Source organism: Heteronotia binoei, chromosome 2 (genome assembly GCF_032191835.1).
Source record: "Heteronotia binoei isolate CCM8104 ecotype False Entrance Well chromosome 2, APGP_CSIRO_Hbin_v1, whole genome shotgun sequence".
In the NCBI taxonomy this organism is placed as follows: Eukaryota; Metazoa; Chordata; class Lepidosauria; order Squamata; family Gekkonidae; genus Heteronotia; species Heteronotia binoei.
In genome coordinates this window covers 52068502-52207672 of record NC_083224.1, presented here as the reverse complement: position 1 = coordinate 52207672, position 139171 = coordinate 52068502, and the positions used below count along the sequence as shown (strand labels likewise).

The 139171-nt window shown below is 41.8% G+C and overlaps 2 protein-coding genes across 3 annotated transcripts; both read right to left on the bottom strand.

The window, feature by feature from the left end:
* Positions 1-13038: 13038 nt before the first annotated feature.
* On the bottom strand, positions 13039-46120 carry NCOA6 (nuclear receptor coactivator 6). 2 transcript variants are annotated; one of them, XM_060230975.1, is made up of 14 exons: positions 45968-46120; positions 42430-42709; positions 41012-41167; positions 38762-38884; positions 37879-38007; positions 36394-37209; positions 34068-34214; positions 31842-32961; positions 24920-25041; positions 20898-23876; positions 19148-19201; positions 16080-16116; positions 14917-15065; positions 13039-13620 (listed from the first exon to the last, which is right to left on the bottom strand). In XM_060230975.1, exons 2-14 carry the CDS (start codon positions 42668-42670, stop codon positions 13574-13576), a joined length of 6120 nt encoding a protein of 2039 aa, XP_060086958.1. In that variant the 5' UTR covers positions 42671-42709; positions 45968-46120; the 3' UTR covers positions 13039-13573. The 2 variants fall into 2 exon arrangements, with proteins under 2 accessions (XP_060086958.1, XP_060086957.1); XM_060230974.1 differs by lacking the exons at positions 19148-19201; positions 38762-38884; positions 41012-41167; positions 42430-42709; positions 45968-46120 and having other exon boundaries at positions 37879-38021.
* A 29501-nt stretch (positions 46121-75621) lies between these two features.
* GGT7 (gamma-glutamyltransferase 7) lies at positions 75622-138777 on the bottom strand. Its single transcript, XM_060230977.1, has 15 exons — positions 138529-138777; positions 128958-129184; positions 125638-125789; positions 114203-114320; positions 113720-113787; positions 113106-113179; positions 110640-110836; positions 108644-108731; positions 105967-106094; positions 102325-102413; positions 93087-93239; positions 81014-81122; positions 78931-79068; positions 77976-78075; positions 75622-76641 (listed from the first exon to the last, which is right to left on the bottom strand). The coding sequence occupies exons 1-15, from the start codon at positions 138752-138754 to the stop codon at positions 76478-76480; spliced, it is 2031 nt and encodes a 676-aa protein (XP_060086960.1). The 5' UTR covers positions 138755-138777; the 3' UTR covers positions 75622-76477.
* Between the last annotated feature and the right edge of the window lie 394 nt (positions 138778-139171).

The window sequence follows — 139171 nt, the reverse complement described above, 5'->3', positions numbered from 1 at the left end:
AGTAGGTAGGATTGTGGTAGGATCTGCTCAAATTGATTGTCTGTTTTGAACTTCTGCATTTAACTTCCTGCCTTTCTCAATTTGGGATGGTTTTCTAAAGTAAAATACTGAAATCAGTTAATGGCTGGATCCAAACAGCTGGAATCAGTTAACTGGAATCAGTTAACGGCTGGATCAAAAAAAAAAATAGTAATTGGATCCAAAGAGCTAATTTAGGTATACCCAAAAGCTTGGAAATTCTTAGTGGGATTGAGTGGTAGATCTTAATGGTGTGTCACAATATGCTTTTGAAACATACACGCTCTGCTACCTCTAGTCTCACTCACACAGGTTTCAAGAATAGTTTGCCATTTGGCATGGACGAGAGGAGCATTGCCGGTAGAAACACAAGGTTGGATCCAGCCACCTTTTTCATCAATCTCATCTAACTCTGTTCCTTATGAGAACTCACATCTCATATGTATTTTATCCCTGCAAGTCCCATGATGCCCAGTATAGCCATTTTGGTGGTCAACAAGGATAATCTCTTTTAATCAATGGGAAAGCTGGTTGGACCTAGCTCAAAAGCTTGTGGTTCCTTGGATCTCAGCCTACATTTCTTAAATCAGACTGTGATGCATCCTCCCTGGTGCAACTAAACAGGGTATCCCCACCACAGCAAGTGGAAAGCCTCAGCTGTCTTAGTACCCATTTACAATGCATATTGGGTTCTGTGCCTTTCACAGCTCCATGAGAAGCAGGAAGCCAACAGTGACTGCTTTGCTGGCCATGGAGATACCCTGCCGCTAAAGCTGTACCACCTGAATGGCTGCCTATCATGCTGCCATTGAAGGAAAGAAGGTAGTAATTATCAAGGCCTCTCTCCAACACCTGATCCAAAAGTTAAATCAGGAAGCCTCAGGCTATTTGTTTGGAGGATTCATGTGCAGGTGGACAGGGTAAACAGAGCAACCCTCATTCTAAAGTTTTATTGTCTTCCTGTCTCTCGCTGTTCCCATATACATGCCTATTTATTCCCTCCATACCTCTCTGTAAAAACTCTTCCAGTCCCCAGCTTGAGTCTTCTGTATGGGGACAGTAGCTGATGTTGATTGCCTCCTTCTTACTCTGATGAAATTGATGGGGGAGAGGAACCTGTGTAGATAGGATCAATTTACTTGTCTTTGTGCCTGTAACAGCTGTCAAAAGGGCACCAGTACTACACAGTTACTGTTAGAGCCTGCAGGAAGGCATCTGCAATATGGGACAGAACCTCAGTTGCTGGCATCCCATGTCTCAGATTTCGCTCCAGCCAGAAGCTGCAGTCGAGAAAGGCATGTCAGAATCCCGGTTCTTTGTTTCTTGGAGATAATAACAGACTAGCACTGAAATATGCGCTAACCCAACCACTTGCCTAGTAAGCTGTGTGCTGACATATGAGATCCAGAAGATGTGATTGACAAATGCAATTGATTTAATCTTGGTTCGAGGGCAACTTGACCTCAAACTGTGGCTGTCACGATTGCATTTACTGATTGCATCTTTTACTTCTCTTGTGGCTTACCGGGAAAAACAGTACAGATGGCAGGAATTAATTTGAATAGTTGCAAGCATGTCAGTGTTCATAGAACGCACTGGGTTTATTTGCATTGGATTAAGACAAGAGATTAACCTTTCTCTTTGGTGAAGTGTTTTTAATATCCTTTTGCCTCTTTGGTTCCACTAGAACAGCTCGTGAAAACAATATTTGAAGAGCTGAAACAAATTAAAGGGGATGGTTCTCATTGAAATGTTTATATTTTTGTGTGACAATCTGGCCATTCAAAAATACCAGAAACTGAACTTTGAATGTGATAGATTTCATCATTTGATCAGCCTGTAAATGTTAATATTCAAATAATGATAAAAAGGCTTGCATTTTGACTATTTTTTGAATCTCATTTCTGTGGTTTTAAATCCCAGAAAATCCATGAATGGAAAGAGAGATTAGTGATTTCTGATTTGATTTGTTAGGTACTTTAGGAAGGAAACCTCATTATGGTGAGGCTTTTGTCCCTTCAAATCTTTAGAAATTGCAGTCTATCACTGCAGCACTGGAATTTGGGCAGAAGATACATCGCTGTTAAAGGGAGAGAAAACCTTTTAAAATGTGCTCACCCTGATTATCATTTAAATTTAATAATAATAATAATAACTTTATATTTCTATCCTGCCCTCCCCGCCAAGGCAGGGCGGGATAGATTTACAAATTAAGTGTGATGTTTCAGCTCTGTTATTGTCAGTAGATCTTGACTTAACTTGTAAATGAACTTTGTGAGGCACAAAAGAGGGGAAAACCTGAACATCTGTATGGGAATGAGTATCTTCTGTTGCCAGCTGACTGAGATCTTCCTCCTCCCCATGCCCCCCTTTCTTGAGCCATGTCCTGCAGAATGCATTCCATGTTTCCAAAGGAGCTGACTGGATGAGGTCACTTCTGTACAAATTCCTGTCTCTGTTTTCTTCTGCCTAGGATCTTCTAACTTTTTGTCTCTTAAAACAAAAGCACTGAAGAGTAAATTCTATTAAGGCAAGTGGTGGTTACTTTTAAACTTAAATAGCAGTCCTGCAGCACTTCAAGCAGTAATTTATAGTTGAAAGCTACACAAAGCTGGAAAAAGGCAAGATGTTGCGAAGAGCATCCATTCCCCCCAATCCTGCTTTTCTGATGCTTTCAGCTTTAAGTAGAAAAAAATGTCTGCTATTGATGTGCTTTTCATGCATCTAATAAAGTGAGCTGTCTCACTCATGCTGGAATAAATATTCTTGTTTTTAAAACTCCAATGGACTTCCATTTAACTTTGTTATCCAAGGCTTCTTTTGTAGCAGGAACTCTTTTTCATATTAGGCCACACCCCCTTGATGTAGCCAGTCTTCCAGGAGTTTACAGTAGGCCCTATAAGCTCTTGGAGGATTGGGTACATCAGGGGTGTGTGGCCTAATATGCAAAGGAGTTCTGGCTACAAAAAAAGCCCTGGAACTTATTGCCCTTTGGAATTATTTCTAAGTGAACTTAGCAGCATAGTATTTGGCATCCCTATTGATGTAGTCCTCCTTTAGAATATACAGAAATCAGTATAACATTTCACTCCAACTGAAATGATATGCTATGGGGCTTCCTCCTTCAAACCTACTAAAATGAGCATTGTGTCTTTGATTACACTCAAATGTGCTTCAGTAAGCTGATTGATAACTGAGAGCTGATTCAAACGAGTGAGATTGTGAACTGGTGAGTGGAAGGGTCATGGTGCAATTCTAATGTAGCTTACTATCTCTGAATTGATGTGGAGATTTTCTTGATTTGTTAAGATATCTTCCCAACACATGACAAGAAATGCTGAGAAAGGAGACAATACCCAGCAAAAGTTTGGCATAGCTTTCCGCTATTTTTTTAAAAAACCTATGTGGTAGCATTGGCCTTCCAAAAGGCTCCCATGTTATAGTGGTGGATTCATCATTAGTGCTGAAGCCCCCTAAATTTCCTTTACTGTCTGAAGTGATGACTAGCAGGAAATCATCAGCAGGTAAACATATATGCTACAATAGTTTAAACCACCTCACTTCAGACCATTAAAAATATAGACCTGTGTTTAATATGTGTAGAAAGGGCCTGTGATACACACAGATCATGTTCCTCTAGTAGCTAAATGTTGGGTGGGAATAATGGGATTTACCTGTGTTCCTGAGAGATCTGCCTTGCCACTGATAAAGTGTTGGCCAGACTCTCCAATCTTGTGGGTACTTTTGAAAGAACATAAAGGACACCACCACAAAATGGCTGCTATGTGGCATGGCCAGCCACAAAATGGCTGCTGGGTGGTGTGACTCTGGCCAATCACAAAATATTAAGGTGCACCAAACTAAGCATTAATCCATGATAGAGGCAGCCATTTCCAAATGAGTGCTCCCTGTAGATGCAAAGCTGGCCCTTATGAAGCACCTCATGCTCCAGGGAGATTGAAGAAAGCAAGAGTTTCTTTGCTTTGAGGAAGGAGGAAGTGGCTGTCAGGAAACACATCAGTGGACATCTTGATGCTCACCAGCACCACAGCAGGAATCACTGGCCTAGTCTGAGGGGTTTTTGATCTGTTCTGGAAAGCAGTACTTCTATATGATGCAGGTGAAGCGAAAGTGCTACATGGCAGAAAAGCTTCCCAGAAAGCAAACAATTTGGAAGAGGGTAGCTTATGTGGCATCATCATTTTCACATCTGCTGCTTTCATAACAGAAATCTAAATAAATTATTAACGCTTTTCCTTTTTTAATCCTCTCTCACCAAAGGCTTAATCCAATACCAGTTAAGTGTGTGTGGGGAGGGGTCGGAGGGGGGGAAAGGACTCCCAATAGTGCAAAAAATGAAATTGGATTCTTGAACTCTTGGGGAAGTATGTAATTGAATTCCAAAATTACAAATTCAAGCTGTGATTCTCAGGTGGCCTTCTGTCTCATTTTCCTCCTAGTAAATTCAGAATAAAAGCCCTTTTTCCCTTATAGTCTTGTGCTAAGAATGGAAGTATCACAGGATTTCCTTCTCAAGGTAAACACAAAATTTCCCAGTTTGCAGAACAAATTCCAAATATTAAATGATAATTATCCTTTGTAAACATCTTGTCAACTTTGTAAATTTCAAGCATGATTTGTAAAATGCCTGTTATTTTGCTATTGCTACAAATACAGGAAAGCCATCATATGTTCCCATCCAAGTAATTCTATTTGATGTTCAGTCTGAACCAATGGTGTTCAAAGGCACCAATACAGGAGCCTCCTATGTTAAGTTGGTGCTTAAAGACAATAATTTTTCTCTGTGTATATATGTGTGTATGCACATCTGTATATATGTTACAACACAGAGGAGATGTAAACTTTTTTTAAAAAAATTCAGCAATTGTAAATTGGGGTTAGCTGTGCAATGTTCTGAATGAATGGTTGGGAGAGTGTTGAAATGACAACCTTAAAATGATAGGCTTAAATCTAAGTCTTTAAAATTTGTATATGAAAAATTTGCAGCACGGACTCAGGGACAAAACAGAGTATGTGGCTATCTTAAAGGTACATGTTTCAGCAATGTTTTATTTGGATGTGGTTTTTTTGTGTATGAGTCTGTTGATTCTAATCTGCATGTCCTAGAGAAATTTATGAACTTGGTAGAATTGCTGTTTTTAATTATTTTTGAAGTAACTTAACAATCCTCTTTGACTAGCTACTGCCTTTCAGCCAAGGGGAAAGGACTTGATTTCCACTGGCTTGGCTGTGTAACAGCATTAAAGCCAGTCTGTGGGGTACTGCCTCTTTCTATAGTGGCATGGCCACACTGTGGCAAACCCACTCCACTTTCGTGGATAATAAGTTGGAAAAGTGAGAATGGCAATATGTAGCTCACTTTCTCCTGTAGATCTGTTCTTTTGTAAATACCATTAGCAGATAAACCTGTATATAAATATATATTTAAGCAATATTTTCATTGAAACCACACCCCAATGTTTCAAGGGCTGCAGAGGAAACAAAATGGGCAAAGGCCTGTGTTCTAGAGAAACTATAGCAGAATCTTATTGCTGACCACCAACTATGTGGCTGTTTCTTGCTCACCACTGATAATGGAAACAAGACAGAACCTCCCTGGTGGGAAATATCATGGAGTGTTTTCATTAGAGGAGGGTTCTTTGAAATTTATTCATTTGGTTTAGTAACCATTTAATTAGTCATTTGTATTTTTTAAAAAGTGGGGAGGGACCGTTAGGGACAATATAAGTATTTATTTCCTTAGTAACTTTTAAGGGGTTTTGTCTCCAGGGTTGTGTACAGTTAGCTTCTTCCTGCCAGAGCAATAAAATGAGAAACTGAAGGTACAAGTCTACACACAGTTAAATAAATCCCATAAGAAATTTATTTCTAAGTAAACATACTTATGACAGAGCTGTAGAGACCACAGCAGGGAAAGATGGCATTTCAGCTGTCTCTGTTTTGGGTTCATTTTAAAGAAGATCCATGAATTTGACTAGGTTAAACGTCATTAAGAACAAAAACCCAGTGGGAAAGCTAGTATCACCTAATAGTGGAGCAGAAAGTATTCACTGAGGGTAACTTCAGCATAAGGTAATTGTTTCAGCAGCAGGATAATTAAACTGAAACTATGTTATAAATTCATCATTGATACCTGTGAGATGTTATAGAGGGCAGTGAAGTTCAAATGTTATACCTCAGGAAACCCCCTCCCACAATAATCCATCTGCTGCGAAGCCCCTGAACGTTGCAGAAGATTCTGAGTTCATTCTATGGCAAGTTCTTCGTTCACAGCTGGGCACCAGAAAAGCGTATTGTTTGGTCATGATAACTGAGCTCTAGAATGAATCTAATAAGCCTTCTGTGGGAATCTGGAAATGAAGGACAAGGTCTCTTTCCTTCCTTACCAATCTTGTCACAGAATCCTTAAGCATCTTCCTGATTAGGAAAAGCATCCTTCAACCATGTCATACAAGCACTGGCTTTTACTATGCAGCTATTTGTTTTATCATTTTGAATTGTGGTAAATTGCAGCAGGATGCTGAATGGAATAATCTATAGTGCCTCTCTTTTTTTTGGCAATTGCTAAATTCTTGCCCAAAGTTAAATATTGTGTCCTTGCTGGCAAGAAAACAATAGTTTGTGGCTCTTTTTAGCACAGCCCTTGCAGGAGGTAAAAGCTAGGGCAGATGGCTAGAACCTCTTATTTTAATTACTTGAAGCACCATTCCCATTCATTTCTTTGCATAGAAGTGAATTGTGTCTCTTGCAATTTCAGCTCATCAGCTGGACAGAAACAAATGTACAAGGTAAAGGCAGAGGAGTAAACCAGACAGGCAAACACATGAACAATAGTTTGCTGGAGTAATCCAGTATTTTTTGCTGATGGAATGAATACTTATTCATGTTGTGGTGGTTTATTTTAAACTTTCTTTCTTTCTTACAGGCATTGTATATTAGCCTTTATTGTTTTCAACATAATGTTTTTTTAAAAAGGATTTTACATTATCTAGGCCTGCATTTTAAACCTCAATTACCCTCATAATTACCCTAATAATTTTGCATCTCTCACCTTTCAGTTTTTTAAAGTTATGTCTCTATTGCAAGGCCAGCCAAGACAAAGAGGCTTTGTCTGGAATCACAGACAAGGCTTCCTCTAGGTAAGCAGCTTCTAAGAACTAATTTTCCAAGAAAATTTTCTAACACGCCCAGCAGAAACGTAGAACAGCCCTGCAGTGCTAATATTATAGTATATGCTGTGTCTTGTCAGTGGTGTTGCTATGCCCAAATGTAAGCACATGCTGCTGGTAGAAGTCATAGGATAGATAGGGCATCTTAGTTGTTAAATACAATATTATAGCTGTGGGCCAGCTCTGTGTGCAGCTAGCATTATATTACAGCATGGGGATCTGCATCCCCATCGAATCAATGGAGACTAGTAGTGTACTGCAGTGTGGATGGAAACATACAACCCAGATGCACATCTAACGGACACCAATATTGAGATGTACTGTGAATGCAAAGGCTTGATTTGCAAAGACCATTAAGGGAACAGGAGACAAACTACAATTGGAATTTATCTGCTTAAAAATGTAATGATACAAGATTTCCACTCTTGCACAGATGCCATTTATTTCAGTATGGGTCTTGTAAAAGTCCCACGAACTGTAACACGAACCTCGGATCAGTGATGACTGCATGATTAAACAGGTCTCACTATAATAAGTAGGACTTGGGTCCAGGAAAACTTCATACCCTACCTCTGTAGCAGAGATAGTTGTATGCAGTTGTAGTAAACAGAGGATCCACATTTGCATCCAAGTTGCAAGAAAACATTCTTCCCTATCCATATTCTTCAATGCAGATGGCATTGGATGCCTCATAGATTAATTCAAATGGCACTTTATTACCTTGTACTTTTGAGGAAATAACCTTGCCAACAGGTTACTGTGGCCAAGGACATCATTCCTTGTAAGGAGGGAGGGGAAGAGAATATATAAACACATGCAGGGTCCTAGCTGTTGAGGGGCAAGGGGATGAGTAGAGGCCTGAAGGAGTCTAGTGCCCAGGGGTGCCCTTGGATATTTACTGTTTAAATTCATCTTTCCTGCTCCAAATCCCACTGAAATGAACCTGCATTTTCTCTCCTTTTCCTATTATGTTTTCCCTACACTACACCATCCCCAATAATAATAGCCTTTTATATTATATCCTAATCTTACCCATCAAGTAGTCATTGTTACAATATTTCTTTATATGCCAGTCCTATTGTTCCTACTCCTATTATTTATGTCCTGAATACTTCTTCATGCTATACTGACTTGTGTATGTGCTTTTCACACCTGGCATACTATTATAAAGCAGGATAACATATACACAAAACCAACAGGAACGTCTGACCTAGACAACCATAGTTAAATGTCCTACTATGCAGAGATGACTGGTAATTGAATTTTACAAATATATATATATCATGATTTAAATATTTAAAACTAAGATTTTCAGAGAGGACACCAAAGGCTTGAGTTGGCAAACACTTTCCAGGCACAGCTGTATATATGAGTATTAGCAAGGCCACTTCATCTGTTACAGTTTTTATTCCAGTGACTACATTGTCTGTAAATTATTTTTTCAGGATAAAAATTTCAATGTGGGAAAGATTTATACTCTGGATTATCTACTTTCCAATAGTAGTTCTCCTGCACCTTTAATAGCTGTGTGAGAGAAGTTCAACAGGTGCAGCTTTCAAACCCTTCAGCACTGTGATATGACAAGCTGCATCTATTCTACTTCTATTCAACTGACATGAACTGTGATGGTGAAAGGCTGGTCACCTCCAATTTATACTGATGTTTGCCACAATTCCAACAAAACTATACTGAACAGGCAGGAATTCATAATATGCAAAACATCATGGTTTTTGTTATAGGAGTGACATAAGCAACAACAACAACAGAAATGCTGACAGTCACCCCTGGTTTCAGCACAGGTAGTTGCCAGTGGATCTATGAACATATATGCAGGGCATATGGAAAGGATATGGAAATTTTTTTTAGTTTAAACTCTTTAACTGACCACCCATGTGCTAGTGAAGAGAGTATTAAGATATGATTACCACCAGCATTTTGCCAAAAATTGTATTAGGATCTCCATAATTTCTACATGTCTGAAATGGCTAGTGACTAGTCTGAACAAAAAGTGCTATTGGGTTTGAAAGGGTTGCCTTAAGTCCTCCTTTAAAACATATGAAATAAGAGTTTGTCTTCTATTTATAGATTTCTCTACCCCAACACAACCACTTTCAAAAAATGTTTGTATTCTAAGAACTAGCATGCTGGAAAGAAGCCCCAAGCCCACAAACACAGATTGAATTCTAGTGTCTGTCTCACTGCTCTACTCTGCTAAACAGAGAAGGGGTCTGTGTATGTGTTAGTTTAAAGCATAGATTCTATCGTATGCCTTACAATAGGACAACTATTACAATGAGAGTTTGGCCAGAGGACAATACCCAGCAACCTCTTCTATGTCATTTATACTGTAGAATGGAAACATAAAATATAGTTTAAACAACAAAAAAATGTGTCCTTGTGTGCTACCTGCTAAAGTGGAAGATGGATGGCTAGTGGAGTGAGGAAGCCCATTGCTTGTATGGCACTGTTTAGACATTTACAATGTGTTGACAGAGCAAAGGACACAACTGCCTCAAAAGTGTTGTGGTGTGCCTGTGTGTATGTAACATGGTTTTGGTTGTTAAGATTGTAATGCTGTCCTTGGGGGGGAAAGTCTAATATAACGGGGGGTGGGGGGGTGGGGAAAAGAAATAAATATATATATATATTTAAACCATTAACTGATGTGGAGTTTGAATTCTTTAAATATACAATACCTAGCCTGCTGCAAGCCTTATACTGAATCAAACCCATTTTTAAAATCTAACTAAGGAGTTACTCTGTAAGGGGGCTTCAAATATACACCATACTCAGTATATCAGTGCTTACAACTTAATCATCAGGATAACCAATAATTTTCATGGAAGAGAAATTATGCAGCTTTACATCTGTTAAAATTGTAGCTATTAAGGATCCTATGAAGTATGAGGATGATCACAATGTGTTCCCCCCAAGCTCTTCCCAGTAGTGCCCTAAGACCTCCCATATGCTGATGCTGGAGGCTGCAGGAGCTGCCTGAGGAAAGAAAGTCACCACACTCGACTAACTTCACTGAGTGAAGAAGGAGCCAGATGAAATTGCCCTCCCCTTTCTTCCTTTTCTGTCACCCATGCATCGGTTGATGCAAGAGTGATGCTTGACTGCTGCTTCCTACTCACTGCAGCCCCTAGGACGGGAGGCTTTTTTGTTCACACAGATCCTGTAACCTCAAACATCAGTTTTTTCTGAAGTCCTGGGGTTACTAGGGGGAAAATGTGGGTGGGGAAGAGCTGCATCATAAGAACATAAGATAAGCCAGTTTGGTGTAGTGGTTAAGTGTGCGGACTCTTATCTGGGAGAACCGGGTTTGATTCCCCACTCCTCCACTTGCACCTGCTAGCATGGCCTTGGGTCAGCCATAGCTCTGGCAGAGGTTGTCCTTGAAAGGGCAGCTGCTGTGAGAGCCCTCTCCAGCCCCACCCACCTCACAGGGTGTCTGTTGTGGGGGAGGAAGGTAAAGGAGATTGTGAGCCGCTCTGAGACTCTTCGGAGTGGTGGGCAGGATATAAATCCAATATCTTCATCTTCTAAGCCATGTTAGATCAGGCCAATGGCCCATCCAGTCCAACACTCTGTGTCACACAGTGGCAAAAATTTTTTATATATATACACACACACACACACTGTGGCTAATAGCCACTGATGGACCTCTGCTCCATATTTTTATCTAAACCCCTCTTGAAGGTGGCTAAACTTGTGGCCGCCACCACCTCCTGTGGCAGTGAATTCCACATGTTAATCACCCTTTGGGTGAAGAAGTACTTCCTTTTATCCGTTTTAACCTATCTGCTCAGCAATTTCATCGAATGCCCACGAGTTCTTGTATTGTGAGAAAGGGAGAAAAGTACTTCTTTCTCTACTTTCTCCATCCCATGCATTATCTTGTAAACCTCTATCGTGTCACCCCGCAGTTGACATTTCTCCAAGCTAAAGAGTCCCAAGCATTTCAACCTTTCTTCATAGGGAAAGTGTTCCAGCCCTTTAATCATTCTAGTTGCCCTTTTCTGGACTTTCTCTGATGCTATAATATCCTTTTTGAGGTGCGGCGACCAGAACTGCACACAGTACTCCAAATGAGACCGCACCATCGATTTATACAGGGGCATTATGATACTGGCTGATTTGTTTTCAATTCCCTTCCTAATAATTCCCAGCATGGCGTTGGCCTTTTTTTATTGCAAACACACACTGTCTTGACATTTTCAGTGAGTTATCTACCACGACCCCAAGATCTCTCTCTTGGTCAGTCTCTGCCAGTTCACACCCCATCAACTTGTATTTGTAGCTGGGATTCTTGGCCCCAATGTGCATTACTTTGCACATTGAACTGCATCTGCCACGTTGACGCCCACTCACCCAGCCTCAACAGATCCCTTTGGATAAAAGGAAGTACTTCTTTACACCCTTAAAAGCTTACTGATTCACAAACTTCTTCACCCAAAGGGTGAAGTACTTCTTCACCCAAAGGGTGATTAACATGTGGAATTCACTGCCACAGGAGGTGGTGGCGGCCACAAGCATGGCCACCTTCAAGAGGGGGTTAGATAAAAATATGGAGCAGAGGTCCATCAGTGGCTATTAGCCACAGTGTGTATGTGTGTGTGTGTGTGTGTGTATATATATATATATATTTGGCCGCTGTGTGACACAGAATGTTGGACTGGATGGGCCATTGGCCTGATCTAACATGGCTTCTCTTATGTTCTTATGTTCCTCACAATCCTCTCTGGTTCTCACCACCCTGAACAATTTAGTGTCATCCGCAAACTTGGCCACTTCACTGCTCACTCCCAACTCTAAATCATTTATGAACAAGTTAAAGAGCATGGGACCCAGTACCGAGCCCTGCGGCACCCCACTGCTTACCGTCCTCCACTGCGAAGACTGCCCATTTATACTCACTCTCTGCTTCCTATTACTCAGCCAGTTTTTGATCCACAAGAGGACCTGTCCTTTTACTCCATGACTCTCAAGCTTTCTAAGGAGCCTTTGATGAGGAACTTTATCAAAAGCTTTCTGTAAGATAGATGTAAACAACATCTATCGGGTCTCCTTTGTCCACATTTTTGTTCACCCCTTAAAGAAATGTAACAGGTTAGTAAGGCAAGATCTTCCCTTACAGAACCCATGCTGAGTCTTCCTCAATAACTCGTGTTCATCAATGTGCCTACTCATTCTGTCCTTGATAATGGTTTCTACCAACTTTCCCGGTATTGAAGTCAGTGCACTTCATAAGGTCCAAGCTTCAACTGAGCACTTCATAAGGTCCAAGCTTCAACTGTAAGGGTAGTAGATGGGTTTGGCAACTGGGCTGCTCAGTAGTTTCTGAAACCCAGGAAGCAAAGTAAGCTTCATGCATGTTAGGCATGGGTATTACTTCCCATGTGAACTAAACAGACACTGAAATTAAATTAGCCTTTGTACAAGAGAGGGCTATGAATTAAAGAATGATGGAATTAAAATAGCAGCTGAGCTAAACCCTTGCCTGCACATTTACATAGTCATCTCCTCACATACCATCCCGTGTCTCCTGGCTGTTTCCATGCTTTTCTATTTCTTTGCTCTCTCATCTTAACAGAAAAGTAACCCCAAGTGCTCCTTCCACATGGTGCCAATCCTGCGTTATCAGTGCCCCACTGTCCATTTAGTATAATGCTGGTGTGAAATAATTTCTCAGTCCTTTTAGACCTTGTGTGTGTGTGTGTGTGTGTATAAGAGAATAGGAAATAAGTATCTTCTGCTGCTCAAGGTTTGTGAATCAGTAAGCTTTTAAGGGTGTAAAGGAAAGGTGTAAAATAATGGACAATGCAGATTATAGGTCAATGACATTTATTTAGAGCATTAAGTAATCCACATTACACAAACCTTTTCATTTCATTTTGTTTCACTGGTCCTTTTCTACAACAAATACATCAAGGCTACTATATAATAAAACTATTTACATTTCCAAAATTGGGCCACATATAGCCCTTTTACTGCTATTCACATACAGTACTTGACCAACAACACAATACATTAATATCTAAAAAAGACAACCCTGTACTCTAGTTTGTCCTATGAAAATTGAAAACATACAAATAAATTTACAATTATCTTTTTTTTTACAACACGCTAAATCTAGTGTGCTAAGTGTGGATTTTACAAAACCAGAATTTAACCTGATTTTTTTTAAAAAATCATTTCCTCTTAGAAAAAAAAAGAATTTGCATTTACTGGGAACAGCATAATATTAAAATGAGCTACTGTACAGAATATTAGGGTTTTGTTTTTACTATACTGAGAAATCACAGAACTGATAAACTGATAAAATTCACACATTTACAAGCCTTGCATATTCACTCAGTAATTCACTTGGATTTTCTTCTTTTTGACTGCATAGCATTGGCATTTGTTTCTAAGAAAGAGAAAAGCAATTTCAAAAGAACATTTGTCAACCATTCAAATTGAAACATAAACATTCTCTAAAGGAGAAAATTGTCATATGTGGAAGCCAGAATAGAATTCATGTAAATAAAACTAATCTCTCGTTTTGCCTTGGTCTCCATCCTGATATTGACTATTCCAAAGTCTATACACAAAGCCCACTGGATTTTTACAACCCTAAGCTAATTGATGTGGATCTACACTGCAGCCTTATTAAAAAAATACAATACATCAGCAACAAACTGTGCCATGTGTCCTAAAGCCAAAGGATTCTAAAGGATTATCTGTTTTCTTGGGTGCCATTACTGTGGATCTAAATGCCAGCATCCTGCTGCCCTCTTGTCAGTTGTTTTAGCTTATTTACTTAGGAACATCTCTTCTCACAGCAAGATGCCCATCAGCTTGACAGACAGTATCTGAATGGGGAGCATCTTTGTTGCTAGGATCCTAGGAGACTGCTGAGGTTTCTTTTGCTAGAGGCCAAGCACTTCATAGCAAGGGTGCTGCGACTGGATTGTCTTCACTGTAATGCTGCCCAGCAGTGCTGCACTTTACTTCCTCTGATGTATGTGAATAAGATGAAAGTTAGAGAACGATAGACACCATTGGGTGAGATTATATTGTTATGATGTCACTGTCTAGAGAGGACAGACTATCTAGAACTATAGCACTTGATGAGCTGGTTCTTATCTGCACAGCCAACCTTGGTTCTATTTCTCACAGCACAGTCTTAAGTGAGTTACATCCTCTATACACACGCTGTCTGATTGCTCTATGACATTTTGGAAATAAATCATCTGCTTTTACAAAACCAGTTTTGTGATTGCAGAGAAAATCACATGTCTCTTATTTCACTCTTAAATGTTTATTTACATTCACTTTTCCAATAAAGATATTTAAGTGACTTATTTGCTTTGTGAATAAGTTTGGTATACATTTTAGAGGAGCTAAAGATGGAGAACAGAGAGGTGAAAACAAACTCATCAAATGATATGCAATACCTTGATGCTGAGCCACTTGTGGGAAGGGCGGGATACAAATCACAAATAAATGAATGAATGGATAGATAGATAGATAGATAGATAGATAGATAGATAGATAGATAGATAGATAGATAGATAGATAGATAGATAGATAGATAGATAGATAGATAGTATGTTCCTAACTCAAAGGTTTAACATCACACTAAACAGCAAATGCACTTGGTACAATCATTACAGGAAACCTACTTTTTGCTGCCAAGATTTCATTTAACTGGGTAGCCTACCTTTTGCAGAGCTGGATGCCGATGCTGGTCTGGAGGACCTCTTGCGCTGACCGTTCTCTACTGCCTCCTGCACTGCAGCAGAGTCCTCTGTTCTTGAATTTCTTCTGTTTGGAGTTTTAGACTTCTCACAAATCTCCTTTGGCTCATTTCTGCCAAAAGCAAGGCAACAATGATGTGTTTACAGAATCAACTCACACCACAACAGAACAGGATGAGACCTGTAACCATGAAACATCATATAAACACAAAGCTGCATTATCCTGAGTCAGACCACTGGTCTATTGCGGTTAATATTGTCTACTCTGATTGGCAGCTCTCCAGGATGGAGTTCATTCTCTGCCCTTAGACATGGCCCCACAACTTAGTTTTCAATATCAAGCCCAAAGTTAAAATACTGGAAGTCTATGAAAACATTAACCACCACAGACTGACTTATGAAGGTACAAGACTTATGCATATTAGACACTCACAGACTCTTTAACATGAATCTGATCCCTATTATTCATCTTTTTAGACTATTTAGCATCTAAACAAGATTTTTTTCTATAACTGAAGCAATCAATGTTATATATTGATTTGATTTCTTGTTATTTATAGTTTTTAATGCATTGTTTTAGGCTTCCAAAGGGGAAAGAAAACATTTCTCTTTTGTCACTATCTACTTTATGTTGTCAACCAAACTGAAGTTGTAGTTTAACTTAATCTATTAGTATTCTTTTTTATTAACAGATTTATAAAATCTTGTTTAAGACTGGTTATATTGTTGTTCTGGATATGTTGTATTTATATCCAGAGGAGAGTCAGTATTTATACTTCAGAGGAGAGCCATCGCTTTATTGTATTTGATTGAAAGGTATGGTTATGGGTGTTAAGTGATCAGTACACAGTTTTCACACTTGTGGCCTGTTGAGAGCAGAACGCTCTTGCTTTTAAATGATGATTCAATAAGGCAGTCATTATCAGTGGAATAATCACAGAATATGAACTTAAGTACACATGAGTCTTTGCAGGAACAAGCCCTCATTCAGCATTTCCTGTTATAGGCAAGCATGACCAAGAAAAGAGAAATTCCTTAATAAATGACCACTAAGTTATACAAACCAAAACCAAAATGAGAATTAATCTGTTCCAAAAGATTCATTCTCCATTTTAAAATTACGTACATAACACCAGTGATGACTGCACAATTTGCTTCCAAATCTGAAAGAAAAAAACAAAAAGAGAAATACTCAAATACCTAACATGCTGTTGAAATGCAAGTATAAAAGAAAAATCTATGATGACAGAAATAATTCAAGGATATCTTATCACAGCCATGTTCTTCTTATGTTCATGTTGGGAAATCTTCAAGTACACAAAAAGCTGAGCCTGGTTCCCTATGATCCTTGGTCTATGAATGAAGGCCAGTTCCCTCATTAATGAGCCCAAAGCCTTCAAATTCAATAGATCTCTGTGACCCTTCTCTTTTCCCAGCCAGAAAATAAAGCCTGGAATATAAATAGATATCAAATGAAATACAGCCCCACCAAGTTTTTAATCAAGTAGTGGTAAAACAGCTGCCCACTTCCAAGTAAGAGAAAAAAGTTTTAAACTCAAAGGAAATTAGGATGTTCCACAATTTAAAGCATATTAATTCCACACTACAATACCTGTACTGCTAGATGATGCCAGCTTTATTATGAAGCCTAGCCACAAGGATTTTTTTTTTTAGCAGGAACACACAGGAATACAATTCTGGCTGGCTTGGTGTAATTCAAATAAGTTCCTGCTGGGCTTTTTTTTACAAAAAAAGCCCTGTTGGCTACCTTACAGGGGTCAATTTGTGAAGTCAAGATCAACAGCTTACTATACCCAAGATTATCTCTGTTGTGACTCCCACCTTATGGAAAAGCCTGCCTGATGAGGTCAAGAAGGTTCCATCATTTTATCATTCTGCAAACTGTATACAGAAACGAATTGTTCAAGAGGACAGTTTGTTAAGAGGTATAGGTTTTGATGTCTATGATGAATTTTAAGTCATTTATTACATTATTTATTGTGTATATTAAACATTTCATTGCATTAAAAATTGTAATCCACCTTGCACCTCTGTAAGGAAGATGGGCAATAAATGAATAAATAAATTCTGTTCTCCAGATATTTGTCTGTAAAACAGTAATACATATACACAGCTGGCTTTGCCACAAAACTGTGCCATTTTGTTCTCTTCTATAACCATTTCAGGTCTGGCAACAACATGTTCCTATAGACCAGTGGTACAGCCCTGGGCACCCGCATGGCCCCACAGTATGCTAACATTTTCATGGCTGACTTGGAACAACACTTCCTAAACTCCCAACCACTCATACCTTTCTGATACCTGACAAACATATCTACATGCCTCCAGCTACCATCCTAAACATCAACTAGGAAAACCATGGTGTGGAGATAGGAGAAATGTAAATACACCATGATGTAACTAAATTTCAATAAATACAATATTTAACCACTATTCTCTAAAGTCCTTTAGTCTTGTGCATAAGCACTCAAGCATCAGTGAAGTCGATAAACACCCAAAGTCTTCAGAATATTGCAATAGGTGGACCATAATTCAGCAGACGGAAATTCAATTCAAACACAATAACATGCTTCAAAGGTTAAATTGCATGTTTTCAAAACACACATCTTCCTCTGGTTGTGATTTAGTCTGGAATCACTGCTCAAAAAAATATTCACATAATAAGGTTGCTTCCACAAGAATTCTTTGAAAGGGCAGCTTCTATGAGCAGGAGGCAACCTTTACTTGCTCCCCAATCTCAAACAGTTCCTCACCCACAATAATACAACATCTCATTTGAACATGGACAGTGGTACCAGAGCTTGCAATAAACTCAGGTACCAACTTTGTTGCCATATATATCCAGATAACACAATCATTGGACCTAACAATATTAACTACACCATCTGAGACTTATTCACATGCTCATTTTCTAACATTTTATATGCCATTAAATGCTAACAAAGCCCTTCAGTTCTCTACATAGGACAAACAGTTAAAACATTATGTCAAAGGATTAATGAACACAAATCTGACATCAAGAATCACAAGATTGAGAAACCTGTAGAAGAATACTTTAGTCTTCCAGGACACTCAGTGGGTGACCTCAAAGTAGCTGTTTTATTGCAAAGGAAAGGAACAGACTTGAAAGGAAAATTGCTGAGGTGCAAATTATTACAATACTCAGAACAAGGCAATCTCTAGGACATAACAGGGATATTAGTTTCTTATCTCACTGCATATGCTAACCTCATCCAGCCCTTACATACATCCTCTTTATTTTATTTATTTGGAATAACAGATTAGAATAGTAGACTGTAATGTAATGAAGAGTAGAATGTAATGTAATTTGGAATGGTAGACTGGAATATATTTCTCTGGTCTGGGGACAGGAGAGATAACTCTACACAGCCAGTCACTCCACTTCAAAGAAGATGCTACTTTAAGGTTGCCTCCATGCTTGAGATACATGAAGTGTAATAGCAGGGTCTCAGTTAATTACTCTCAGCATTCCACAATTAAGGATACAGCTGCCCATTATCCTCCAATCTGAAATATTTATTTCCTTCATTATGTTTCCCCCCCTGGAATTGAATTCAAACAAATGGTAACCATATAAACTAAGCTTGTTCTTCCTGTTTGGTCCTTGCATCTGTTAAACATCTTCATTATGTTGTATACTAATTTACTGCTCACCCTCCACCTACAAGTATGGATTGGTAATTTCCATTTCATTGTATCTGAAAAAGTGTGTGCGCAAACAAAAGCTTATACCTTGAATAAAACTTCTGTTGATCTTAAAGGTACCACTGGACTCAAACTTTGTTCTGATGCTTCAGACCAACATGGCTATCCACCTGAATTTACATACTGTGGAATAGTACAGTTCTGATAAAACCTTTAACTTCAGCCTCCCATTCTTGTTTTTAAATGATCTGCACAACGCCCCCCTCCCAAATTTCAAATTTAACTATGATAGTCATATTATCCTTTCCTTGCTCTGAACAAGGTTAAGCAATATTGTTTTTTAATTTTTCAACTATCCAGTGTTATACCGGTATAACTAAGAATGTTCATATTTTTTAATGCAGAAGTTGAAAGCTATTGTACAAACACACAAAACACAACCAAGGTTTTACATGCATATCCTCCCTCTTGTGAACTTTTCTGCTATTTGTGTAAATTAACATTTACCTGTTCTTTGAGCAGCACTCTCTGGTGGTGAAACTGGAGTCTGGGTTGAGGATGCTAAAACAAGAGATGAAGTAGCAAGGTGCTTAACTTTTCTGTCAAAGGCAGAAAACCTATAAAATCAGCTGACGTATCCAATAATAGAGAATTGTACTATTAGAGGCCAAAAGAAACAGACTGCCTTGTTTTGCATGGCAAACTATGAATGTCTGGCTTCAAGCTGGGGTATAGGACAGAAAAGGTACTGGCAGCTTTAGCTGGTGATCTCCATCTGAATGTAGACAAAGTACAAGCCTCTCTGTTGCCCTTACTGCATTTATCTGCAGTCTTTGATACAGTGGTCCATGCTATCTTGTTGTTTGGAGGCAGAAATAGTTACCTGGGGATGTGCTCTGGACTGGTTCAAATCATTTCTCAGAGACTGGACTCAAAGGGTTGCTGTTGGAGACTGGTTGTCATCAGTGCGGAACCTATTCTGTGGGTTTCCACAGGATGGAAACCTATTCCACCCCCATACCACTATTCAATCTCAATGTAAAGCCCTTGGGACAAATTATCCACAGTTTGGGGTTTTCTCTACCTCCTTATTCAAATCTCCTAGTGGAAGTGGTAAAGGGTCTTGAATCACTGCCTGTCTGCTGCAGTTAAATGGCTGAGAGAACAAACTGAAACCAAATTCTAACAAGACAGAGAAAATGTAGTTGGGAAGGTGATCTTGAAGGGCATTGTATATCCCACCTTCCATGGGGTTCAGCTGATCCTTGCTGACTAAATTAAGAACCATGGGGCTATACAGGATCCAGCATTATCGCTAGAGGAACAAGTTAATGCAGCTGCAAAAAGAACTTTCTTCCAACTCAATTTAGCATAGAAAATGGCTTCTAACTTGACTCAGCCAGTCTGGCCACTGGTAACCATGGCATGGTAACACTACATTACTATAATGTACTCTATACAGGTCTCCTCTCAAAGTCAATTTGGAGACTCAAATTGGTACATGATGCCACAGCTTGGTAATTAATGGGGGCTAGGTGGAACATAGGAGGAATGTGGCATGGTATTGCCTGATCTTGTCAACTAAGCAGGATTGGTACTTGAAGGGAGGCCCCCAATAAAGACTCTCCATAGAAAGACGTTGAATTTATACCCTGCCTTTCACTCTGAATCTCAGTCTCAGAGTGGCTTACAATCTCTTTTACCCTTCCCCCCCCAAAAAAAACAAAACAAAAACAGACACCTTGTGAGGTAGGTGGAGCTGACAGAGCTCTCACAGAAGCTGCCCTTTCAAAGACAGCTCTGCCAGAGCTATGGCTAACCCAAGGCCATTCCAGCAGCTGCAAGTGGAGGAGTGGGGAATCAAACCCGGTTCTCCCAGATAAGAGTCCGTGCACTTAACCACTACATCAAACAACAACTTTCCCCTCTTTTTTCATATTTATTTATTTCAATTAATATTTATCTACTTTAAGACCAATGATTTGTAATACAATAGTTTTGTCTATCATAAGGTGGGCAGTATCTCCATTCATCACATTGAGCTTGATTACTGTCAAAAATTCATCCTGGAAATTCTGAAGCCTTAAAATATAACTCCCCCAATAAACCCACTTTTCCATAACAGAAAAACACTAAAACATCAGGGACACTGAAAATATATGCAACACCTAACTTGCCTGCCAAAATCTCAACTTGGTCTACACATTTTGGGTTTCCAGCTGACAAAAGAGGGGCTGTATACAATTAGAACACATACCTATGTTTTGTGATAATTCCAGGTGTGTTTCTGCTCTCTCATCATTCAATCCAATTCCAACCTGCTCTGCAGGCAAAGTACCAGGATTACCATTAGTGCTTGGAACCGTCGATATGACATTAGAGATCACTGGAGTGCTTACTACGGAGAGCACGTTTGTAGAAGGAACACTGCCAGATAAGCTAAGAGATACTGAGGCAGAAACAGTAGCAGCAGTACCAACATTCAAATGGCCAATCCCAGAGGAACTTTGTTTCAAAAGAACAGGTCCTACAGGGTTACCTTCCAGTTCTACAGGCAACTGCTCCACTTCCAGACTGTTAGGAATTGGAACATCTATTTCCTGGCCTTCCATTTCTCCCTCCACACCATATTGTTCCTCCCCTTTCTCAAAGCCATCCGTGACTTTCTTACATGCTTTTGTTAGCAAAAATTGACCAATTCTGTCCACTTTTCCCTTTCCCTTAGTAGATGAAACTGGACTTCGTCTATTGATAGAAGATCCAGGGCTATGTGCACGAGGAGGAGAAACCACAGCTCCAGACTGTGTAGCTGCAACAGAGCATGAGTCAGCAGGGGCACAAGTTTGAGAACTAATCTCCTCTGGGTTGAAATCTTTGACTTGTTGAATAGGAGGATGCAAAGAAGTATTTGAAGGAATGGTTGATGGAGAAGAGGGAAGCTGAACAGGAGTTGCTAGTGAATTAATAACCAATGACCGGCTTGTTGCCATGCTTGAGATAGGGGTATTAGATGATGCAGTAGGTGGTGTGGGCCCAGATGAGAACTTTATATTCTGGGATAAATGCAAAGGACCAACAACTGCAACAGACTGTGGCATTAAATTAGAATTAGAAGTCATCGGGGTTGCAGGAATTGTACTTGGCTGAGACCCTTTCATAACCTGAATTATTGAGGATGAATTTATAAAAACGGGAGTAATGAACTGAGGTCGAGCATTAGACTGAACAGTTGTCTGTCCTTCAGAAGCCATTACTTTATTACCCACATTAGGCATGGTAACAACTGTAGACATTAATGTAGGTTGTAAATGAGAAGGCAATGCTGCTGATGAATTAGAAGATGAAGTGATAGGGTTGGAAGTTACAAATACAGTTATCTGATTGGGTGGGAGTGATGTAGAAATAGAAGCAGAGCTAACAGGCCTCTGAATTACTGGGGGAATATTCTGAGAAACATTTGAGTTTATGTCTCCTACATCTTGTTGCATTTGAGTTGAACAGGTTTCAGTGCTTGGGGGTAAGGTCAAGGAACAAGCAGGATCTTTGGTAGAAGAGGGATCCTGCTGAGGAGGAGGAGGAATAGCAGTAATTTTTTTAAATTCCTCTGCACAAGTCACTGTCGGAGGCACTTCAAGGCCAGGGAGACCTGGAGGCTTAATGGTAACATTAGGAGCTCCAGAATGGTCAAGAAGTTGACTTAAGGATGTTGGTGCCTCACGCATAGATGGAAAGAGAATAGTCTTGTTTTCTTCCAGGCTGGGAAGCTTGTTGGCTTCTACAGAAGACATCTCTCTTTTCTGTTGCTCTTCATGGAGTAGAATTTTGATTTCTTGGCCTGGAACACCTTTCAGCTCAATGCTACGTTGATCTTTGTTCATTTGGGCCCCTTGCGTACTTGGACATGGGCTGTCTTGAGGGCCACTGAAGCTCTCTTTGTTGTTATCCTCAGGAATACCAGTCATAACAGATACGGGTATTGCAGGGTTCTGAACAGTCAGCATTCCATTATTTGGAAAACTTCCAGGCATGGGCATTTGCAAAGGAGAAGGGCCGACCATTATACTTCTCTGTAAATCCATGTTATGCATGAGTGCTGAATTCTGCTGAGATGTCAAAGCTAATTTGGTTGCTTTTGAATTTTGCCTTCCAGGGCTTGGTGTGGTTTTCCTACTTGACCCAGGACTGGACCTTCTGCTGTTGCTTGGACTGGCACGCTTTGCTCCTCCAGTATTGGTTTGCTTTCCTGAATTAATAGCCATTGGATCCAACTTGTGTGTTTGTGGGGAGACAAAATTTGACTGATTGTTCATGGAGAGATTTGAGGGTGCTTGCCCAATGGCCTTCAAAGTGGTTGGATTAAGACCCTGCTGATCAAACCCCCTATTAAGGTTAGGCCTAGGAGGCAAAGGAATATTAATCTGAGGAGGAAAGAGACCTGCAATAGAAGCATTGAGCCTCTCTGGGGATAAACTTATTTCTGATGGCTCTGTGCTTGGGGGGCGATTATTGGGAGTCTGAGGATAGTACGGTCTTGGACTAGCCCTGTTTGGTGTTTTGGGTCTTGATGTTTGTGATGTAGTGGCAACATTTTGAAAATGATGTTGGTGAGGACCAGGAAGAGAATTAGGCTGTTGTTGAGGACTGGCACCTTGGGGAGCTGACAAAGGAGAAGGTCCAGGTTTTGGCCCTGCCATCATTAATTGATTTTGCGAAACCACTAAATGGGATGCAATATTATTCTGGGTCCCTGATGCTGGAGGGGCTTCAGACCCATTTCCTTCTGCAATAGAGGGTACTGATGGAACTTCTCCCAATGGAGAACTAGTAGAGTTCTGTGCATTATCTTGATAAACTATCTTTCGTGCAGTGTTAACCAGTGAAGGATTGTTTGGCATAGGAAGTCTTTGCTTGTCAGGAGATGGAGGCACTGCACCAGGACCTTGCAGACTAACCATAACTGACATGTTGCCCCCTGGCTGCATTGGCATTCTTTGAGTCTCTACGTTCAGAGGGCCCCTAGGTTGATGGACACCTTGAGGAATAGGAAGTCTGGCAGATTTAGGGTCCTGTTGCATCATAAGCATCATCATCATCTGTTGTTGCTGCTGTTGCTGCTGAGACTGGGTCTGCTGAGGTGTTGGTGTAGGTTGCTGCTGTTGCTGCTGCTGCCCATGTTGCAAAAGTTGAGGTGGTATTTGCTGAAGGGATCTTTGTTCCATCGATTGTGATGGGTAGCCTACGGGCAGATAGAAGATGAACATTCATTTATCAGAAATATGGAATTAGTCAGTATAACCCAGCTCCTTAGCAGAGGACTGACAGGTAAACAATGTATTACCTATTTAAAAAGATAAATTAGTGGGAAGCATTATTACAGCTGTAATTACTGAACATATAAAATAACAAGTCTTCCTAAGAATCACCATGGGCTTCTGCAGTGCAGGGGTTTTTTTGCATTCTTTGCATGTGATTCCAAGCATGTAGATAAGACATTATACACACTAGGGCTTCCAAAAATGTACTTATAAAAAGTGCTACCTTAGGCAGTTAAACTCCTCTAAGCCTATTAACTTAAATGAACTGAGAAGGGTGTAACTCTACTTAGGGTGGCTCTGTAAAAATCCTTAAGTAAACTTATCAGTCATTAGAAGAAGATGAGTAATGGACTGGCAACAGGAAGTAAGGGATTGGATTACATGCACAATTTTTACAAAGGAAAGAATTAAGTCCAGGGTCTCCAAGTTACTTTATTGGGACCAGTAATTATCTGGGAAAAAGTCAACTCAAATTCACAGATGCCAAATTATTCAAGGATTCAAGGATATCCCAAGCAGAAAGAGAAACATGCCAAGGAACTCTTCATATTGTTTGAACAGCCAACAAAATGAAATGTGGCGCCTATCTTTAGAATTTTGGCATTTCGCTATATAGGCTAAATCATGTTGTAGAATTTGAAGGTATGCTGCAGTTCACTATGGAATATTCTGCAACCAGTAAGATATGTAAACAATTTTTAAAATCCTGTTTACATATGCTTGAAAACTGGGACCAACTGAAGCTCCCTGAAGTTTATTTACATGACAGAAAAAGATGTTATTGGGTACATATGCAGGAATCTTTGGAAGCATGTGACGTATGAAAAAGCCGCTTTGGAGCTGGCTAGAGATGACATGAAAAAATCGCATTTAGAATAATCTAAATCATCATTTCTGAGGCACAGTAAATAACACTATTGCATTTACTGAGTACATTAAAACCATCATAAAATATGCTGATCACCTGGTGGTCTGTTTGCAAAGTCCGCAAGTTTATGTCCAGTGTTATCCATATTTATACCTTGTTCTCCTGGCACCGATGGCTGATCTGCCTCTTCCAGACCAGCCGGGCGTGAATCTGAGGCACTAAAGACAGAAATATGTTTGACTATTGCAAATATAATTATTTTTTAAAAAGTGACTGAATTTAAATGCAAAAAAGTGTATGACATGTTATGCATTCTTTGTGCCACACTATCATCAGATGTTTATTACACAAAAATGTTTCTCCAACCCTTGACCAGAGAGTGATCATACTGTTCACTGACAGAACATTGGTCCATCCAACATACAAAGATTTTGTTGTAGACCTTTAAAAATTTTATTATGGTAAGAAGCAAACATGGCTGACTATTCTCCTTCCAGGATAACCCCGCTCAAGATTCATTTATTTAAGAATGTGCTGCCCCATTATAGCTGTTCTACTGTGAACCAGTCCAAGACAACTATAATGTTGTTTAATTCCTTGGGTTAATAATTATGTATCAGTTGAAAAGGATGAGAGATTGTGAAACCCATGAGGCAAGATAATCTACTAAACTGTTGTAAGCAGACCTCAACAAATTAATGAAAGCACTCTATCATGCAATAGGCAAGCAGTAAATCTTCGGTTATCAAAACTAAATGAGATTTCACACAGGATCACAATACAGAGACCAGCAAAAGACCCATCTAGCTCAGTTGTCAGAAGTGTAAGCAGTTTTTCACTGGTTCAGAAATAGGTCTTCTACCGAGGAGATACTAAATGCTGAACCTTGCATCTTATACATGCCAAATGCATGCTCTGACTGTGTGCTTTGGAGGTTATGCAGCGTTTCTTCAAAAAGATACTAAGGTATGCATTTTTTACAGCAGCCTTACTCAAGTTAAGCAGGCATAGGTCTGGTCAGCACCTGGATGGGAAACCTGTTGGGAATCTGCTGCACACTGCCTTGAGCTCCATGATGCAATGCAGGATACTAAATAAATACTGAAGGTGGATGCAAGATCAAAAGATTTTCCAGGTTAAGTGTTTTAAAAGATCGAAGAAAACTGCTTTATTGAAGAATAAATTCAGGAGCTCTAACATTATAAGTAAAAATTGGCACATCCTGTACTGCTTTCTATATTCATGCACCCCTGGCAGTTAATGGAAGGTACAAGAATCGCTGCCTCTGCTTTTGATTGGTTCTCAGCCTACCATTAGAACTTAACACAAACAGTTTGAGCCATGGGTACTATGAACTATGTCAAAAGAAGAATGTTTTATATCAAATGCCATAAAGACAATTGTTCAGATACATAAAACATCTCTTAATGCCCTATCAACTATATAAAGTGGGATATTAACTACAGTTAAGACATAATTCAAATGTTCCAAAGCCCGGAAGTGCAAAACTGGGTAGCTACTATGTTAAGATTTTAAAAATATTCCAAGTGTGTTTTTTTTACTCAAGGAAAATTGCTTTGGAGGTTTTTTCCCGTTGGTTGTTTTGATTTATAATCTGTAAATTACCAGTTTAAAAGGCTGACTATATATTATTTAAACAAATATAAATAAAAGGATCGCATAACCTAAAAAAATGTGCTGCATCATGGATTAATCAATGCAACAAATCCCTACAGGCCATTTTCTATAAACCATGCTTATTGGAAATCACCCCTTAAGCTTTGGACTCAATTAAATAAAATTATGATTTAAAAGATAAGATTCTAGAAGATTAACCTTGTTAGTCTGCTACAGCAAAGATTACAAAGAAGCTGATAGCACACTGAAAACAGGAGAATGACAGAGACATTTACTGCTATATGGTTTTTTATCCAATATTGTGACCTAAAGTTACTTCATCATGCCTCAGGCAAAATTAGCTCCTGCTTATGAAATCAGCTACAATCAAATTAGAAAACTTTAAAGTGCTAGTTGATTCACTGTCTGATTTCAGATTTTCTACACAAATCAATTGCAAATACTCTTGCCTCAATTTTATCTACCTTAACTCTCATATTTTCATGTTCCACATGGTCATTAGGCAGGTGGCAGCTGTAAAGTGAGTGAGTTTTCCTTGCTGTTTCATATCATTTCACAAAATTAAGGCTACTATGCTGGGAATTAAAGGGCTGAATTGCTGAACTTAAATCTTTTTACTTTTTTCCCATTTAAATTGCCCTAAACTTTATGCTTCAGTTGAATGGAGGTTCCATCATTGCATTTGCAGTGTCAGATAATAATGACTTGCAAAATATAGATAAGGGCTCTCAAGCTATTTCATAGTTCAAAGAGCACTCCAGTATTGTGCTCTTTTTGTTCTTTCCCTGTTTGTTGATTACTATCTCATTCATGGCTTTGCAGTTGCATAGTTATACATGATGCCTCATTCCCTCTTCAATGTGCTGTACTTGACACTCTGAGGCAACCTTAGGAGTGTTTGTTTCTAAAAAGAAATTACTAATGTGTATACACAGCTGTGAATCCCTATACATTGAACTTTGTTGTGCAGTAAGATTTTTTTGTAAGAGTGGGGGAGGGGAGTTGGATGGAAACGATTGTAGCTAAACAAAATATCTGACCCTCATGGAACTGCGAAGTAAAGTGTTTAGGAAGATCCAAGTGAGTAGCTGTACCTCTTCAGACTTCTTTGAGCCAAAATTATGAAAATGAATAAAGGGCAAAGCATTTTCTCAAAGGACTATTGGACTAGGGTAAGGTAAGCCTAGTATCTTATGGTGGCATTAACTTTTGTGTGAAAGAAATCCAAAACAATAGGGGAAAGGAGAATAACTGATTATTCATTGTATTGAGATCTCATAACAAACCTGTGCTTGTCCATGCCAGGCACAAACACAGCTCACTCTTGTGCTCCATCTGCCCCAAATCTCAGTGAGGAAGGCGGACCGTAAATAAAGTAGATAAAATAAAACAGATGCAGAGCACAACTGAAGGCTCCCTCACTGAGAATGACTTCAGTCTCAAATCTGCTGTGATGCCTGAGTCTCAACAAACTAGAATTCTCAGTTTAATCTTGTATTGCACCTAATGCACCAGAGGAGGAGTTAGGAGAGAAACATGAACATATGAAGCTGCTTTATACCGAATCAGACCCTCAAAGTTAGTATTGTCTACCCAGAGTGGCAGCGGCTCAAGCTGAAGTTTTTCACACCTATTTGCCTGGACCCTTTTTAGTTGGAGATGCCAGGGATTGAACCTGGGACCTTCTGCTTACCAAGCAGATGCTCTAACACTGAGCCACTGTCCCTCCCCAAGATGTTGGATATGAAGTAAATGGCAATTTCTAGTGATTTTCCCTTCCTTCTGCAGACCCGCCCCCCCCATGCCTTTCCTCACAGTCCCTTATCCCCCAAGAGCAGAATTTTGTGGAGATCAGTAGCCTGCAGTAGGAAAGAAGCAAGAACGTTCCTTTTCCACTGACAGAAAATTTAGTCAGGATTGGACCTAGTGTTTGTGCCTGTAATGAACAAACTAAAGTGTGACGTCTGAATTTTGCCACTAGCTGCAAAAGTTACTTTCCCAATAGTTGCTGCTAAAATCTGTTGGTGCACACACCTGCATTCCAAGAGCCAAACTACACAGTATGTTTCTTCACTTGTTTTCCCATGTTCCTCACAGCCACAGCTGAGGAGAACTGGTACTTTAAGAAGAAAGGAGAGCCCAAACAGGATCAGAATGGAGCCTCAGTGGGAAGAAGGGCTCCTGACTCTGCCCCAGCAGTTTTTTCACACAAAACCCCCTTGGGAGGGTAGTTATTTCAACAGTGTTGCTGCTTCACTTCCATGTGGAGCAGCAAAAACAACACTCCCTAATGCGGCTTTTTTTAAAACTGTTTTTTTTGGGGGGGGGACAGGAGATCCCCTGAAACACTGTTTCAAAACATTTTGGGCTTTTGTTCTTTTTTCTTTTTTTGAAGCAGTTCCCCACAGTTGCTGTGTGGCTGTGGGGAACAGAGGAAAACAAATCAAGAAGCATATCATGTCGTTTGGCTCCCAGTCATCTATTATCACACATTAGAACATGGTAGTTGGTACATTTCTCCCTTTACTCTTCTACTTCTTCCATAGTAACTCTCAGTCCCTTCCCTTTATTTTCATTTTACCATTCTCACCTGATTTAGCTATTCTTGTTGTAGCTAAACAAAACATTGATCCCTTAGGAAAAACTCGGGGCAAAGATCAGAGGCCATACACTGAAATTGTTTTTGTATTAAAGTTAAAACTTGTAATCATTACGATGTGTTGTAGAATTCCAGTGAAACCAATCAAAATAGATCTGTACCATCCCCTGTTCAAGTGTGAATGGGTACAAAAAGTTTCATAAACCTGGGGTTTTAAGAAAACCAGCATAAATGTTCTTCTTTTCTGCTTCATCTGAACAATTTCATTCCTTGCCACCACCCTCATTGAAAAAAGGGACCAGAGTAACCAATACACTGAATGTAACACAAAAAAGTATGCATTTGTCTTATATTTGCTAACTTGCAAAAATTCCTATTTTAGCAAAAGCCTTAAATCTTTAAGTAAGATTTTTTATGTCAATTTTTCAGCACAAATAACAGATGACGAGAACTTTAAACACAACATTCCAGATCAACGCTTCTAGGTCATGTCTTGATGTTAGTACCTCAAGGAGCAAGGGGCTCTTAGTGGTCAGATTTTCATGAATATGACATTATGAGAAAATAGTCAAAGTTACTTATCAGATGTAGTTGAAATTCACCCCCATGTTCTGTTGTAAAAAGTGCAGTTTTGCACAATTATATTTGCTTTATTTTTATACAGCTCCAGATGTACACATACTTGCACTTCTGCATCACATTCAGAATATTGGTTGCTCTTTTATGGCCCTCTCTTTACTTTGTTTCTGAGGCCCCTTTTCTACCCTTTCATATTTTCTACCATCACACAATTTTAAGACTTGCTCAAACCCTTCTTGCATTCAGAACAAACTCTGAAAATTAAAATTTGTTTAAACTTATGACATCTTCCCTCCTTGCCCAGTATTCTGGGGTCAGTTTCAGATTGTCTTCTCCCTCTCAGTTACTATACCCAAAAATTGTTGAACAGATCCAAGATTGAAATGCAACACGAGAATGGGTGTAGGGTGTGAAATAGTCTGTTTTCCACGGATGTTTCAAATTCATTTAGGTGTGAATATAAACTGGTGGTAAGAGAAACCATTCTCCATGAATGTATATTTTTATGCTTTTATGCATTTCCACCACCAACTTTAGCACAAGCAGAAATTTTGTGCTGAATCCAACCCACTATCACCAATACCTGTTTGCACAGAGATCAGAGATATAAACTAAAAGATGGTTCAACAGATACACATATGGAACCAAGCACTGTCCCACTATGTTGAAAAAGACTAAGTCTAGTCTAATTATTGTCAAAAGCTCTTAAAATTTCATATTGACTTGCAGACTCAGGGCCAATTTAAACATAATGCTGGTGAGACAAAATAACTTACCACCAGGCACTTGACAAGCATTTCACTGAAATTGCTGTCAAACATGCAAAGCACTTAAGCATGCTTAAATCAGCCCACCAGAAAAATATTAATCTGCACCAACTCTCTCTAGCTTACTAACTAAGCACACATGGCTGTTCTGCATGGGAAACACTCTAAGTTACAGAAGAAGCCATGCAGGCATAAAGTTGCATGGCTGGGTTACTTTGCCTTGCCAGAATCACATTTAAATTAGCTCTTAAAGACCACTTTAAATACTGATACATGGAACCACCTTCACTATGGAAAAAGCCACTTGACTATTGTAAAACAATTTATGAACACAGATAACCTTGCTTATGCTCACCCTTAGGCCTTACTCCATGTAGAAAGTGGTCAGGTCTACTAAATATCTGAACTAACCCATTACATGGCATGAAAACACTACATTTCAGTCTCATGATTTGTAGGAACTGCTTTTCATATTAAACTTGAGAGACTGCAATTTATTAACCAAGACTGAAGACCATGTCTAACATTCTGCAAAATACAGGGAACAATGTAAGTATACAAACTATATGTGATAGTTTTATTATCTGTGAAAATCAAGGCAAGGAAAAGCATGCTGGCTCTGACCTACAGTGCCAGGGCAAAAGAGAAGTTTCTCCTGCCATTGTTCCTATAGTCATCACCAAGCAGACAGAGGAACTCCATACATCCAATGCTGCCCTTTCAGTCACTGACACTACAACTTTCATAAACTAGATTTTTTTTCTCCCCAGGCAAAGAAGAAGTGGGAATCACATATTACACAGAAGCATGTTTGCTTCCTGACAAAAATAGCATGAAGGACATAGCAAATGAAGTAAAAAGGAGAGCTGGAACCCATATGTGCACTCAGAAAGGTGACAGAAGGGCCAGAAGTAAATGATGCTTTCAGTGACTGATTTTATATTGTAGGAGGCACTGTGGTAGCAGCCATCAGCTCATCCAAAGCACACCTAATCTCATTCCTATGATCCTTCATTTATACAATGAAATGCTCACCAGAGGGGATGCATATTAAGAGGGGAGAAATCTACAAGTACTCTTTAGTCATTCATTTTGGCTAACAGGCCAAATGAAAGCTATATCTTCTATGCCCTTTTTCTTTTGCTGCTTTCATGAACTGCTTCTACACCACCTCCATGAACAGGCTTTTCTCCTGGTAAGTGACAGCTCTTGGAATTCTAGCTTAACAACTAACACATATACACATAATGAAGTAATTTTACCAACACAACTTCTTTAATTTATTTGCATAGGCTGTAGGCTCCAATGGCAAAACTGCCATTGTGCTGTAATTTAGAGGCTCTAGAAAAAATAATCATATGCAAAGCTATGAGCAATTTCACATATGACAAATAGTGTTCACTAGTGTAGGAAACAAAAGTGTTTTTAAACCTACTTAATTTGTTCTACTTGCTGATTATTTTTCTTCTTCCTTGGAGGTTTTTTCTTCTTGGGTTTATTGACATTTTGATTATTCGGTTTGTTGCTTACACCAAAATGTCCTGCAGATATATCACTTTGTAGCAAGTTTACCAACAGTGGGCTTGTTAGTGTGACATCTTTGTTGACAGGAAAGCTAGGATTCTGCCCACAGGAAATCTGATTTCCATTTTGTGATCCACCAAAAGGAGCACTAAAAGACATTCCATGTCCAGCAAAATGGCCCCCTGACGTATTGCTGTTTCCCTGCATCCCTTGCAAGTGGGGTGGCACCATGTTTCCTTGCTGCATGGAAACATCAGGTAGCATTTGTGTCAAGTTTACATCACTGCCTGTTGTAGTGGTAGTATCACCCAGTTGCTGAGACATGTGAGGGTTAGGGCCTGTGGGCCTCAGAACTTGTCCTTGAATCCCCATAACCTGAGAAGGATTGCCATTCCCAGGGCCTGGCTGTGTCATCATCTGCCCTGTGAATTGCACCATGTTTCCTTGCATATTGGGAGTTGGTCCTCTCATTATTTGAGCTGGCCCCGTCATGACATTAGATTGGCTTTGAGCATTAAAGGGTTGTTTATTTCCTTGCATCTGATTGGTCATCATCTGCTCCATCATAGAATTCTGGGGCAGCAGCACCTGGCCTTGGGGTCCCATCATCTGATTGTGTGCAGCCATCATTTGCTGTCCTTGCTGGGGAATCATCTGTTTGGGTGGGGTCATCCTTTGTTGCACTGGACCAAGATTTTGATTTTGAGGCGCTACCATCATCTGGCCCTGTGGCATGAGCTGAGCACGAGAAAGTATCATCTGGTTTTGTGGATTTAGAGATCCCTGAGGCTGAATGTTCACCATCTGTCCTTGGGAGGACACTACTTGTTGGTGAATCCCCATGAGCTGCGATTGTGGTCCTTGTGGAGGTTGTCCTTGCATGTTGCCCAAGTTTACTTGCGGAACGCCACTGGAGCCTATCTGCTGGTTGTTCATATTTCCATGAAGTCCCATTAAATTGGTCTGCATCATATTCGGTGGGCCATGTTGAACTTGCATCTGACTTTGAGAAGAACCATTTCCTTGACCACCTTGAAAATGCATAGCATTCAAGTTACAATAATGTTATTAACTGAATTGCAGTCAACATGTAAATTAACTTTCAAAAATCAGCTTATTGAATAGTCACAATACCAGAACAACTGGGTGCAATACTTATGAAAACATTCACAGCATAAGGATTGAAATAGCCATCATTTCTAATATCTAGAAATGCCAAATACACATGATCATAATGTGCAAATCTGAGATGTAACAGACTAGTGTACAGACATAAAAAACTACAACTGCCATTTAGAAAGGAAAAGTATTTACAATCTTAATTAAAGTTCTGAAAATAGTTCTTGGACAATAATAATTATAATTAATAATTATCTCATGGCATTGTGTGTAGTATAGCCAGGAGATCTTGTCTGACAGCCTACAGTTCTAGCTCGTAGGTGGCAAGCTAGACATTATTTTGGGCTGAGAAAACTCTGAAAGAGCTGTGACTGTCACCCAGCCAGCTTCATGTGGAAGAGTGTGGAATCAAACCTGGTTCTCCAGATTAGAGTCCATCACTCTTAACCACTACATCACGCTGGCTCTTGGACAAACTATCCTGTATATAAAGAAGGGGAAATCACACTGATGATAACCTCTTTCTTCTCATCAGAAGTACAGCACTTCACATGGCCACATTTTAGTTAAAAGGAGAGTTTGTTGGAAGTCCACAAATGGAAGCAATGACAATTTCTGAAAAGTAGCACATAATTTCATCCCCCTTCCTCTCAAACAAGTCAACTGCTGAGATGAAAGAGTCTATGAGTTGGATGCAGCCAGGTTTTCCCCTGTTAAAAAAATAAGTAGTGGCCTTTGACTAGCAAAAGGCTATACTGGGGATCATGAGACCTGCATGAACAAATGACATGAGGGATGGGGTGGTGTTAAGAAGAACTGGGTGAGATTGAACAAAGATGCTGGCAGGATACAAACCTTATTTAACACAGCAGTTTGCTTGTCCTAAACACACACATTTACAGCTCTAATTCAACATTTATAATGTACCAATCATTTACAAATACTGAATCTTCTTTCTTATCTCTTCCCTAATTTACAGTGGCTAAATAAGTAATTCATCAGAATAAAATCAACAGACCTGTATGTTGTACACTTTGACTTGTTTGCAATTGAGATGTTCCACTATTTGCAGGTGTTCCTGGTGCTGTAGAAGACACCGGACTTTGCATGAAGTTCTGGTTTGTCTGTCCTGCAGGAAAGCCAGGTGGGAGTCGCTTGGGCATTCCTGGACAGAAAATGACTTTGTCCATTAGAAGCAGTTTCCATAAATACAGTTTTGGAATATAAACTAAGAGGAAAGCTAAGAGAAGGGCATTGAAATCAGAAGGCAAGTTACACAAGGAAAGATTGAGTAGATATAGCTTAGCCTTACATGCTGCAGATTAATAGGGTACACTCCCTCCTTTTAATTCTTTCCTTTATCTTCTTTCACATTCCTTCCATCTTAGTTTTCACCCTTCTTTCTCTCTTAGCCCTCAATTCCATGCTACATTCCCAACTGGCATTCTAGGTGAGTTAAAAGCCATGGGAGCACTGAGAAGATGCAATGATGGTGTTGGGATTGATGGGAAAAGCCAAGTTCCAGCTACTTCCCACAAAGTCTGGGCACTAACAGCTGTTTAAACTTAGGCAGGACATGAGAGGCAGGGCAGGAAGGGTTGCATCAGTGCTTAGTTCTTGTGGCCCTTTCTTACACACCCAGGGAAATGCTGATTGCCACTCTGGGGTCAGGAAGCAATTTTCTCCTGACCAATTTGGCCAGGGATCCTGAAGGATTTTTTTGTCATCTTCTGGGCATGGGTCTTCTGGGTCACCAGGGGTGTGATGGGGAGGTAGCTGTAAAATTCCTGCACGAAAGGGGTTGAACTAGATGACAATGGAGGTCCATTCTAACTATGATTCTAAAGGGTAATAACATCGCAGCTTGACTCAGTTTGCTTGAATCCATTTCACCAACAGCAGAACCTTCACCACTAGCAAAAGGAAGGGGGGAAGAACACTTGGAAGAGATGGCAATGAGAAGCAGGGAGCAAAGAGGATACAGATGTCCCTAGTCTCAGCAATGGAAATCCACTCCTTCCTCCTAGTACTTGCAACATCCAGAATACCTTGTAGCACACCTTGGCAAATTTTCTTTGGCTATAGGAACCAGCACTCATTTTTCAGTCTTCAGAATTTCAGGTTTTAATGACCAGATTTTCTAATTACTGCTACCACAAACCTACTCCTATAACTTCTTCATTTTTCATTATTATGTTAAAGCTATTACAAAAGTGTTCTAGTATATCAGCAAATATGGTGGTAACCTTGATTGTCTTCACCATGATGAAATGCTAGCCCTAGCTTAACTTCTTCCCAATTTTTCATAATTCCATTATTGCTTTAAAGATCTCAATTTAATTGATATTGGAGCCAGTATAGAAAGCCACTGGCTAGAGAATGAATTCATCCTTCGTCTGTTGCTGAGAGAGGCTACAATAAAATGACTGCTTAAAATACTAAACATCACAATGAAACCTCTAGATCAGGGGTCCTCAAACTACGGCCCGCGGGCCAGATGCGGCCCGCTGAGGACGTTTATGCGGCCCGCCGGGTTATGGCAAAATCAGACCGGAAGTGACGTTCGACCTAAACTCGGGTTAGCAACGCACACTTCTGGCACTGGCCTGAGGCGGCAGAGATAGAGTGTGAGGTGATACCGAGGTGAGGTGAGTTCCCAGGCCGGGGTGTGTGGTGTGGGGAAGGGAGAGAGATGCAGAAGACGGAGAACTGACGGCCCACGGCCTTGTACAGTAACGGCAGTCCGGCCCTCCAACAGTCTGAGGGACAGTGAACTGGCCCCCTATTTAAAAAGTTTGAGGACCCCTGCTCTAGATACTGTGGTGACCTGGGATTGGTCAAGCCCTGCTTTCTACTTCTCTCACTCACACACACCGAATAAAATCCCAGTACTGACTTCAACTGGATTCCCTTATCAGAACCCCTAATTCTCGCATTACAACTTATTTCAGTTGGATAACTATAATTCAACTGAGGCAAATGCACAAGTTTTCCAGACCAAAACTAAAACTTAATTTTAAAAATATGTATGGATGGAGAACTAGGTTTATCCTGCCCTCCTCCCATGGCTGCCATGTGAATATGGCATCCTTTACCCTCTTACTATTCCAAAGATGTCAGGTGACAAGACTCTCTTCTAGCACTTTGATTATACAGGAATAGCATAACATATAAGCTGTACATCTTGTCCCAAAAAGTCTACATATAGATTATTCCACAGTGTAATGCTTCATGAAATCAGCACTGAATTCACATTAAGTTACGTTATTAGCTCAGTGGATGTGGAATAACTCATTGGTTTGTTAGACTACGCCAATACATATTTTAGTTAAAGAATGACTTACCTCCTAACCCAGGATGTAAACCCTGTGGACCCTGGTTTTGCTGTTGCATGACCATGAAGTTAGGAGGTACAGTTCCCTGCTGTACCATAGGATTACGGCCAGGAGAATTTACAGGCTGCTGAAACCCTTGAGGGAGGGCATTGTTCTGGGGAGGCCTTGGTCCCATTTGCTGCTGTGCTTGGTTAACTGTTGGGGAGGATGCAGGAGATCCCTGCTGAAAGGAGGAAGGAGAAGAGGCAGGAGACTTGTTGGTCAGGTGGGGTTGCTGTAGTGGTGTAGGGACCCGTGAGGGTCCTCCCTGAAGGTTCTTCATCTGAGGAGCCGTGAATTGGCCAGAGTTGCTCATCTGAGGAAAGTTTGTATGTGCCTGAGAAGCTTGCTGGCTTCCAAAAGGGTATGGAGGTGGCGGGTGGGAGGGTGTTTGTATTGTTGCTAAAGACGGTCTTGCTTGGAGTTGCTGCTGCATTTGTCCAGGCAAGGGGGCCTTTTTCCATCCCTGGTTAACTGTAAGTGTGCCCATTGTTCCTTGGGATGGAGTGGGTTGAACTGTTCCAGAAGGCACCTGGTTCCAAGTAGGAGGAACTGGAACCTGACCTGGGGTTGTAAATGAAGGGCGAATACCCTGTTGTGGTTGCTGGTGTTGCTGAGGGGGGCGTGGCTGCAGTTGTTGCTGTGGCTGCATCTGTTGGAAGGTGGCGGGGCCTATTTGCCGGTTAACAGGAACTGACTGTGCAGAATGGAGCTGAGGCATTACAGATCCGGGCGGATGGTTCTGCTGCTGGATAGTTAGCCCTGATAACAGCGGGTCTACAGTATCTATTAAAAGAAAATGCAGAAATAATTATTAAATATTGAAAGAAAATGCAGAAATAATTATAGCTGCAGGTGGTCTAAGTACAGCTTACAACAGGAAAAAAATCCCTACCGCTTTTGATGGGAAACAGCATATTCACTCATAACATTCTTCAAGAGATCTTCACCAACTTCACATTAGGAAAGAGATGAACACCTCCAAAACTACAAACATTACATTACATTACTGCCAATGACTGCTGTTAGGTATAGTAACGATATATTTGAACTCTGCACATAAGTGTCCTAAGTGGCACCTCTTCCATTTCACGTCTTTTGGCGCTACTATTTATATTGCCTTTTCTATACATTCATTTATATTTATAGCTGAGTGTTGAGGATAACACTTCATTTATCTGATGAATCTTCCTTTAAACCATATTTGCTTATTCCACGGTAAATTAAAGTATCATTACATATTTTATCAATTAATGTGGAATCTGCCAGAAAATTAGGATATTCCCAAAACTGGAGGCTATTTTTATTCCAAAAGGCAGTAGCAGTCATTAGAGATTATATTCCCAGATTACTATGTACAAGCCAAGGGAGAAATCCTCCCCCCACAAAGATTTCCAACTCCACACATATTTATACAAACTGAAGACAACTGTAGCCTCATTTATGTTTCACTACCTGACTGAGAGGCTGGCCGAGGTGTCCTGGGCTGCAGCTCAGTGTTAGCTGTACTTGTCATCATAGATGAAGACACATTTCCACTCTGCTGCATCATGACAGCTGCAGGATTATTTATCCTTATTAACCCTAGAAATGTAATAATATTTTCACTGTCTAAAGGATGCAGTTGGTCATACTTCAGTACCAGAGCACAACACTGAAATTCAGAAATTCTAAGCTATGCACTGGATCTGGGGCAAAAACATATGTGGACTTGAAGGAGAAAGAATGACTGAAGAAACATATTAGTTCTTGGGTTTGCTGGATCGTCTGGCTAGAAACATTTTTACAATATTCAGGTACCTGGAGGAAATCAATATCCTGAAAGAGTTTTTCAGAGGGAGTAATCATTCCTGGTGGAAAGGTACCAGCCATTCTTACTAACCGAATAATCCCTTAACACCCCCTTTATATAACTCCCCCCCATCAAAAAAATCCTTGCAGCAGAGAACTGCAGTAGAAATAACAGATCCAATATGACTTTACCAATAACAACGGTACAAAATATGAGGCTCTTGGGACCCACTTTTCTAGAATGCCCTGAATACAAAGGCGTTAGATAGTGTCCCCTGGCCCTCTGTCTTTCCTTTCACTCTTGTTGCAGGCAAAAAGAATTAATTTATCATATCCCACAGGCTCCTGAGGCACCTTCCAGCTATAACCACTAAAACTATCAAACAATAAAACTCACAAAAACAAACAGCCATGCTCTCACTCATCTCTCTCAAAAGACAGACTTATCACAAGGAAACTCAATGGAAAGGCAGACTTTAAAGTGTTCAGAAACATTAGTAACAAATTTCCCAGAGTATCACAGCTACATTTTTTAAATGGCACTTGCCTTGGCTACTTTGCATGGGAAATCCTGTCTCGATTCGTACAGAGCTGCCTGGCCCAACAGGTCCATTAATCCTCACCTCTTGTCCTCTGTTTTGAGCTAATGCTAAATTGATAGCACCTTCACCTGAGAACAAGTGTCAAAATGAGAAGCAAAACAAGTGGTTTAGTGTAACTGGCATATTTTTTTAAAATATATTTTTGTTGATATTAATTGAACTATTAGGGCACTATAAAGCTTGTACACTCCTCAGTCCCCTGTGAAATACCATCTGAGAGCATAAAATTATTTTTAAATGGACTTTATGCAATCCATCAGATTGTTACGGGCACAGAACCTGATATGCAGTCAGTGCATCCCTACCAGCAAATGCTTCTCCATTCATTTTAATGGAAGCAATCTGTGGGTGAATTTGCTCCTTCGGCAGACATCAAGTGTACATGAATTTCTGAAGTAGGGCACTTCTTTTTTTCAAAATAATGCTTCATCACATGAACCAGTAGAAATAATCAGCAGGTAAAATTTAAGCAATAGTTTTGACATGCCAGTCCTGGGACTCTGGCAGCCTCTAAGAAGAAAATTCACAGGCCTAGGCTTAATGCTGCACTTGATAATTTCCATCTTCATCTTTAATCATGCTGTTTTGAACTGTTTACTGGCTTGGATCCCAGAGAGGATTTTTTAAAGGGTAGAATACAATTTTCATTAATTTCTCCTCCCACTGCAGCCATCAAACACCTTGAAGCTATTTCTGAGAGTCCCCTGCCTCTGAGGAACACTATTAGGAGGAGGGGATTTCATGCTGCAGCAGGAAAGGGGAGCCAAGAAAGTCAAGTTCCACGGAAATCTGTTCTGTCAATGGAAATCTTCCACGGAATTGGCTATCATGGAGCATATCTCGCTACCTTCTCTTGGTGACTACTAACAATGCTGAGTAGGGACACAGGATACTCACTGGTTAAGTTCAGATGCTGTGCCAAACCCACGGTCTGGCACTATGTGAATGTGCCGTCATGCTCTTTCCTCATTCCTCGCAAGAGTCTATGAAGGCCAGTATTGTCTAACCTAAGGGACAGCAGCTATCCAGGATCTCAAACAAAAGTCATAAGAACATAAGAGAAGCCATGTTGGATCAGGCCAGTGGCCCATCCAGTCCAACACTCTGTATCACACAGTGGCCAATACACACACACTGTGGCTAATAGCCACTAATGGACCTCTGCTCCATATTTTTATCCAATCCCCTCTTGAAGCTGGCTATGCTTGTAGCCGCCACCACCTCCTGTGGCAGTGAATTCCACATGTTAATCACCCTTTGGGTGAAGAAGTACTTCCTTTTATCCGTTTTAACCTGACCGCTCAGCAATTTCATCGAATGCCTACGAGTTCTTGAATTGTGAGAAAGGGAGAAAAGGACTTCTTTCTCTACTTTCGCCATCCCATGCATAATCTTGTAAACCTCTATCATGTCACCCCGCAGTCGAGGTTTCTCCAAGCTAAAGAGCCCCAAGGTTTTAACCTTTCTTCATAGGGAAAGTGTTCCAACCCTTTAATCATTCTAGTTGCCCTTTTCTGGACTTTTTCCAATGCTATAATATCCTTTTTGAGGTGCGGTGACCAGAATTGCACACAGTACTCCAAATGAGACCGCACCATCGATTTATACAGGGGCATTATAATACTGGCTGATTTGTTTTCAATTCCCTTTCTAATAATTCCTTTCTAATAATTCCCAGCATGGTGTTGGCCTTTTTTATTGCAATCCACACTGTCTTGTCATTTTCAGTGTGTTATCTAACAAGTCTTTCGTATCACCTATTACTTGATCCTTTCAACTAGAATACTAAATCTCCTGGGATCTTCTGCACACAAAGTAAATGCTGTACCAGCCCATCTCCTAAATAAACATACTGATACTGCATTGTTCACTGGATGTATTACACTGGTCCACTGTCTCATAACACACCATTAGCTCAGTGAGAAAGGTGGACAAAGGAAATAAAGTGACATGATACGCACTAATAAACAAGACAGCATGGGGCAAAGACAGAAGAGGGAAAATGATCACAAAGACCAATCCCTGTGGCAAGAATAGTATACTCTACCAGCAAGTCACAAAATTAGATTGCTCACGAATTGTACCATTATTTAACGTTATTATTGCTTTTGTCAAATTTCTGCAAAAACCGACAGCTTTTTTTGCCAATAATTTCAAATGTATTTCTTAACGTGCTACAAAGTAACTTTAACTACCTTCAATTTGAACCGAGAGAATCCCCAGATCTCTAAGCTGTTGATTGTTATTTTGAGCCAGCATTCGTAGTCGTTCAGCTGCTTCACGAGGAATATTGAATGTGACACGTACGCTGTTCCAGGGTTCTACCTTCCTCAATTTTAACTTGTTAGAATCTTAGTTGAGAAGAAAAAGAGAAATCAATAGAAAAAACAACAAAACTACTCACTACTAAGTGAGGATTAGCAAGGTTCTCATACTTATATTCAACACTTCCTACCAATAAACAGGCTTCTTTCCTGTAAGTTAACTCAACAAAAGTACCAGAGGAAGAATTCAGTATATCATCATGAAGGTAATAACACTGGGCTAGCTCCCTTAAAGACCAGCCTTTCCTGAGTAAAGGTAAACCAAGTATAGATCTCCCATGAATCAAGAGGAAAGGTGGGATATACATTTTAACAAATAATAAATATTAAACAGACTTACAAAATTACAAACTTGAAAAATTACATATTTTACTTATTTCTAAGTAGTAAGTGATCACATATAGTAAAATGGAAATGGATCAATACAGCCTTGCAACCTGGACTATTCAAACTTTTAGCAAAAATAAAAATTCTGAAAGGAGAATGTTAACAGGGACTAATAACATCAGTTTTGATTACTGCAGAACTGGAGCTGAGTGAACAATTTAATTATTAGAAAGATAAAGATACTAACCTGACATGCATATTTCAGTATACAAGCACAGAACACTTCAGTAGGGAAACCCAAATAATTTTCTTCACTTAAAAGAGGGTCATTTATTTGTTTCACTTGGACAGCTAAAGCACAGCCTAATCACTTTATCTATCCAATGCACAAAATCCTTCGAGTTTGCCATAATGATTTTTTTCCAAGGCAAGAAACAAATGGCTCGTGTCTCCCCAAGGTAACTTAACTGCCAGGATCTATTCTCATCTGTTCATTGGTAAATGGAATACAGCATAATTTAATAGCTCAAAGAACCAGATGTATCAGGGGAAGAACACAGTAATAAAGTAAAAAAGAAGTTCAATGGCCTGCCCACAGCATCACATATGAGAATTTAGTAAACAGATGGACAATAAAATATTGAAAGAACAATGATGTAATCAGAAAATACATGTGAGCTGCTCCCTATACGGAACTTTCCCACTTCTCCCTGGAACCTACTGAGTTCCCCATAATTCTTCTCATGAGGGCCAATGGACACTCAGGATATGTCTGGGGGTCCTGAAATGGGAAGGTGGAATCAGTGGAGATCTCATGCATGCAGAATAAGGTGTAGAGTCTGACCACCTATACCTTCTGTTTATGCTACCTAAAACCATATGGACAATTCTAGAGTAACTTAATTTTTACACAATTTACATTTTCACATTTTCTAGCTAAAGGATACAAAACAATAAAGTACCCATGTGCAAAAGGCCGGGCACATCATGCAATATGATGCCCAATTTTTGTTTGAAGTCATCATCTTCTATATTCCCTTTAAAAGCTACAAAAATGGTGGAATCGTCAGAAAGGCTGTCGTGATTCATGTCATCTTCCTCCAGTCCAGAGTCAATATCCACTTCTGATTCTTCCATGGTTGGATAGCACAATGAAGAGTGGTTATCTTTTAAGGTAGGTATGTCACCCCAAACCATGGTCATGTGATCTGCTGCAATGGAAGCTACTCAGGTATTAAGGACCTATTATAAAAAAAAAAAAGTTCAAAAATACATTGTTTAATACATATACAAAGAGGCATCTAGGCAGGCACAGTCTATTGTTTCTGCTGCTTATATTTTATTGTTAATAGGTTTAGAAAGGAGCACTTTTGATCATATTTAGCTGCACCAACTATATACTATCAATGCTAAAGTTAAACAGGGACAAAATACAAAATTACTGTTGAAGGTACAGAACAAAGTTTGAGTTCAGTGGCACCTTTAAGACCAACAAAAAGCATAAATCCTGAATAACACTAAGCTGGTCTTAAAGGTGCCACTGGCTTCAAATTTTGTTCTGCTGCTTCAGACCAACATGGCTACCCACCTGGATCTACTGAAGGTACAGTTAGGATTATAGTGATTTTACTCAGTCCTATATTTTGCAGCCAAGTTACAACATAGCACAGGGTCAGGCATTGAGAAAGGGAAGAATTCATGCAAGGCACACCTTTTCATGTGGTCCTGGGAGCCAAAGATGAACCTACTGTTGCTGGGGTATACCTGCCAATGCTCCCTGGTATAAGAGCCAAACTGTCATTAAGCACAGCTCAACGTCAGTGCAAAACAATACACATGTAACTGACTACAGTGTATGGTACAAACGTCTACCTGAACCACAGCAGCCAGTAAGGGTAGCACAAGCAAGATTAAATCATTTTATACAATTATTACACCCATTACCACATGCATGGATCTGTAAGGAAGCATATACAATGTGCAAATGGTTTTGTAGATTATTTAGAGAGGATAAAATCAGAATATAGCACAAACTAGGGAAATTTAAACCCACTGATTTTTAAATACTTAATTAGGCACATTTGTATTGTATCATGATCATAAAAGTTAAGGCTTCAGTCTTAATGAAATCAGTAGAACTTAAGCTGAGAATTCAGCTATACTTTTCATTTCCACAAGACCCGTTTCATCTAGCTGTTGGGCCAGGATGGTGCAGCCCCCGCCCCCAAGGGCTGAGGGCACCTAAGATGGGCTCACCAGCAAAGGGGCTGAAGGTACAAAGCAGGTGGCAATCAGAGGGACTGTTGGGCTGAGTTTGAACAAAAGTCCTGGTGGTTGGGGCCCACAGCAGCAGTGCATGGGACAGGATACCCTTAGGACTGAGGCAGGACTGGGGTCATCCTAGGCAACCCTAGACTGAGGGGGAGGGAGAGAGAGAGAAAGAGAGACACTTGTAGATGCAATGGCAGCAGGGAGTGTGTTAACTATCCTGGCAGCAGAGTGCAGGAACTCAGTTGGGAGGGGAACACCTCTTAGCAGAGTGTATTGGGCTGGGTGGGCATTAAAGCTTGAATATTCAACCAATGCCTGTGAGCCTCATCTATGAGGGGGATGGAACCCTGACCAGCAGCCAGCCTGTTATGAGCATCATCCCTGCAAGTCCTTCACCCTGCCACCTCTCCCAAAGTTCTTACCTACCTACCGCTGTGTAAAACTGTTTCTCCCCCACTTTGGAACTCTTCTGTTCTACACATTGCCCAAACATGTCAATCATGCCACAAATCTGGCATGAAAAATCACAACATTCAGAAACTAGTGGATACATTTTAAACTTCCAGGACATTCTATTACTTACCATTATTCTATAAAACAATTTTGAAGAAAAAATCAAATTCAAAATTGCTGAACAAGAATTCATCAAAATGTTTAACACCATCCTCCTTCTCTGATTTCAAGAGTCTTAACAAGGTCTTTTGGATTTCTCATTCCTTTACAAATAGGACTTGTGCAGCTATACTTTTGTAACTTTTTAACTAGATCTGTTTTTTGTATTTTATCCTAATTCTACTTTGCCTGACTATCAATATGGATAGTCAATAGAGTGAGCCGCACCTATTCTGAGTACCCTGATCACTCTTTTCATTGGATCTTTAAACTAGCCTTTTAAAAATAATATCCTCCTGCACTTTCCGGTTGCAGTCTTTTTAATATAATCAGTCTTATGGATGTACACTTCAGGCATCTGAGTTACAAAAGTTTATGCTAGAATACACTCATTTAAATCTATGGACTCTTGTTTCATTTACCTGATTCTTTTAAGTGGTGATGCAGGGAATTGATCCTCAAACCATCTACACACAGAACAGTGCCTTTACCACTGAGCCACAGTCCATTCCCAAGCAAGTTTGCTACTTTAAGAAGCAAGGGACCTGGAGCACTAGGCAGTGTTGTCAAGATACCATCTAGTAGGTGCTCCCAAGATAGTACCACTGTTATAACTGCACTTGCTGAGGGGCGAACAGAAATTTCACAGCAGTGTCAGTTGCAGTTTGATTACTGGGAAGCAAGAATTCATATCAGACCAGAACCTTCCTCTTCTCCAGCCAGAGCTAAGACAAAGTGACCACTGGAAGAAACCCTTACTTTAGTGAATAGGATTTCAAAAAGTTCTGCAGCCACTGAATATTATAGCAGATGTTTTCAAAAATCTCATCACTTTTGCTGTCATTCCCCATTTTTTCTTTTGGAAGAGAAAGAATGACATTATTGTGGGGTGTGCATACTGGGGTATGCACTGAAAATAAAATGCAACTGACATTCAAAACTGACATTCAGAACTGTGATGATAACCGAGTTCACTCTTAAGAGTCAAACTAAACATTACTGTGAGTTGAGCCTGGGTTCCCTGGATCCAACATGGGTCCCCCACAATGACACAACACTGCAGGGAAAAAAGGGTTCATAACAGCACTGCAGGGAGAAGAGCACTTGCCCCCTCAGCAGCTTTCCTATATGACCACCATACTTTGGGGTGGGGGGGTTGGGAGAGGAGTTATTGCTGTTTTTGCTTAGGAAAGCAGCTTCCGGGGGTGGTGGGGGGAAGAGCTCTTCCTCCCCCTACAGCACTGTTCTGAGCCCATTGGGGCTCTCCCACTTTTTTTTTAAAGAAGCCATTAAAGAACACGAGCCGGGTTCAAGGAACCCAGACCCAACTATTTTAAAATAGTAATGTTTAGTGTGGCTCTTAAACTAACAAACTCACCGTGATGTGGCACTTTAAATACTAATAAATGCATTGTAATCTATCCTTTCATGGACTTGGGCCTATTTCACCGATAGTAAAGTAAATCCTAAATCAGTGAGATTTTTTTAACATAATAAAGGAAAGAAAAATATTGTGAACACAAGGCTAAAAGGCTTTGTTTGCAACATTTCTGTGCAAAACGAAGGCATTTATGGGTAAGAACAATAATTATTCACACCAATAAAAAGACAGCCTACCAGGAGATCCTGTATCAGAAGTTGCATGACCAGTTAAGCTGACCGTGAAAATTCGATCCATAATAGTATTCAGGTTCCAGGTCTGCTTATGCAGACTGTGGGAGTCTAATCCTCTGAACTCTTTTGCGACAAATCAGAAGCCTTCAAATGAATCTGCAAATATACCCAGTTAAAATTAATCACCTTCCCAATTCTATCAAAGCAACTTCAAATCTATGTAAAGTCAAAACCTTTACAACACTTCAAACAGCTTTATAATATAGTACAGCGTTCAACATTTTCTGAAACATACATTTTAAAGTTATTCTTTAGTCAAGAGAACACAACACACAGAGTTTATGCACAGCTGGAATTCAGGAATTTAAGATACAATACCACACTAATCCTTAGGTTGTGTATAACAGGATCCCCAAGCAGAAAATGTAAAGTTGCAAAAGAGAAACAATCTTAAACCGGTCTAATCAAAACTGCCATTTTATTCAGTGGGGCTTACTCCCAGGAAAGTGTTCTTAGGAATGTAGCCTGAATCACTTTCATTCAGAGATTCAGAACTGAGAACTAGGTATATTTAACATTCTCTGGCAAAAGACTTTAATTAGTTCATGTTTATTTATTTCAAGTTCATGTTTATTTATTTATTAGCTACCTTTCTACATTACGGACCTCAAGGATAAAACACATAATATGCATTAAAGACACAAAAACCAAATTTTAAAATCACAACTCAGGTCTCCTAATAAATTTAAATCAAATGCAGTCCTAAATGCTGCATTCAGAGAGATAACATTAACACGAGTACAGATAAGCTCACACAATTTGTCCTGCAGGTGCTCCCTCCGTTCCAGTTTTGTTTCTGCCATTTTTTACAGTTTAGTGTGCCGACTGTGTGATTTGGATGGTCAGTGTTAGGTTTTCGAGGTGGAGAATTTAGAATCATAAACAGAATTACACTGTTCTAATCCTAATGACTTGAACATACTTTGAAGGATGTAACTGTGCTGAGGGATGAACTGAAAATATGGCAAAATAACAAAGATAAAACATGGCAATATGACAATCCTTAACTGCGACAAGCAGAACTAACAGATACCAAATCCCAAAGCAGAAGGCTAAGCTTTATCTTTGTATTCTGTAGTTTAAGAGAACTGACATACCTTTCTAAACTGTGTATTCTAATCCTTTATTCTTATTCATCTGCAGATTTTACAGATAGAAAAGGACAAACATAAATGAAATCATGCTTCTTAAGATTTAAGCTACAAATTGCAATGATAACATAATTCTATAAAATTCTATTCTGCGCATTTCTATTTTATAAATATGAAACATATCTAGTGAATCCAGTATTATATATTGCAATTGCTCATTACTGACATGATTCCAAACTGAAATCCTCAAAACTGACTTCAATGCCTACCAGTTGGCTTGCAGCAGCAAATCACTGCTTATATGACTGGTCTACTTATGTGTACAATATAAACTGTGGAGCCCCAAACTTACATGGAACACTGCAAAAAAGAACTGCATTTTTAAAATCCCCAAAGCCTCAAAACTAAACTCAACAGAAGAAACTTTATAGAGATTGAGGAATTTTGAATATATTATACAATTTGCATCTAGGAACCGAGTTTCAGTTTGGTTACAGAACAAAGGACAACATGGGACAGGAACTTAAAAAGACAAATTTTATTTATTTATTTATTTATTACGTTAAGCTTATATCCCGCCCTCTCCGCAAGTGGACTCAGGGTGGCTCACAACATCACATCACTTCCATTAAAAACCAATAAAACATAATTACATATTTAAATTATTTAAAACATTTCATGGTGCTGTATTAATACAGTACAGTATAGCGGTTCTGAAAGTTCGATGGTGACCATCGGTACTCTGCATGGTGCTCTATATGATGTCCAGTGGCAGCTCTCTCTCGGTTAAATGTCGAAGGCCTGTTGGAACAATTCGGTCTTACAGGCCCTGCGGAATGTAGACAAATCCTGCAGGGCCCTTATGGCCTCTGGGAGAGCGTTCCAGAGTTCTGGTGTTGCCACCGAGAAGGCCCTGGTTCGTGTCGTACGCAACCTGGCTTCTTTTGGTCCAGGGATGGACAATAGATTTTTCGTCCCTGAACGCAGTGCTCTCTGGGGAATATGTGGAGAAAGGCAGTCCCGCAGATAGACAGGTCCCTGACCATAAAGGGCTTTAAAGGTCAACACCACAGAGGATATGGGAGAGGTTGAATGTGCAGGACCAAGGAGCAAAGACTGCACATACCTATTCTGCTTTAAAATGTTATACCATAAAAATATCTCCCCCAAGTCAGGGGTCTCCAACATGCCTGTAGGCACCATGGTCACTGCCGACTCCTTTTCCGATATCTGCTAAATTACTTTAGAAAGTGGGCCTTTTGCCACTGGAGATTTACTTGGCTGTGCAGATTTTTAAAAACATTGCATCTGCCACCACAACACAAGGATCTTCACTGTGTGACTGAAGATACACTGCAGCAGTCAATTTGTGGCTGGCTCCACTTTCTGTGGCTGCCATTTTGTGGCTGTGTGCCTATGATTCTATGCTCAAAAGCATAGGGGACCTCCATCACAAGTCTTCATGTGTTTCATAACAATTTTAAGCATGAAAATTCTATAGAAGGCTCTTGAACATACATACATAAAGTAATGTTCTCCCAGGAATATTATTTAATCCCCCTATCATTTAATCCCCCCACCTCTGTCTTCCACCAATGGATGGAGCCTTTTCTATTTGGTATTACCTCACTGACCCTCCTTCCCATTTTTGTGTTTTGTCTAATTGCCTTGAAGACCCTAGATTAGAATGTGTATGTGTGTTGTCCAGTTGCTGCCAACTTATGGTGACAATGGGTTTTCTAGGCAAGAGGCATTCAGAGGTAGTTTGCCACTGCCTGCTTCTGCATTACAACCCTGACATTCCATGGAAATCTCCCATTCAAATACTAGCCAGGGCCAACCCTGCTTAGCTTGCAAGATCTGAGGAGACTGGGCTAATCTGGGCCATCCAGGTCAGGGCAGACCCTAGAGAGGCATAATAAAAATGTTCATGAATAATAATGATTTCTACTACTCATAATAGAACTGTGTCCTAGGAGTTTATAATAACCTACACATTCCATAAAATGAATAAAAATAAACTGTTTAAGAGGCATTGTTAAAAAGGGAACAGGTTCACAGTTCCCATCATTTTTTTTATTTCATTGTTTGTATATAGGTTGTTTTAATACATTGTTCGCTGTATATTATTCTTATTTGGTTGTTTTTAATTGTGTGGTCTGCCTTGAATCTCGATGAGAAAGGCAGTCAACAAATGAAACAAAAACCAAACAAAACTGAACGTGGGAAAAATAGCAGGATATAGTGGATTTTTTTTTAACCATTTGCTGTGGTTTTCCTTTGTTTTGATGAAATGCTGTGTACTTTCTTAAGGTGCTATTTATTATAGAAAGATTGGATAGAATCCTGCTAAAGAAAATAGTCTGCGATCACACACACTAAATATTGCACTTTCAATCTACTTTTAAACTGGATTTTGCCAGTTCAAACAGTAAAATCCAGTTGGAAAGTGCTCTAAAAGTGGATTGAAAGTGCATTATTTAGTGTGGGTGATTGCAGCCACAGTTACACAATAGTCTTACCAATAATAGCAGACAGGCATGTACTAATTCATTTAAGAGATATGGAGCAGAAGGCTAATATTTTAGTGCAACATTTATCTTTTAAAATATTGTTGAATGTAATAAATTGGTATGTTACTGGTTGCAGAATTGCAGTCAGAAATAATTGTTTATGACAATTGTAAGAAATTTACAGCCAAAACATTATATGGACTGTAAACTACCCTATTGCCCATTGTAGTTTTTCAAATTAACTGCTAATACCTTTTTGGAAGGAATGTATCACTGTCTTGGTGCCCCCCCTTTGTGATTTACCTCTCTATTTGCATTCAGAGTTCTCACCTCTGCAGTTAATATGGGAAATAGAGCTAATATAAACATGTTCTAATATAATAGTCATAAAACAGCATACTTTCTACTGATGTCTGGATCCTGACCTGGATAGCCCAGGTTAGCCCAATCCTGTCAGATCTCGGAAGATAAGTAGATTGGCCCTGGCTAGTATTTGTAGGGGAATACTATGAATGCAACACAGAGGCAGGCAATGACAAACCATCTCTGGATCCTGCCTGGAAACCCTACAAGGTCGCCATAAGTCAACTGTGACTTGACAGCACTTTCCATCACCACCACTGATGTCTGGAGTAGATAACTGCAAACTGGATTATGCAGCAGGAAAATACAAGACCACTGCCATGGATCAGAAATGTTTTAATGTGCAGACTAAACCACATTAGTTGACTGCTGTTCTACCTTACTCCAATATCATCACTATAAATCCTTTGTAGTATCTAAAATATAATTGAAACAGCCTTTCTTAATTAATTTTACCTTAATTACTTTTGATGTCATGAAACCCTCAATCTTAGAAAAAGCAATTTTTCATATAGCTCTATTTATCTGGGTTTTCCTTTATTCTTCTGCAGTCCCTAATGCCAGTCTGTTTCCCAATGATTATGGCACAGAAAGCTTACCTTGCTCTCTAGGTCTGGAAAATAACTTTGTTAAAGGGTCTAAAATGTGGCAACTATAATCTGTATCCCTTTTAAAGAATTTGGTATCTAAGTAAGCACATTAAATTTGCCAGCATGATATTTAGACATTTGTAATATACCAGTCCTCTTTTCTCATCCCCCCCCCATCCCCATTTTAATAACATTCTAGACCAAGGGTGGCCAACTTGTGGCTCAAAAGCCACATGTGGATCTTTCACAGATATTGTGTGGCTCTTGTGTGGCCCCCACCACCCCAATGACCAGCTTGGAGAAGGAATTTGTCTCTTTCAATCACTTCTCCAAGCCAAGCCAGCCAGCAGCTTGGAGAACACATTTAAAGCAGCTTTCTTTCCTCGTCTCCTTCCCCTCATCTATTTGCTTTCCTTCCTTCCTATCTTTCGGCTCTCAAACACCTGACATTCATGTCTTGCAGTCAGGGGTCATTTTGTAGAAAAACAGGTGATGGAGCTCATCCAGGGATTGTTATTGCACATACTACTCAATGGACAAGGAAGTGGAACTCTCAGAAAGGTTCAAGAGCTACGCTCCTGTGTGAGCTCCCACTGAATCCGAGGCCTGCTTGCAGTTCTCAAACATCTGACGTTTAGTCTATGTGGCTCTTACATTAATCAAGTTTGGCCACCCTTGTTGTAGACCATCCCTTAAGTATTCATAATTTCTAGGCTTTTCCCACAAAGCCTCTACCATTTGGTTCCAACAGTACTTAGATACTTACTTACTGAATGCGTAAATGGCAATATCTGTTTAAGAAACAGGTGCTCAGATAAGGGACTAAAAGAAGACAGTTAATTCAGCTGGGAAAGTATACTTAGCAAAGTGGTTACATGAAAGGGACTAAGTTGTCATTATATGAAAACAAATCCCAAGGAATTGAGGCTCTGGATCAGCTTATATGATCTACAAGCAGGAACTCTTGAAGAGAACATCTCACTTTGCCCTTCCCCACTATTTCCTCTATTCCTTCTCTGAAAGCCCTCACAGATTTCTTTTCTCCTTCCTTCCCAAAAGCCAACCTATCATATGTTCCTGTCGTTTCTTTCCCTTCCCCTAGTAGGCTCTCCCTGGGAAAAGTCTAAGTTGCACACTGCTGGCCCAAGCTCATTTGTATCATGGGGAATCCACAACTTGTGGAGGGCACCCCACTTTACTTGTGGAGGGCACCTCCTCTGTACCCTCTCTCCACACCACTTCCTCTTCTCCTCTTGGCAGCCCCCATATCTTCTCATCTTCTCCCATCTGTTTTCTCCTTCCTGTTTACCAGCCAAGCCTATCTACCTTTTATCTACCCCCTCCCAGGGTTTTTTTTTTGTAGCAGGAACTCCTTTGCATATTCGGCCACACCCCTTATGTAGCCAATCCTCCAAGAGACTACAGGGCTCTTAGTACAGGGCCTACTATAAACTCTTACAGGATTGGCTACATCATGGGTGTGTGGCCTAATATGCAAAGGAGTTCCTACTATAAAAAAGCCCTGCCCTCTACACTATGGTAGAGTGGGAATTTTGAACCTGGGTCTCCCAGATTCTATTCTGAAACTCTCACCAGTTACTGGTTCTTATGTATATATCCAAATGATGAAATCACAATAATAACGCCCCCCCCCCAAAAAAAAATCAATCACTAACACTGAATTTTTCTATGATAGCATTTTGATTTTTTTTTATTTCTCTATGGTTTGTTCTTACAAATATGGAAAAGTACAAGCTGGAATCCAGTCCAATGCCAGTTGAGCTACTGGCAATATAATTACAAGTTGTACAACAGACAAATTGGATTAAAAATTGAGGTCAATAGCAACCTTAACTGAAAACAGATAAACTTGGACACGTAACAATTTTAGACATAATTCTAGCAATACATACATGTTGTGTAAACTAGTCACTTTCTCCTCTGATGCAATTCCATACTGCGTTATTGCAATTATTGACATATCTTTGTATGCTTGTTAAACTGCAAGCCAAGTGTCCTGGATCTTAAGACTACCAGCCACTCCAATATTTTTCTTACAAGTTTTAAAAATATTTTCCTGAGTGTAGAGTTAACATTTCAGACCTTTAAAAATGTACTCTTAATAAGAAAAAAAATCATAAAACACAGTACAATTTTTTTCAGAAACACTAGCCTTGTTATAAGTTTGCCAGCAACATACTAACGTCTCCCTTCGTATAGAATACCCTTTACCAGGACTTTTTTCGTAGAGAAAGCCCAGCAGGAACTCATTTGCATATTAGGCCACACCCCTGACACCAAGCCAGCCGGAACTGCGTTCCTGTGTGTTCCTGCTCAAAAGAAAGCTCTACCCTTTACTTCCAAAGGTGTCTAGTTTCTAGAAATGTCACAGAAATCATCCAGCTGGTTTATAACTTTCTGTTGTTATAAAGCCATGAACAAAAGATGCAGACAGGGCACTTGATAACAAACTATAAGCAATAATAGTGTTTAGCCCAACCAGCCTGATGTCACAAGTTTACAACAGGGCAAGATGGCAAAAGCTGGTTTTCCCCAATATACTTTGCTCTAAACATGAAGGCTGTATTTTTAGGTATCACCATTTTTAGTTGTTGTCAAAAGACTTTCCTCCTAGTAATTTAGAAACATTTATGACATATGCAAGGACTATGATATTCCATAGGATAACTACACATCATATAAAGATGTACCTCCACACTTTCATGTTAATTTCACTATCAAATCCCAATAAGCTATAACAGCACATCAGAGATTCACTGCTACTGAACAGCTGTGTAAATAAATATTAGTATTTTGCATATTTAACAACCACAGTGTTTTGGCACTGTAGGGTTCATAGCCGTTTCACAAACAAAACCCTATAAAATAGCAGAGCAGAAACAGCTGCTAACAAATGGCACAGAAATGGCAAGAACATGGATTTCTGGGGTGAGGGGTGTATACTTTTTTTTTTTTTAAGGGGAGGGGGTTTCAAAGGAATCAGCAATACAGATCTGGGATGCTCTTCTGAAAAACTTGCATACATTTACCAAGATGAGACAACCACAGTATGGGATGACTGCAGGTATTACCTTCCTTATTACAATTCTGCTTCCCTCTCTCATCTTTAACTCTTATACAGTTTAAATGAGGAAGATGAACTGCCTCAAAGACAATGCAGTAAGAAATAAATGCATAAATATCAATTAACTTCATGCCACTTACACATGAGCCCACTCGTGGGAAAGGGCGGAATACAAATTAACAAAATAAATAATGCAGGGGAGCTGTAGTCAACTATAACTTCCTAGTCCGTATAGGGTAGATATCATAGTACACAAAAGAACCCACCACTGCTGGGAAGGCCTTAATAATGGGAATGGCTCTAGCAGCTACTCTTTAGATATATGTGAGTTTCTCACAGTTGGTCCATGTACCACTTTGGATATCACAGAGCAAGTAAGGAGCCAGCGTGCCAAAAATTATCAACAAGCCATGCTCTGCTGCTGCTGGGTCACAAGGATGTACATAAATTGTAGAATATATGCAACACCTAGTTTATATACTAACTTTTCCAGAACTAAGCAGTATTATCATAGTTTTACACTTCTGTAAGTCAGCTCACTACTATAATCCTGTATATTTATGAATATGCCCCAAACATGGCAGCTGAACAAGTAATGCAAATGGGAACACTCAGAATATTCTGTTTCATTATACCCTCAAAACTTAAACTAAGGTTAGGAAAACATGTGACACCTGAAACACTGTTATTAATAGATAAACGGAGAAGTTAGGTGAGAGACAGAAGAAGAAATTACAATTTTGCTAAATACACAAGCAACACAGAAATGAATTATGGAAATTAAAAGCTCTGATATTTGCTGGAGGTAGTACCATATTTTGATACATATTTTATGTATTAGGCCAAGGCCTTCAAAGTGATATGCAGTGGATCTGGACTACAATCCTATGATTATAAGGCAGGGGTGGCCAAACTGTGGCTCGGGAGCCACATGTGGCTCTTTCACACATATTGTGTGGCTCTCAAAGGCCCCACCACCCTGTTGGCCAGCTTGGAGAAGGCATTTGTCTCTTTTAATCATTTCTCCAAGCCAGCCAGCAGCTTGGAGAATGCATTTAAAGTTGCTTTCTTTCCACCTCTCCCTCCCCATTTCTTTCCCTCCTTCCTTCCAGCTCTCAAACATCTGGTGTTCCTGTCTTACAGATCTCAAACATCTGACACTGTGTGACACAGAGTTTTGTACTGGATGGGCCATTGGCCTGATCCAGCATGGCTTCTCTTATGTTCTTATTTATTCTATGTTGCTCTTAATGGCCACCCCTGTTATAGGGTGACCATTCTCCAACAGAATATATTTCTGGCCCCCATTTCTAAAATCATGGGCCAAATACATCTCTCTGATGACAGTCCTTATTAGTATTTATAGCTACCAAGATGTATTTGTCTATTATTGCTACTGGGAAAACTTACGGCTTCTTAATTGTGGAAAATCAACATTTTTTACACTGTAAACTAATGAATTACCGGTACAACTTTTAAAAAATATGAGCGTAAAAAGATAAAAGAGAGGAAAGATAATGCCACTTAAGTTACATAAATTACTCAAAAGTTCCTCACTATGCCAACTGAATAGCTGTATTAGACTTTGATCCCAACAAACTTACAGATTTAATACATTTTAATGTTGCATTAAAACTGTTACATTAAGTTAAACCATATATGTTGTTATACTGATTAACACATAAACTAGAACTTACTGAAGTTATACTAAAATGCATTCCAATTTCAAGATCGTCCATTTAGGTACTAACTAATGCTACTTTCCCTCATTATCTTACTTAAACCTTTACTCCAGGCTGAACAGAGCCAGTTATGAAAGTTCTTCCATATTCAGAGTTTTTATCTCTTGTTCCATATAATACAACCAAGAATTTATTACAGGCTATAATTCAACTACAGAATGCCCGCTATATAGTTGATCCAAAAACAGGTATACGATCTGCTCTGAATGGGGTTGTACTTCTCTTGAAAAAGAAAGCTTGCAGTTTGCGTGTGCTCCTGGATTCCTCTCTGATTCCTGTTATACAGGGAGCAGAGGTGATCAAATGTAGTTTTTGTCATCTTAGATTGGTTCACTAGTTGCAGCCATTCCTGGAAAAGATGAACTAGGTACAGTCACAAATGTGTTGGTAACATCCAGGTTATAATACTATAATGCACTCTATGTGAAGCTATCTTTTAAGATGATCCAGAAATGTCAACAGGTCCAGGATACAGCAGCCATAATATTAACAGGGCAGCACCACAATAAGCATGTAACACCTATCTTGTATCAACTATATTGGTCCCAGACCCAATGTGTTGCTGTTGACCTTTACATTTCCATGGTTTGGGTCCAAAATATGTGCAGAACTCTTACCATGCATACAGATCTGCCCACACTGATAATCAGAGGCATCACTAATGAGGGAACCTACAACTGCAGAGGTGTGTCTGATGGGGACCCACATAAAGGCCTTTTCAGTGGCCATTTTTAGACTTTAGAAAGCAAGAACACATGAACTACCTTATACTGAATCAGACCCTTGGTCCATCAAAGTCAGTGTTGTCTACTCAGGCTGGCAGTAGCTCTTCAAGGTCTCAGGCAGAGGTTTATTTACATCACCCACTGAGAGATCTTTTAACTGAAGATACCGGGGATTGAACCTGGAACCTTCTGCATACCAAGCAGATGCTCTACCACTGAGCCACAGCCCTTCTCCAAACCCTGCTCTACTGGTGATCCCCGGCCCTAAAGAGGTCCAGCCGTCCTCAACGAGGGCCAGGACTTTTTCAGTTCTGGCCCCAACCTGGTGGAACTCTCTGCTGGAAGGTAACAGGGCCCTGCGGGATCTTTATTCCACAGGGCCTATAAAGCAGAGATGTTCCACCAGGCTTTTGCCTGAGAACAGCGATGGCTGCCAGATTGACACCCCCCCTCCCCTCCCCCTAATGGGGGGGATTGCTCCCAATCTCTAGAAAGTAGAACTGCAGCATGTTATAAAGGATATCACTTGGTTGCAACTTGTCTTAATCAACTGGTTTTATTGATTTTATATGCATTTTCCCTGTTGTACATTCCCTAGAGCCCACAGTTGGCCGGAATGAGGCGATTCATAAATTTAATAATAACAATAATAATAGTTGTCCTGCTCATTACTAGCATTCCGATGCCAGCTGAAGACTTTTATTTCAGAAAGCTTTTTAATCCAAATGTTAGCTTTAGTTTAAGCTTGTTATATTATTTTAAGATTTTATTGTAATATTTATGGATGTACTTCTGTTTCTCTTGGTGGCCTTTTTTATTTTGAAAGATTGAATAAGTACACAAAATTAAAGTTTTGTCTATGAAGCTCACAATGAAGCAAAAAGTATAAATCAAATTGCCTTCTCAAGGTGATAAACAGATCTCCTGCTTTCATTCAAATTAGCACATAAAATAGATACTGTCAAAAATAGGACTCCACAACTAATTACTGGTCTTAGATTTTGAGAGCCATAGCAGTCCTGTTCTGATTTGCCATGGACATATGGCATTCCACCTCAGCCCCATTCGGCACACTTTTGTTGAAAGTAACAAGTTGGACTATTATACTGAAATGAATCTGAAGTTTTTCTATGACAGAATGTACATATTTTCGTTTTACTGTAAGTACATACTTTAGTCACATTAAATATCAGGACAAAATTGATTAGCTTGTTCATTTTATGATCTGAACAATGGTAACACTAGGTTAAACATAAGCCTAAAAAGTTAACCAAAAGATGTCCAATCCCACTGATCAGTACTTCTTTGCCAAAGGACAATTCCATCCCTGCAAACAAAATGCCTAGCATGCTACTTAAGCAACCTTCAGGAAAATAAGTACTTATGAATAAACATGAATTATTTTGCATCTCTCTCTTTCTTAACAATCTACGTAACACAATTTCAATATTTTCCTCATAGTAGCATTGTTTTTACACAATAAGCAGACAGGTCTGATTGGTCATAATTTGTTTTCAAGGTACTTCAGACAAAAATTTGATGAGCACTGACTGATGAAACGGTCCCACCTTTCAGATACAAATTTACATTTACAAGAGGTGAACAAAAATATAACAGATACTCTCTCTGGACCTGGCCTTGCACTGTAATTATTGGAGGAGTATTTACTGCTTTCAGGTAATCTCTTTAAAGGAAGAGAAAGCACGTAAAATTTAAATGCAAACACTCTTCAAGGCTAGAATTCCCTTCACCAAATTTAACACACAGTAACCTTGTGAGTTCACTTTTTAAAGCAGAAAACAGTAAGACTGCAAACCCAGAATAGACAGAACAATTAATTAGATATGATCTCAGACCCCCACCCTCCAAATATTTAACTGGATTTGTAAATCATAGTTCAATAACATAATCAGACAACAATTATTATACAATGAATTGCTTTTAAAAGACAATGAATAACAATCTGTGTCCTAACCATGGACATATTTACATATTCTGCTAATTTTAAAAGTTGTTTTTAGCACATATGTTGTTTTAATTATTTTGTTTTATTATGCAGGCAAATATTTTATAAACAACCTATCAGTGAGTGTTATAAACAAACAAACATTTATGGGTTCTGAACCCCTTTTGACAGGATCATCCAAGGACAATGCGTTTCCCTGAGGTTATCCAAGGATAAACTGGTCCTGGGGACAACCTCCAAGATCAAAGTCACAAGTACTATCAATCCACAAGCTTGACAGTACACTAATTGCCTTCCAGAATTTGTCAGACTTCAAAAGGCTTCTTAAAATACGTATTTTGTACCTGAAACATCAAATATGAAACAAAATACTAACATAAGAGCTGAAATATCAGTGATGCTACTTCACTCCAGGACTACCTAAACAACTGGTCTATGTGACAAGAAGTAATTCTATCTACTTTTTCTAACATCAAACAGGAGACTAAAAAAACCCAACTAAGTACATTCCATGGGTATTTTTAAAAATGCAACATTATCCCAGCCGATCCCAATTATAAAACTGGAATTAGTATGTTCTAATTCTCATGGGTGAACAGTGAAAAAGGTCACAGGATGAATTAATCAGAAGTTGTCTTCAGGGTTCTGAAAGCAGCATAAGGCCTGCTTCCAACTGACCATTTCAGGCATCTCAAGAAGAGATCAGCCTTACTGTCAATGTGGGTACCAGGTTATTTAGCACAGGGCTGGAAGACAAAAAGAATACCCTAAAGGTGGCTACTATGGGATCAATCCTAGGTCTTATGAGAAGAAAAACATTTTATTCAGTGGGGCTCACTCCCAGGAAAGTATTTTTAAAACTGTAACCTAAAACAATCATTGTCCAATTTTCTTATAACTTGTGCAAATCCTGTCCTTTACCCACCTGTCCTCCCTAAACCTACCCTAGATCTCAAGGGGAGGGATCAGATCTCAAGGGAGGCAGCCTAACCAACCGCTCACACTATAGGACCCAACATCCTGCAACTTTCCCCTCCCCCAGAGCCTCTGGTAGCCGCTCTCCTACCTTGCCACCCTCAGCACCGCCAGGCCTGCCTGGGCCCTGGCACTCCCCCCCGCCCCGCTTGCAAGCCTCTCCAGAAGGGAGTTCCAGGACTCTGCCTCACCCCGGTTCCAAGAGGCCACGCCAGCACCGCTGCAGCCCCAGGCCCGCTCGCCCCCTTCCCTCCTCCTCCTCCTCTGGCCCGGGGGCGCCCCTGACCAGGCCGTGTTTACCCCTCCCCTCCTCGACCGTCGCTCGGCCCCCCTCACCGGTGCAGCCCTCCCACCCACCCGGCCCCGCCTCAGCACCAACACACACACCGGGGGGGAGGGGGAGGGAGACAAACAGAACCGGACCCGCGCGCTCACCTGGCGGCGCTGCTCCCGTTTCAACGCGCCCGCGCCAGGCGCGGGAAAACACAAAAGGCTGCGGGGCTGGAGAAGGGGGGAGCCGGGGCGGAGGGGAAGGGAGGGGGAAGTCAGTGCAAGCCCGAAGGTCCAGGACACCGACCCTCAGCCCGGCCGCGGCTCCGCCTCCTCGGGGAGGCCACGTGACACGCCGGCTGCGCGCGTCGCTTCGGACCGGGAGCGCGCCCCCGGTTTGGAAGTGCCGAGCGCGCGCGCCTCTCCTTCAGCTCCTCCCCGCCCACCTCTTCCGCGCGCTCTTCGACTGGAAGGAGCGCGCGAGTGTTCTTCTCTCAAAGGAGTATGTGCGCGTGTGGCTGTTTATGCACGCTAGTGTCTGCTTCTCTCCACTGCCGTCGATGATAGCTGTGAAGCCATTTCTCCCCTCGCTCCATATATGCCATCTGAAGACCCGAGGAGAGTTTTGTAGCGTTGGACACTCGCCTCAGGCGAGTCCCACTCCCTCCACAGGTCTCAGCCACACCTGTAAAGTACTCCCCCCCCCCCCGCCAAAGAAACGAAAGCTGTGTCCACCTAACGCGGATAGTTCCGACCCAGCGTCTGTCAGTTTATCCTCAGAGGAAGAGATTTCTGCATGAACAGCAAGGCAGCGTCGGGGATTTCTTCTAACACAATTTAAAAAACGACAAAAATGCAAACCATCAGTTGTGCCATTGCATTACTCCATATGATATGCACGTTGTTATTTCGTTTAAAAATTATATTGAAGTGCCAGGCGTTGCTGCGGTCTTTTTGCTGTTCCTTGAACAAGCATGCGGAATTGTGCTAAGTACATTTTTGTTTAGGCATGGCTGGATCCAAGCCTTCCTCCATCCCTGCTTGGGATCCGATTGTCTCATTGGTCTGATCTGCTTTTCTCCTCTCAAATAAACATCACAGGGGACTCTGAAGCTCTACATTTTTGCACGGTGCTTCCCCCATATCCCATATTTTACTTCTTTGGGTCAGCTGCGACTAGAAACAATGCTAAACTGGCTCTTGATCAGATGTAATCAAAACATCATCACGTTCTAGCCATATCCAGATCATGCCATGTTCAGATGTTTGCTTGATTTTAAAATGCACCAAGTCTGTTTTGTTTCCATAAATACACTATCAGTGCAATCTTAAACAGAGTTACACCTATGTAAGACTTCAATGGATTTAGAAAAAATGTAACTGTTTAGAATTCATTGTATATGCATCAAGTTCAGCCCAACTCAATATACTTTGTAACTCCGTTTACTTACTTCCTGCTGTAGAACTCTGTGTAACCTGAGAACCAGTGGCTTTGAGGCCACAAAAGCCTGAGCTCAAAATCTGTTTTTAACTATAAAATTCTGTAAGTGGGTGACCTGCAAAGAATTGGGGGTGGGGGGTGGAAATCTCATTTCTCCCTCCCTAGCTATTGTCTCTTTCATTTCCTTGAAAGCCTCCATAGCATCTCCCTTCTACTTCCTTCTCTCCTTCTTACTCACCACCACCACCCACCTTTATACGTCCCCCTTCAGCTTTCCTGCCTTCCCTCCTGCCAGTCTCTACTCAGGAAAACTATGGCCCAGGTGCATAATGCCAGGCATCAAGACAGACCCAGTAATACAGTAGAGAACCCACAAAGACTTGCAGGGGAGCAACAGACTTTCCCTTGTACCCCCTTCCACAAACAATTTTTGCTTTCCTTCTTTCTGGCAGCTCCCATAATCTCACCTTTCCTTGCTTCTTTCTCGCCTTCCTACTGACTGACCTACCTACCTACCTTTTAGCTTTCCGTTATTATCTCCAGCTACTTCTTTTAAATTCACTTTATTTGTATTACACATTTTTCTGTAATGAAATAGGGTTGCCACTTGCCAAGTCTGTGTTGGAAAATACATGGAGATTTTGGGGGTGGAGGCAGGAGAAGGCAGGGTTTGTGGAGGGGAGGGGCTTCAGCATGGTACAATGCCGTAGAGTGGATCTCTGCCAGCTGAAGATCAGTTGTAAAAGTGGGAGATCTTCAGGCCCCACCTGAAGGCTGGCAACCCTATAAGAAACCCGAAGCAGCTTATACCATTCTCCTCCATTCCATTTTATCCACACAACAACCCTGTGAGGTAGGTAGAGCTGCCAATCCCCAGGTGGGGGCAGGGAATCCCACGGTTTGGAGGCCCTCCCACCGCTTCAGAGTCATCAGAAAGCCAGGTTGGGGGAGGGAAATGTCTGCTGGGCACTCCACTCCAAGAGCCAGTTTGGTGTAGTGGTGAAGTGTGCGGACTCTTATCTGGGAGAACCGGGTTTGATTCCCCACTCCTCCACTTGCACTTGCTGGATGGCCTTGGGTCAGCCATAGCTTTCGTAGGAGTTGTCCTTGAAAGGGCAGCTGCTGTAAGAACTCTCTTAGCCCCACCTACCTCACAGGATGTCTGTTGTGAGGGGGAGAGATAAAGGAGATTGTGACTGCTCTGAGACTCTGAGATTCAGAGTATAGGGCGGGATATAAATTCAATATCTTCTTCCATTATTCCCTACAGAGATCGATTCCCAGAGTATAATGGTGAATTTATCTGTGGGTATCTGGGGCTCTGGGGGGCCCCTGTTTTTTGAGGTAGAGGCACCAGATTTTCAGCATAGCATCCAGTGCCTCTCTTCAACCCCCCTACCCCCCCCCACCCAGTTTCAAACAGATTGGACCAAGGGGTCCAATTCTATGAGCCTCAAAATAAGATGTCCCTATTCATTATTTCCAATGGAGGGAAGGCATTTTAAAGGTGTGCAGTCCCTTTAAATGTGATGGCCAGAACTCCCTTTGGAGTTCAATTATGCTTGTCACAACCTTGCTCCTGGCTCCATCCCCAAAGTCCTCAGATATTTCTTGATTTGGACTTGGCAACCCTAGAGGTAGGTTAGACTGAGAATGTGTACTGGCCCAAAGTTATCCAGTTAGCTTCCATGGCAGAGTAGGAATTCATACCTGGGTCTCCCATATGCTAATTCAAAAGTTTTAGTGCTACACCATACAAGGTTTTGTGAGATGGCTGCCAGGGCTGGTGTGACCCAGTAGGCCAGGTAGGACACGCTTAGTATGCCACCTGGCCACCTGGCAAGAAGCCTTAGAGGCCAAAACAACCATGGACAGGGCCCCTCCCCCTTTCCTCCACCTGTTACTGAGCAAAACCAAGGCTTGAGGGCTGACAGTACTGTCAGCAATGGTCACTTAGGGCAGGGGTCCCCAAACCCCAGGCCGCGGACCAGTACATGGCTGTTCAGGAACCAGGCCACACGGGAGGTGAGTGGCAGGCAAGCAGCATAGTTGGATCTTGGAGTGGAGAAGAGATCTCTGTGCCAACCAGATGAATCTCTGAGCCCAGCTGCCCTGTCCAGCCATGGAGCCTTGCCTGGCTCTTTTTCCCCCTTTCCAGGTGTCGGGCAGGCATCGGTGCCTCTGGTGGCCAGGAGGCAGTATTGGGATGATTCAACTTGCTGGGCTGCTGCTGTGTTTATGCGCACACAAGAAGGACACTTAGGGGCAGAAGCAGCAGTGCAACTGTGCAGAGTGAGAGTGAGAGAGTGAGCATGTGGTGCCTATGTGCCTGCCGCCTTCCTCTCTTACCAAGCGCTGCTTTCTTCCTTCCTACTCCTTCAGGCAGGCTTCACCGCTCTGCTTCCTCCCCTGATGTGCATGACCACCAGGATGGTACCCAACCAGTAAGCAGTGACCACACAGTTCAAGGGTGTGTGAGAGCGAGTGAGCTGTAATCGGAGGGGGCTCAGAGCCTCAGGGTCTTGTCATGCACCACTTCAGCACTGCTGCCCAGGAGCTCCTCTTTGCTTGACCTGCCTTACTTGTGGCTCCTGCTTCACTCTCAGTGTTGAGTTGTTTCTCAGAGCAACTTTGCTGTGCAGAGGAGTGTCTGTCCTATCTGAGGAGGGGATGGGTTCCCCACCATGCTTCAGCTGCACAAATGACTCAAGGGTGAAGTGGGCAGCAGCTCCTCCTTGCCCAACCACAGCCCGGGACTCACCTGCTTGGCAATTTGTTCAAGTTTCTTTCCAGGCAGGGCTGTACAGATCCCAGAATCCCCATTAAGTGCAGGGACTTTCTCTGTCAGGGGGCAGGGGGAGCTGCGCTCTGGGTACGTATCATCCTCAAATCATTCCACCCCCCCCATGAAAAAATTATCTACCACAAAACTGGTCCCTGGTGCCAAAAAGGCTGGGGACCGCGGACTTAGGGCATTCATTTCTTAAAGCTATAGGCTGTTTCTATTATTTTGTAGAGGGTTTTTTTTAACCCCATAGTGTTGACTTTTTTTAAGCTTTCAGGATTTTCTGCAAACCTAGAGCTTTTGCCAGGTTTGCATAAAGTCCTGTCTTGTCAGATTTGAATATCTACAGATAAGACCACATTGAAAACTATATGCATTGGTGGTGGTGGTGGTGGTGATGAATGATCTTGGGCACAGCTTTTCAATCTAATCTACTTTGTGCAGTTTTTGAGGAGATTTTTTGAGACCTGGGTTGTGCCAATTTTTTTAAAAAAAGAATTTGGGTGCCAGCCAGTCTACTGGCAAAGCAAAACTGATATGCCTGGCAGGGTAAGTGGTCAGACTGCTGACCTGGTTGATAATATGGATTGTACTGCATTTTAAAACGCCCTGCATCATGGCTTCCTTCATTATTTTTAAACAGCCTCAGATTGTGGAGAGGAAATGAAATCAGAAAGTGTTCAGTTAAAACACTGATTATATAAAAATGAGTAAGAGCAGGGTTGTTGGTTTTTTTAGCAGGAATGCACAGGAATGCCGTTTCGGCCAGCTTTGTATCAGTGGGTGTGGCCTAATATGCAAATTAGTCCCTCTTTGGCTTTTTCTACAAACAAAGCCCTGGGTTGCATGGACTCATACATTATTTGGCATTTTCCTTAAAAGCTTGACATTTTATAAAATGATTTTCAGCTCTGAGTGCTCTACAGTGACCAGTTAAATCAAAGAGAAGATTGTGGGGCTGGGAAAAAGGAAATGAGATGAGGAAATTACGAATTAAAGGATCTGCTGCGATACTGCTGATAGCCACTGAATGGGACTTCTGAGAAAATGTATCATGGTTCTCACTGTATAGGAACAGAGTACTGCACAGTTTTAATAGTGATAGTGGTATGAACCTCAGCTTTAATACACTTCCAGCTGAAAGCAGAACAGTGATGCCCTCAGCAATGCATGGTCTAAGACTGGAAAGTTCTGTGTCTGCTCTCAGGTCAATACACTCCCACATTTCATCTTGCATAAAAGCAAAAATGTTCTCCTAGTACAAAATCAAATCCTTGATCTATTTTGTTGATTGATTCAGAAGAGGCATATAACTTGGTTCTTTATTTACAGTCACCCAGCTATATTAGTGTTATGTACTGAATTTATTGCTTCGCACGCTTACACGGAACCACAGGAAGCCACAGGTCACCTGGACGGATTTGAACTCTGCAAATGAACAAATGAGTGGTTCGGGGTGCAAAACTTGACCACAGTGATTTGGTATGGGACTCAACGGGGTGTTCCAGGGTGCATGCATATGAGCAGGGTCTCAGCCCCACCATGTTGCTTTTAGTGTGTAGTTGCCAATAAAGCATGTACTTGGGTGAACTTCTCCATGTAGAACCCAGTATTTAACAATTAGTATCCCCACTCAAACCAAAAACATCCATTAAAAATGGGGGAAACACCACCCATTCATCTCTGGTGAACTGGGGGGGTATCAAACTCATTTGTTATGAGGACTGGATCTGATATAAATGGAACTTTGTGGGGCCAGGCGATGCATATCATAAAATGCAATGCCAGGTAGTGGAGATATAAACGTTGTAAAGGATACAGAGAAACACAATTAAAGATATTGTTTTTTACTTAAAATACAAACATGCTTGAAACTTTTGCAATGTTTTGTTTAAAACAGAAGATAGGGGAATAGTGGGATTTGGCAATGCAATTTTAAAAATAAAATATCAAAAAAAAGCACAAAGATCACAGCAGAAATGAAAAATATAAACAAAAATATAAAATGTTGTGGGCTTAGGAAAATATGAAATGGCTGGGCATTGCAAGCTTCTCCCCCTTCCATGGCTCTTCAGTGTAATATCCCTCTTTGACTCTGGGTTCCCAGGTTAGAGTTCTCAGTAGGCACCAATTCTAAGGTCCATTCAGCAGAGACATGCTGGCTCAAAGCATCAACCCTTTATTTGCAAGATCACACAACTCCAGCAAGAAACAACATCTAACTGGCCATATAAATACTGAAAAGTGAAACTGAGCTCCATTAAAATACATTGTAGCACAGACAAAGGTGCAAGGAAAACATGGAATGGATTTTCCATTAAGATCTCTGCTATCTGGGCACAGAGACCTTAATGGAAAGTCCATTCCACATTTTCTTTGCAACTTTGCAAGCCCCAAATTGCTTCCTGCTTTAGCCTGCAAAGACAAAGCAGAAGGAGCTTGGAACTTTGGCAGCATTGGAGCTTCAGAGGGTGAGGATAGGAGGAGGGAAGGGGAGAAAAGAGACCCATGAGCCTGATTAAAGCCCTGGGCAGGCTGGTTCTGGCCCACAGGTTGGACATTTGACATCCCTGACTTAGCATATCTGTTGAATAGCAAGTAATATTGTGTACATGTTCTTATGTCCAGGTCCATATCAGCCACCTCCCCTCAAGTCAGCCCACTTTTTGGAACTCACACTATATCCATATTCTTGAGCAATCTAAAAGAGTAGACAGTGGAAGACTGCAGAGGAGACAATTTTTCTACATTGGTGCTCTGAAGCCATTCTCATATGTATAGAGGCTATGTCTGAGGAAAGTCCACATTCACATGGGCCATGTGATCATGGAATCATAGAGCTGGAAAGACATCCAGGGTCATCTAGTACAACCCCCTGCATTATGTAGGAAATTCACAAATATCTCAAATTCACAAAGTTCTCAGAACTTCAAGAACAAAATGGAGAGGGGAATTGCTGAATTACAAACTATTATGAAACTTGGAACAAACCCCTCCCCAGGACTGAACAGAGATGGGTTTTTTTTTATCTCATTACATATGCTAAATCCACTTTCACCAAGTATGGTGATATATCCACAGTATTCCAATGTATTTCTCTTTTAGGATAGTGTATCAGAATAATGCTTTTGTATTGACATACTCAAACAAGGGAAATTGGCTGTTTATCTCATTACATATACTAAACCCATCTTCCACTGTATTTTAATGCATTTTTTCCTAATGGCAATCTATATATATTGTATATATTCATGTTACATTTAAAAGGTAAATTAGTTGGACATGAAAAACTTCTGGGAAAGAAATGTCCTCTTTTTGACCTAGATTTATTAGCAATAGAATAATTAACAGGCATTCTCACATTCTGACATGTTACTGTTTTATGGTTTCCCACGCTAATGCAACCCAGATCAAAGGTTTTCTGAATTTGTTAATTTTACTATTCTGCTATTGGGTTTTAACTTTGTACCACTATTTCAAAACCCACCGGCTATGTGTGGCTCTGCTTACTGTACCTCATTCCTCGTCTGAAGAAGTGTGCATGCACACAGAAGCTTACGTTCTGAATAAAACTAAGTTGGTCTTAAATGTGCAATTGACTCCTATTTTGTTCTACTACTTCAGACCAACATGGCTGCCTACTTGGATATAAGACTTAGGCAGGCACTGACAGCTGGCCATTTGACAGACAGCTGTCTGACAATCAGCTATCAGAAGCTCCACCCTGGGGGGCAAGGAAAGGGAGGGACAAGGCAGAAATTGCACAGAAGTCACTGTTGGCCATGCCCTCATTGCACTTCTGGGTAGAGGGCAGCCACTGGCCTGCTAGGACCTTCAAAAGGCTTGAGGGAAGAGGATAGACCAGCTCTGGCTCCTTGTTCTGAAGTGAGTGGAGCTATAGGAGAGGAAGAATAGGGTAGTGTTCCACCCTTTCCTCTCTCTGTCTAAGGTCAGAGGAAGGTACGTACTTCAGCCAAACTGGACCCTGGTGTATCATGGCAGATCCTGAGATCCTACAAAACCAAAGTGTTTTTGCCAGTATTCCACCTGTTTTTATATGTGACAATGTATCCCATGAGTGGGCCTAAACAGAATTACTGATTTTTTTAAAAAATGCAAACATCTATTTTTGAGAAGTTCTGTAAGTAAAGGCACAGAAAAATCTTCCGTTTGTAGCTCAAAATTTGCTCATGTTTTCAAACCCTAGATCAGTGCCATGGGTAGAGCATTTTATTTAAGAAAAGAGATTTTGAAAACATACAGCCTTTAAACCCACTGCACACTACTAATTCTGCAATTCATTCCAGTGGTGTACTGCTATGATTAATTGGTTTCAGGATTACAGCTGTAACAAGCCAAAAATTGAAAAGCATGCAAGACATACTTTTATAAGTAATAGAAAAGAAAATTGTCTTTATTTCAGCACTTTTGTTATTGGTGGGAAAATGTGTGGATACAGTTGTTTTCTGTACAATTAAAGTCACAGTTGTGATTACAATACTTTTTTAATGTATCATTTTCAAATAAAAATGATGCTGTACAATAAACATGACCTTTTTACATTTGTATTTATTAACTTTGTTCTGTTAATGTTATGTAACTTGTGTATTTTTCTAATTTGCATTTTACCTTCTGGTGGAATTAAACATTTTGGTTTCTGGCAGCAAAGTACACATATGTGGTCAACACATTTGATCAATGATGGAAAGTATATGAGGGAGGGAGATGTAGTCTGCTGAAATTTTGTTTGCTCTTCTCAATTTGTGGGTTAGATCTGGCCAGATTTTTCACTTGGCCTCATTTAATTCCTATTCTTATTATAGCCCCCATCCCATGTGTGAGTCCATAATGCCATGCACAGTCTTTTTGGTGGGCAAATGGATACCCTCTTCCCTTTCTCACCAGTGAAAAAACCAGTAGGATCTAATGTTGGTCACTATTTAGTAGGTCACAACACATTTTGTCTAGAAATAAAAAGACATTAGCTAAAACAACATGCAGATCACAGAATCAACCCAGAAAGATTATCTAGGGTCTTGCTGTAGTCTGGGAACCCTCATAAAATAGAGGGGATATCATGGAAGAATTGCATAACACTGAAGGTTTGTTCATTTTTATGCCACTTATATAAAAATCATGCCCTTTTCCTATTAACATCAACTAACTTCTGAGAAGAAATAGCTGGAACGATGCCTTGAAATCACACACAATCTTGCTTGTGAGATGTGGGACAATTAAGGAAATTCTCACGTTTAGAGGAAGACTGTTTTAGGATAACAGATGATTTACGGATTTACTGGGGAACTCAAACAGCCATCTGGCCAAAACTAAGATGGATGGTTTGTAATTTCCAGCTCAGGCATCCTTTAAAAAAAAAAAAAAGCTTACCACGGCTTTGAGATGAATGGTTAGTAGTCACTTGGCAAGAAGTGTTTATCCAAGAACAAGGGTTTGATTAGGTCCACAAAGACATTGCCAAACTGGAGACAAAATGTTAAAACTGTTGGACTGGTTTGGCAATTCATGCCAAGAAAGAGGAACTGAGGACGGGGGAGGGTTAAAGCATGGCTAAGGCTAGGAAACAGTCTTTTTCAAAGTTTCTGCTTGCACCTGTTTCTAGTAGATAAAAGCTGAATTGATATACTGGTTAGTTTAGAATTAGCTGATTATTCTGGGGGGGGGGTTGGGAGGGGGGTTTCTAATAATTTGCAACAACTTCAAATGTGTTCTGATTAATGCTTAATTATTAAATATTTTTTTCTTTTAAAGATTTTTGGTGTGATCTGACTTTTCACCCCTCACCTATGTGGCTAGTCATTTTATCATGCAGAAATACTAAAACAGCTAAAGCTAAGGGATGGGAGGCTTGTCCTCACTTTCTGTCTCTCTCTCACACACACAACACTTTCACATACATCCACCTCTAATGAATTAGGGCACAGGAGGGGGGGAAAGATACAGCCTCTAGCTGCTGGCAGGCTACCAAAGAAGAGGTTCAGGAGGAATGATGGGGAAGAAAGGAATTATTTAAAGGAGTTGGGATACCCCCACCTGCATGTACCAAACCCTTTCAGACACTCACAGGGGGAGAGAGAAAGAGGGATTCAAGAGGGTGACTCCTTGACAACTACTACCTCCAATTCTATATTCAGAGTCATTAATGTAGATGAGAATTCCTTCTTCAGCCATAACCAAGCATTGAGCAGGCACAGAAATATTCCCTCTTAGTTACCTTTCAGCACTATGATTTTAGTAGAAGAAGAAGAAGAAGATATTGGATTTATATCCCGCCCTCCACTCCGAAGAGTCTCAGAGCGGCTCACAATCTCCTTTACCTCCCCCCCCCACAACAGACACCCTGTGAGGTGGGTGGGGCTGGAGAGGGCTCTCACAGCAGCTGCCCTTTCAAGGACAACCTCTGCCAGAGCTATGGCTGACCCAAGGCCATGCTAGCAGGTGCAAGTGGAGGAGTGGGGAATCAAACCCGATTCTCCCAGATAAGAGTCCGCACACTTAACCACTACACCAAACTGGCTCTCTCTGAGCAAAGGCTCCTGCACTAATGGTTTTGAGTTATTGTACATAGTGAAGAATACACAAAATATTCCCATGCCTGAGAAATGGCAAACATTTTCCCCAGCTAGTAAAGGCAAGGCCTAGACCATCCCTGCAGTGACCACTGGAACACTGTAATGCAATCTCCAGCCCTCTAGCTGTGAAGACCAATTGCATGTCCACACAGCAGGAATCAGAAGGTCTAAAACAGTGTTTTCTGTCCCATGGCCCTCTGTAATAGCATTACTGCCTTGAGCTCATAAGAAGAATAATCATGTATCTAATACCTCAGTGTGTGGACCAATAAATCAGCACACTGGAGTCAGGTACAAGCCTGGGTTAGCCTTCAGTTTATATACAAACCCAAACATAATTTTAAAAATTAAAATATGGACAGAAAAACAGACGTCTTGCAGTTCTACACTGTGACATCTCTGCTGCCATTTTTAGGGAGCAAAAGAAAAAGGAAGTCCTCACCCATGTGCTGCTCAGACAGAGGCACTGTAGGCTGGTGATGCAGCAAGGGAGGCGTGGGAGCAGGGGCGGCCCTGCCACTAGGCAAACTAGACAATTGCCTAGGGTGCCAGCATTCCGGGTGCATCAAAATGGGCACCCCATGTGACTTGGTGTTGTTATCTCTGCGGGGTGGGAGGCACCAGAAGTTAGCTTTGCCTAGGGTGCCAGACAGTCTAGGGCCAGCCCTGAGTGGGAGCCACTCGGGGCTGGCCCTAGACTGTCTGGCACCTTAGGCAAGGCTAACTTCTGATGCCCCCCCACTCACATGGAGGGTGCCATATTAGGTGCCCCAGAAGGCCGGCACCCTAGGCAATCACCTAGCTACATGAGCCAGGCTGGCAGAGGTGGTGATGCTGCAGGTGGGTAAACTGCCTGGCAAGGGGGTGGCCCAGTGAGCAAGACAGGGGAATGGAATTCCCTTCACCAGTTTTTCAGGTCCTCCACTTTTATATATTATTCTGAATACAGTCCCAGAATGTGTATTTTAAAAAGCCACACAATGGAGCTATGTACATGGGGGAGGGGGGTACAGATCTGGCAGAAATTGAAAGCTTGCAGGTAGGGTTTTTAAAATTCCCCACAAACAGAGAATAATGCCTGAGTTATTAAAAAAATCTTACAAGATCACAGTCAGTACTCTGGGGTCTTAGCAACCAAAGCAATGACGCTTGGGCCAAGGCAACCCAGCAGAATGCTGGGTGAAATCAGGGGCAGAAGCAACTGGGAGAGGAAGAGAAGAGCAGGGCAAAGTACAGAAAAGGCTGGGAAGACAGACAAAGTGCATGTGTGGGGGAAATGGAGAGAAGAAAAGTTGGAGGCGGGGAGAAAGAGTGGGAAATTGGGAAGAAGAAAAATCCTGGAAGAGAGAGGGTGGAGGGATTGGATTTTGCTCTCCTGTAAGTCTCATTGGTCCCCAGTTTGTAAAAAACCACAAAACCCTGATACATAAACCTTGGTTATCCTGACTGAGTGAGAAATAAAGAAATGCTAAGGGTGGGAACCGACCTATTCCTGAAAGTCCTTATTCAAGTTGAAAAGCCAACTCTATAAAAGCTAAGCTAAATCTATCCTGAGTATTTAAATATATTTACATAACAACTATTTATATCTTAATGTCATCATTTGAACTGTAGGAATAGGTCACCTGAGTCCATCCAGGAACCTCTGCCCTATCTAACATATCAATGCTGCTACCATCAATCTGTTGGCTAGCTTACTTACTAGTGATGGTTGTTGTCACAAAATCTTCCCTGTGCTGGTAATCTATGTATATTAATCTTAATGTGTGCTGCAGTACTTGCATGCTGGAAACAGTGCTGGTGTATAAACACCATATGCATTTAGACTTCATACATGGTAGAAGTAGTATTCCCTGCCATGTGTCATGACCCTGGGAAGGGATTTTTCATGTTGACTATGGAAGGTAATGCCTAAATTATCTGGTAAGGCAATATATCCTGGGACCAAGTCCCCTCCCTCCTAATCATCGGCTATTTTCAAACATTTCACAGATAAGGGAGAAAGTAAAAGGAGGAACTAAGAGACAACCCTTGAGAGAAGGTAAGACCTGTCCCTTATAGGCAGAAAGGAAGTTTCCTCAGGTATTATGCTCCAGATTGCTATTTAGAACTGTCTTGCCCTAGCAGCACCCCCCCTTCATCTAACCACACATACTGGAGAATGTAGGAGTTGGTGTCAGAGCATATAAAATGAATGTGTACCTCATGTTATAGCTTTGAAACTCCATGAAAACAGAAATCAAGCACAAAATGGGGAAAGTTTCTATCTATTCCCTTTCTTTTCTTACTGTGCTGGTTTGTTATTTCCAGAGCTCTGTAGTTTGGAGTGGTGAGTCCATTCTACCACCTCAGTATCCTATTCTTTCATTCCTATGACTCTGTTTCTTGGTCATGCTCAGGGTTTTTTTGGTAGGAAAAGCCCAGTAGGAACTCATTTGCATGTTAGGCCATTCACTCCCTGATTACACCGTTGTTTCACTTAGGTCTTTTTGTAGAAAAAGCCCAACATGAACTCATTTGCATATTAGACTACATCCTTCTGACATTAAGCTGGCTGGAGCTGTGTTCCTATGTGTTCCTGCTCAAAAAAAGCCCTGGCCATGCTAGAGTGTGGTAGACAGAACTTTGGGAACTGGCTTTAATATAGCTAGAAAGTCAGCACATGCCCTTCATGAAGCTTAGCCATTGCATCATACAAAAGTATCATACAAATCTTTTCTGAGACATGAAATTTGGCACGTGAATAAAACAGTATTCACTGGATTCCAGTTCATTGTGACATAAGACCTATAACACCAAGACAACTGTTAGCAGATATACATATGGAATATGTACAATAGAAATAGGTATGACAATATTATGTAGCAAACCAACAGAAATTAGGCATTGACATCTTGAAATCATTTTAGGGGAAATTTATTTTTAAAAATGTTAAAGTGCTGTGATATTTCATAGAAACAAGCAGAGCTTTTATTGAGCGGGAACATAGTTCTAGCTGGCTGGGCATCAGGGGGTGTGGTCTAATATGCAAATAAGTTCCTGCTGGGCTTTTTCTACAAAAAAAGCCCTGGAAACAAGAGATATCCCAAGAGGAGCACAGCTTCCCTGATTTAGATGGCGTAGAACAAAATTCATTTATCTTTGTCTTCCATCTGAACCGTATCTGGCATCCAACTGTAGGTTGAAATATTTTTATACACTGTAAGGGGAGCGTCTGATAATTGGTTTGTGGCATATGAAAACTAGCAGCATAGTGTGATCTGGGTGATCCCCCTGGAAACAACCTGCAGCAATGGCCCATGTTTGTTTGAACCGCCATCTTGTGTTTCAACAAGTGTTAATTGTTCTCATACTTCACAAACCAGCCCAGTGAAGCCTCAGTCACTGGCAAAATTATCTTAGTCACAAGCACAAATCAACTCTCTATGAAATAAGTCTAATTTAGCCTCATTAATACTAACTGCATCACTTCAAAAAAGTCTTTGGAATGTCTGCATAAGCTATATCCCTATTTTTTTAAAAAAATATTGATTGATTTCGCACTCACCTTATGCTGCTCTCACGTTCGTCTTCTCAGCGTGGCTTTCTTCCGATTTCCTACTATCTGCCCCAGGGCTGCAGCAAGGATAGTCATTTCTGCACAGCAAACAGAAACCGCTAAAAACCAGTTTCTATTTGCTACGCAAAAATGCCGATCCTTGCTGCAGCCCCGGGGCAGATAGCGGGAAATCGGAAGAAAGCTCTGCTGAGAAGATGAACATGAGAGTGGCGTAAGGTGAGTGCAAAATTGGTCAGAGTCTAACTGCCTCTGGTGATGGAAAGCACTGTCAAGTCACAGCTGACATGGTGATCTTGTAAGATTCTCAAGGCAAGAGATGTTCAGAGATGTTTTGCCATTGCCTGCCTCCACATCACAACCCTGGTATTCCTTGAAGGTCTCCTATCCAAATACTCGCCAGGGCCACGTAGCTTCTGAGATCTGACTAGCTTGGGCTATCCAGGTCTAATTTGTCTTTATTTAAATTAATCAATAGCTTATTTCTTTTTTAACACTGTATAAAATGTGTTGTCGGCAATTTAGATAAACAAGACATGAACTGTTGGTTTATATCAGGATAAGGGCATTTTGTGAAAACTCCACTTAAAGTTTTTAACGAAAAGAAGTGAGAAAAGATCAGAAAGAAAAGCTACAAGTCAATTAAAATTATAACTTACTAAAAGAGTGGTGGAAAGATTATAGCTACTTTTAATCCTTAGAAAATGGCAATATAAAATGTTTTAAGATTTTTGCTTATAATGTACATTTGAAAATATCAGCTGAAAGAATAATATAAGCAAAGCTGTGATATAATTTTACTAGCTTTTCTTTCAGCCCAGATCAAGAAAAAGGAACACTGGATTAAAATAAAGTGGATCATCTAGGTGGATGAGCACCAATCCATCTCTTTCCATTTGTTTCCCAAAGATAATGGTTTAAAAACTATCTTTAGATTGTAACATTTAGGTGAGAAGGAAATTAACTTAGATTACATTTTTTGTTGTGGTTGGCCTTGCTTTATGATTGAATCATCTTGGTACTGCCAATAGATTCTAAAAGAAGCTGAAAGGGACTTGCAGCACCATGGAACCAAGGAACAAACAGGAAGGCTACAATGGAATAATTCAGTGCAGGGTAGCATGGAATCTGCCGAATGCTTTCTGCATTAGAATTAGCCCAGATCCATAGGGAGGGTTTGCTGGAGTACTGGGTTGAAACCAAGGGTCATTCAGTAGAAAAAGAGGTGCCGGAGCTCATTAGCACAACTCATTTGCATATGCCACACAGCCTTGACATCACCGGAAGGTGTACTAAATTATTTGTACCTTAAAATGCTTCTTGAATTATAATTGTCATAATAGACCTTACTTCCATCTTACTTTCTAAATTACTTTCTCCTGTGTGGCCACAGTGGTATGATGCAAAATTCTCACAGGGGGCTTGAACAATGGAGCCGAGTAGCAAGAATTTGGGGGAAGGGGGTAAGAAAGAAAGAGCACAATACAATTTAGAGGTTCCAGAGCTCCACTCCTGTGAGCTCCTGCCTAAAATGAGGCCTGGTTGAAACTCATTAAGATGTTGAAATCAATAGCAAGACTTCATTGATTCAATGCCACAAAAGGGGAAGTACCACTTCCACTTCAGACAGGCAAAAGGATTATATAAATACAAACATTGGTAGAATTTGAAATTATTGGAACATGTCGATGCAAATCTCTTAACTCATTGGAAATATTTGAGAATACCTAGGGGCTAACCTTTGCTGCTTATTCACATCTACTCAGGAAGAAACATTCCAAAAGACGAGAATTGGTTACTAATATATTAGAAATAAATGTACCAGACAAAGAAAGATCATCTGCCTGATCCTTGAAGTGAACACCCTGAAGTTAAAGTGTTGGCAAAGTGTTGTTGGCAAACTATTTGCTACCTTTATGGGTGAACACAGAGGGATATTATTTAAAGAGCATTCGAAGTAGCTTCTTCCCCTGCAATAAGAACCCAACTCATCCTGATGTTGAAGCATAGGAGGAGGTCAAATCCTGCATCATCCATCAGTTTATCACTTAACTTCATGAGTCAGGAAGGTTATCAAGTGTGTGTGTGTTTAAGTAGCACATATGTGTTTACATCTGTGTGCTTATCCTTGCCTTACAAAGGAAAAAAACTCCACAAACACTAACTGAAATTGCAAGATGGCTGCAGAAATTAGAGGGGAGGAAGATAGGTTTGTAACATCACAAACACCAGCCACTGTGAAGCCACCCTTCACAGATGTTATCTTCCCTATTTAAACTTGTATCTGTAAAACTGGTTCTTAAAAGACCTTGCCTCAGGACAAAATATGTACATTTACAGAGCAGAGAAACTCCAATGGTATAGCATATGTGGCTTTCTTCTTGAGTGTTCCCAATGCTCATTTAGAAATCTCTTTCTGTGCTATGTTAAATGGCAGGAATCAGTCCTAAACAAAATGCTGTCTAAATTAAACTTGTTCCCTGTGTTCCTAATATAATAATGCCTGAGATTCTTGTAACTCAAAATCATTCAAAAAACCAAAAATCTAAGGGCTATATTGTGGTTTTTATCAGCCTTTTTTGCTGCTTTGTTTCAGTTACAGAAATGCAGACGGGGCCTATTTAGCAATGTATAATCCCACAACAAACACTGTTTGTTCCACACCAGAAGGAATGATAAAAGGACTGTTTAGGAACATGCACATTGTATTTTTTTTGGGGGGGGGGGACCTCATTTCATTAACAAACCCATCCAGGAGTTGCTATAAGATTGTGGCTCCTTCTGCGTCCATACTTCTTGGGTCCTTCACACCAATTATGAAGTTGTTGGTTCTTCTGGCTCCATGAACTAGGGAAAGCACCTCAACTCTTTCCACATCTTGACCCTGGCTTCTTAAGAACTTGACATCTTCTTCAGGAAACTCACCTGACAGGGAATTGTAGATGAGGTTATTCTCTATACAACAGCCTTTACGTCTCCTTCCTTCTCATATATTAGTTCCCATTAAAGGGTATCAGATATCCTCTTGACTGGAAGTTGCAGTGACCACTGGAGAAAGTGGGGTGTTCATGACATTCCATTCTCAGTGGAGGGGGGTATAGAACAGGTCCATTGTGGTCCCTATCAACCTATATGTGTAAGAGCCATCAAGTCACAACTGACTTATGACAACCCCAGTAAGGGACTTCCAAGGCAAGTGAGAAGCAGAAGTAGTTTTCCATTGCCCTCTTCTGCAGAGCCTTCCGTGGTGGTCTTCCATCCACTGAACCTGATTAGCTTCTGAGAACTGACAAGATCAAGCAATACTGTGCTGCTTTCCCTTCCCACGTCAACCTATTTCCCCAAATTATGTGTCTTAGAAAAGTAACATTCAGTACACAGTTGCAAAGCAAATATTTCAAAAGTGGAAGAAAGCAGGTTTCCCAATTATTTCTCAACAAAAAAGGGAAAAGAGAAGAGCAAAGAGAAATGAACTTCAAAGGACGTAAGACTGATCTTATGGTAATTGAAGTTTTGTGTATAGCTCTTAGCTAACCCAAAAAACCCTATTTGCTTGTGAAAGGGACAAATCACAAGGTAAGGCTGGCAAGATGAGGAGAGTCACTTAGCCTGTTTCAAGGGCCTGGTAAATTTCAATCTGGAGCCTATCAAAGGAGATCCTTCTCCCCTCTGTCATCACCTCTCATACACTGCTACACACATAGTCTGCAAGCTTTGCTCCCAGCCTTCCAAAATACGAGGTGCAAAACCGTGCCTGATCCTGTGGAATAGTTCACCAGCCATGCCCCATTGGTGGGAATTTTGAATCAGAGCCCCAATCTTCTAACAAAGAGTCACCTTCTCCAGTTCAGGCAGATATATGGAATGAAAGGGAGACCTTTGACAGGCAGTCCCTTGTCAGGTCTACTCTTTCCAATCACAGAGATGATTAAGAAGCAAAATTTCCCATTTTGCCCCACCAAAATTATGCCTCCCAGGACTTGACAGATCTCCAGTAACAGGGAGGATGTAAGCAGGGTCTGCATTGCAAGGTTGAAAACAGAAATATCTCTCATTTTTCCATTGGTGGAAGTGTTGAGCTTGAGTGAAAAAGCTGGCTGAATCCAGCCCATGGTTAGGAGCCACCCCCGTGGTGCAGGTGACAAAGATTACAGACTAATTTCAGAACTGCTGCAAAAATGCCTCCCTACTCTATGGGTAAAACAAAACAAAAGGGGGACAGAAACCCAAGATTTGTGTTCTACATTTCTCATACTTACTGTCAACCTCCAGGACATTAGACTGAAGATGAGGATGAAGTCGGCCTAAGGAAAGGCTCTCACTCAAGTTCTTGTTATAAGTTAAAACATTGACTAAAACCTGTTTAAAAATAAACACAGATAGTAACAGTTCTGAGAAACCCTTAGCAACAAAGTTTTGTGCAGATGGGGAGAGGATCATAACAGAAAGCCATGCTCCCATGGCATACCCAACCTCCTTGTGTGAGAAGATATGTCTGCACAGGCCTGGGAACACCTGGGAGCACACTGCCAGGCCTGAAAGCATCTGCTGCATTGCAGATTGAGCCAGCTGGAGCCCTGGCCAGCCCAGGCAGAGCTCCGCTCCTGTGGGATCTGGCAGGGAAAAAGCCCTGGCACAATGTCAAATTCCCCCCCCCCCATTGCTCTGTTGAGTGGCACTAAGGAACAGAGGGTCAATGCCAGGAGTTCCCCTGCCCAGACCACGGAAATTACAACACTAGTGCCCACTGATGTGTTTCCTAGTACCCATTTGCTTCTTTCCCTAAACAACTGCCTTTCTCCACCTTAGCAGAACAGGTGGTTCTTCAGAAGCACAAGCAGAATGATGCTATTACAATCTTCCTGTTTGAGGGCTTCCTATAGGTAGCTGGTTGGCCGCTCTGAACTGAATGTTGGACTAGATGGGCCTTTGGTCTAATCCAGCATGGCTTGTTTTATGTTTTAGAAGGCTTACATTTATGTTCTACAGGGAGTGCCCTTTCAAAAATAGTTGCATCTTTTGCAGGAAGATGTTTGACTTGGAACTTCCCAACATTTTGTAACTGCTTCTTATAGCATCCATTTTGAGATTGGTCCTATCTCCCACAGCAGCCATTTGTGGCTCAAAATCCCAACCATGTCCATGGGCTTGATAAGGTTGGGGGGGCCCTCTGTGCTGCTTCTTAGGGGCCATGCTGTGGTGTTCAGAACTGACCTGTGTAATGCTGCTTAGTGCTTTATCTCCACCATTGGCTCCTAGACAAAGGTAAGTCCCACACATCCCTTCTGATGGTCGAACAACAGTGGGTAGTAAGAAAGACAAAGGTCTCTTTCCAGGCTGAATAAAATTCCTCTGTAGGAAAAAGAAATCCCCATTCCCAAAATGTTATTAAAGAGATTTGTGATTTTTTTAACCCTCCAGGGAACTATCTTCTGTTTACACTAACTTCATGTTTTCAAGGCAATAAACATTCTTACCAGATTTCCAGGTAACTGGATTGAATGTGATATACTTCAAAGCACCTACTTAAACACTATTATATAACATTTTATCTAATTATCTTCTCTGCAGGAAACCCAAGGCCATTGATGAATGATATACTGTGCCCAAGAGAAAATGGCTGTTGACTGAAGGGGCTTTCCAAGCTAAGGGCTAAGGCTCAGAAACAAAACTAGTAAGTTCACAGGAAATTCACAATCAAATCTTTCAATGCATTTCAGTCACATTTGGAAGGGGATGAACTATCTAGAAAACATGGAGCTGGGGGAGGAGAGTTAAGCCTTTCCCATGCACTGTTTTCCTGAAAGAAATGGCTCCCCACAACTTGCTCTTAGTCAGGGCTTTTTTTGTAGAAAAAGCCCAGCAGGAACTTATGCGTATTAGGCCATTCCCCCTGGTGTCACCATTGTTTCACACATGGCTTTTTTTGCAGAAAAAGCCCAACAGGAACTCATTTACATATTAGGCCACATCCCTGACACCAAGCCAGCCGGAACTGTGCATTCCTGGAAGGAGGGAACAGCTACATCCTGTGCGTTCCTGTTCAAAAAAACCCCTGCTCTTAGTCCTGAAAGGGGAAAAAATAAATATGCCTATCCTCAACCAGTCTTTTTCTCCCTGCTGGGTTTAACAGTGCCTGGTGGGGGATTTTTACCAGGAATGCCACAGGAGAAAGGATTATACCTTCATCCACTTGTTGGGGCCTCAATCCAAATCCCCTTCTTCCTACAAGCTACAAAAATGAATTGGGAGATCAAATTACAAATCTCACACATTGCATGTTTCTTGGTCCTTAGAATTCCTGTAGCCTGTGCAAAACAATTTTATGCGCAGAGAATAGTATCATTTATTTAGAATAAATAGTTTGGAGCCATTTAAATGTTCAAGGTATTATTTTCTATCTCAAATGCACTTGGAACATTATCTGTTATGGAACAACTGCATGTCAAAACCCACATGTTTTTTCAAAACAACTGCATGTCAAAAACTACAGCAAGCAACACCACCCCTACACATGTGTTTTGAGTGGTACAGTCATCTGAAAGAGCTTATAGTTATGGTCTTTCAGATTTTCATACATTCATAGCCACGTCTTCTAGGCAAGTGAAAGGGAATTGGTACAAACAGAACTTTCATATAATGTGAAAACATTCCTATTCTGTACAAAGGAGGGAACAGCTACATCCGCACAAAGTGAAATTGCTCAAAAGTTCAATGTCAGTTAATTCTCAGCCAAATATTATGCAGCCTATGGCAAAAATGTTTTCTTATTAAGATAATTTGAAACCACATAGCAGAGACTCCTAACCCTTTCTTTTCTACGTATATTGTTTTGTACCATGGTTAAGGGCTTAATTCAATGAGCTATGGTAGATCCATGATGGAGTCTTCTGGCATCTTCAGTGCTCTCAGAAAGCAGCCACTTGGTGCCCAGTTTAGATCAGGGATGTGGCACTAGTATGCTTAACCATTCTTCATGCTACTTCTCCAGGAAAGCCTCACACTACCAAGCTGATTTAAGCCCTGGCAGAGAAAGAGACAGGCTGTTTGTTTTTCCTCCATTCTGGAGCTTAAAGCATCATGGGGAAATCATTTTATCTGAGGGGAATTGTGTAATGGAGAGGGTTAAACACCCACAGACCCCTGTCTCAACATAATGACTCTAATCTAAAAACTGTCCTTGCAACTGCTTTTTGAGAAAATTGGATAGGTCACACTAAAGAAAACTAATCATGGATTAAACCCTTATATAGTTATTTCTATTTCTATTATATGAACCAGATTAATAATGTATTACCATGGAATGGTTCCCTGTGTTATTCACCCAAGAAAAATCCAACATCTGACTATTTAAAAGGATTCCTGAAGGTGTCATAATCCCACTTCCAAAAGGCCGGTTCAAGGAACTGTAGAGAAAAACAAAGAAAAATAATGAGAAATGAAAACCACCAAATGATTCATATATTCATCTGTCACTTCAAACTTCTTGATCTGCCCAATAAATTCTCTAATACACTTTTCTTCTGCTCAGCATTTCTAGAATAAGGGCAACCCATCACTGCTGATACAGTTAGACCTATCATCAGCATCTGATACCAAGACATTTTGTGGCTTGACTGCAATCAATTGCCTATTATGCATGGATATCTTCACTCACTTTCACTGTGCATGTCCATCAGGTTTTCTTTGTCATTCTCCATTGATTTTCTTCCCTTCAGTGCTCAGTTCGCTTTCTGGTAGCTATTTTTCTGGGTTTTCTGAGAGTACTTTTGTGCCAATTTTCCCCTTGTTTTGCTTCCAAGCTGAAGGTAATTCAAAAGTGAACAGATTCCCTCAGATTTCCTGCCACCCTTATGCCATCCCTCAAAGGTCACTATGCACCCACATTGAAGTTGTTCTGCCGACTCTGCACCTTCCACCATCCTCTCCCCTTCATTGGTACACAAGATCCATTCCCCCCTTGTTTAATTTTTTTTATTTTTTTACAAGCGGTGTGAGTCTAGTGATATGAGACTACTGCTAGTCTCATCACTGAAGGGTGAAAAGTTAAAAAGAGCTGAATGAGATTTAGTTCCCTGCTGGTATTGATTTGAAAGCGGAATCAGAGAGGAGGTGAATGGCAACATCCACAGTGCAAAAAAAAAAAAAAAATCAGTGCTGAGTGCAAACAAAATAAAGGGGGAGGATTGTCAGTACAGAATGAAATTGACATGAGATGTAAAGAGAGAGAGACTGGAATGGGAAGTATAAAGCTTTGAAAACAATTTTACCTTTCATACCGCCAAAGTTTTTTGGAGGGAACCATTTTGACAGCCTCTGGAAGCCTAACAAAATGGCAGCTGAGCCACATGGACCTTCTGCAAACCCCCAAATTTAAGAATCACTTGGGATCGATCCATTTGGAGCAACATAGGACAGGCTTTTAAAAACTGCTAGGGTCACAACCAGTGTGCAGAATCAAATTAGAGAATCACAAAGAGAAAATGATACACATTTGCAAGGGAAGTCAGGAAATTATCATTACTATGAAGGTGCACTAAGGCAAAAACACCTGCCCTTTTTTCAATTTAGTGGCACAAGACTAAAAAACTCTCCAGAGCATCTGCCAGAGGACTCATCCCCATACAAATCGCAGCCCTGGGCAAAGTGTGGTGGAGTTGCAGCTGACTGCACAGGTACGCATGCATGCCCACTCATGCACATTGCCAATGATCACAGCTTGCTATCCCAGAGCTAGTGGGTTCTACCATGCATTCTCTACACTTAACATGTTTCCCCATATTATGACATTGTGTGACTCTTTCCCATTTTTCATGGTGACCAATAACACAGCAGAGAATCCCCTGGTGCCCAGCAATATGGAAAACAGTGCTTTGCAGCTGCTTGTCATTTTCAGAAAAAGCCTGATCATTTTAAGTAGTGGATTTCCCCCTGCCCTTTGCCTGCCTACCTTTCTGTTCCTTTTCATTCAGCAAATTAACTCTAAAATCCATGTGCAATACCTGAACCATGAAGATTTAAATGGAAGGTGCTTACTGATTGCTACTGCGCAGCTGCAATAGGGCAATTGTGTGATTTAAAAAAAACACAACTTTGGATGCCCACCCCACCTCCCCATGTCACAAATTACATTCCATCTTGATTTAGGAAAGTGCATTTTACCAATTGTAGCAGCAAAATGAATACATCGGAGGAAAAAGAATGGTGCTTAAGAAAGGCACAATTTTTTTTAAAAAAAGATTAAAGGCTTACTGCTCTGAAAATCTTAAGTAAGACGTTTGCACATAATGGGCCAATGTTTGGGATAAAAGGGACTGCTCTCTGCTAGTTTTACTTGGTTCTTGCTGACAGGAAACAATGAGTTAGCATACGGGAGGCAGAATCCACCAGTTAGGACCTGATAATGTGGGGTACCACATTGACTTGTAAGACTTTTGGCCAAAATAATCAGGAGATTTAGAGTGGGTTGTCACCAATATGCTGATGGCACCCAGCTGTATAGCTCATTCTCCCAATCCCTAAAGACAGCTGTGTACATTCTGAGTCAATGAACTGAGTCTGGTGTCAGCTGACTAAGGGTAAGCAAATAGCAGCTTAGCAACACAAGATGGAGGTGATGCTGGTTTGGAAGTCAGAATGTTTGATTGGTGCTGATTTACCAAACTTAGATGAGATCAAGCTTTTCATAGTGGATCAAGTAAAGAGCAGGAATGCCCCTGGATCCCCTGGATCCAGCCTTGTTAATGGATACACAGGCTGTTGTTGTTGCTAGGAGTGCCTGCTTTCAGCTGCATTAAGTTCATAAACTGGTATCTTATCTAGACTTTGCTGAACTGATTACAGTATAAGAACATAAGCGAAGCCATGTTGGATCAGGCCAATGGCCCATCCAGTCCAACACTCTGTGTCACACACAGTGGTCAAAAAACTAGGCGCCATCAGGAGGTCTATCAGTGGGGTCAGGACACTAGAAGCTCTCCCACTGTCCCCCCCCCCCCAAGCACCAAGAATACAGAACATCACTGCCCCATATAGGGAGTTCCAACAATACACTGTGGCTAATAGCCACGGATGGACCTCTGCTCCATATGTTTATCCTCCAGTCTAGATTGTTGTAATAAGCTCTCAGAAGTCTCAGAAGCTTCAATTGGCACAAAAAGTGGCAGCAAGACTCCTTTCTGGATTCAGTAGTCTGTCAGTGGAAGGCAGGCTTCCCAATCCCCAGGTCCCAGCGGGGGATCCCCCGGTTTTACAAGCTTCCCCCCACCTCCAGCCAGCTGGCTGGTAGGGGGAAGACCCCCACAGTCACCATATACCTCTAGGTTTATACCACTATATACCTCCGGCAGGTTTAGAAACCTGCAAACAGGTCCATTTTAAAAATGTGTGCCTTTAAAGTTGAGCAGGAAGGACTTCCGGTGTAATGGCGTGGTGAAGCAGAACGAATCTCCCGAGCTCTGGGGAAAAGTTCTGTTTTGGTGGGCAATTGAGAGAGCTTTCCTATGGGAAGTGTCTCCTAAGAGGTATCAGGGGATACCTCATAGTCCGGGGAGCTTTTTGGGGACTGGAAGAGAAGCGGAGGCTCTTCTTTCAGCCCCATTCTGTCCCTTTGGCCGATGCCCTCCAACACTTCGGTGTCTAACCGGGCCACCGGGTAAGGAGCAGACGGGGTGAGCGAAAATCTCCGTAAGAGACTCCCAATAAAAAGAAACAGAAAGCAGAAAATTGATTCCAATGGGAAACATACCTGGACTCAAATACAAAAAGGTATGTCTCTATAGAACGAGGAAACAGAGACGCGGGCAGAGACAGAGGCACGGACGCGGAGCCGAAGGGAGGCTCGAGAAAAGAACCGGGGGTGGCATAGAGCTCCGGCATGGCGCCAGCAAGCAAACGCTTGGGAGGGTGGCATTTGACAGAGAACAAGAGGAGGAGAGGCTGCAGAGGAGGAGAGGATGCGTACAAGAGGAAGTTTAAAGACTAACCTACCAAAATTAAGCTGGAAGCTGAAGCCCGTGAAGCCTGGAAAGTCTGAGAGAGAAGTGGACAGCAGCCGACGGATACGGGTGGCGACCATATGAAGAGCCGGTGAGTGTTTGGGGCGAGCGAGAGCAAGAGAAAAAGAGGGAAAGCAGAGAGACTAAGAGAGGAAAATAGTTTGAAAAGGCGGAATTGGTGAAAGAAAGAGGAATTAAGATCTGGAAGGAAGGGAAAAGAGAGAACTGAAAGTGAAAGAGATGGGGGATGAAGCGGATGGCGTGGAGGCTGGAAGACGACGAGGTCTAATGGCGGCTCAAGCGACTAGGGAAGTAGAAGAAGGGGGAATGGCGTCTTCGGGCAATAAGAAGATAGAATAGAGCAAAGACTGCACGAACTTACCAAAACGTGGAGAAATAGAGAAAATAGAGGACTGAGTTGTTAAGGGAAAGAAGCTAGAAGATAGAAGGATGGAGAGTTGTGGATATAAATTTTTATAAGGGTGAGGAAACAGTTTTTAGCAGTGATTGCACTGCGGCTGTTTCCCCGCCGAAGATGGGCTTATAGACAGTATAACAACGGCCTGAGAGAGACAACAGACATAGTGAAAGCAGAAGAAGGAGGCAGTTGGAAGGAAGAAGAAAGAAAGCAGCAGAAGGAGAAAGAAGAAGACGGTGAAGAGGGAAGGTTGGACTGAGTTGGACTGTGTTTATTTAAAGTTGGACTGTGTTTAGTGTGGGGTTAAGAAAGCTGGCAACTCACGTTGTCATATCAGATATTTTGTAAGAATTGTAAGAATTGCAAATAATATTGTTTAATAATTAATTGGTATCCACTGTTGGCAGGAGGGATTAGCTGAGGATTGACACAATAACAGGGAAAAAATATTAATAATTGGTGAAGTGGTGGATTTATAAGTAGAAGTGAGTAACGATGTTAAAATGAATTTCTTGTTTGTAATAGTAATAATTATTGGGTTAGTTGAGTAAATGATAATTTAATGAATTTAATGAACTCATTTAGGTATGTTATGAATTGATTTAGGTATATTAATTAGATGAATTGTGTCTAGTATGGTTAAAATGAAATGTTTGTTGAGATATTAAATGGGTGAGTAATTGTTAGACTATTGAATAAGATATTAGAAACAAAAACTTGGAACTTGATAACACTGGTATTTATAGGCTTATGAAATTATCTGACATTATATGATATTATATATGACATTGTAAAACTTAATAGTTTGATGAGAGTTTGAAGAAAAGAATATTTGAAGCCACAAGAGGGCAATATATAATAAGGAACAGGGAATTGAGAAAGGAACTGTTAACTCTAGTTAGGAATGGAAACTAAAGTGAAGAAGTTTGGTCAAGGCACCCCCCCAGGGGGTGGGGGGAAAATGACTTCAGTATCTGTTAACCAAGATGCACTGGAGAAACTACAACAAATTGTAACAGAAGGATTTAAACAAAATCAGGAAGCTTTGGAGACTATGAAAGTTGACTTGATGGGACAAATAGAAAAAACCAACAAACAGGTAGAAGAATTTCAAAAACAACTGTTAGTCAACACGCAGCAACTACATAACCTATCTGCCAAGGTAGAGAAAATAGAAGAAAAGGAGAAGGATACAACCAACTTGGCCCGAGAGAATAAAGCGTGTATGACAGACTTAGAAGAAAGAATAATAAAACTGGAAATGGAGAAGGCTGCATACATACTGCGCTTCCAAAATATTCCGGAAGAAAAAGAGGAGGACATAATGAACAAAATCCTAGACATATTAATTATAGATGAGGAAGATCTACTAGAAGAGGGAAAGAGAGACATTGACTGGGCTAAAAGAGTCTCTTCCAACTACACGAGAAAATTTAACTTACCAAGGGAAGTGCAAGTTAAATTTACCCATATAACAACATGTGAAAAAATTTTGAAGAAAGCAAGAGAATGCGAATTAAAATGGAAGGATGCAACCATCAAGGTGCTCAGAGAAATACCTTGGGGAGTAAGACAACGGAGATTCAAATATCGCAAACTGACATCTTGGCTATTGAAACACTCTATACAATTCAAATGGCTTATCCCGGAAGGGATATTCTTCTTATACCAGACTAGAAGGTATAATATAACCTCTATTGACAAGCTGGAGGACTTCTGGGAAAAATTTGTTGATCCTAGTAATGGCGAATCAGAAACAGAAACGGGAGAGGACCCAGAAGAAGGAGAAGTATTGAAGGTAACAAATAAAGAAGATTCCCAGAAGATTCCAGGAGGAGTTAAAACAAGACTACAATAGAAAAAGGTCTTAAGGAAAACTCTAGATAGTATTGAACCATCAAAATGAACTCAAGGACGGGATTACGAATAACTTCAATCAATGTTAATGGTTTAAATGAATCAGGAAAAAGAAAAAGGATTTTTCAGCAATTGAAAAAAATAGATTCTCAAATAATCTGTCTGCAGGAAACCCATATTAAGGAAGATGGTGTTAAATATTTACAAAACGGGAAATTGGGTACATTGTATTACTCATCAGATCCAGAGAAGAAGAAAAAAGGAGTCGCTATCTATGTGCAAAAACACATCAAATCAAACTGTTTATACACCGATAAGTCAGGAAGAATAATAATCATTCAATTAGAACTTAATGGCGACAAAATGATAGTGGGGAACATCTATGCACTGAATGAGAATTTGGAAAGATTTTATAAGACACTACATGAAAAATTATTGGAATTTAATTCAAAAAATTGTTGCATTATAGGTGACTATAACGCAGTATTTGAGTTAGAAAAAGACAAAAAGTTTGAGGGGAAAAAAAAAAAGAAGACGGAAACTCCGTAGCACTTTTCCTAAAACCTTTTTGAAAATGGCTGACGAACTTAACTTGGTGGATGCATGGAGGACCAAAAACCCACAAACGAAGGATTACACGCACTACTCCTCAGCACATAAATGCTAGTCAAGGATTGATATGTGTTGGTTATCGGCAGACTTGATCTTGTCCCTTAACCAACCGGATATACTACCCAGAACTTATGCAGACCATAATCCAATCCAGATAAATTTGTTAAAAATACAGAAAAATCTTCGATGGACTCTTAACTTACAAATTTTGAAAGAATCAAGGTTTATAGAAACAGCAAAGAAAGAAATGAAAGAATTTTTTCATCATAATCTTAACAAAGGTACTAAGATGCATTTAATCTGGGATGCGTTTAAAGCATTCTTTAGGGGAATTGCAATACAATACTCGGCCAGGAGGAAGAGAGAGCGTATGAAATCTTATAGTGAACTAGTAGTTAAATTGAAGGAGCAAGAGGAACAACAAAAGAAGAAAAATACGAAAGAGATAAGACTTAAGATCCTTGCTATTCAACATCAACTGAACATATTATTTACAGAAGAGGTGGAGAAGAACTTGAAATGGGCAAAACAAACCCACTTTGAAAATGCAAATAAAATTAGCAGATGGTTAGCTTACAAATTGAAGAAAGAGAGAGAAAAAAAGATTATAAGGTCCTTGGAAAATGAAAAGAAAGAAGAAGTAACTCAAAATAGCCAGATGAAAATAATTATTCAAGAATTCTACCAAAGACTATATAAAAGACAGGAAATCCCAGATCAAAGGCAAGAAGATTATATTGAAAGTGTTAAAATTAATCGGATATCTAAAGAACAACGAGAGAGCCTGGGAAAGCCGATTACGTTTCACAAAATTGCTGAAGCAATAAAATATCAAAAACAGAATAAAGCTCCGGGCCCAGATGGGCTTCCTATTGAATTTTTAAAAACTTTTGAAGAAATTTTGTTAATTCCATACAAGAATGTAATAGAGGCAATCCAAGAAACTAGTGAGATCCCGGCCTCTTGGCAAGAAGCGCTTATTTCTCTAATTCATAAAGAAGGAACCGACCCTGTTAACATAAAAAGTTATAGACCTATCTCACTATTAAATAGTGATTACAAAATTTTCGCGACAATCCTGGCAAACAGACTCAAGAAGGTAATTACATCAGTGGTACATGAAGATCAAACTGGGTTTGTACCAAGGAGGTTAATGAGACAAAATGTGAGATTGTTATCAAATTTGATGGAGTATTACAAAGACCACCCAGAGAAACAGTTTGCTGGGATAATGATTGATGCTGAAAAAGCATTTGACAGAGTTAATTGGAATTTCATCTTAAAATTGTTAGTAGCGATGGGATGTGGGGACAAATTTATCCAACTAGTAAGAGCTATCTATACAAAACAGAATGCAAGAGTAAATTTTAACGGAACCAGAACGGAACTAATTGAAATAGAACAAGGTACTAGGCAAGGATGCCCCTTATCTCCACTACTCTTTATCGCAACTCTAGAATTTCTAACAAAAAAATAAGAGAAGACAACAGGATTAAAGGTACTAAAATCAAGAATGAAGAATTTAAGATACAAGCTTTTGCGGATGACCTACTATGTATCCTGGAAGAACCAATGTCATCGATAGATCAACTGAAAGAAAGATTACAACAATACAGTGAAGTATCTGGCTTTAAAGTTAATATGCAAAAAACGAAATTCCTGACAAAAAATTTGAATAAAGAACAAATTATACAACTAGAAAAAAAATCTGACTTTAAATGCGAAAAGAAAATAAGATATTTAGGAATCCAATTCACAAATGACTTAAAAGACCTTTATCGTGACAATTATGACAAAACATTAAAAGAAATCCGATCCGATCTAGGCAGATGGGCAGGTTTACAAATTTCGCTCTTGGGCAGAGTTGCAACGATTAAAATGAATGTGTTGCCCTGAATTTTGTTTCTTTTTCAGATGGCCCCAATTATCTTGCCAAAGGAAAGATTACAACAATACAGTGAAGTATCTGGCTTTAAAGTTAATATGCAAAAAATGAAATTCCTGACAAAAAAATTGAATAAAGAACAAATTATACAACTAGAAAAAAAATCTGACTTTAAATGCGAAAAGAAAATAAGATATTTAGGAATCCAATTCACAAATGACTTAAAAGACCTTTATCGTGACAATTATGACAAAACATTAAAAGAAATCCGATCCGATCTAGGCAGATGGGCAGGTTTACAAATTTCGCTCTTGGGCAGAGTTGCAACGATTAAAATGAATGTGTTGCCCTGAATTTTGTTTCTTTTTCAGATGGCCCCAATTATCTTGCCCAAAACATTCTTCCATCAGCTTAATAAAATGATCTCGGAATTTATATGGCAGGGCAAGAAGCCCAGAATTAAGCTCAAAGTGCTACAAGATTGCAAATCTAGAGGAGGTTTCTCACTTCCAGACTGGAACTTATATCACAAAGCATGCTGTATTGTATGGCTTAAAGATTGGCTTACTTTAGAGAACAAAAGGTTGCTGGCCATCGAAGGAGCAGGACTAGAGAGAGGCTGGCATAACTATGTTTGGTACCAAAATCCACGTAAAGGCAGTCTCTTTCTAAGGCATGAAATAAGAAAATCCTTATTTAGAGTGTGGCTTGAGATCAGGAGTAAGTATGTATATACTCCCTTATGGTTATCGCCTATAGAGGCCTCCACACACCCGAATCTGTTTAGGTGGGAAAGCCCTAATGCATATGGAAACTTATTAGATAACCAAAATAACTTGAAATTGGAGGAAATTGGTAAATTAGATTGGTGGTTGCAATGCCAAGTAAAGTCGAAATACCAAATGGACAAAGAGAAAGGTTTTCCGAAAAAAAAATCAAAATTAAATGAGTTGGACCGATTACTGCAAATGAACCAAAAACTTATCTCTAACGTGTATAAGTGGCTGCTTCAAGATAAAATGCAGGATGAAGTAGTGAAAGAGGCTTGGATAACTTGGTTAAAAGACTTTGGCTACAACATAGAATTAGAAGAGTGGGATAAAATATGGAAACAAAACCTTAAATTGACAAGATCTGCGGTCTACAAAGAGAATTTGTATAAAATGGTATATCGCTGGTACCTTACCCCGGTACGATTAGCAAAGATATACCCCGATTATACCAACAAATGTTGGAAGTGTAAAAAAATTAAAGGATCCATGTATCACATATGGTGGCAATGTGACCATGCTAAAAAATATTGGGCTTTGATTAGCACATGGATCAAAAAAATCCTCAAAATTAATTTACCTCATACACCAGAATTGTACCTTTTAGGTATTTGTAGAAACAATCTTCCTAAGACCACCAGTAAACCATTATTACATATAGTCACCATAGCAAGAATTCTTTATGCTAAATATTGGAAGACATCTATAATACCAAACAGGGAAGAATTTATTGCAAAATTATTAGAAGCCGCAGAGATGGATACGTTGACCACAAGATTACAAGAGGGTAATATGCAAAAATGTAACGAGACATGGAATCCAGTTTATCTTTGGGTGAAAGATAAAGGTGCAAATTTGGAGTAATAGAGATTGTTAATTGGTGGACCCTATGATTGGGGAGTTTGGAGTGTGATTTGTTTATGTTATTCTGTTGACTGTTATGTTGCTATTTTGTTATGTTATGTTCTTGTTGCTTTTCTTCTTCTTTTTGTAAATAAAACCAGTTTATAAACGGAAAAAAAAATAAAGTTGAGCAGGAAACAGGAAGCGCTTCATGGGGAAGGGTCAGCAGCAGTTTCCTCAGAGCACAGATCCTCCATTTGTTTTGCTTTCATTTTCAGAGCAAAGTTGTGGTGGAACCAGACCCAGTAAGTGTGTGTGTGAGAGAGAGAGAGGGAGGGAGGGGGCAGGGGATCCCCTGGTTTGGAGGCTCTTTCCCCGCTTTAGAAAGTGGGGGGGGGCAGGGAAATGTCTACTGGGCACTCTATTATTCCCTATGGAGAATGATTCCCATAGGGAATAATGGGGAATTGATCCATGGGTATCTGGGGCTCTGTGGGGGGGGATGTTCTTTGAGGTAGAGGCACCAAATTTGCAGCAAAGCATCTGATGCCTTTCCTCAAAACACCCTCCAAGTTTCAAAAGGAGTGGATCAGAGGGGCCAATTCTATGAGCCCCCAAAGAAGGTGCCCCTATCCTTCATTATTTCTAATGGAGGGAAGGCATTGAAAAGATGTGCAGTCCCTTTCAATGTGATGGCCAGAACTCCCTTTGGAGTTCAATTGTACTTGTTCCAACCTTGCTCATGACTCCACCCCCAGGGTATCCTGGCCCTACCCCCAAAGTCTCCTGGCTCCACCCCCAAAGTCCCCAGATATTTCTTGAATGGGACTTGGCAACCCTAGTGGGAGGGCCAAAATTGGCCTTTTTGTCTCCTTCCAGCAACACAGCTTCTGTCCTGACTGCTGTCTCCCAACCTCTGCAGCTAATAGTTCACATGAGTTGAACAACCCTAGGAATAAACTTTCTCATGGATAAAGAGTTGCTGGAGGTGGGGGGGATGTAGAAATAACTTGCAATCCTTGTGTTGTGGATTCAACCCACTATTTACTGCTATTTATTTTTAGATTATTTTAATTGTCCTTAACTGCATTGTTAATTGAATTTTTATACCATTGTTTGAGACCTTGAAAACTTTTTTCATTGGAGTATAAATGTATAGAATTACTCATAACAAAATAAATATGATGCCACCTTCACATTTTCTTTGACCTTCAGTAAAACCCATTAGGGCTGCTATTCTCCAGGTGGGCCATAGAGCTTCCCTGGAATTACAACTGATATCCAGACTACAGAAATTTGTTCCCCTGGAGAAAATGGCAACTTCAGAGGGTGGGCTCTATAGTATTCTATCTGGCTGATAACCCTCCAGTTATGTCTTGAAACATAAGCTGATGTACCGCATGGCGATTGCTACAGAGGTGACCCCACGGGTCCCCGGATGTAGCTCGCCCGTCAAGATCTGTGGCGGGAAGTTTGACTGGTCGGGATTGGACTGGTCAGTCTGGGGGGCAGTTCCGGGAAATGTATATAAGCGGGACCCGGCCCGTGTGTTCCCTCTTCTTGTAATGTACCACCGAATAAAGCATGTTGCCTTCAACCCGTCTCGCAACTCAGTACATTACACCTCCTCTCCCCAAACCCTGCCCTCTCCAAGCTCCATCCCCAGTCTCAGGAATTTCCCAACCCAGAGTTAGCAACCCTAAAATCTATACATACACTCTTGATTTTGGCCTTGCCAGGAGCCACTGAGGTCTAACCCAACTGCCTAATGAAGATCTAAGATACTGTTCCACATAAGGCATTGATCCATAATGGCTACTGATGGCTGTGGCATAGCAATCTGCCAATTAGATCTCAACATGTAGTCTACAAGATGTCATTATCATATTATTTCCCATTTGTGGGGTCAATCTGTCATCCCTATGATAAACTGCACTTAAATATGGAAATCCACATCTAAATTTGCAGAGAGAGAGAGAGATCCTTACCTTACAATGGCCACAATGTAGTCATCAGGTCCCATTACAAGGACCTGGCTAGCAGAGGGACCACTTTCTACAGAGAAATGTGGAACATGATGATCAGGGGCAGAAGACTGGGAATCATTAATCAGTTGACGCAGCAAGTTTGCAGTTGACTGACTACATCAAGAAAAGAGAGAAGAATAGTGCATTTTAAAAACAGAAATGCCCAAGTTGAGGCACTCTGCTTATTATGACTCACAAACTTTGTGATTTAACATATGAAAGACAAGATGGTGTTTGGGCTTCACTCTAATAGAAGAAACAAAATGGCCCATAGCACAGCAAGTTGAGCAGCAACAAGGGACAAATCAAAACATAAAACTGGAAAGGAAAGGAGAAATATATTAGGGGACACCAACCGCAAAGACACATGAAAAATTGTCTTGTGCTTCTTAAAGATCAAGAGAGAGGATGGAGGTTCAGAAGGAGTTAGTTCCACATTGAAAGACCCTGACCGTTTTCGCACACAGCTTACCACGCAGTCACAATCCTGTTCCCTCCGCAGCATCTGGTTGGATTTCCCATCATCTGCGCTGAAGTTACAGGAAGTGCCGTGGCTTTTGCATAGCAAATGTAAACCGCTAAAACCCAGTTTACGTTTGCTACGCAAAAGCCGCGGCACTTCCTGTAACTCCGGCGCAGATGGTGGGAAATCCGACCAGATGCTGCGGAGGGAACAGGATTGTGACTGCATGGTAAACTGTGTGCGAAAACGGTCCCTGAGTGAACAGCAAAGATCTCATTAACCTCTAATTTACTATTGGTAGTATTTGGGTTATAATTTGAAAGATGAAATATATGACAAACTAGAATGTGGACAAAAAAGCCTGAAGGAAGAAACTGTTATATTTTTTTCTTAGTCTCTACAATGTCTAGCATCACATAAATAACAAAACCACCACCACCACAATAATAATAATAATAATAATAATAATAATAATAATAATAATAATAATAATTATTGTTATGGCCTGCCACCTATAATCACATCTAAACTGTCACCTACAGTTACTCTTATGACACATCCAGCAATCTCTTGCCCCTGAGAGTACTCCCATGTCAGTCCAAAATCTAACACTCAAGTAATCATTTAATAATAAGCACTTTGGATTTATCCCCGGCTGATTACTCAGCGTGGCTTATAGTCTCCTTTCCCTTCCTCTACCCACAACAGACACCCTGTGAGGTCAGTGGAGCTGAGAGAACTCTAACAGAAAGTGCTCTTGAGAGGAGCAGCTCTGAGACAATTTATGACTGACTCAAGGTCACATAGGGTTGCCAAGTCCAATTCAAGAAATATCTGGGGACTTTGGGGGTGGAGCCAGGAGATTTTGGGGATGGAGCCAGGAGACATTAGGGGTGGAGCCAAGATCAAGGCTGTGACAAGCATAATTGAACTCCAAAGGGAGTTCTGGCCGTCACATTTAAAGCGACGGCACACCTTTTCAATTCCTTCCTTTCATAGGAAATAATGAAGAATAGGGGCACCTTCTTTTGGGGCTCATAGAATTTAATCCCCTGGTCCAATCTTTTTGAAACTTGGGAGGTACTTTGGGGAGAGGCACTAGATGCTATACGGAAAATGTGGTGCCTCTACCCCAAAGAACAGCCCCCCCCAGAGCCCCAGATACCCGCAGATCAATTCTCCATGATTTTCTATGGGAATAAATCTCCATAGGGAATAACAGAGTTCCCAGCAGACATTTCCCTCCCCTCCCCCCGCTTTCTGACAACCTTGAAGCGGGGAGAGGGCCTCCAAACTGGGGGATCCCCTGCCCCCACCTGGGGATTGGCAACCCTAAGGTCACATCAATCTCCTTTCCCTTCCTCTCCCCACAACAGACACCCTGTGAGGTCAGTGGAGCTGAGAGAGCTCTTACGCAACTTGAGATCAATATACCTGTGGGACCGCCTCTCCCCATACAAGCCCCAAAGACTGCTGCGATCGGCCAATAAACACCTTCTTGCCATCCTTGGCCCAAGGGACGTCTGGCTTGCCTCGACCACGGCCAGGGCTTTTTCAGCCCAGGCCCCGGCCTGGTGGAATCAGCTCCCTGTGGAGATCCGGGCTCTATCGGATTTGTTTCATTTCATAGGGCCTGCAAGATGGAGCTGTTTTACCTGGCCTTCGGTTGAGGTAAGCAGACGTCCTCTCATTCTACTGTCTATACCATCTATTGCCCTCTCCCAGAATGGGCTAAAAAACTACAATGAGCCGAAAAACTATGTTTTCACCTGAAATATGTGCCTGCCCACCTGTGTATATTTTTTGAGTTATATTTTAGTCGTATATTATTAAGTTATTGTTGTATTTTAACTGTTTTACCATGACTGTGATTCACCCTGAGCCCGCATGGAAAAGGGCGAAATATAAATTGACCAAATAAATATAAATAAATAAATAAGGGCATAAGAGAAGCCGTGGCCCATCCAGTCCAATGCTCTGTGTCACACAGTGGCCAAAAAATTATATATATATATATATATATATATATACACATATATACATACATACACACTGTGGCTAATAGCCTCTGATGGACCTCTGCTCCATATTTTTATCTAACCCCCTCTTGAAGCTGGCTATGCTTGTAGCCGCCACCACCTCCTGTGGCAGTGAATTCCACATGTTAATCACCCTTTGGATGAAGAAGTACTTCCTTTTATCCATTTTTAACCCGACTGCTCAGCAATCTCATCGAATGCCCACGAGTTCTTGTATTGTGAGAAAGGGAGAAGAGTACTTCTTTCTCTACCTTCTCCATCCCATGCATAATCTTGTAAAAAGGCTTCCCAACCCTCCTGCCCTGGCGGGGGACCCCTGGATTTGCAGCCTCTTCCCCCGCTCTCCAAAAATCTGGAAGTGGGGAGAGGGGGGGGAAACGGCGCCAAGGAACGTGGCGAGCCATGAGTCCGGGTCCTTCTGAGCCCATCTCGGAGGAGCAGCCTCTAAATAAATCCAAGTGGGCAGCCCTGTTGGTCTGAATCCTACTTTGTTCCTCTGGCCTTGGATCGCTCCTACATTGTAGGAAAGACTGCGCATGCATTCGCGGCGAACCAGGCAGGCCAGACTCTCTTTCGGTTGCGCTCGTTTCCCCCCCCCCACATGATCGGGCTGGGCGGTGCGCAGGCGAGTTGCAGGGCTGGGCAGCAGCAGGCGCTGAAATTCAAATCTGAAGGGCGGTTGATAGCCACTCTTGCCTCAGAGGGACGCAGCGAAGGGAGAGCGAGCGCCATAGCGGTGCCTGTTGCAGACATGGACCCTTTCTCTGAGGTAAATGGCTGCTCACTGACGGGCCGGTTCTGTTTGTGGAGAGGGAGCTTTGTACGGGTGGGAGGGATGCTGACGGAGAGAAGCCTTTGTGTGTGGGGGGTGAGGAGGAAGGTTACTTTGTGTGGCGGCAATGACGACAACCTGCTCGCCTTCAGGGCTTGTTTCTTTAGAGGGAGCCCGGTGGCTGTCAGATAGACCGGCCTATGCGCAAACAGGCATGCATGGCCGGGTTCTGGTGACAGCAGTGGCGGACTGGCCATGGTGTCAGCTTAGGGTTGCCAATCTCCAAGTGGGGGCAGGGGATCCCCCAATTTGGAGGCCCTCCCCCCGTTTCAGGGTCATCAGAAAGCGGGGGGAGGGGAGGGAAATGTCTGCTGGGAACTCTATTATTCCCTAGGGAGATTTATTCCCATAGAAAATAATGGAGAATTGATCCACGGGTATCTGGGGCTCTGGGGAGGCTGTTTTTTGAGGTAGAGGCACCAAATTTTCAGTATAGCATCTAGTGCCTCTCCCCAAAATACCCCACAAGTTTCAAAAAGATTGGACCAGGGGGTCCAATTCTATAAGCCCCAAAAGAAGGCGCCCCTATCCTTCATTATTTCCTATGGAAGGAAGGCATTGAAAAGGTTTGCTGTCCCTTTAAATGTGATGGCCAGACTCCCTTGGGAGTTCAGTTATGCTTGTCACAGCCTTGATCTTGGCTCCACCCCTAATGTCTCCTGGCTCCACCCCCAAAGTCTCCAGATATTTTTTAAATTGGACTTGGCAACCCTACTTGTAAACCTCTATCATGTCACCCCGCAGTCAGTGGTGGGATTCAGCCGGTTCGCACCGGTTCTGCAGAACCAATACCTAATGTGCTATCGGTTCGGTAGAACCGGTTGTTGGCCGGGCGCCTGCTTTTAATTTTTATCCACGAAGGAGCCTCCAGCAGCCCGCCGCATTGCAGCGTGGCTGCCGGGGAGATTTTCCCCCCTCCGAGGAGAGAGCGGCCAATCTAGCGCGCTTTTGGCACGTTTGCAGGGGGCGGGGCTTCTGTGTGCCTTCAGAAGCCTCCGCTCTGTGTTAAGAGCGGCGAGCTGCGTGCATCGCCTTCGCCGTCCTCAGGACCCCTCCTCGGCAGCTGATTTCCAGCGCTCAAGATTTGTGGGCCACGCATGCAGGGAGACCGAGGCTTCGCTCAGCTGCCGCAGCTTGGAGGACTTTCCCTTCAGAAGGTTCCTTTTGGTTTTTTTTTTTTAGCTTGTTATATTTTCTTTAAAATGGTAGTTGATATTAATTATTTTTTCTATATCACCCTGGGAAGTGCCAGTATATTATGAACACAAATCTACAAGCCTTGCATGGAGCCCTTAAATGAGAAATGAGCCTCTGAATGTGTATCTACAGGCTTATAGTACCAGTTTTATAAAACTGTACCAGCGGCCTGCTCCTCTCCCCTCCCGTCCCCTCGGGTAAAAGCAGAGAAGAGGGTGGAGGCAGGCCAGGACTCGGACTTGGGGTTGCTAAAGAGGCAGCAGCGCACAGCGGCCTGCTCCTCTCCCCTCCCGTCCCCTCCGGTAAAATCAGAGAAGAGGGTGGACTCGGCTGACTCACTTTTGTGCATTGGCCCTGAAAGATGACAGAGGGGTATGATGCTAAAGATATTTGCATGTGCGCCTGGAGCACACAAGGAGCAAGGGCCAGATATTCCATGGATTGTTAGTACCTAGTTAGTGCTTTTCATTTTGTTTATTTTCCTCAGTGCACCTGGATTTACCTTGTAGTTAGGGTTGCCAATCCCCAGGTGGGGGCAGGGGATCCCCTGGTTTAGAGGCCCTCCCCCTGCTTCAGGGTCGTCAGAAAGCAGGGGGGGGTGGGGAGGGGAGGGAAATGTCTGCTGGGAACTCTGTTATTCCCTATGGAGATTTATTCCCATAGAAAATCATAGAGAATTGATCTGCGGGTATCTGGGGCTCTGGGGGGGGGCTGTTTTTTGGGGTAGAGGCACCAATTTTTCAATATAGCATCTAGTGCCTTTCCCCAAAATACCCTCCCAGTTTCAAAAAGATTGGACCAGGGGGTCCAATTCTATGAGCCCCAAAAGAAGGTGCCCTTATCCTTCATTATTTCCTATGAAAGGAAGGCATTGAAAAGGTGTGCCGTCCCTTTAAATGTGAGGGCCAGAACTCCCTTTGGAGTTCAATTATGCTTGTCACAGCCTTGATCTTGGCCCCACCCCTAATGTCTCCTGGCTCCACCCCCAAAGTCTCCTGGCTCCACCCCCAAAGCCCCCATATATTTCTTGAATTGGACTTGGCAACCCTAGCTGGGTGACCTAGATAGATCATGCCCCCCCTCAACCCTGAGCCTATAGACACCTTTGAAATTCTGATGCATAGCCACAAAATATCTGCCATAAAATGGCAGCTACAAAATGGAGCCAGCTACAAAATGGAGCCAGCTACAAAATGGCTGCCACAGCTTCAGTCACACAGCGAAGATCCTTGAATTCAGCCAATCAAATACCCAGTGGCCATTCAGAAGTCTTGCTAGGCAAAAACTCTATCTGACTCCACCCACTTTATAAAAAACACTCAGTGGATGTCAGAAAAGGTGTTAGCAGACATCATTCATGGCCCTCATGGATGGATGGATGGACACTTCCTGTTCTTTTTTTATTTTGTTTTTTTATTTCCAAAGATCTTTATTCTTCTTGACAAACCAAGGGATAGCATTACATATCCATACAATACAATCAGAAGTACTAAATCGAGTCAGTTATCACACACCAAATGAGTTATAATACCATATACGTTTCTCAGCTTGCGATTGTTAACAAAACGTAATCAAAAGAATAACAGCTCCTTATAAAAAGCGTGCCTTGGAATAATATCTTGTTCACTTAGGTACTCAACCACTGGAAGCCAGACACTTTCTGTTCTTGTCAACAGTTTTAGCCGTATGATTTCCACTGTTGCTTTCTGTGGCTTTGTTTGGCAGATTGAAATAGCTGAGATAAGCAAACTTGAAATTATTCCAATTCAAATACATGTAGTCTGTGTGTGTGTATCTCTGGAGGATATTCAGAGAGGTGGCTGAATCCAGCTTGTCTTCCCACCTTTTGGTATATCTTTTGGTATAGTTAAAATGGTCATTAGGACATAGAACCTGTTGTTAATTTATTTGAATCCCACCACTGCCCGCAGTCAACATTTCTCCAAGCTAAAGAGCCCCAAGCGTTTCAACCTTTCTTCATAGGGAAAGTGTTCCAACCCTTTAATCATTCTAGTTGCCCTTTTCTGGACTTTTTCCAGTGCTATAATATCCTTTTTGAGGTGCAGTGACCAGAATTGTACACAGTATTCCAAATGAGACCGCACCATCGATTTATACAGGGGCATTATGATACTGGCTGATTTGTTTTCAATTCTCTTCCTAATAATTCCCAGCATGGCGTTGGCCTTTTTTATTGCAATCGCACACTGTCTTGACATTTTCAGTGAGTTATCTATCATGACCACAAGATCTCTCTCTTGGTCAGTCTCTGCCAGTTCACACCCCATCAACTTGTATTTGTAGCTGGGATTCTTGGCCCCAATGTGCATTACTTTACACTTGGCCACATTGAACCTCATCTGCCACATTGACACCCACTCACCCAGTCTCAACAGATCCCTTTGGAGTTCCTCACAATCCTCTCTGGTTTTCACCACCCTGAACCATTTAGTGTCCTCTGCAAACTTGGCCACTTCACTGCTTACTCTCAACTCTAAATCATTTATGAACAAGTTAAAGAGCATGGGACCCAGTACTGAGCCTTGTGGCAATCCACTGCTTACCGTCCTCCACTGCGAAGACTGCCTATTTATACTCATTCTCTGCTTCCTATTAATTAGCCAGTTTTTGATCCACAAGAGGACCTGTCCTTTTACTCCATGACTCTCGAGCTTACTAAGGAGCCTTTGATGAGGAACTTTATCAAAAGCTTTCTGGAAGTCAAGGTAAACAATATCTATCAGGTCTCCTTTGTCCACATGTTTTTCACCCCCTTAAAGAAATGTAACCGGTTAGTGAGGCAAGATCTTCCCTTACAGAACCCATGCTGAGTCTTCCTCAATAACTCATGTTCATCAATGTGCCTACTCATTCTGTCCTTGATAATGGTTTCTACCAACTTTCCTGGTATTGAAGTCAGACTGACTGGCCTGTAGTTTCCCAGATCTCCTCTGGAACCCTTTTTAAAGATGGGGGTGACATTTGCTACCTTCCAGTCCTCAGGAACGGAGGCAGATTTCAATGAAAGATTACATATTTTTGTCAGAAGAACCACAAGTTCAACTTTGAGTTCTTTCAGAACCCTTGGATGTATGCCATCCGGACCTGGTGACTTATTAGTTTTTAATTCATCTATCAGTTGTAGGCCTTCCTCTCTTGTCACCTCAATCTGACTCAGGTCTTTCAACACCCCTTCCAAAATAAGTGGTTCTGGAGCAGGCAAACGCTTCTCATCTTCCACAGTGAAGACGGAGGCAAAAAATGCATTCAGCTTCTCAGCCATTTCCCTATCCTTCTTCAGTAATCCTTTGACCCCTTGGTCATCCAAGAAGAAGAAGAAGAAGAAGATATTGGATTTATATCCCGCCCTCCACTCCGAAGAGTCTCAGAGCGGCTCACAATCTCCTTTACCTTCCTCCCCCACAACAAACACCCTGTGAGGTGGGTGGGGCTGGAGAGGGCTCTCACAGCAGCTGCCCTTTCAAGGACAACCTCTGCCAGAGCTACGGCTGACCCAAGGCCATTCCAGCAGGTGCAACTGGAGGAGTGGGGAATCAAACCCGGTTCTCCCAGATAAGAGTCCACACACTTAACCACTACACCAAACTGGCTCTCCAAGGGCCCCACTGCCTCCCTGGCTGGTTTCCTGTTTCTAATATATTTGAAGAAATTTTTATTGTTGGTCTTTATGTTTTTTGCAATATGCTCCTCATAGTTCCTTTTTGCCTGCCTGATCACAGTCTTGCATTTGATTTGGCACATCCTGTGTTCCCTTTTATTAATCTCATTTGGACTAGCTTTCCGCTGCTTAAAGGAGTCCTTCTTACCTTTTACAGCTTCCATTACTTTGTTTGTTAACCATGAAGGCCTTTTCTTATACCTGTTTGGGCCTTTCCTAACTTGTGATATATATTTTATCTGAGCTTCTAGGATTGTAGTTTTAAATAGCCTCCAAGCTTCCCCAAGGGTTTTGACTGTATTTACCTTTTCTTTCAGTTTCCTCTTCACATGCCTCCATCTCAGAGAATTTAGCCCTTTTAAAGTTAAACGTGGTTGTGCTGGTCTTTTGGGGCAACTCTCTATTTATACAAACGGTGAAATCAATAACGTTATGGTCACTTCTCCCAAGTGGTCCGATCACTTTTACATCTCTCATCAAGTCTTGGGCATTACTTAGGACCAAATCCAGGATCGCCCCACCCCGGTAGGTTCAGAGACCATCTGCTCCATAGTACAGTCATTGAGAGCATCTAGAAACTAAATCTCTTTCTCTCGACCAGAACACATATTGACCCAATCAATCTGTGGGTAGTTAAAATCACCTATGACGACACAGTTTTTACGTCTAGCCACTATCTTTAAGCCTTCCATCATATTATAATCGTCCTCTATCTTTTGATTTGGTGGGCGATAACAAACTCCCATAGTTAAATTTCGTTTTGGGCCCTCTATTTCAACCCAGATCCAACCTCAAAGCAATGATTAAAACTTTATGATGCAACCTGAGCAGATTGGACATTTCCAACACCCTCACTATTCCCTGGAGAGTAGTTTGGTCTTTGAGAATACAAAAGATGGCCCGGTTATCTTGGAACTAGCTGATGCAAAAGATATCCATATTAAAAATTAACTAACTGCTTTTCATTTATTATAATTTAGTATTCTTACCCCATCATTTCTTCTGAAGTATGAGAAACAGATGCATCATAGAAAGGGTCCCCCAAGCTGCTAGCAAGAGCCAGTACTATTTTTAATGTCTACATTAAACAAAGAGGAAGGAAAAAAATGACATGAAGGTTCAGCTAAAGTTATGGATTTAATTATATGAAATTACAGTATATTTAATATAACTGGATCCCAAAACCATCTTGCAATTTTATTTTAAGTGTTCTTTCAATAAGATGGACTTACTTGGATCTAATTATTAATCTCTCCAGTAGGTAAAATATGCATTGCGGCTAATTAGAAAAAGAGGGAAGTACCTTGGACTCAGAATGGCTTAATAGAATCTGCAAACTGGCTGTTATGACGAGATTAATATACTGTTTTAGATGTTAGGCTATAACTGAGAATAATACGGACAAATTTGTTGAAAAGTAGCCATTGTATATTATTTATTGAAAGCATTTACATTTGACCTTTCTGTCAAGACCATCTCAGGCAATTTATTATTTAAAAAGTAGAAAGAAAAAATAAGAAGTAAAAAAAATGTTTCATGCTAATTGTACTGGAATTCTCTCTTGCCTTCCCCTCAGGGCACAAGCCTTAAAGGTGGGGAGGGATTGACTCAACTAATTTCTCTCAGGCCCTTGATGAATCCTTCAGGAGCGGATGGCATGAATGTTATGTTTTGAAATAATAACTTTCAGGATAATAACTACCCATACATCTTTTTTTTAGCATGTTATAAATGATTATGTGATTTTAATGGCTTGAGTCCTATGGCGCATGCCTGCAATTATTTTCTGCCCTCTTCCTTTTCACTGATGGAGGAGGAGGTTCTTGGTTCTCCCTCCTCACCATGTGGCCTTTTGTCCATATGAATTCCGCATCCTCCACCATCAGCATTTCAGAGGTCTCAGGGAACCGCTGGGGGAGGGGACACAGCAGGAATAAATAATATTCTCACATATGTGCTGTCTAAGATCCAAACCAAAATGATCAATAAACACTGGCAAAACAAAGAAAAGATGAAAGTGGCTCTCACAGCCTCCCTTTCCATTATAAGAACAGTGAGGTGTGCCTGCTTTCATGGCAAAAAGATATCATTTCCTTTATTTCTAACCTCATCTTCTATATTCTGGGAGGTGCTTGACACATGCGCATGCACACAAAAGCTTATACTGAGAATTAAACTTTGTTGTTCCTAAAAGTGCCACTGGACTCAAACTTTGTTCTATTGCTTCAGACCAACACAGCTATCCACTAAATCTATATTTCCAACTGTATGTCAGATAATTAGCTAAAGTATAATTTCCTAACAAAAAAAATGGTTGAGAACGGCTTTTTGAAGCCTTATGGAAGTTGGAATTATGAGTTCTATTCATTAAAAGTGTAAGAGATATGCCACGAGGAGCTTTTAGCCAACATATGATGGTGCTGATATATGATTGCCACAACAGAGAAACAAAACGATGCTGAAGAAAGATGACAAAGAGGTCAATTTTCTTGTCCAAAAATCTTGCATTTGATTGAAAACAATACTGAGTCTGAGCAAATTTTCTTGTCCAAAAATCTTGCATTTGACTGAAAACAATACTGTCTCTGAGCAAAGCCATTTTAATATAACAAAATAGGAGTCGATTGCACCTTTAAGACCAACTTAGTTTTATTTAGAACGTAAGCTTTCGTTTTCATGCACACTTCTTCAGACAATATATATAAATATTCATCACCAACAATGTGAACGTAGCAATTATTATCATTTTTATATCTTAGTATATTATTTGTTAAACTGTATATATACCCAGTTCTTCTACCAAAGGCTGATTTTTAACAGCCTATAAAATATATTTTAAAATATACTACTAATCATTAAATATAATGAGCCTTTAATTAAGGTGCTAATAGAACTGTGCAAATTGATCATACTAAATGCTGAATCTTATTTTTTGAGGTGTTTATGTATCAGGTTTGCCAAAATAAAGTATTTATGGAAACACTTGTACCCTGCCTTTCCTCATTCAAAAAGAAGGCATGAGATGGCTCACATAAAAGCATGTCACCCTCTATTTGAAGATGTATACATGCACATGAAAGCTTATACCCAGAATAAAACTTTGTTGGTCTTAAAGGTTTCCTCCTCTATTGGTTTCTTTCACCTGTAGGTAAAGGCTTTTTTATTTCATCTGGCATTAGGAATGAGTACGAATCAAACCATGAAGCAAAATTCATCATGAATTTTACTCTGTTCGTAGTTTAGAAACTGAAGTTCACAATGGTCTACCATCACAAACTTCTACAAAATTTTAAAGCAGTTCATGGCATAGAGCAGAAGCATAGAGCAGAAAGCAGGATTTAAAGTAACTCTGGGTCCCTTTGAACTCCTGCTTTCTGTTTCCCAGGAAAGCTGCAAAAGCTGAGTGGCAGGGAGCAAGTACCATCTGCCCATCTCTATCTGGCATACTGCCAGCAGTGGTTACTGATCCTTCTTCTAATGTTGTTTATGTGTTTTAATGAAATTATTCTATAATTCTAATGGTATTTTTAATTGTTCAAATGTTTTAATTTTTTTAATGTTTGCTGGCCTTCTGGACTTTGATAGGGTGGAAAGATGGCATCAACAACAATATCACAAACTGCAAGATATATTAATTATAACAAATGGTTGGAAAGCCCATTATAAGAGAACGTTGTGACATTTTTTTTGTACCATATAACCAGTTGAGTAACTTTGATTTCACTTCCAATCTGTAGGAAAACAAAACCCATGACTGAGGAAATGTAATCATATAACTACCATTTCAAGTGATAGAGAAAGAACAATCAAGGCTGAACTATGAACGACATGGAAAATCCATGACCAAATCTCCCTATGATTAAAAGCAACTCAGGGAAGGAAATTTCTGTCAAAGAAACAGAAGAGAAAGATTGTCCCTCCCAGCACTATAGCCTCAATCCAAACCAGAGCTCCTGAAAGCTATTACTAATGTTAAAGAAAACTTTTGGAGATTGTATCACTTGGACCTAAACATGACAAGCTCAAGGTGGGGCCTGGAGATTTCCTGGGATTACAACTGATCTCCATGCTACAGAGATCAGTTCCCTTGGAGAAAATGGTTGTTTGGGGAGGGGGGGACTCTATGGCATTTCTACCTCACTGAGGTCCTACAACCTTAAACCCTGCCCTTACCAAGCTCCACATTCAAATCTCCAGGAATTTTCAAAGAAGAAGAGGAGGAGGAAGAGATTGGATTTATACCCTGCCCTTCACTACCCGAAGGAGTCTCAGAGCAGTTTACAATTTCCTTTCCCTTCTTCTCCCCACAACAGATATCCTGTCAGGTAGGTGGAGCTGAAAGAGCTCTCTCTAGAACTGCTCTTGAGAGAATAGATCTGAAAGAACTTGTGACTGGCTCAAGGACACATCAGCAGGTGCATATGGAGGAGTAGGAAATCAAACCTGTTCGTCCCCGATAAAAGTCCACACAATTAACCACTACACCAAACTGACTCTCAGAGGCAACCCTACTTGGACCTCAGTTGCTATCATTTAAAGTTTCCCCCCCATAAGAATCACTGGGAACAGAAGGCCCTATTACAATACTACCAAAACCAAGACACAGTGATACATAGCTAAGGGTGTCTTACCTCTGCCATCCAGTGGAGAATATTTTCCCTGGCTACCTGGCTGGTGATATTGAAACCTTCAAGGATGTTCAGAGCTGTGATCAGTGCAGGGCCTACATGTGGAGGGGATGGACTGAGAACAAGATGACCTGTGAAGGCACATCAACAAAGAAACGCTGCAGACAAGTTAATTTCCCCCCAACTTTCAGCCACAATCTAAAGAACCATGGAACTAGGCCACTAGGGGACTTCAGACTACCCCCCCCCCGCCCCCCATAAATAGTATCACTCTGCTGTTGTTCTGTAGCCTGGTAAATTGGTGCAATTTCAAAAGCAGTTTATGGTATGACAAAGCAATCTGCTGTTCAAAGGGTGAAAACATTAAAACTACCACTGGGTTAATGGAAGTTTTTTGCAAAACCCAAAGCAGCTTTTTAGATCCCACCTATCACATAAAAAAGAAGAAAACCTTTCTGGATGGAGAGTCTCCAATTTGCCAATTATGAATGTGGTGATAGTGCTACAGTGTCTGTGCTGGGGCTGATAACCACTTTTACAGTGCCTATACTCATTGGTGGCTTAGGCTTTCAAAAATAGGGCAGGCTGGGTAGGAACCTCAAGCAGAACAAATGTGGCCCAGAGGTGGAACATCTGCTTGACATGCAGAAGGTCTCAAGTTCAATTCCCAACATCTCTAGTTAAAAGGGACCAGGTAGTAGGTAATGTGAAAGAACCTCAAAAGCTGACATTATCTTGATAGCCAATGGTCACTATAAGCTGGCTTCATGCATTCATATGTGTGCAATGGCAGAGAGATCTGTTAGGATAAAGGAATACAGAATACCTTGATTAACACACAAGAGGCACTGGCCCCCAGATAGCTTACCCTCTTTCCTGGAAATGAAGCCATAAATGTTTCCAATTTCAGGCTCAATGGTGATGAGTTCCCTTTATGAAGGCAAATGGGCAGGGCGTTGATCACAATGTTCCCAGAAGGAAGACAGATACCTGTTTTGCTGAGTTGGGCTATAAATGCCAGAGACATGTGCCACTTTATAATTGGACAGAGAGGCTATGGCAGAAATCAGGGAAAACTCAGCCCCCAGTCCGGGATAGTTCAGAAAGGACCCTCCCCAACTGGGGCAAAAGGGTTAAAAAGCTTAGCAGACTCTTGCTCTTGGGCAAGAAGAGCAGGGGGCAGATCAAGGGTGTACAGGTTCCTTTATCTAAGCAGAACTTCTCATGAGATATTTTGTACTTGAGCACAGATATCACAGTACACACAGATGAATGAAGACACATGAAGCTACCTTATACTTTTAGTCAAACTACTGGTCTATTGAAATCAGTATTGTCTGTTCTGACTGACAGCAGCTCTCCAGGGTTCTAGGCATGGGTCTTTCACATAACTACTTGATCCTTTTAACAGGAGGTAGTGGGGATTGAATCTGGAATGCATGCTAAGCAGATACTCTATGACTGAGTCAAGACTGCACCTACAAATGTAGAGTACAATCTAAACACAACACATACCACATTAATTATGAAAGGTTATGCTACATACATCTCTCAAGAGTGTCTTTTCCATTTAAAATCAGCAGGGACCACACACTTCATTTTTTGAGGGTAGAATTCAACCCATAGTAGCATTCAAACACAGCCACATTCTCTAAGAATATCTCAGTGACAGAAACATGCATTCTGCAGTATTTCTTCTATAATGTCTATATCTGAGATAGGATCTTATCTGAGATAAAACCCTACTTATTTCCATCAGTTAAAGCTCTCTGTCCAATGGAGCTATACCAGCATAAATCAGAATAACAGCCCTGTTGTAACCTCTTACTGAATTCTGTTGGATTCACTCTCACAGGATTCCCATTAGAAGTAAGCATTCATACAATTGCAAGTTAAAGGTTAAGACAGTCAGACTGTAAAGACAGAACAACCCAGTTTAAATGAGATACTGTGTAAGGGTAAAGACCTTCAAAAGAGAACTTTTGCCTCACCAGTTTTATGTAAAAATCTGAGTTTTGAGACAGAGGTATGTATGAGAATATGTGAATGATAAAAAGGGGGAAATTGATAAGCCAAAGTTACATTTAAGAAGCATCCACATTATTTCACAGGTTTTCATTTCTCTTAGATTTGTTGGAGAGATATTAGCACTTTATTAGCACTTTTTGTTAATGTATATATTGATAATTGGCCTTGTTCAGTTCATTTCAACTCTAGGGGGAGCTGTAGTGTACACTCTCTATTTTTCAGGGTGCTTTGCTTGTAGTTTATCCTGCCAGCCTCTTATTGTTGTTCTTTAGGATTAGGAGGGTTAATGCTTATGTCTTGAAGACCCTTGACTTGTTGAAAGACTTACAATCAGTTAATGTCTTTTTTGCAAGTCCTGTTGGAGTAAACTTTATTGAAAGCAACTCTGAAGTGTGGGACTAGATTATTTCTCAGCTCTGCTAACAGAAACAACCAAGCACCCCATCTAAAGCAAATATGTCATATTAGAGGCAGACTTGATTTAGCATGACAACAGCTAATTTGCAGAATGTATACCACAATACTTCTTCATGTCTTTTGTTCTACTACAAAGCTCTGTTTCTGCAAACCCACCCTTTCTACATAAAATTGGGAGCCTTTTGAACAAACTATGTGGGGTTTACAAAACACCAATCCAGATGTCATAGTTTACCTTGGTATATTGTATGGACTGGATTTTCCATCAAGACCGTGTAGTTGCTAAAGTCTTCTTCCGACAAGATGCCACCAAAATTTCGAACCTAGACAGAGGATCACAGGAGCAGGTTTGCAGTAGGCTAATAATGCCTTATGCTAATCAAACGAATATTGAAAACTTTCTGGGTGGGATCCAGCCAGGTTTTCCACTGGTGAAAAAGCTTGACTACCAAAAAGGTTATGCTGGTGATTATGGGGCCAGCCTGGCCAAAAGACATGTGGGTCAGGTAGCTGTAGTTAAGAGGGAAATTATGGGAGACTGAATGAAAAGGCTGACTAGATCCAACCCTTTATGCTAACTGAACAACTCCTACTTACTTGTTATCCTTCAGAGCTTCCAAAACTGCCTGAAAACAATTCATAAGGCCATACATTTTTATTGCAGATTAGTGGTTTCTCAATCTATATTTTGAGAACCCATTCCACATCAACCTGCTTGCCAAACAACTTTGGCACAGTACAAGGGATGTGGGGTCACATTCTGGAGGGGGCACATAAGCCAGAGCAGTGATTTCTCATCTCTGTCCTGACTGAAGCGGGCACACCCTGCAGCACACCCTAGAATATGTTCATTACAGAAGAAGATGAGAAATGGTTGGCAAGTTGTCTTTCAGGGATATTTGTCCATCATGACTGTTTTCCTCAATAAGTATCCCTTGACAAACTTCTAAGGAACCAAAGTCACCCAGAAAACAGTCTGGAAATCACTGTTCTAGATTAATTAATTTGAAATCTATCAAAATCTTCTCACATCTACTTTTGTTACAACCAGTGCAGGTTAGAGTCATCTTTTTGTTCTTCAAATCCTCATTAAAGAAGAGCATTCATTTTAAGTACACTCTTGAAGCACTCCAGACAATATGTGTGGTTAAAGAATGTCAAAGTGCTCAGTAACCCAAAGAGATTCCAGTCCCTCTGTTCCTTTTGCATTCCTTTAAGAAGCTGTTTGTGTAGTGAAGGGAATAGTAAAGAGTTAACTAAAACCTGATTATGGGATAGAGGAAGACTTCACCCTCTAGTCCTCTCTCTGTAAGCTGGTTGAAATACAGCAGATTGTTACATTCAGCAACTCTGGGGAGTAAAACTATCTACACCATTGCCCCAGGGAGATAAAAAAAGTGTTGGCATGCAAGCTGTCTGTTTTGGCTGCTGTATGACAGTGTGTGTGTGTGTGAGTGAGTGAGTTCACTTTCATTTTATTGGAAGTGCAGCTGCTGTGGAACCATTTGAATGCAAAAGAAGAGGAAGAAATGAAGACTGTATTCAGGGGAACTGCATTGCTGTATTTTTATTCATTTATTTTTAGGGAATGGGAAAATCTCTCAGCTCCACCCCCAAAGTCCCCAGATATTTCCTGAGTTGGATCTAGCAACCCTAAGGCTGAGGCGCTCTTGTTCCTTCCTGCATCTTTTCAAGTGTTTATACAGCCATGGGGATGGGGTGAAGGGCACAAGAGGATCTTAGCCTGCCATGCTGCAGTCAGCATTTTAAAATCCTTTTAAAATGGCAGCAGTGTCCACGGGTTAGACCTGTGAATGCTGTCACATCTAGTTTGGCCCATGGATTCTAATACATGGATTTATTTTATAATTGAAAGTAGATGTTTTTAATGGAATTTGGCTATTCAATAGGGTTGCCAGGTCCTACCTTCACACTGGCAGGGGGATTTGGGGGGGGTGCATTCCTGGAAGGGGAGGGATGTTGAGCAGTGCTGCTCTTTTTTTGGCAAAACTTTATGGTAAAATTGTCCTCAAATCATAGAGCAGGGGTTGGTCAAACTTGCTTAATATTATATACTTAACAAGATTAATTAAAATGGAACCAAACTCATGATTCATCCTTTTTCAGGACATTTTTTTTACAAAGCAGAACACACCTATGGGGGCATGACTGCTATCTGGAATCAACTGATAAAACAGTCACACACACTGAAAATAATTGAGATGACTCACCTCAGAAATGATCTCTTCTGTCACATTTCCACTGTAGAAAAGTGAGACCCCTCTTGACCCGAGCAAGTTTAGAAGAGCAGCCAAGTCTGGTCTTTTCATAAACGTACCAGGCAACAAAGGTTGTCCATCTGGAAGAAAGGTCTTTCTGAATTTTTCTGAGTAGTTGTGCTGTTGCCTCACTTCTTCAATTGCCATAGCTAAGACAACAGGAAAGAGAGACCAACAGAAGTATAAATGGCTATGGAAGAGTCCCAGTTCAACTTAGGACAGAAATCTAGGAAAGCTGAGCCCCGTATTGTCGTAAATCCTCTATTTTATTAGCCTTTATCTCTCCCCTATCCCATCTTGTTGACTAGCTGTTCTTTGCCACTCACATCAGGCCAGAACATGAATTTTGTAATATCTCTGAGAGCTGATTGACATATTATAACATCCACAATGATGTCTGGCTGCCATGTGGACTTTTAGTCAGATGTGAGCTGGGAGTTCCCTATCGGGAATTTAATTCCCATGTGCATGTAGTCTCAATTCAGGTTGGGGATTGAGAAAGGACTTCCACCTCCCCCACAGTGTTTTCCCAACCTGAAATGAGACACCACTATTTGCCTATTGGGCTGCTTGAGTATGTTTTGGGTCAAGAAAATTATGCTGAAGGAAAGCTAAGGCACCTTCCCTCCATATGCTGTGGTCCCAATCCAAACTAGGTTCATGCACTCCTTGGACAAGTTCCCAGTGGTAAAATCCAGGAACACATCCAGTGAAATCTCTAATGGCAAACATGAAAACTTTGTAACATGTGAATCAGCCTTAACATCTGGCAGGATCACTCCACTTTGATGTCATCACGCCCACAGGAGACAATGGCAGCCTCAGAGAAAAACAAGTCAATCCAGCTAGCTAGCCCTCAGCCAATGAATCAAGACCTCTCATATTTTAATTTGGAGTACTTAAATACAAAAAGATCTGGCAGTGCTGAAGCCTTACCAAAGAAAGAACTAAAGCCCACAATGGCATTTTCAGCTAAAAGATTCTTAGCCCATAGTGACCTATTTTGGAATGGCTAGACTCAGCACTCTGAGATTTAATTCCTACAGTCTCGGAGGAAGGAGCTGAACCCCGAAGAATTAACAACTCTTACAATTCATACTAAAATTTTGACCAAAAGGCAACAATAGTGATAAAATAGGAACAATGACTTAACCGGGACATAAAATAAATTGCCCCTGAAAAATACAAGCTGGAAATATGCTAATATGATATACTGTGTGGCTACACATATCAAGGAAATTGCCCTGGTCCCTGAAACACTAGATGTGCTCCATCAGACAGTATTATTTACAGGTTTTTAAAAACACTTTCCACTTGCTACCACCTGTGCATGAAGGGTGCATGGAGGGTGCATGGGTGGGGTTTTTAAGCATTTCTTTCTGTTCTTGAAGTCTTTGTCAATGACTGGAAAGGTAACTCCTGGAGTCAATGGACATATGTGGAACAATAGGCCCATGTCCCGGGTGCTGCCAGGAGAGGGAAGGCTGTGGTGTAACTGTCCCCTCCTTGTCCCCCTTTCAGTGGAACTCCACTGATAGAAGACACAGTAGGGACGTTTTCACCCCCTTCTCACTCCCATCCCCCAATGTTTGTGGTTATTCCTCTATGCCCATTATTACACTGGGCCAAATAGCAACTCCCCAGGGCCTTCAAGTCAGGAAAGCCTAAGCCTCCTCTCCCTATGTACCGTAGTCATAATAGATAGATAGATAGATAGATGAATTTATTGTCATTGTTCTCAACAAAAAGAGAGCAACGAAATGAGGTGCTCTTCCACAAACATACCAACACATCAAACACACATATTCATAAACCATTTAAATACATCTGAAACCATTAAACCATTTAAACCATTAAAACCGTTTAAATACATCTAAAACGGATAAACATTCATAAAACCATTAAAACCATTAAATAAACATTCATAAAACCATTAAACATTCATAAAACCATTAAAACCATTTAAACCATTAAATACATCTAAAACAGATAATCCTTCATAACCCTGCATTTAACCTAACCACAGCACTTGGATAGAAACTGTCCTTAAATCTGTTTGTCCTAGCCTTCAACACTCTATATCGTCTACCTGACGGTAAGATCTCAAAAAGCAAATGGCCCAGATGTGTATGGTCCCTTAGGATCATTTGTATCATTTGGGTCCCCACATGTCTGTGAATTTCAAAAGCTCCCATCATGGAACTCCCATCACACATGTGGTTTGATGTGACTCAGGGCAGGCAGACCCAGAAACACTGCAGTTAGGCCCTGAGGCTGAGAGAAAGCATGTGGTCTAAGGTTACCTAGTGAATTTAGCCCTGAGATGAGATTTGCACTGGCAGTTTCCCAGACCCTTTTGAGTATCAGCTCTAATGGCATTTTTTTTGTCTTGTACCTCATTTCCACAAATGCACTTACCTAAATCATGTGTGACATTGAATCCATCCTCAGCCACATCTGCAGCAAAGCCCAGCAACTGTATCCATGGCAGCCTGACAAACAAGGAAACATGGGCATGACTGGCAATCCACAAGCAAAAATCTGATAGTTAAGATAAAGCAGGCTGAAAATGCAACCCAGCAAATAACTTGTAACGGAATGCTCAAGATCGACTCATCATCTGAAAAGGACACAGACTAGCAAAAGCCAGATTTTGGATCTGAGGAGCTTTCTGAACCCCATCACACATTTGCATGAGACAGCAACCACACTGTGCTTGGCACAGTATATACAACCAGTTTCAGTTCCCTTGATGGTTTGCCTGTATAAAATACACACATACCAATGCATTTGTCACATTCACATGTTTTATTTTTATGTGTACTGGTAAATCATTTTATAGATAACCTTAAAATGTAATGTGTGAATGGATCTTACTTCTGCCAACCATGTAATTAACCTGGATAAAATAGGTTCACCTGTATATACAATGTTTACATGCATTGTTATGATATGTTCTTCCTGGACGACTTACTTCAGTCTTTCCACTGGAACTGGCCATGGAATCCAACAAGCATGGAAAATGTTCTTACCTTCCATAAGACTGATGTGCTTCGTGAAGTCCTTTGATCATGCCTGGAACCCCAACCAAGAGACCCGGCTGAACAAAAAGGAAAGACACAACAAAAAAGTAAAGTGCTCCATAAGGGTGCCATTTTGACTAGTTAAGCAGGATATAAAATGTTAATTCCCCCCCCCCCCCATAAATCTCCAGTGGAAAACAAGAAGGGTGATGTATGGAGAATATACAGTTTTAATACAGATATGCCCTAGTGGGGTTGAAGTTACTAGAAATGTCACCAACAGTATAATCTACTTTCCCAAGAGTAAGACATCAATAGGATTCTGAATAGAACTGTTTAGGATTACATGGAAAGGGTCCAACAAAGTTGGGATATGCCTCTGTTCACAGTGTTTATATTCTAACGAGGAACCAAGACAGGTACATTTGTAAGATGAATGAAGTTTTTTACCAATTACTACCCTACCCCAAAACAGTAAAGGGTCTCTCACACCTTTGTTTCCCAAGCCTTCCTAAGGCCCTCTTCTTGGATGCTGAAGGGGGCTGTCTCTCGGAAATCAATCACCCGGCTCTCGTTCTTCCTGATGTCATGAACCAGCATTACTCCTCCACTGCAACAACAGAGCCATACAAGAGTGAAACACATATTGAGAATGTCTTTCCAATTATGGGATAATTTCCTGTGTTGGGCTCCAGTATGAAGAACTTGCTGCATGTACTTATAAGCATCCTAAAACTGTCCCCAAATTGCCCTGGATTTTATCTTTACTATATTGTATTGCTTTTTAGTGTGTTTTAACTTCATTTTATTGGACTTTACTGGCTATTTATTGATTTTCATAGCATTTTATTGTGTTATAAACCATCTTGGGAACTTTTAAGTTTTAAGAATAATCTACAAATAAACTACCAATGATCTGTTTAGGCTTCAATTCCCCGTCTCCATATATATGTCTCATATTTCCCCTATGTTTCTATAACATCACATCAAATGAGAGGAATTTGCAGTTCTGAAGAGAATGAACGTACCCACCAATGAGCAAGTTGTAGCCATCCTTTTTATAGACTGGGAATGTCAGTTTATCTCTCTCACTGTTCAGTGGCAGTGTACACCCACCAGTGTGGTTTCCACATGGGGAGAAGCTGAGGTGCTGTAGCACAGCAAAAACAGGGCTTCCATATGACAGGTTTCCTTCCTCCAGTTTGCTGGCAGAAAATAGGATCAGCTACTCCTTTATGAACCTACACAACTACTACAGTCATCTTTAAAGGTCCTGCTTTGAGTACCTTCTAAGATTAGATGGGTAGCAACCCAGAAGAGGGCCCTCTCAGTAGTGGCACAACAATTCTGGAAGTCTCTAACCAGGAAGATGTCCTGTCACTTTCTGTTGCCATCTTCCACTAACAGGTGAAGTCTTTTTTGGTTTGCTTGGCATTCCCTTTGTGATCCTTCCTTCCTCCACAATGTATTAACTGTTGTTTTTAGCCTTTGTACTTATTTTAAGCACTAGTTTAAAATTGTTTCAAGTTGTGTGTTGATTTTAATGGCTTTTAAGATAAGATTTTAATTTATATGTTTTAATTTGCTAGCTGCCCTGGTGGCTTTATGAGGGCAGAAAGGCAGGGTAAAAGTCTTGTTTGTTTGTTTAAAAAATACACATATAGCTGTGAGGAACAGACCTAGGTTAGGAGTACTGACTGAGAATATAGACACTTGAAAGAAATAGTCCACCACATTTTCATTTGGGAGACAGTTGTGCCACTCCATCTCTTCCAGTTCTATATCTCTGGTGGTTATGATCAGTAGTTTAGTCTTGACAAAACCAAGTATGGCTCTAGCATAACATTTTAATCAAAGAACTTTGCTCTTCTAAATATTCTGTCACCTTTCCTCATGGGTCCACTCTTTCTGGCAATAGATATATGTGTCACCACTACTTGTATCGTGAAGGCATAAATCAGTTCCAGTATGAAAGCTACATGCTTACAGCTCCATGCTTAGTTTCCCCAAACAAAATGTGAATTGGCTGAGGTTGCCAGCCTCCAGGTGGGGCCTGGAGATCTCCTGCGTTTACAATTGATCTCCAGCTGACAGAGATCAGCTCCCCTGGAGAAAATGGCTGCTTTGAAGGGTGGACTCTATGGCATTGTACCATGCTGAGGCCCCTCCTCAAACTCCACCCTCTCCTGCATCCACCCCCAAAGTCTCCTGATATTTTCCAACACAATACAGGCAATCCTAGAATCGGTTTGTGATGTTACACTGTTGATGGCCAAGAGTGAACCAAGCCTTTGTGCTGTACTAGTACCCTCTTCATTGTGCCACTCCCTTAGTCCTTTGGGATTGGCTGAAGAACTATTCCTGAGTGTGTGACTCATTCATACTGTATAACTGCTACAGCAGGGTAAAGTAAGTCTAATTTCTGGAAGGTCCACTTTGAAAAAACCGCCCCCCCCCCATCCTAAACAAGAGCAGTCATTCATATTCATACAATTTTTAGAGTATCATAATTCCATACAGGGCTTAGTATGAACAGGAAAGAAGCTTAATATGTACTTCTCTACTTAAGCCATAGGTGTTCACCTGATATTTTAATCCCTAATTAAAATTGACCAAATTGGTGCATGAAGTCAGCTGGTACTTAAATGTACTCTCAGTTAGCCTTATCCTTCATGGGATTTTTTTTTTGTATTTTTGTTTTTAATCCTGAGCATGAATTTTTATTAAGCAGCTTTGGAACCAAACTAGGGCTTCCAATTCCAACAAAAGTTTTCTGAAATCCCATCTGATGGACCATTATCAAGTAACACTGTTTATATAACACACCCTGGAACTTCCTGGTATTCTCGCCATCTAAAACTTCAAATTGCTCTTGCATAATGCCTTTTTAAAACAAACACCATTATAGAGGAAGGGAGGTAACAGCTCTGGGCAGGGAGCCAGGTTTCTAGTCAGCAGAGATTGGTATAGTGGGCAGTTAAATTTGGCCCTAGCAAGTGCAGAAACTGTACAGTTTACATTCTTTAATGCTAAGGATAAGCAACTTATGCCAAAATACAGGACCAATACTCACTTTTTAGATGATCTGCATAGAAATGTTTCCTCAAGTTTATTTATTTAATTCATTACAGAGCACAGGCAGCAAAGTTCCACATATTTAGTTTGACTCTGTTTAAAATTATGACATCACCAGGTACTCTGGTGAGTGTCTGCAGTAGAGATGACCATCATGTAAACATGGAGATGTCAGAAGTCTGGATAACACCCATCTTGCCTTAAGGCACATCCAGACTACCCTGATTATGAGAAATGAATGCGTATTTCCAACACTTTCAGCACCTGTGGTCCAAAAATGTGGGATATTTCAGTACATTATCCACTAGACCACCTACATACCCTCAACATTTCATAGACAAAAACAGGAACCTTCTTATTATGCCCTCATTCTCATACTTACAGTGTTACCCTAAGCAGGTTTACTCAGGATTCTAATAAAGTCTGCTCAATGGGACTTACTCCCAGGAAAGTGTTCTTAGAATTACACTGTAAGATAATATTATGTCCCAGTCCCACTCTTCATTTCTGTATTCTCTGCTGTAGTCATTCCTCTGCAACAGCTTCCCTTTCATTAAATTAAAAGTCAAGATACTGATTATATTTTTGGGTAGATAGGGTAGCAAAACATAATCAATATTCCATCAATAATTTAGTATAGATCTCAGCAGTGTGAGGAATGGTATTCATGCATGGACCTTTACATGGAGGTGTGCAAGAGACAAAGAGCCGGAGCCCTCTCTAGGACCATGCAGGAACTGCAGATCTTCCTGGTTTTCCATTTTTTGGCAGAGTGCTGCTGATGAAAAAAGTGGAAGGGAGTGATTCTACCCCCTCCTCCCTGCTAACTTTAGCCTACATGACTATTACTCAATGTGGGTCCTACAACCCTGCAAATAAACTTTCCTATGTGTTATGTATGTGGACTCAAGAGAAGACTTTGGATATTCCCGCCGGCTCACTGGAGCCAGGCGGACTGAGCTTGGGGACTTGGAAACAAAGGGCTGCAGGATTCAAATCCCTGCAGCCCTAGACCAATCACAAGCCCCCACCAGTTTGAATGACACAGTGATGTGCTAGTGTGGGAATCCAGAGATGTATATAAGTTCGGCTGGTAGGCCCCATCCTCAGTCTTGTAATGCAGTCTATCCTATATCAGGTCTATTAAAGAGCTTGTTATCACTTACCCTGAGACTCTGCCATGCATAGAACCCACTATATTATAGTGGCGACGAAGGTGGGATCCGAATGAGTGAGGTCCAGGGCAACCCAGCACCTCCAAGCGCATTGAGCTCCAGCGCCAGCGCACAAGAGGCACCGCCGCCCAGCCCGATCATGGCTGCTGCTGTGTCCGGATCGCAAAACTCCATTCTGGAGTTCGACAAAGCACAGTCCAAGACTTGGAAAGCCTGGGTCAAAAGCTGCAAGTACCACCTCGTGGTGCAGCAAATCAAGAATGATGAATCCAAAATCAAGAAGGCCATCCTGCTGAGCAACTGCGGCATCGCCAAGCTACAGCTAGCAGAGAGCCTGGTCGCGCCGGAGACACTTGAGGCGTCTTCCTTCGACAAGATCATAGAGACGCTGACCGGCCATTTTGTCCTGAAGCCTACTCTTCTCATTTGGAAGCTACAGTTTCTCAACAGCTTCCAGGAGCCGAATGAGACTGTTGCAATCTTCTTAGCGCCCCTGCGAGACCTGGGCAGGAAAGCGCAGTATGGGACAAAACTGAAAGAGGCCCTGCTCATGAAGTTCACTCGTGGCCTCAGGGACGTGAAGGCACGTCAGAAAATTGAGACGGAATCAAAGCTGACCTTGGAGAAGGCCCTACAAATAGCCACCGCAGCCAAGGATGCGCAAAAGGAAAAGGCCTGCTGCCCGGGAACCAGTGCTCACCAGCTGTGACCGGCCACGGAATCCGACAACTCAGACGGGAACGATGTCCTCAAGCTGCACCAGGCAAGCCAACAAAAGCCAAGGCCACGAGCAAAGGAATCGACCACCCCCAAGACCTGCGCCAGCTGTGGGGAGCCACACAAATGGTGCATGTGCAAGTTCAGGAGCATGACCTGCCATACATGTGAGAAGGCCGGGCACATAGTTTGGGTGTGCCGGTCGGCGGTGCTGCACCCAGGAAAACTTCCTCGCCAACAGAATGGCCACCACCACAAGGTTGCACTAGTGGACGACATCCAGGTACTCACCATGTCGGGGACCCAGGTATGCCAGTTGCCCATCCGCTCCCCGGATAAATCTTATGTGACTGTGTTCATGGAAGGCAAGCCCTGCAAAATGGAGGTAGACTCCGGGGCGGGCCAGATGGTCATTTTGGCCCACACCTTCAGGGAGATGTGCCCTGGGGGGGAAGCTCAGTTAAAACCAACCTCATTCTTTGTCTGGGACTTTCAAAAGCAGGAGGTTGCAGTCCGGGGAGTGGGCCTGGTCCACATTAGGTATGGAAAGTTCAAGGGCGAGCTCCCCCTCATCGTGGTGGAGGGCGATCTGTGCAGTCTTCTAGGTCGGTCCTGGGCATCCAAGTGATGGGGATCCATTACACCCCCATTCGAAGAGATTTTCAAAAGGTGTGCGAAGAGTTCCCCAGGGTTTTTGATGGGACTCTGGGGACATACACCAGGGCCCCGTAGCCTTACAACTGGACCCCAACGTGCAGCCCATATGGCTGAAGGGCAGGCATGTGCCACTAGCTCTTAAGTCCAAGATCGAAGAGGAGCTCGACCACCTCATGGCCCAAGGGGTTCTGGAACCAGTCGCCAATGCAAAGTGAAAGACTCTCATAGTAACCCCTATCAAACCTAATGGCAGCGTATGCATCTGCGCTGAGTATAAATGCACGATTAATAAGGCGTTGCAAGGCCATGCATACCCCGTCCCGGTGGTGAGCCACGTGTTAGCATCCTTAGCGGGAGCAATTTTTTTTTTAAAACTAGATTTGGTGCAGGCGTACCAACAGCTCCCCATGGACGCCACCACAGCAGAAGCTCAAACCATCGTGACACACCGGATGGGCTTTCAGAGTTAGACACTTACAGTTCGGGGTCAGCGTGGCCCCAGGACTGTTTCAGAACCTGATGGACTCCTTTCTTAAAGGCATTCCCAGGGTCCAGCTGTTCTTTGACGATGTTCTGATTGCAACAGCCACCGAGGATGAATTTGCTGACCGCCTCCAAACGATGTTGCAGCGTTTCGAGGGGGCAGGGTTAAAGGTAAAATGGGAGAAATGTGTATTGGGGGTGCCCACCATAGACTTTCTGGGGTATACGGTGGACACGAGCGGCATTCATCCAGCCCAGGACAAAATAAAGGCCATTTGTGATGCGCTGGCTCCCACCAACAAGGCAGAACTACAATCGTTCTTGGGAATTCTTAATTTCTACCATGCTTTCCTTCCCCACAAGGCGGCGGTAGCAGAGCCTTTACACAGATTGCTGGACAAAAGGGCACCGTGGGTTTGGGGTCGTTGGCAAGCTGCCGCTTTCCAGGCAGTAAAAGACATTTTAACTTCAAACAATTCGATGAGCGGCTCCCTGTCATGCTCGCGTGCGATGCCTCGCCTTACGGAGTCAATGCCGTGTTGGCCCACAGACTGCCAGATGGTCACGAGGTTCCAGTAGCATATTATTCCAGGACATTACAGAAACCAGAGCGAAACTACGCTCAGATAGACAAAGAGGGCCTGGCAATCGTGGCTGGGGTAAAAAAATTCCATGATTACCTGTATGGCCAGCCCTTTACTACCTTAACTGACCACAAGCCCCTGCTGGGCCTGTTCGCCCCCGACCGACAAACGCCCCAAATGCTTTCACCGCGAGTGTTGAGGTGGTCCATCTTCCTGGTGGGTTATCAGTATGACCTTAAGTACCGCCCAGGGAAAGCGATGGGTCACGATGATGCTCTGATGCTCTGAGCCGCTGCACTCCATGGACCCAGACCAGGCCCTGGCATGTACCGCCCGGTACATGCAAAGGACATTGCCCACTGCTATTCCAAAGACAAAAGCCTCTCACGAGTTCTGGACTGGGTGTGGAGGGGGTGGCCAGAAGGATGAGTGGGCGCAGAATTTTCTGCATTCGCATCCCGCTGGGACAAACTGTCTGTGCATAAGGAGTGTCTGTTGTGGGGCAGTAGGGTGATGGTGCTCTTGGTACTGCAGCAGCAAGTCTTAAAAGTGCTGCACGAATCCCATCCGGGGATTGTACACATGAAAGCGCTGGCCTGCAGCTATGTTTGGTAGCCAGTAATTGATGACGGCATTGAATCCTGGGTGGCCCGATGTCAGCCATGCCAGGAGACACGTCCAGTGCCACCCTGCACCCGAGCCCAACAGTGGGAGTCCACTCGCAACCCCTGGTCCCGCCTGCACCTCGACTTTGCAGGACCCTTCCAGGGGCATATATTCTTCCTCATTGTGGACTCCTACTCCAAATGGTTAGAGGTAGTGCCAGGAGCCTCCACCTCTTCTCGGGTGGTGTTAGGGGCACTCCGCAGGTGATCTCCAGCGACAACTGGATCAAGGCGGGTCAGCAGTGCTGTTGTTGTTGGACTTGTCGGCGGCGTTCAACATGGTCGACCATCAGTTGCTGGTTCACCACCTCGCCATTGCGGGGATTCAGGGGTTAGCCTTACAATGGCTTTCCTCCTTTCTCTGTGATCGGGACAAAGGGTGGCGATCGGGGGACAATCGTCCCAGAGGCATCCGCTTAATTGTGGTGTGCCTCAGGGGGTGGTGCTTTCCCCGATGTTGTTTAATATCTACATGTGCTCCCTTGCCCAGATTGTCAGGAGATTTGGGCTGGGTTGCCATCAGTATGCAGACGACACTCAACTTTATCTGCTGATGGATGGCCGGCCTGCCTCCACCCCAGAAAAACTGGCCCCAGCGTTACAAGCCGTGGCGGGGTGACTCAGGCTGAGTCGTCTGAAGCTGAACCCAACGAAAACAGAAGTCCTTTGTCTGAGTTGTGGTGGCCTGGGAAGGGAAATCCCTTTACCAGCCTTTGATGGGGTGCCACTGATATCGGCACCTAAAGTTAAGAGCTTGGGGGTGCTACTGGAGCCCACATTGGCTATGGAGGCCCAGATAGCAGCCACTGCGAGATCTGCCTTTTTCCATCTTAGGCGGGCACGACAGCTGGCACCCTTCCTAGAGCACAGCGACTTAGCAACACTGATTCATGCTACGGTCACCTCGAGACTAGACTACCATAATGCCCTCTACATGGGGCTGCCCATGTCTTGAATCCAGAAGCTGCAGCTGGTGCAGAATGCTGCAGCCAGGCTGTTACTGAGTCTCTCTATTCAGGATCATGTGCAGCCGGAGCTGCGGAGACTGCACTGGCTGCCAATAGTATTCCGGATTCGCTACAAGGTGCTGGTTATTACCTTTAAAGCCCTATATGGCCAAGGACCTGCCTACCTTAGGGACCGTCTCTCCCCATATGTTCCCCAGAGGGTACTGAGATCTGGATCACAAAATCTATTAGAAATCCCCGGGCCGAGGGAGGCGAGATTGAGGGCTACCAGAGGACAAGCCTTCTCTATTGCTGCCCCCCACTGGTGGAACCAACTCCCTGATGATGTTAGAGCCTTGCGGGACCTTGCCCAATTCCGCAAGGCTTGTAAAACAACACTTTTTCGAATGGCCTTCAACTAAAGCACAGAGCTGCTTAACATCATGGTATGGAACTTTAGCACCAAAACGGTTTTTAAAATCTGTTCAATATTTAAAGTGTAATTGTTAATTTTAATTGATCTTACTGTAATTGTTTTTATTGCTTTATGGTTTTATTGTTTTATTGTGGATATTTAATGATGTTGTTAGCCGCCCTGAGCCTTGATTGGTTTATATCAGAGTAATATTTGTTATGCTTTGTTATGATTTGTATGGTAAATGATTATTTTATTTATGTTAAAGTTCCAAAGCTAAAAGAAAGCGGCCAGTGGAAGGTGAACAAAACACAGAACTGAACCTAGGACCTGTGTAGCCGCTGCACCTGTCAGACTTCAATCTGCTACCCATAGGAGGAATCATATACAAGTGTAGTACTGTCTACATCTTCCAAGCAAAGGAGAGCTGAGACAGTGGACTGTAAAGTACTACCTTACAAGAGTGATGTGAAATAACATTTTGATTTTGAAAGTACTACCTACAAGAGTGGTGTGAAATAAATTTTTGATTTTTCTATGGACATTTAATGAATTTTAATTTGTGGTGAAAATAATATAATTGCATCATTATGAAAGAAATTGCTTAAGCATTTATTTGCAACATAAAAAAGCAGTGGTTTATTTCTAGTGTTTGCTAATCAGTACACTGCAGTTTCCGGTTTGTCCAGCTGGGGATTGGCAACCCTAGGTCCAGTGTGTATGGGGAGGGGGGGAGGGGTTGGGAGATGAGGAACTTGGACTCAGGAACTGCCACTGTGTGCCTCTGTGCTGGTAGGTAGCTTAGCAGGACTTATCAAAGGGGGAGAGCAGGAGGGGCATTTGGCCTAGGGTTGCCAGCCTCCAGGTGGGGCCTGGAGATCTCCTGCTTTTACAACTGATCTCCAGCTGGCAGAGATCAGCTCCCCTGGAGAAAATGGCTGTTTTGAAGGGTGGGCTCAATGGCATTTTACCATGCTGAGACTCCTACCCTACCCAAACCCTGCCCTCTCCCAGATCTGTCTCCAATTATTTCCCAACACAGACCGGTTTCACACAACCCTAATTTGGCCGAGGCCTCACACATTCCCAGAGTTATACATACAATTGCATACTGGGAGCCTCAAAAAATGGAAGTAGCCAGGCCTCTCTTGGCCTCTGAAGGGCCCTGGTGCTGAGGAGGGCAAACATTGCCTCACCTCAATCTGGGGCAGGTGGGAAGTGAAGAAGGGAGTACTGTTTCCCACAATGCAGAGGGGGCTTGGGCCCCCAAGTTGGCTAGAGTCACTAAACATTGGCCTGGCCCTGGGGAACATCAGAAAGATCGGTGTTTTTCAACATATGCCACTTATGGATCATAGAATCCAACCTCGGATGCATCCACCTACCCCATCAGAGCTCAGTTTCTGCAGACCACAAAATTTTACAAGGCACCTTTTAAAAAGCAAAAATAGGAACAACATAGGAGCCAGTGCTTTCTAAAGATGGTGCTAGAAACAGAGAGAGATGGAGTATCTGAATGTGGCTGATAGGGACCACCATGGCAGCAGGCTTGGCCATCCAAGTCTCTGAGCTTGGAATTTTTTTTGGGGGGGGGGTGCAGAAGGTGCCTGCTATTCCTCAGGAAATGTCCTATGCCATTGGTTGTGTGTGGCAGCATTGGACTGGAAATAATGGGAGCCCCCGTCTGGATGTTTTCTTTAGAAGCACTGAAAAGAAGAGGAATTAAACACTCACATGTCCTTCCTTCAGCACATCTGGGTAACATTCAAAGTCATGCTTGCTATCAAAGAAACATGTTTCTGGTTTTTACTCCATATAAATGTAAGTGTCCTATAAAATGCTGCTGTTGTGTAAAGCATGGAAGGAAATTATCTGGTGTGAACCAGCTCTTACAATTCACATTAACAGTCATTTGTCATTTGAGGCGTTGATGTGTAGTGGCATCATTAGGCTGTAATTATTGGTTTAGTTATAAAATCCAGCAGGTGAGATTTTCAGTCCAGGATGCAGTGAGAACAATCACCAGGTGGGGCAAAAGGTTGCTCTACCTCACCTGGTTTGGATTTGCCCTACCTAGGGATTGTTTAAAAAAATAGCCCTATAATTTATTATTTCCATTTAATAAATGATAACTTACTTTGAGAATAGGAGAAAAAATATTCTAGAACCACAAAATGCCACTGGTGGATGGATCCAATTTTTGAGCTTGAGGGGCACTTGTATTTTTAAGTGATCAGAGCCACTGTGTCTAATGAGCATGGCAAGATTCTTAAAGGGATAGCACTATACCTTGAAGTAAGTTTCTCTATTTACAGAAGGTATTCATTTTAAGTAGGTAAAAGATCCAGAACTTAAGAGTAACTGTTCCTGTTCTACTGATATGTTTCTTGTACTAACAGTTCTTAAACATTAACATAAATACTTGAGCTTGGTGACAGAGTTGCAGATGTTTCTGTTAATTATGAGGAAACCACTGATTTTTCCATTTCAAAAACCCTAAAACTCTCAGAGAGCAACATGGCTGCCCCAGCTGGTGAGAGAGGCTGGCTACAGTGCCAAATGCCCTGTTAGAAGATGCCCATGAAAGTCAACCTCCAGGTTGCCATATGAACTCCAGTCATCAAAATGTGGATTTGATTTCCGCAGAATGGCTGAAGTGTTTTTTCAAAACAGTGAGGGCCATAAGAGGGATCTCACTAAAATACTGTTATGTATGTGGACTCAAGGGAAGACTTTGGGTGTTCCTGCCTGACTCATTGGAGCCATACAGACTGAGCTTGGGGACAAAGGGCTGCAGGATCCAAATCTCTGCAGCCCTGGACCAATCACAAGCCCCCACTGGTTTGAATGACCCAATAATGTGCTTGCGTGGGAACCCAGAGATTTATACAAGTTTGGCTCCATTGGCCCTGTCCCCGATCTTGTAATGTAGACTTATACTGTGCTACTTCTATTAAAGAGCTTGTTATCGCTCATCCAGCGATTCCTCCATGCATAGAACCCACTATACAATAAATACATCTTTACTAACCTACCCATTTGCTTTATTTACAGTCTGCCTTTCTTGCTGAGACTGAAAGCAGATTGCAGGGCTAAACCATTTCCCCACCAGTGAAGGGAATCTACTCGGAGATCCAAATATAGCTCCAGTGAGGTTTCCATCAGAAGGTGGCACATTATAAGCAAAGGAGATTACGGCGAACACCTACCCGCCAATGCCAGCTGTGTGGGGATTAATAATTCCTGAGCATAAGGCGGAGGCGATGGCTGCATCCACTGAGGAGCCTTGCTTGTTGAGTACCTCGATCCCCAGAGCAGTGCAGCGGGCAGCATCGGTGACTACAGCACCCTGATGAAATATCTGCAAGAAGCCACATTCTGAGAATACATTTTCCAGGTGCTGGAACAAAACATTTTTTAAACAAAGAAAATATTATTTTTGTAAACCATCCACCTAGCTGGCCTGTGGTGGTCCCAAGTTCCTGGTGAAATGATGTCTTGCAGGGATCAAAGGAAGAAGAGAAGAGATTGGATTTATACCCCACCCCTACATAGAGTCTCAGAGCCAGGGCTTTTTTTTGAGCAGAAATGCACAGGAACACAGTTCCAGCTGGTTTGGTGTCAGGGAGTGTGGCTGAATATGCTAAGAAGTTCCTGCTCAGAGCAGCTTACAATCTCCTTTCCCTTCTCCTCCCCACAACACCCTGTCAGGCATGTGGGATTGAGAGAGCTCTCCGAGAACTGCTCTTGAGCAGCAGCTCTGAGAGAGTTATGATTGATCCAAGGTCACTCCAGCAGCTGCATGTGAAGGAGAGGAGAATAAAACCTGGTCCTTCCAGATAAGAGTCCATGCACTTAACCACTATACCAAACGGGGGTAGAGGAGGAGGAGTTGGTTTTTATAACCCTGCTCTTCACTACCCAAAAGAGTCTTGGAGTGGCTTACAATGAGAGCCAGTTTGGTGTAGTGGTTAAGTGTGCAGACTCTTATATGAGAGAACTGGGTTTGATTCCCCACTCCTCCACTTGCACCTGCTAGCAGCCTTGGGTCAGCCATAGCTCTGGTAGAGGTTGTCCTTGAAAGGGCAGCTGCTGTGAGAGCCCTCTCAGCCCCACCTCCCTCACAGGGTGTCTGTTGTGGGGGGAGAAGATATAGGAGATTGTAAGCCGCTCTGAGTCTCTGATTCAGAGAGAAGAGCAGGGTATAAATCTGCAGTCTTCTTACAATCACCTTCCCTTCCTCTCCCCACAACAGACACCTGTGAGGTAGGTGAAGCCAAGAGAGCTCTGAGAGAACTGTGACTGGCCCAAGGTCACCCAACTGGTTGCATGTAGAGGAGGGGGGACTGAAACCCAGTTCTACAGGTTAGAGTCCACTGCTCTTAACCACTACACCACAGCTGGCTCTCAGGACACAAATCAGATAGTACTTTTCACTCGTGGAAAACACTGTCAAGTCACAGCTGATTTATGCTGATCTCTCATGTGGCCAGCAAATCCAACATCCTTCTCCCTTCCATATCTGAACCATTAGTTGAATTTGAAAAGTGCCTCCTCCCAAATTAAATATATAATTTCAGTCTGGGCATTTCTTTGCTTTAGAACAGGGGTGGCCAACGGTAGCTCTCCAGATTTTTTTTGCCTACAACTCCCATCAGCCTCAGCCATCAGCCATGCTGGCTGGGGCTGATGGGAGTTGTAGGCAAAAAACATCTGGAGAGCTACTGTTGGCCACCCCTGCTTTAGAACATGCCATTTTCATTTTCTGAAATGTCCAGGGTGGGGCCTGTTGGGGAAACTCATGAATGCATTTGGATCCAACCAGTGCACAAGTTAATAAGGATACTTAACTTCTTTCCCTGTTCACTGTAACTTGCCCTCAAGCTGCTTTTTCCACAATAGAGTTTAAAATGCCTGTTTTGGAACCCCACAGAGCAGGGAGGTAATGGCTTGGAGGGGTGGGGGAGAGTTGGAGCAGAGAAATGACAAGCATGAAACGGTTTAAAGCATTCACTAACCCATTTCTCCACTCCACATTGCCCTCTCCAAAAACTGTTTTTCTCTTAAAAAAAAAACTGGGATTGGATTACATGCATTTGAGTATACAGTTTAATTAGGCCCAATGGTGTTTTCACAGGTGATATTTTCATTTTATCTTTCTCATACACTTCTGAATGTTCATGAAAAAAAGACAACACCATTTAAAATTGAATGGACATTCTGATCAACATGGGAGTGCCCTGGCCTCCTTGGAGGAAGGAGTTTCTTTTGAAAATATCTACAGGATGTACCTTCATGGGCTTCATGGAAACTACTTGCCCAATGCAAGGTGTGTAAGAGAGAGGGCAAGAATTGAGACATCTTTAGGCGAAACAACATAACCCATTCAAAGTAATGCCAGTCCAAGAAGAGTTGAAAGCACTTATGACTGTCCATAAAAATTACTGTAAGCAAGAAGACCCTATTTGATTTTGAAGATGCTCTGAAGGGTAGGGATGGCAATGCCTGATTATGCTCCCAATTACACTGTTATTTGTGGGGGAGATGGTACAATTTCCATGCAACATAGGAGTGTAGCCATGTCGGTCTGCAGTAGAAGAGCTAGATTTGAGTCAAGTAGCACCTTATTAAAGTCCAACAAGATTTTGGCGGTATAAGCCAGGGGTGGTCAAACTGTGGCTCAGGAGCCACATGTGGCTCTTTCACACATATTGTGTGGCTCTTGAAGCCCCCACCGCCCCGTCGGCTGGCTTGGAGAAGGCATTTGTCTCTTTAAATCACTTCTCCAATCCAAGCCAGCTGGCAGCTTAGAGAAGGCATCTAAGGTTAAAATTGTTTTCTTTCTAACTCCCTCCTCCCTCTGCCCATCTATTTTCCTTCCTTCCTTCCTTCCTTCCTTCCTTCCTTCCTTCCTTCCTTCCTTCCTTCCTTCCTTCCTTCCTTCCTTCCTTCCTTCCTTCCTTCCTCATCTGACATTCATGTTTTGTATCTCTCAAACATCTGATGTTCATGTCTTGCAGCTCTCAAAGATCTAATGTTTATTCTATGTGGCTCTTACATTAAGTAAGTTTGGCTACTCTTGGTATAAGCTGTAGAAAGTCAAAGCTCCCTTTGAATGATACAAGTAGGAAATAAGCAGAGCCTTTTTTGTAGAAAAGGCTAAATAGCAACTCATTTGAATATTAGGTCACATTATTAGGTCACCATTGTTTCACACAGGGCTTTTTTGTAGAGAAAAGCCAGCAGGAACTCATTTGTATATTAGGCCACACCCCCTAATGCCAAGCCAGGTGGAACTGTGTTCCAGTGTATTCCTGCTAAAAAAAAAAGTGCCCTGGAAATAAGTAAGATGAAGGGAGCTTCGGCCCTTAAAAACTTGTACCCTGGAATTTTTGTGGGCTTTAAGGTGCTGCCAGACTTGAATCTAGGTGGTCCCTGCAAGAGTAGAATCTGCTCTTATTCATGTGAATGTCAGTACCATCGTTCTAATCCAGAGGGAAACGACAAACAATCAAAGATCTCTTCTTACCTGGGGGTCACCGAAATAGATCTGCATGATTAAGGCCACCGTGACTCCTGTAGCAAACGTTAGGCAGGCGGTGATGATCACAGTCAGACCATCCTGGCGACAGCTGCAGTCCCCAGAGAATGGGTCCTTGGTGGTCTCCCGGAGTGGTGAGACGTCCTGGCTGCCCATTTCCGAGGAAGATGAAGGCAGACGCTGAAGGCGAGCTGATTTTAGGAAGGAGTCTGGATCTTCATGCAGGAAGGATGGAGGGAGGAAGAGAGAGAACCAAAGGGGAGTGAGATGCTGAACAGACACAGGCTCAGTTTTTCCTTCTTCCAAAGCATATGCAGACACACCTGTTGCACCTGCTCCAAAGACTATTGCCTCCTTTCTCTGCCTGTGCTTTCAGATTTTCTGGCTCAGTTGCAGCTATTATGGGGTCATCTTACACAGACTTCCCATTAACTCCTGGCAGTCTTAAAGCAGTGCTATAGTGAAGTGGGACAGTCTACACCCTAGCAGAGGATTTTGGCTCAGTGGCAGAACATTTGTTTAGCATGAGGAAGGGCCCAGGTCCAGTCCCTAGCATCTCCAGGTAAAGGTCATGTGAAACCTCTGTCTGAGACCCTGGAGAAGCCCTGCCTCTCAGAAGAGACAATAATATACCAATGATCTGACAGTGGAAAGTACCTTCATGTGCTAATGTGGAGCATCACTCGTCCTATGTACTTGCTACTCATGGTTTTTGCTTGCACCCTGACCTTGCCTGTCATGTGTTCTTATGATACTGGGAATGTGCACTGTTATGAAGAAAAAAGCAGCTGAGGGATGCCTAGTATAAATTTCAGTACAGGGAGGCAAGATGCTTAATACAATTTTAAGAACTAGCCTTTGGCTGCATCCTCTCTTTGGTGGATATTGTGCAATCAGCGTGCTACAGTGACCATTTGGAACTGATTCAGGTTGGTAGCTATGTTGTTCTGAAGCCATAGAACAAAGTTTGAGTCCAGTGGCATTTTTAAGACCAACAAAGTTTAATTCTGGGTATAAGCTTTTAATTTTGGGTGTGTGCTCATTGAATTTTCCTGGGTAAAATCATACATGTTCTTCCCCAACTCATTTGATTCTCACAACAACCCTGTGAAGTAAGTTTAGCTGAGTAGCTAGTCCAAGATCATCCAGCGACCTTTATGGCATAGTGGAAATTGTTAGGAGGAATGCTGCCCTTCACAGATTGCATATTTTGAACCTGTTGTGCATCTGTATGCCTGTTTCCTTCAGTCTGAATGTTCCCTATAAGTTTCAAAAGCTCCCATGATTCCAGATTAATTCTGTATTTGCAGCACTGAAATGGTCTGGAGACAAAGGCTGACTTTTAGTTGTCAAGTCCCTATTTTTAACCTGATGAGTTCTGACAGTGCACACTTTCACACAGGACACATCTGACAGCATTCATTGCCTATAGATATTCTGATGGCTCCAAGCTGGTGTACTTCTCAGAAGCAAGTGACTAATTTAGGAAGGATGGGTCTACCAATACCAGAGCAGCTAAAAATGGCAGCTTCATATTCAGAGGTAGCTTCATATTTTAGCCTTATTCTCCAAGGAGCATTCACGATGCTGAGAACAAACAAAAAGGAACAACTATATTCTGTTTCATCTTCCTAGGCTTACTGTCATGGATGGATGTTGGATGGATTGCTTTCGTCTAATCCAGCAGTCCCTAAATTCTTAAACTAGGAAACTCACCGAGCACAGTCCTTATCTAAACTGGTTATGCAGTTGCCCTCTCTGCTCTGTCAATATGGATCAGTGAAGGCAGAACAACACAATATATGAACTGCATCTGATCTCTTTAACACCCATGTATGTAATCACAATTCCATTCTTTTGCTCTCAGTTCATTTCCTTTAGAACTCCCCGAACATGATTCAAAATGCAAAATGGTCACGTTTAGACATTCCTTGTTTAGACAATAAAAAGACACCCAAATATTTACCTAACTCTTGGTGGCACCAGAGTGGTCCCACTGCTTATAGGGGTCAGAAAGAAAGTGAAATGAACCTTGTATTTAAATACATTCTAATGTGATGATTATTCAAAGCTGGAAAGAACCATGTTTTTACACCGTTTTCTTGGCAGCACTTGCTTGATAACTGCTGAAGCCTGGATCATCATCACAACAAATGAAGAACCCATGCAGCCAAAGTTAAGGAAACATGCTCACTTAACCTGTATTTTGTCCTAAGGATTCACTGCTCTAAAACACATTGAATAAATATAGTACACAGTTCCACGTTGTGATGCATATAATTACATATTGAAATAGGTGACATAAACAACTGTTCTGTTCAAAGCAGTACTTATTCAGATGCAGGTAGATTACCAACAAAAGGCACTGGAAATCTAAACATATTTGAATTGAGAATTTTAAAAAGAAAACTATGACCCATAATTAACCACCAGTCTCAAGCTGAGTTCAAGAAATCAGCGTAAATCAAATGCTAGTGTTGTGCTTCTAAAGCAGCATATTCCAAGCTTTTTATAAAAGGTAGTAGAAGTTTAATTTGGGGGTAAATCGGAATTTCAGTCTACTCTGCTCTCTACTCCTTATTAGAACATTATTTTGCTTTGTCTGTGACACCACTGGGTGATAGCCTGAAAGCTCTCACAACGCTAATATTCAATTTAGGAATAACCAGTCTGTTTCCTAAAGTCTTCAGGATTCTGGCACTTAGGGTTGCCAGGTCCAACTCAGGAAATATCTGGGGACTTTGGTGGTGGACCCAGTAGCAAGGATGTGACAAGCACAATTGAACTCTGGTCATCACATTTAAAGGGACTGTGTTTCTTTAAAATGCCTTCCTTCCATAGGAGATAATGGAGGATGGGGGCACCTTCTTTTGGGGCTCATAGAATTCGATCCCCTGGTCCAATCTTCTTGAAACTTGAGAGTTTTTGAGGAGAGGCACCAGATGCTATGCTGAAAATTTAGTGCTTTTACTTTGAGAAACAGTCCCCCAGAGCCCCAGATACCCACGGATTGAGTCTTCATTATGCCGTATGGGAACTGGTCTTCATAGGGTAAAATGGAGTGGCCAGCGGACAGTCAACTCCCCCCACCCCCGCTTTCCGATAACCTTGAAGCAAGGGAGGGCCTCCAAGCAAGGGGGTCCCCTGCCTCCAATTGGGGATTAGTAACCCTATTGACACCCCAAGCCAGAGACGTGCATAAGGGTCTAACAACATGTTATGCTTTCTCCTTCTCCTTGGGTCCATGTGATCTAATATGTATTGTGAATTCTATGTGTCTGATTTAGACTGAGGCCATGGAATGTGAGGAGGGAGCTTAAGTCTTCCTCCATGCCTTTTCTCTGACCTGAAATGGCCTTAGGGGAGCTGTTGGCCCCACACAGGAAACCTAGGTGTACCCCATCAGGACATGTGGAGCCCCCAAAGCTGTTTCAGATCCCTCTCCTTGCACATTATGATTGCTACACAAATCAATCCTACATGGGTCTGGGGTTAAATTCCCACCCCAGTATGGAACTCAGAATACATGTTTGACAACACAGATCCAAGGAGAACATGGAGCTATGCTCTAAAAGGTACTTCTGCCCAACAGTATCAGAGTGCTGATGATCTGCTTTGGGAGCAAGGAGAATGATTGGGAATAACAGCTTGGGTCTATGCTAGTATTTCCACACACCAAGGACTTCCACCCATGGAGCATGATTTCGCTGCCATCCCTCCTCCACAGCAGCTTGAAAGGGAATCGGAAAATCTTGCTCCATGAGTAGAAGTCCTTGTGCCTACAGAAATGCTAGTCTGGATACAGCTCCATGCTTTCTCTAATCAGCTGGTAATCAGTGCAGTAAAAGCAAAGGGGATTTGGACTCAGTACACATTGCAGTCGCTTTAAAACTGTGAATTATTTTTTAAACTCCACATTGGAAATTGGCCACCAGGAAGAATATCAAAATTGCCAGAAACTCAAGAGAGCAAATATGCTCTTTCCTGACCTTTCCCTTCTCCACTGTGTATCTTGAATACCATCCCACATTTTCCATCAGTACAGCACAGGGAACTATGGGCTCCACCTTCTGAGATGATTAACAGGACTAGTGAGTAATGGAAGTAATGCAACTTTCTATTTTTCTACAAACAGCCTATGCTCATATGTTCCTCAAATGAAAAAAGTCAGCCTTTTTTCATTTGAGGCGGGCAAGGCAGTTGGCCCCCTTCCTAGAGCGTCAGGACCTGGCAATAGTGATTCATGCAACGGTCACCTAGAGACTGGATTACTGTAATGCCCTCTACATGGGGTGCCTCTGTGCCGAACCCGGAAGCTGCAGCTGGTGCAGAACACGGCTGCTAGGCTGTTATTGGGGCTCCCAAAGTGGGAGCACATACAGCCAGGGCTGTGCGAGCTGCACTGGTTGCCGGTTATATACCGGATTCGTTACAAAGTGCTGGTTATTACCTTTAAAGCCCTATATGGCCGAGGACCTGCCTACCTGAGGGACCGTCTTTCCCCATATGAACCCCAGAGAGCACTGAGGTCAGCAGGGAAAAACCTGCTGACCATCCCCGGGCCGAAAGAGGTAAAACTACAGAGTACCCACACGCGGGCCTTCTCTGCTATGGCTCCACACCTATGGAATCAGCTCCCGGAAAAAATGCGGGCCCTGCGGGACTTTGAAGTTCCGCAGGGCCTGCAAGACCATCCTCTTTGGGATGGCCTTCACCGATTAAAGAGAGAGACTGCTAAGTAAATTTACCATCTGCTGAAATAGCACCAGGATGTTGATTTTATTAATTTTAGAATTTTAATTAAATTGTTAAACTAGTTATTGTTTTTAAACATTATTGTATAACTTAATGTATTGATTTAATGTTGTTAGCCGCCCTGAGCCTGCTTCGGCAGGGAGGGCGGGATATAAATAAAATGATTGATTGATAGTTTCAGAATTGTTCTGAAGCACAAGGTGTTACCACACAAATGAAACTGACCCCACAAAAGTTGGTTTAACCTATTTCTGCTTAGTCAAGAACATGAATTAGAAAACAGTCTTTCAAGACATTATTGGGTATTTCATGATCACATTCTTTCTCAGCTAGATTTTCCTGCATAGACAACACAATCCAGGAAATCAATGATTGCTTGTAGAGCAAAGATATTGCAGTATCCAGTTATGTACAGTATATTTGTAGTCAGGGCTTACTAGGGTTACCTGGAGGAAAAAGGAGTCTGTCTCTTAAATAGTGGGTCAGTGGGATGTTATTTGCCAGGCTACAAAAAAGCTCACTTGCTCATTTCCACACACGAAGCCTCTGTTGACCCTAGTCTCTACACATGTGATTGTGTGGGGCATGAGGGAACATCCCCTGCATCTCAGCACAGCAGCCATAATCCACATTTCTCCCTCTGCTCTGGATTTTTTAAAAAAAATATTAGACATCTGAAGACCCACTGGAGATCTACTTTGTGTCTAGCTAACATTTCCAGACCTCCACTTTCTTCAGCAATCGTAGTGTATTTTCAGATAACTAGAATGGTGACTGTCACCTGCAGGTTAGACATCACCTCTGCTGATCCTGGTGCTGATTGCCAGTTGTCTAGAGCTGAAGTGACACATGTATTTTTAAGCACATTTAGTTGTCCTCTGCCACATATCATGCACGCTATCACCACTCACAATAAGTTATGTTTCCCTAGACATCTCCAGCTAGTGTGGAAGACATGCTTCTCTGATGAACACTGTAAGCTGCCTTATATTGAGACCATTGGTCTGTCAAGGTCAGTATTGTCTACTCTGACTGGCAGCAGTTCTCTGGGGTCTTGGGCAGAGGCCTTTCACATTACCTACTGCTTGGTCCTTTTAACTGGAGATGCCAGGGATTGAACCTGGGATCTTCAGCACTGAAAGCAGACTGAAAGCAGCCACAGCTCCTCCTCTATCCAAGTCTACCTGGACAATGGGCCACATCTCCCTGTAAACAGATATGGCTCCAGTCCCATCATGACTTGTTTGGTGATTGTTTGACGGTATGTAGGCCACCTTTCTGCATCACCTACCCATTTATTCCATTGCTGTTTGCTTTACCACCACCTTGATGCTAGTGGAGCTGACAGGTTGGGTGCACATGACAAATGTGAAGCTGCCTTATACTGAATCAGACCACTGGTTCTTTAAGGTCAAGCACTGTACACTTGGACTGGCAGCAGTTCTCCAGCATCTCAGGCAGAGGTCTTTTGCATCACCTACAGCATGATTCTTTAAACTAGAGATGCTTGGGGTTGAACCTTCTGCGTGCCAAGCAAATGCTCGACCACTCAGCCATGGCTGAGAAAATAATTCAGAAGAGAGTCTTACAAGTTTCATCTGTGCTGGTGAAACTGCCCTCTTCAAGGGAAAACCCCAGCAATTTCCCCAGGATGGAGCTTGTTGCCCCTCCAAAATGGAACATATATTCCTGGCAGGGCTTTTTTTGCAGCAGGAACTCCTTTGCATATTAAGCCACACACCCCTGATGTAGCCAATCATTGAAGAGCTTACAGTAGGCCCTGTAAGAAGAGCCCTGTAAGCTCTTGGAGGATTGGCTACATCAGGGGTGTGTGGCCTAATATGCAAAAGAGTTCCTGCTACAAAAAAAGCCCTGATTCCTGGTATACATTAATATTCTGCACACATACAAACACACAAAATGAGAATTTCCCTTGATCTTGTCAGTGCCACTGTGGTTGGGGGAACAGAGAAATAATCAGATGGTGGATGTTCACAGCCATGGAAAGCAGTAGGAACTCAGTAAGTGTGCCCTGCCTCTCTATTAACAGAGATACTTGTATACAAGGAGAGGTAAAAATGTGGAAGTTTCTCCAAATACACATGACTCTCTGGCAAAAAATGGTATGAAGACTAATAGTATGCTTCAGATGCAGAGTATTTTTTAATTTTTAAGGTTGACAAAAAATGCAAAAAGGCCAAAATTCAATTATTAATCAACTTGTGTTGCTTAGCAAGTTAAAGACATCTTTAAAGATGCATATCTTTTACAAAGATACATCAGCTTTGGGAGAGGTTGCTGTGTGTGGCATGAATGAGTACAGTCTGTACTAGAAAGGTCAACGCCAGCACAAGGGGCAGGGAGATGCAATTATTACACAAAACCTTTTATCAAAAGGACTAGTTCCACCCAACACACGATAACAGATACATAAAATATTTTCTGTTTTGAGGCTACAATCATTAGAGAAATTAAGATATGAAAGCATCTTTGGAAAAGGGAAAATGAGGACTAGATTTCAACAGAGAAACAAAAAGCTTGCATTGTTCATAGGATACTCTGATTACTGAGATAAGGCATGTGATATGCTTTGATCGTTTGAAATTTACTATACAAAGTATTATTATAATGAACAACCATTATAAAAATGGAAAATATATAGTTTTATTAAAAGCCCACATAGCTGGAATAGTCAGTATTTGCAACTGTTAAAATGTTCACATCAAGTGTTTATGAAGTCTGGAAGACCCACATATGCAATAATAGGCAGAGAAGTTGGTAAAGATACTGAGATCCCAGCAAGATGCTTCCCAGCTTTTCTAACTGACAGGCAATCAAACAAACTTCAAATAGGAAATTCTTTAGTATTCAAACCAAATTATGCATAAGCACATGAGAACAGATGCACTGACATATAAACACAAGGGTATGACATTAAATGTTTATTTTTTCCAGGTTTCAAAGGTCTGGGAGGGTAAGAAAATATTAAACACACAAACACTTGTTTCTATTAGAGTCTAAGATGATCTGGACAAAAGAAGGGGAATACATAAAGCGGCTTTATACCAAACCATATTATTAGTCTATCAAGGTCAGTATGGTCCAGCACTTGGCAGCAGCCCTCCAGGATCTTGGAGAGAGGTCTTTCACATCACCTACTAACTGATCCTTCTCACTAGAAGTGCCATGGGATTGAACCAGAGATCTTCTGTATGCCATGGATGCTCCACCACTGAGCCACACCTCCACCTCTAAAAAAATAGGCTACAGGAGATGACACAAGCACTTGCTTTACAAATCATTACACAGCAGGTGAAGAATTTTTACTTCTTTTTGTCAGTCCTGAACCTACTCTCAGACAGCTTTGCTGGATGGGTCCATTGTAATATTACAAGGGACATTCTGCTTCAGTCTTGCCAGATACACACAACCAAATAGAAACTCTACTGTCTGCACGTCACCTCTGAAACCCAGCATGACAGAGTGGTTAAGAGTGTTTAACTATGCCAGGGAAGATCCAGGTTCAAACCCCATTTGCCACAAAACTTACTGACTTGACCTTGGGCCACTCATTCTCTTTTAGCATAACCTACTTCCCATAAGTTGTTGTCAGGATAAATTGGAGGGGCAAGCAGAACCATATACAATGCCCTAAACTCCTTGGAGTAAGGGTAGGATAAACATGTACTCAGTTAAACAACTGTAAAAGAATCTGAAATTATGAAATGTGTAGGTCTTGACAGCTCCTGTCTAATTTAATCTGGCTCTTGCAGTGTGTGAATCTTGAAGTCCAGAAATATATTCTTTGGTACTACCTGTTGTTGGTAAGGCAATAAAAGATTTGGGAGGGGGGGGGTTAGAATTGCAGTGGTCCAGTTTTTGCTCTCTTATTTCCTATCAAACCATTTCCACCTGCTTTTCAAGCATTAGGGGACAAAAAGGATTCAACAGAAGAGCATCAGATTCTCTGGTTGGAATCAATAAGGCTCAGTAATTAACTTGGCAGCACCCCAAAGACCAGCCTCTGAGCACATCTCACCTTGCTATCCAATGGACAAAAGAAAGAGAGGGGAAATCATAAGATCCAAAAAGCTCCCTTAAACAGCACTTGGGAATTTTGCTAAAGAAAGTGAGACTTTGGAAGATGATGAAGATCGGGGCAAGCTAGTTTATTGGAAAAGTAAAAATATGGGTGGCGGGTGCATCTACAGACTGCAAGCTTTGGAGAAATAGAAGCAGTAAAGTCACTTACTTTATTGCCCCAACAGTGAAAAGCAGGGAGAAGGAACTGAAAATGAAATGGGAGACAGAGGAGAATGCCAGCAAGGCAAGAGAAAGGAAACGACAGAAATGTGGAAGGAAGTGGCAGGAACAGCACAACGAGACATGCACCAAAAGATGCTTGGAGCACGATCTCTTGATATGGAGGGAAAGGGGAAATAGGAAAAGATGGCTGCAGAACAGCGAGCTACAGATTCATGGGACAGTGGGCTGGGACACCCAGAGGAGTGCAAGCCCAAGGGATGGAGGCCGGGCAGCTGCTCTCTGAGGCCAAGGATGCTAGGATGGCCGCATCATGGAAAGGGGGCTGGGCTGGAGCCAAATGCCTGGGGACAGGAGGAAGGGATGACGCAGGCGGGGTGGGGGGGGCGTCCTGAGAGCAATGCACCTATGGAAAGGCAGGCAGGCTGGCGGAGGGATGCTCGGCAGGCGGCCGGGATGGTGAGAGGGAGGGAGAGGTGATGCATGGATGGAATCACAAGGATGGTCGGGTGGAGGCGGGCAGGCAGGCGTCCGCTCTCACCGGTGTCCTGCTCTCCCAGGAACGCATCTTCCTCCTTCCTGGAGCGCAGGCAGCTCTCGGCCGCGCTGACGCTGCCAGCCGCCGCCGCCTCCTCCTCGGGCAAGCGGGGAAAGCTGGTGATGCTCATGTAGTCCACGGGCGAGTAGGCGCCCAGGCTGCTCTGCTGACTCGCCTCCTTCTCGGCTGCCCCTGCAGCAGCCCCCGGCGCCGCCACTGCCGCCGCCATCCTGCTCGCGCCTCTCTGCCCACCCAGGCGGGCGCCTGCTCCGGAAGTGACTGAAGCGCCCGCCCGCCCGGGCTGGAGCTGGAGGGGAGCCGGCGCAGCAGCGGCTGGGGAAAGGAGGGCGAGCGATGGCAGGCCCCGGCCGATAGGAGGCTGGCTAGTGGGCGGGGCTTGTCACCCAGGGACCGCCCCCCAGCTTCGTGAGCCGCGGACGCCCCTTACTGAAGACCCGAGTAGGCATCAGGGGGAATGTCACCCACACCCCACCCGGTCGGCTTCCCACGTGCGAGGGATGCGCAATGAGATGGGACTTTGGACTGCTGGGGGAGGATCTCAGGAGCCACTCTTTTGGAAATGCTCCCTGCCAAACAAGTTCAGAGGGTCGGACTAGTCTCTACGTCAGCCGGCTTCTTCTCATCC

Bases quoted from the DNA above. Each gene is read 5' to 3' on its own strand.
- NCOA6 (XM_060230975.1), bottom strand. From the start codon at position 42,670: ATGACCATGGTTTGGGGTGACATACCTACCTTAAAAGATAACCACTCT. The intron at 41,168-42,429 runs GTACTTTATTGT...TTCTCAACTAAG, and splicing joins GCCCGGCCTTTTGCACATGG to ATTCTAACAAGTTAAAATTG. The intron at 38,885-41,011 runs GTAGTTAAAGTT...ACTTGTTCTCAG, and splicing joins TCTCTCGGTTCAAATTGAAG to GTGAAGGTGCTATCAATTTA.
- GGT7 (XM_060230977.1), bottom strand. From the start codon at position 138,754: ATGGCGGCGGCAGTGGCGGCGCCGGGGGCTGCTGCAGGGGCAGCCGAG. The intron at 114,321-125,637 runs GTAGGTGTTCGC...CTGTTGTTGCAG, and splicing joins CACACAGCTGGCATTGGCGG to TGGAGGAGTAATGCTGGTTC. The intron at 106,095-108,643 runs GTAAACTATGAC...GTGCCTTCACAG, and splicing joins AGTCCATACAATATACCAAG to GTCATCTTGTTCTCAGTCCA.